The sequence below is a fragment of the Heptranchias perlo genome, unplaced genomic scaffold, assembly GCF_035084215.1.
Source record: "Heptranchias perlo isolate sHepPer1 unplaced genomic scaffold, sHepPer1.hap1 HAP1_SCAFFOLD_43, whole genome shotgun sequence".
NCBI classification, from domain to species: Eukaryota; Metazoa; Chordata; class Chondrichthyes; order Hexanchiformes; family Hexanchidae; genus Heptranchias; species Heptranchias perlo.
Window position 1 is genome coordinate 8,752,534 of NW_027139442.1, and position 144,179 is coordinate 8,896,712.

The following is a 144,179-nucleotide window of genomic DNA, read 5'->3' on the forward strand; positions in this document are numbered from 1 at the left end:
TTAAAGACCTCTATCAGGTTCACCCTCAGTCTTCTCTTTTCCAGTGAAACGAGACCCAGTCTGTTCGGCCTTTCCTGATAAGAATATCCTCCCATTTCTGGTATCATCCTTGTGAATCTTGTTTGCATCTTCTCCAATGCCCCGATGTCTATAATATGGAGACCAGAACTGTTCGCCGTATTCCAAATGTGGTCTAACCAAGATTCCATACAGATTTAACTTAACTTCTTTGCTTTTCAATTCTATCCCTCTAGAAATGAATGCTAGTGTTTGATTTTGCTTTTTATGACCTTATTCACCAGCGTCGCTACTTTATGTAATTTGTATATCTGTACCACGAGATCCATTTGCTCCTCAATACCGTTTAGACTTTTATTATCCAAACTGTATGTGATCTCCTTATTCTTCATTCTGCAAGTTTATTAATGTCAACTTGCATTTTTACACATTCTTCCTTTGTATTAAATACATCCCCCAATTTGATGTCATCGGCAAATTTTGAAATTGTACTTTCGATTCCAGAATCCAAATCATTATTGTAAATTGTGAAAAACAGTGGTCCCAGCACCGATCCCTGTGGAACACCACTTCCCACCTTTTGCCAATCTGAGTAGCTACCCTTAACCTCTATTCTCGGTTTTCTGTTTTGTAGCCAGCTGACTATCCATTCTACCACCTGTCCCCTGACTCCACGTACTCTGAACTTACCCATGAGTCTAGAATGCGGTACATTATCGAGGGCCTTCAGAAAATCCAAATATATCACATCTACAAAATGAACACTGTCTATCTTTTTGTTCCTTCTTCAAATGATTTATTAAGTTTGGTCCTGTCCTTGTCCTGTTATTAGATTAAATCTGGGCCGCTCCACTTGTTCTTGATGCTCCCAGGGCTTTTCTTCGGGAGCAGCACGGCGTGAATATTAGGCAGCACCCCGCCCTGAGCGATGGTCACCCTTCCCAGCAGCTTGTTGAGCTTCTCGTCGTTGCGGATGGCCAGCTGCAGGTGTCTGGGGATGTTGCGAATCTTCATGTTTTCCAGGGCCGCGTTGCCGGCCAGCTCGAGGATTTCAGCCGTCAGATACTCGAGCACAGCCGCCAGATAGACCGGGGCTCCGGCACCCACACGTTCAGCGTAGTTCCCCTTTCGCAGGAGCCTGCGCATACGGCTGACAGGGAACTGCAGTCCGGCCCGGGATGAGCGAGACTTGGCCTTGACCCGAGCTTTACCGCCGGTTTTTCCTCTTCCAGACATTTCCACAATCTCACAAACACTTTCAAAACGAATGAAGAATCCTCCAGCACTCGCCCTTCTTACACCTTCTCTCAGAGTGTTTACACTGCCCGCTCACCCTCACTGATATTCTATCTTTCAACTGCTGTAATATTGTCCTGCAGCAATATTGCTGCTGCTCCTCCTTTCCCGACTTCTCTGTCCTGTTGTCGTGTGTCTCGAAGGCCGCCTTGGAGAACGCTTACCCGAAGATTGGTTGCTGAATGTCCTTGACTGCTGAAGTGTTCCCCAGCTGGGAGGAAACCCGCCTGTCCGGCGATTGTTGCGAGGTGATCTGCTCAGACGAGGAGGAACGCGATGGACACCTACAAACGCTGAACGACGCTCTGCGAAGAACGGGATATGACGCTCGACTCGTCGATCGACAGTTCCGACGGGCCACAGCAAAGAATCGATTGGACCTCCTCAGAAGACTAACACGGGACGCAACCAACAGAGTACACTTCGTCGTCCAGTACTCCCACGGAGCGGATAAACTACGCCATGTTCTCCGCAGCCTTCAACATGTCATCGATGACGACGAACACCTCGCTAAGGCCATCCCCACCCCTCCACTACTCGCCTTCAAACAGCCACCAAACCTCAAACAGACCGCCGTTCGCGGCAAATTACCCAGCTTTCAGGAGAACAGCGTCCACCACACCACACGACCCTGCCACGGCAACATGCCAGATCATCGACACAGATACCAACATCACACGAGAGGGCACCACCCACCAGGTGCACGGTTCATACTCCTGTGACTCGGCCAACGTTGTCTACCTCATAAGTTGCAGGAAAGGATGCCCCGGAGCATGGTACATTGGCGAGACCATGCAGACACTGCGACAACGGATGAAAGGACACCGCGCAGCAATCGCCAGACAGGAGGGTTTCCTCCCAGTCGGGGAACACTTCAGCAATCAAGGTCATTCAGCCACCGATCTTCGGGTAAGCGATCTCCAAGGCGGACTTCGAGACACACGACAACGCAAAATCGTCGAGCAGAAATTGATAGCCAAATTCCGCACACGTGAGGACGGCCTCAACCGGGATCTTGGGTTCATGTCACGCTACACGTAACCCCACCAGCGAAATAAAGTTATCTGTTCTTAATACAACGGGTCATTCTCTGTCTTTCTCTTCCTTTCGGATGTTTCTGTCTCTTTCTCTCTCTCTGTCTTTTGTTCTGGCCGTTTGTATATTCGCTGGTCCTGTATGTAACATCTGTCTGTCTGAACACTTTGATTGCCTTGACAATGGCCAGTTGGAAAGATTATCTGTAATCACCGGGTATTGTTCTCTGACTATTAATGCAGTAACATTCAAGGAATCCCACACTTCACCTGACGAAGGAGAAAGCCACCGAAAGCTTGTGATTTTCAAATAAAACTGTTGGACTATAACCTGGTGTTGTAAGATTCCTTACATTTGTCAACTCCAGTCCATCACCGGCATCTCCACATCGTGAGTACATTAAAAGCTGAGATCAATAGATTTTTGGACTCTAGTTGAGTCAAAGGATATGGGGATCGGGCGGGAAAGTGGAGATGAGGTCGAAGATCAGCCCTGATCTGATTGAACGGCAGAGCAGTCTCGTGGGGCCGTATGGGCTACCCCTGCTCCTATTTCTTATGTTCTTATGTCGAGAGCCTTATATCCAAGTGTGCTGATGAAACTAAGTTATGAAGCACAATAAGCGTTATAAATAGGAGCAGAAAGTTGCAAAGGGACATTGATAGATTCAGTGAGTGGGCAAAACTGTGGCAGATTGAATTCAACGTGAGTAAGTGTGAGGTCATCCACTTTGGACCATAAAAAGATAGATCAGAGTATTTTCTAATTAGCAAGAAACTAGGAACTGTGGGTGAGCAGAGAAATTTACAGGACCAAGTACAGAATTCAAGAAAAGGTGCAAAAAAAGTTAAAATGGTAATGGAATTTTGATCTTTATCTTAAGGGATCTGGAATAAAAAGATGTGAAAGTTATGTCACAGTTATGCAGAGCTCTGGTTAGACCTCATTTAGATTACTGTGTGTTCTGGGCACCGCACCTCTGTCAGGATAAGATCATAAGAAATAATTGCAGGAGTAGGCCATACGGCCCGTCGAACCTGCTCCGCCATTCAATAGATCATGGCTGATCTTGAACCTCATCTCCACTTTACCGCCCTAGCCCCCTATCCCTTGATTTCCTTGTCCAAAACAATATTAAACTAAATCTTGAATACACTCAACGACTGAGCATCCACAGCCCTCTGGGGTGGAGAGAACAGCACCAATTAAGATAAAGGGAATGAAATGAAATGTGTCATACAGTTACATCTCGCTGCTCTGTCTGACCATTTTGATCGCTACTTCCCTGCAGAGGGATTTGAAAATTTGAAGGAAAAGCGTTGGGTGAAAGATCCTTTTGCTTTCAAAAATCCTGAATCAATAATGAAGCTAAACTTGATGCTTGAGCAAGAAAACGAGCTGATGCGACTCACCTGTGAGCACACTGTAAACACACCACAAGTCATTCAGTTTGTCATCTTTTTCGATCATTGCTTTCAAAGATTATCCTCTGTTAAGTAAGGTTAGTGTTCTGTTGTTGCTGCCGTTCCCAACAATCTACATGTGCGAACTGGGATTTTCGACTCTGACAAGGTTAAAAACAAGAGAAAGAAACCGACTCAACAGCGCACCTGATATGCGTGTAGCGCTTTCATCTTGTCATCCAGATTGGAACGAGATCACGAACAACAGGCAGACCCACCCGTCACATTAAATAAGTGAAACTCAACCTGACCGTTTTCTTATTGTATTTAAACTGTAATTAAAATTATATTCAAGGAACGTGGATGTCGAATTTTATTTATTGCTTGAAGTGGTGAAGAACTAGCATATATTGACCTTTATTCGGATTTGATGAAAACTCCAGTCAGAATATATTATTTGTTTGGGTCCCTGGGGGAAGTGTTTTTCTTCCACTGGGTCGCGAGCAAAACAGTTTGAGAAACACTGTTCTACATTGTACGCTCAGTGTCTGTTTAGCAAACCCGTTCTGAATTCCTCAGTCTCTGTTTCTCGACACGGTTCTGTGGGCGACGCGGGCAATAAAATACTGACCAACAAACGGCGAATAATGGCGGCCGGAAGCCCCACAATCCCCCGCGCCCCAGAAACCCCTCTGTCTGTACAAGGCGCTCAGTCCCTGATCAGATTGCGCATGCTCCCAATGCCGCCTTGCCTTCCAGAGCGCCTCGGCCCTGTCGTTTGTCGAGAGTCGGACTCGGTGGAAACGGGACAAGACACCGGGAAGCGGTGGGTAGGACGGGGGAGGGGCTGGATGAGGGGTTTGGTCGAGCCCAGGGACACTCGCCCGTCCGCCGGGCACCCCGGCTCTGATTCGGTGCCTGAGCCGCACTCGCTGTTGCTGAGACTCCGCTCAGTGTATTTGCAGGCTGTTGTTGATCTGCTCCCGTTGGCCTCCGCTTTGCCGGACAGAATCAGCCAGGGACGGTAGCTGTGCTGCTCCCCATGGTAGAAATGCAGTCAGCTGGTTGTAAAGGCTCACAGGTTCAGAATTACCAATTGGCCGGTTACTGGAGGGCAAACAGTGACTGGGGCCGAATCCCAACATCACGGAGCACATTCAGGAGAGAAAGGGAGAAAAATAGAGTCTGCGATGAATCTGGATTTCAAACAGCGAGGACGTGTCAAAGAGGGAGAGTGTGTGGGAAGGGGGTATTTACAGGTTAATTGTGGTAAGGAGGGAGAGTGTGTGGGAAGGGGGATTTACTGCTTAATAGGGGCAAGGAGGGAGAGTGTGTGGGACGGGGGGTTTGCAGCTTAATAGGGGCAAGGAGGGAGAGTGTGTGGGACGGGGGATTTACAGCTTAATAGGGGCAAGGAGGGAGAGTGTGTGGGACGGGGGATTTACAGCTTAATATGGGCAAGGAGGGAGAGTGGGTGGGACGGGGGATTTACAGATAAAAAGGGGTAAGGAGGGAGAGTGTGTGTGACGGTGATTTACAGCTTAATAGGGGCAAGGAGGGAGAGTGTGGAACGGGGGATTTACAGATTAATCGGGGCAAGGAGGGAGAATGTGTGGGACGGGGGATTTACAGCTTAATAGGGGCAAGGAGGGAGAGTGTGTGGGACGGGGATTTACAGCTTAATCGGGCAAGGAGGGAGAGTGTGGGACTGGGATTTACAGCTTAATAGGGGCAAGGAGGGAGAGTGTGTGGGAAGGGGGATTTACAGCTTAAAAGAGGCAAGGAGGGAGAGTGTGGGACGGGTTATTTACAGCTTAATAGAACTAGAACTCTCTGTTCTGAATTTCTGTCCTGTACTTGCGGAGATCACTTACGTAAATGATGAGGACAGATTGCAGAGACATGGCTTGTATTCTCTTGAATGTACAAGATTAAAGATTGATCTAATTGAGGTATTTAAGGTGATTAAAGGATTTGATAGGGTAGATGGAGAGAAACTATTTCCTCTGATGGGAGAGTCCAGAACAAGGCGGGAATTACCTTAAAATTGGAACGAGGCCATTGAGGGGTGATTTCAGGAAGCAATTCTTCACACAAAGGGGAGTGGAAATCTGGAACTCTCTTAACTCCAAAAAGCTGTTGAGGCTGGGAGTCAATTGTAAATTTGACAATTGAGATTGATTGATTTTTGTTTGGCCCGAGTATTAAGGGTTATGATACCAAGGAGGGTAGATAGAGTTAAGATATAAATCAACCATGATCCAATTGAATGGCCTCCTGCTGTTACTGTGTTGCTAAATGCAGCCATCTGCAATTAGATTGTGGAAGGCAAGGGCCTTGTTCACAAGTGAACGGACGAGGGAGATGCGGATCGAAGTGGTGACTCGTCAGGGAGTGTCTGGAAATGAAGGAGAAATGGTGATTGGTCAGGGACTGTCTGTAAATGCAGGTTAAATGGTGATGGGTCATGGAGGTCTGTAAATGAAGGAGAAATAGCTGCAGGTCAGGGAGAATCTGCAAATGAAGGAGAAATAGTGACAGATCATGGACCGTCTTTAAATAGAGGAAAAATGGTGACAGGTCAGGGAGAGTCCGTCGCCAAAATTGGGAGATAGCACAGTTGGACTGGTTACAGGCAGCAATAGGGAGGGACATAGTATCGAAATGAGGGGGAGAGCATATACACCCAGCCAGAGACAGCATCTTCAGAAGAGGAGAGGGAGCGGAACCAATGAGTTTAGAACTGAACCCAGCCAGAGCCAGCACCGACAGGGGAGGAGAGGGAGGGGGATCTGTAAGTGTAGTACTGAACCCAGCCAGAGTCAGAACCATCAGAGGAGGAGAGGGAGGGGAACCAGTGAGTGTAGAACTGAACCCAGCCAGAGTCAACATATTCAGGGGAGGAGAGGGATGGAAACAAGTGAGTGTAGAACTGAACCCAGCCAAAGTCAGCACTTTCAGGGGAGGAGAGGGAGGGGAACCAGTGAGTGTAGAACTGAACCCAGCCAGAGTCAGTACCTTCAGGGGAAGAGAGGGAGGGGAACCAGTGAGTGTAGAACTGAACCCAGCCAGAGTCAGTACCTTCAGGAGAGGAGAGTGGGGGAACCTGTGAGTGTAGAATTGAACCCAGTCAGTGTCAGAACCATCAGGGGTGGAGAGAGCGGGGAAGCGGTGAGTGTAGAACTGACCCCAGTCAGATTCAAAGCTTTCCGGGGAGAGAAAGAAACTTAAATGGAAGGAAAAATGTTGGAGATGGTGCGATTGAGTTGGATTTCAGCAGAGAGAGGAGGGTGAGTGTGTGGGACGGTGATTTACTGTCTGGGGGAATGAGCGGGTAGAATGTTCCATAGAAACTAGAATTGCCTGTTTTGAATTTCGATCCTCCAATCACAGTGTAAACTCCTTTTACAGGGTATTAGAAGGGTAGGATTTGCAGACGGGAAACTCAAACCAAACCACGTCATGATCTGACAGTCACTCAATTCATCAGCACCTGAAGTTCATCGGACTTGGAATATAGTAGGAGAAATGTTTGTCTGTTCTGTCTGTGGGAAAAAATTTCAAACATCAGTGCAACTGGAAAAGCACCGAGACACACATACCCGAGTGAGAGTGTTCCAGTGCACTGACCGTGGAAAGAGCTTTAACCATTTACACACAGCCTGAAAAAACATTTCACCATTCACAGCGGGGAGAAACCAGACACGTGTTGTGTATGTGGACCAGGCTTCAACTGATCGTCCAACCTGGAGAGAAACAAGGACACCCGCACCATGGAAAAACCGTGGAAATGTGGGGATTGTGAGAAGGGATTCAATTACCCGTCCCAGCTGGAAACTCATCGGCGCAGACACACTGGGGAGAGGCCGTTCCTCAGTACCGTGTGTACGAAGGGATTGAATGAGTCATCCAGCCGACTGAAACACCACCGAGTTCACACTGGAGAGAGGCCGTTCACCTGCACTGAGTGTGGGAAGGGATTCACTTGTTCATCCAGTCTTCTGACACATCAACTTGCTCACACTGATAAGAAACGTTTTAAATGTTCTGACTGAGAAAAGAGCTTTAAAAGTACAAAGGATCTACTGGCACACCAACGTATTCACACAGGGGAGAGGTCGTTCACCTGCACTGAGTGTCGGAAGGGATTTACGCTCACATCCAACCTGCTGACACATCAACGCACTCACACTGGGGACAAGCCGTTCACCTGCACTGAGTACGGGATGAGATTCACCCAGTCATCCCATCTGCTGACACACCAGCGAGTTCACACTGGGGAGAGGCCGTTCACCTGCTCCACGTGTGGAAAGATATTCACTCGTTCATCCTACCTCATTGAACATCAATTTGTTCACACTGGTAAGAGACTTTTTAAATGTTCTGACTGTGAGAAGAGTTTTAAAATTAAAAGGCATCTTCTATCACACCAACGCACTCACACTGGGGAGAGGCCGTTTACCTGCTCTGTGTGTGGGAAGGGATTCACTCGGTCATCCCACCTGCTGAGACACCAGAGAGTTCATGTATGACTCCAGGGGTTCGATTCTGCTCTAAATCACATCTAGGAATGAACCACGTTCATTCTGACAGGTGGGGTTTGTTTCTGATGTTAATAACCCCTTTAACTGGGCTGGAGTTTGGTAATCTGTACAAGTGTTTAATGAATCAGCTTTCTTTTAAACACAGTGGGCTAAATATTGGGTCGTGTAGCGCCCGTTGTTTCTGCGCTACGTGGCGTCTCGAAGTACCAAGATAGTGTCTTGGCTGCGTGTGCACATTCCCAGCGTGACGTGCGCCGGTCGCCATCTTTGAGTAGGTATTTGCACGTGCGCAAATACCGAACGCCGGCAGCATGTAAAGTAAGGAGAAAATGGATACAATCAGTGTGCAACGATAATTTAAAGTGATAGACACCATTTTGGAACTTAAGGTTCAACTCAATGCAGTCATAACCATGACCATCAGAACATTTTTTAGAGTGTCTGGAGGACCCCGGAGCAGCGCATTTTAAACGGACCATGCAGGATGTACACGCTAGCGGCTGGATTATTGATTCTGGCTGCTGATGGATTTGTGACTGTTTTTGGAGGTTTCCTATGCTTGAATACGACGACGCGGGGACGTAGCCTAAAATTTAGAGCCAGGACTTGCAGGAGAGAAGTTAGGAAACAATTCTACACACAAAGGGTGGGAGATGTTTGGAACTCTCGTTCTGCAATGGGTAGTTGATGCGAGCTCAATTGTGAATTCTAAATCTGAGATTGATAGATTTCTGTGAACCAAGGATATTAATGGATATGGGGCTAAGGCGGGTATACGGAGTTAGGTCACAGGCCCACCATGATCTCATTGAATGGCGGAACCGGCTTGAGGGGCTAAATGCCACTGCCACTTATTGGCTCCTGTTTGGCGCCACCTTCTCCTGCGAGAAAGTGGGACATGTATTTCGGTGATGTGACTGTCATGGGTGAATAGCTACTAGTATGTGTGTCCTGTGGCTTGCAACAGTGATAATGTGTAAGGGTGAGAGGAAGCATCTGACTGTAAGAGTTGAGTACTGATTGAAAGCGTTTGTTGGTATGTGGGTGATGGTGGGTGCAGTGCCTGGTGCAGTTGGTAGGAGACGACACTTGACAGTTGACCTCACTCACCTTGACCACTCGTGTCAAAGTATTAAACTTCTTCCTGCACGGAATCCATGTTCGTGGTGCTGTGCGCCTGGCATTAACCTCGTTCCCTGCTGCCTCCCACTGCCTTTTTGGCATTTATCTGGAGGGCGTCTTGACCCTCGGCGGATATAGGATGTTCCTCCTTCTGACCACCTCCTGCACCAAGGTGCATCAGCAGAGAGTCTTGGTGCATGCGCTCTTGCAGTCTCAGATTGGCAGATTAGAGAGGTCTGGCATACAGATTGGAGGATGTGGGAATTAGTAGTGTGCAACCTTAATTCAATGTTTAACACGACTCATCAGTTTGTAAACATAGGGTTAGGGTAAATAGGGTAAAGCATCTGTGCTTTACATGTGTGATGTCTGATCTCCATGCAGACAGCAGACTTATTATTAGCAAGTAACAGGTACCGGCTACCTTTAAGAGATTTTAAGAGACACCCTCCCTTTAAGAGATTGGAACCCCCCGCCGCCGCCACCCCCGCTCCCCGCCCCGGCTGGTGGAAAATGCGCATTTCTATTTCTACCCTATCGAATCCTTTTATAATTTTAAATGTATGGTTCAGATCACCCCTCAACCTTCTGAACTCAAGGGAATGCAAACCAAGTTTATGCAACCGATCCTCATAATTGAACCATTCAAGCCCCAGTGTCATTCTGGTGAATCTGCACTGTCCCCACTCCAAGGCCAATATATCCTTGGTGAAGATCAGTACTCCAGATGGGCTCTGACCAAGGCTCTGTAGAACTGAAGCATCACTTCCTTCCCTTTGTATTCCTGCCCTCGAGATAAAGGCCAATATTCCATTAGTCTGTCATTACTTTTTTATCTGTGCACTAGCCTTTACTGATTTGTGTACATGGACACCCAAATCCCTTTGCTCCTCCACCGCTCCCAGTCTCTCAGTTTAAGAAAATACTCCCATGTTTCCTTCTTGCATCCAAAGTGAATGATCTCACACTTCCCCACGTTGAACTCCACCTGCCACAGTTTGTCCATTCACGTAAACATTCTCTTTGTAACTTCCTGCTCCCATCTACACCACTTATTGTGCCTCCTAACTTAGTGTCACTTCGAAACTTGGATCTACAACTCTATTCCTTCATCCAAGTTATTGATAAATATGGTGAAAAGCTGAGGCCCCAGTACAGATCCCTGGGGACACCACTTGTCATATCCCGCCAATCAACGAACTTTCCCTTTATCCCTATTCTCTTCTCCTACCTCCTAACCAATTCCAACCCAAGTCACAAGGTTCTTTCAATTCTGTGCATTTTTATTGATTCTCGTAATCTCTTGTGCTGAACCTTAACAAATGCCTTCTGGAAGTCCATATAGACAACATCCATAGACACACCCCTGTCCACCTTGTTAATTACCTCAAAAAATCCAAATGGATTAGTCAGACATGACCTGCTCTTTACAAATCGACGTTGACTCTCTTTGATCAGTTCAGACTTGTTCAAGTGCTCAATCATTTTGTTTCTGATGATAGATTCCAGGAACTTCCCCACAACTGACCTTAAACTGACAGGTCTGTATTTTCCTGGTTTCTTCCTCCCTCCTTTCTAAAATAACGGAGTGACGTTTTCAATTTTCATCTCCAAATGCACAATTCCTGAGTCTGGAGAGATTTGGGAAATTATGACCAATGCATCTACAATTTCCCCACCCGTTTCCTTTAATACCCTGTGGTGGAAAACATCAGGTCCTGGAGATTTCATTCTTTGTTTGCAGTTATTTATTTATCCGATTGTGTATAACAGGACTGAGAGTCCCAGCACTGACGGTGTATGTAACAGGACTGAGTCTCCCAGCACTGACAGTGTATATAACAGGACTGAGTGTCCCAGCACTGACGATATAACAGGAGTCTGTATCCCAGCATTGACTGTGTGCATAATAGGACTGAGTGTCCCAGCACCGACTGTGTGTATAAGAGGACTGACTGTCCCAGCACTGACGGTGTGTATAACAGGACTGAGTTTCCCAAGACTGACAGTGTGTATAACAGGACTGAGTGTCCCAACACTGACAGTGTGTATAACAGGACTGAGTGTCCCAACACTGACAGTGTGTATAACAGGACTGAGTTTCCCAAGACTGACTGTTCTTCCAATGTACATGATTGTGCGTAGAGTGTACATGGGCTGTTGGAGGAGATAAATGGGTGGGGTAGACTCCATGATAGGGTGGAGTGACATGCGGTTGACGGTAGAGATTAAATCGAATGGAGGATGTTACAGAGATAGGGAGGGGGCGAGGACCATGGTGGGACTTGAACACGAGGGTGAGGATTTTAAAATCGAAACTTTGCCGGACCGGGAGCCAATTTAGTAACACACGAACAGAAACTTACGGTTCACTGCCCGGCAGACAGGTGGAGAAGACATTGATGTCCGCGGAGGAACAGTCAGGGTCACAGCAGCAGTCGAGTTCGCAGAATCCGCCAGTCAGGTCACAGGTACAAATGGAAACTGCTGGAACAAGACACACACACACAGATCTTACAACAGAGCACGGACGGTCTCAAAGACCACCTCCCTCCCTTGTCAGAAACCACGATCGCCGTCTTCACCATCTCCCAAAATCAATCTGCAGACTTTTCCTCCCACTGCTTTCTACTCACCGAATTACAGCTTCCAGATACCCAGCACAACCCACTTAATAAATAATAATAACTGTGTGGAGAGAATAGAGAAGCTGGCTTCACTCTCTTTGCAGCAAGTGAAGGTTCGGGGGAGATTTACCGGAATGGTACCCGGGATGAGGGACTTCAGCTACATGGAGAGACTGGAGTAGTTGGGATTGTTCTCGTTAGAGCAGAGACGGTTAAGGGTGGATTTAATCGAGGGCTTCAAAATAAGGAGGGGTTTTGATGGAGTCGATGGGGAGAAACTGTTGCCAGTAGCGGGAGGGTCGGTAACCAGAGCACACAGATTGAAGGGAATTGGAAAAAAAGCCAGAGGGAGATGAGGAGAATGTTTTTAGGGAGCGAGTTGTTCTGATCTGGAATTCACTGCCTGAAAGGGCGGTGAGAGCAGATTCAATAATAACTTTCAAAAGGGAATCGAGTCAATCCTTGAAGGGGGAAATTTGCGGGACTGTGGGGAAAGAACAGGAGAGTGGGACTAATCGGATGGCTCTTTCACAGAGCCGGCACGGGCGTGATGGGCCGAGCGGCTTCTTTCACAGAGCCGGCACGGGCGTGATGGGCCGAGCGGCCTCTTTCACAGAGCCGGCACAGGCGCGATGGGCCGAGCCTCGTGACGTCAGCGCGCAAAGTTGAGTGATTCTTCAGAATGTCACGTGTTGGAAGGTGTCAGCCCAGGAGTCAGAGGGAGGAGAGACCTGTCAATCAAAGGGCCCGGATTCAGCACTCACTGCGCACAGGGTTTGGAGAATTTGTTTAAAAGGCAAAACGTGCAAGAATGAAATCAAAATAGAAATGCACCAAAAAAGGAAAAAAAAAACCTGCAAATACAATAATCTGAATTTAAAACAGAAATGTCTAAACTCACATCAGGCTGATGGTCTGGGTCCTCCTGCTACTATTAGTCTTCTCCACCTGGGGCATAGGATGAGCAGAATGCTTGAATGTTACTTTTTTAATGCAGAGCGTGCTGAATGGATGGAATGGACCAGCGAGGGAGGCAGTGGGGCCTGATTGTATCAGCAAATTCCAGAGAGTTGGAGAAGTACTTGACAGCGATACCTTGGATACGACAGCCTCGAAATTTAAAATGATTTTTGGTCCATGTGCACTAGTTTTTAGTGATTGCTGTACCGAGACACCTAAACACCATTGCTCCTCTACAGTCCCTAGTTTCTCACCCTTGAGGACATTCTCCTATTTCTATTATATAGAATGTACAAAAGGTCCATGCCGGTGTTTATGCTCTACATGAGCCACCTGTCACCCTTCCTCATCTAACCCTATCAGCATATCTTTCTATTCCTTGAGGTATGACAGCCTGGAAATTGGGATCTTCAATGTTATTTTTGGTATATGTGCACTTGCTTTCCACACTTCACCATCCAATAATAACAGACTTTTATTGATTGGTGTACCTGGACACCAAATCCCCTTTGCTGCTCTACAGTCCCAATAGATGCTTTTTGTATTGCTCCCCACATCTTTAGTCTGGCCGTATATACTCCCTTCACTGCCCAATAACAAAAGAGACGGTGAGACTGGAACTTTCTTTTGTATTTCAAAATATAGTTTATTTCATAAAATGTATGGATACACACAGTTCAATGTAAATATCACAGTTACAATTAAAACAATACAGTACAGATCGTACGCACTACGATTCCATTTTTACACATCAACAAACAGTACATATTTTCTAAGACATAATGTACAATACAAGGTGAAATGGCCTTAAACAGTGGCCTTTCCCCATAGAGCCATTGTGTAGGCGGCACCTCGCTTCAGTGTGTCCCACAGCTGTTGGGGGGTGGTGAACCCCTCTTCGACTACATGGTATAGGGGTGTTGTCTCTATGGAGGGGGGTTATCAGATTTTAACTGAATACACGGATCCATTCGCCGACATTCATGTTAGTGCTTGGCAAACGCTATCTGATGTAACACACCCGTCGAACCTTGGGGTCAGAGACGTAGGGGGTAATTTCACCTTCACCGCTTGGGCGGTAAACTGACGGAGCAGAAATTAAAATCGGGCCGGTTCTATAAGGGGCGGGTGATCCGCTCCACCAATTCAGTCCCCAGCGATGGTGAAAACTTCCCTCCACGTGTTGTGAACTGATGCAGTTTGAGATAATGGACCAGCTTGTGTGCTTCGAAGATTGAACTAGTGCATCGGTCAGGAAAGGTGTAGTCGATTCTAGATATCCCCAGCTGAAGGAAATGGGGTGGTCGAGCCCAGTAAATGATGTCAGGTCACTTACTTCGCCATTAACACGGGCGTTCCTGCCTCAGCCATTCGTGGGTAAGGTCCTGAGAAGAGCGGCCAGAGTAACACCCAACAGTTTCCGGACAGGCCACATGTAATATGTAAATCAGTGTATTTATGACGTACAGGGAACTTCATCTAATGTTGGTTACAAATGGGTGAAGGATCCGCTCTTTCGATGGGCATTGAGTGGTCCAGAACATTGGGAAGTTTCTTTTTAACTTATAATTTGTGGGACAAGAGGAGCAGGAGAGCTTTCTCTTGGCCTGCTACGGCCGTGAGAAATCTGTTGGCCCCTAATCGTCACAGAAATGCATCAGGAGGTTTCCTTACAGATCTGTGTAACCAGGCCCAGCCTCATGTCCGATTAAACTCCCTGCAGTGAGTAAACATTGCTGCACAGCAGCTCAGAGAGGAAACGATCTCGGGAACTCCCCACTGGAGTTTGAAATTACATTAATATTTTGCCAGTTAGTGACGGTCCGGGTGTTGGTCCATTATTATTCTATTCTGGTCAAAACAAATGTCCCACTGAACAGGACGCTGTCTGTCCCTGACAGCTCACCCTCAGTCCATCCCACCGGGAAGTGTGTGTGTTGGGAAATAATCATCAACCGAAAATGAGGATTTGATTTTATTAATTTCAGGATTACACATTTAATATTGAAATCGTAACATTTCCAGACGAATAACAGCAAACCATTACATGTTAGAATCATTTCACAACACGGCATTTGTCGGGTAAAATGTATTTCCTGTCTGGTACTTCCAAATTTATCTGAAGTATTGAATTGATATCAGTTACTTCAGTGAACTCATTGATGTCAATAGATAATAAAATCAGGCGCGGTGAATAACGCGCGCCCGATCCCTACCGCCCGTCTTACACCACCGCCAAACGTGAAAATCTACAATAATAGAATTTTTATTTAATTTCAGATGCAAACTCTTGAGATGTTTCTATGATTTAACTAATGTAACAATTAGATTCAGTGGGTATTTCACCCCGTTCTTCAGCTCCTCTCTGAATTTGGTCTGAGTCAGGACATAAATACACGTGTTGGTGCAGGAACTGAGAAGCTGAAGCATGAATCCGGCTGACTCAATGTCACTAGCCGGATAGTAGTGGGCGTTTGTTATTCGGAGAGAGATAACATAAAAAACGATTGCGCTCCATAACAATATAAAACTGCCTGATATACTGAAGAGTAAAATGATGGATTTCCTTCTGTTCTCCATCTCTGGATCCTTGTGATTCTCTCTATTGCTGCGGCCCCGGAGTTCCCTGCGGACTCCACTGGCCACTAAGATGTACCTGGCGGTGAGAACATTGAACAGCAAAATCAGAATGAATGGGAGACAAGATATTAACACAAGATAAAACAAGTCAAAAGCTGCCCATGTGGGTGAAGTGAAAAAGGTCAGTTTCACGACACAACCCCGGGGTATATTGTCCATTGTATATTCCGGGCCAATTACAAAGGACAAGGGAATGTTTAGTAAACAGCTCAGCGCACTCACCACCCCGATAACAGCAGCCGCCGTTTTCTCGGTGCAATATTTTGTTTTCAGCTTCTGACAACAAATGGCCACAAATCGATCAAATGTGAAAACCACTGTAAACCAGACAGAGGCCGCTGTGGCTGCAAAACTCAGGATGTCAATCAGACGGCACACGGGGGTAATGGTCAAGAATGAAACTGGGAAATAAATATTAACAATTCGCCACAGTATGACATCGGTGATAACTAGTAGGAGATCGGCCGCTGCCATTCCCATCAGGTAGCGAGTGATACATTTGGAGAGTCCGCACTTTCCTCGTGACAGGATCACAATCGCCACCAAGTTAACTGTAAGAAAGAGAAACGGAAGTCGAGAAAGTACTGATCAGACCTGGAGCCAAAGCAGCAGTTTGAGAGGATCTGGGGTGAAATTTGCAGCTTTATTGCTGCATCAAACGGTGGAAACTGATTCACTGATCTGGGCAGTGCTTTCGGGCAGAGAAAAGTTTTTCAACACAATTATCAATAATGCATTGGGAGATTGATATAGAAAGTGAATAAAATGAGCACCGACTGGAAGGGCCGAGTGAGGGTGCAGTGCCGGTGGGGAAGGGAGAAGTGGCTGCACTGTGCGGGAATCCAACGGGTAAAATTCGGATTTGGCTCCAGAGGGGCGGGAAAGTGAGCGAGGGCCGTAAAGGTGAGGGGACAGGGAGAGCTGCTGCTGGGTTTGTTGCTGTGGTGGAAGAGAGCTGACAGGGGCTGGCACAAAACGGGAACGACCGAGATCCGCAGCGGTGTTTTTGAGTCTTTGAATCGGATTGAAATAGGCAGCTGGCGGCCGAGCCAGTGAGTGAGAGTGGGAGGCATACGAGGAAAAGGACATGTAGGAGGTGGAGGCGAGTCAGGAGCAGATGGTTTGGGAAAGGGGATAATGTGAAGCAACGGATGAGGAGACAGAGGATTCAATGCAGTAGGAGGAGAGGCTGGGATTCACAGGGAGAGACTGCAGCAGACTGTTGGAGGAAATCTAATCTATAGGTCCCACTCACACAATCCAAACAATAAATTCAACGATTGATTTCTGTGGTCATTGTTGTCAGGGAACATTTCGTTCATTACAGAATGTGTCAATAAATTGACTTTGCACATTCAATTAAAATTAAATAAAAATGCATTAATTGAATTAGCTTCATTCTTTATTGAATTAAACGGACTCATCGCTTCTAGAATACAGTATCCTAATAATTCAATGCTATCAAGAAATCACTTTAAATACATTTCAATTAAATTCAAGTAAATTGAACATTCACATAAACAGACTGAGGACCTGATAGCGACAAGCACATCCGGAGCAAGCACAATAAAACTCTCACAATCTGACAACATCCTAATAACACCTTCAAGTCACATTTCCTTTACATTATTGCACTGGAAGTTTCAGCAGTTCATTCCGATGAATTATTCACAACGCTGCTGCTCTCTCGCTCTCTCTCATTCTCTGTATGCCTCTCTTTCTCCCTTTCTCACGTTCCTTCTCCCCCTCCCTTTCGTTTTCCTTCTCGGTCGCGTTCTCTATCGCTCCTCTCTATCTCTTCGCACTCTCTCTAATCTCTTTCACAATGCCGCTTTTAACATCCGAGTAAATACTAACATTCTGATCCTGCTTTCTCTTCACCAGCCCCGTGTTCCAACGATCCTATTCTTAGTGTCAGTTTGTTAAGTTGTGAGGCCTCTGTGAACAGTTTAATGTTTCTACAGATCATCCAAGTCTCCACCTGTTCACCAACACTGTTCACTTCATCCAAAATGCATGGAATAATCAGAATCGAATGCCTCTTCCAGACACACCTCAAAATAATTGAAATTCCTTCTCCTGTAATTACAAAGTACAGCGTTAGATGGCGGCATTGTTCAATTAACAAAACACCAACATCACCGCTGCTCCTTTTGATCGACAGATAAATAGAAGGGCTCATGATTCCATCAGATAAAGTGCAAACTGATACAACACAACCCCAAAATATTGCATTTTACAGTGAATTCATCGACAGGGAAGCAGAGAATGAGGTGTAAAAGGATCAGCAGCAAACTCAGTTCAATAGGCAGACATCTGAAGCGGCGTCAGATACACACACAATGAAACAATCTTTCAGAATAGTGATATCCAATAAATACATTGAAATCCCAGTTAAACTGAACCATATTAATGTGGAGGGAGGGCATTGCGCTGCCTCCTTCGAACACCGAGACCGTCAGCTGTCTCATTATCAATCACTGAAAACACGTTTATGAAAAAAATATTCCAGGACAGGTTAGTTCCACAACATGAAACTGTTAACAGCTCCTGATGGTCTGATACCAGCTCTTAGCCCAGACACTTGACTCCAATACATTCAGTACAGAGAATAATCCAGTAACAATGCCAGAATTGGATAAACAAAATCGTAAAGCATATAATGCAGCTGCTCCAAGACCAAAAGAGCAGAGACTGAGGACAGAACAGTCAACTGTGTAATATATGACGGGAGAAAAAAAAGTATCAAGTACAGCAGCAGATTTAATAAGGATTTACACCGTGAACAGTTGAGATAATGGCTTACCTGGAACTCCAACGGCTGCAAGAACAGGATAATAAATACATTCTATCTGATACATTACTGAATATCCCATTTCTTTGAGGAGCAGTGACTTCTGTTGGCCTGGAAACCGCAGCTCCGGCAGGCAGAATGAGTGGATTTATTACAACGATCCCTGATTTATACAGAGGGTAAATCTCCACTGACACGGTTATACCCCTGATCATTGCTATTAGTTACAGTCACTTGAACAAACACATTACATCAGCAGCTTTGGCTCCGATGTAAATGATGACGTGGATATATCACATACATCTCAAAGTTCAGTAACTTGTCTTAATGAGACCTCTCTCAGGAATAAAGTTAGAAGCTGTGCTCAGAAAGGACTGGTCCAACAACAATGAGCGTTTTCATTTACAGTTTTCATATAATTGTATTGACCATGTTCACTCCTACCGATTCATTCATACGTTCTAGCGATTTCTCCACATTGTGCATTGAATCCAGGGACACAAGCAAACCCGTTTCACTCTGTTCCTGCAGTTTCTCAATGAAAATATGAATGTTGACACGAAGACAGCCTCTAAAAGAGACACCATCCTTTCAGGCAGTGCTTAACAACTCTCTGTGTGAAAAATGTTCTGCTTATTTCCCCTCTAGTTGTTTTGCCAATTATTGTAAACCTATGACCTCTGATTATCAATCCAATTGCCAGAGTAAACAGTTACCCATATTTGCTCCATAAAAACGCCTCATTATTTTGATGACCTCTCTTTGATCTCCCCTTAACCTTCTCTGCACTAAGGAGAACAAGCCCAGCTTCTCCAATCCCTCCACATAACTGAAGTCCCTCAGCCCTGGCATCACACTGGTAAATCTCCTCTGTAACCTTTCCAAGGCCTTTACATCCTTCGTAAAGAGTGGTGTCCAGTGCTGTACACAATACTCCAGCTGAGGCCTAACCAGTCTTTTGTAAAGATTTAACATGACTTCCCTATTTGTGTATTCAATGCCCCTCTTTACAAACCCATGTATCTCATGTGCTTGTTTAACCGCCTTATCAACTTGCCTGCCACCTTCAAAGATTTGTGAATATGTGCCCCCAGGTCCGTCTGCTCTTCCACCACCCTCAAAATAGTACATTGAGTTCCATCGAGTTACTTCGAAACTACAGCACAGAAACAGACCATTCGGACCAACTTATTTATGCCAGCATGTATGCTCCATACAAGCCTCCTCCCTCCCTACTACATCTAACGCTATCAGGATAGGATATTCTATTATGCCTCTTGTGCTTATCTAGCTTCCCCTTAAATGCATCTCCGTTATTTCCCTCAACTACTCCTTGTGGTAACGCATTGCCCATTCTTACCACTCATTCGGTAAAGAAGTTTCGCCGGAATTCCATATTGGATTTATTAGTGACAGTCTTATATTTATTCCCTCTAATTTTATACTCCCTCCCAAGTGGAAGCATTTTCTCTACATCCACCGACCAAATTCTATTGTTATCTTAAAGACCTCGATCAGGTCACCCCTCAGTCTTCTCTTTTCAAAAGAAAAGAGTCCCAGCCTGTTCGGCCTTTCCTGATAAGGATATCCCCTCAGTTCTGGTATCATCCTTGTGAATCTTTTTTGCACCCTCTCCAATTCCTGTCTATACTTTCTATAATATGGAGACCAGACTGTGCACAATAATCGAAGTGTGGCCGAACCAAGGCTCCACACAAGTTTAACATAACTTCTTTGTTTATCAATTCTATCCCTCCAGAATTGAACCTCAGTGCTTGACTCGCCTTTTTGTAAATCTGCGTCGCTACTTTTAGTGATTGGTCTATTCGTGCCACAATATGCTTTCTTTCATGAAATTTAATGATATACACATTTCAATGAAAATGTCACAATTACCCTTCAAAACAATACAATACAGATCGTGCGCACTAAGACCTCATTATTACAATTCAAAACACAGTACATATCTTCTAATACAATCTGTACCATACAAAGTGAAATGGCCTTACATGGTCGCCATTCCTCAAAGAACCTTTACGGAGGCAGCACCTCACATCAGTGCGTCCCTCAGAACATACTCCTGGACCTTGGAGTGTGCCATTCGGCAACACTCGGTCGTGGACAGCTCCTTCAACTGGAATCCAAGCAGGGAGTGGCACTGGGAGTCCTCAACATTGACTCTGGACCCCATGAAATCTCATGGCATCAGGTCAAACATGGGCAAGGAAACCTCCTGCTGATTATCACGTACCGTCGTCCATCACCTGATGAATCAGTCCTCCTCCATGTTGAGCACCACTTGAAGGAAGCACTGAGGGCAGCAAGGGCACAGAATTTACTCTGGTTGGGGGACTTCAATGTCCATCACCAAGAGTGGCTCGGTAGCACCACTACTGACCGAGCTGGCCGATTCCTGAAGGACATAGCTGCCAGACTGAGCCTGCGGCAGGTGGTGAGTGAACCAATCTACCTGTCGCAAATGCATCTGTCCATGACAGTATTGGAAGGAGTGACCACCTCACAGCCCTCGTGGAGACGAAGCCCCGTGTTCGCACTGAGGACACTATCCAACGTGTTGTGTGGCAATATCACCATGCTAAATGGGATTAATTCAGAACAGATCTAGCAGGTCAAAACTGGGCATCCATGAGGCACTATGGGCCGACAGCAGCAGCAGAATTATATTCCAGCACAATCTGGAACCTCATGGCCCGGCATATTCCTCACTCTACCATTACCAACAAGCAGGGGATCAACCCTGATTCAAGGAGGAGTGTGGAAGAGCATTCCAGGAGCAGCATCAGGCGTACCTAAAAATGAGGTGCCAACCTGGTGAAGCTACAACTCAGGGCTACATGCATGCTAAACAGTGGAAGCAACATGCTACAGACAGAGCTAAGCAATTCCACAAACAACTGATCAGATCAAAGCTCTGCAGTCCTGCCATATCCAGTCGTGAATGGTGGTGGACAGTTAAACAACTAACGGGAGGAGGAGGCTCTGCAAACATCCCCATCCTCAATGATGGCAGAATCCAGCAAGTGAGTGCAAAAGCTAAGGCTGAAGCGTTTGCAACCGTCTTCAGCCAGAAGTGCCGAGTAGATGATCCATCTCGGCCTCCTCCCGATATCCACACCATTAGAGAAGGCAGTCTTCAGCCAATTCAATTCACTCCAAGTGATATCAAGAAACGGCTGAGTGCACTGGATACAGCAAAGGCTATGGGCCCCGACGACATCCCGGCTGTAGTGCTGAAGACTTGTGCTCCAGAACTAGCTGCGCCTCTAGCCAAGCTGTTCCAGTACAGCTGCAACACTGGCATCTACCCCACAATTGGAAAATTGCCGAGGTATGTCCTGTCCACAAAAAGCAGGACAAATCCAATGCGGTCAATTACCGTCCGATCAGTCTACTCTCAATCTTCAGCAAAGTGATGGAAGGTGTCGTCGACAGTGCTATCAAGCGGCACTTACTCACCAATAACCTGCTCACCGATGCTCAGTTTGGGTCCAGCCAGGACCGCTCGGCTCCAGAGCTCATTACAGCCTTGGCCCAAACATGGACAAAAGAGCTGCGTTCCAGAGGTGAGGTGAGAGTGACTACACTTGACATCCAGGCAGCATTTGACCGAGTGTGGCACCAAGGAGCCCTAGTAAAATTGAAGTCAATGGGAATCATGGGGGAAACTCTCCAGTGGCTGGAGTCATACCTCGCACAAAGGAAGATGTTAGTGGTTGCAGCCCGCTTGATTGGCACCCCATCCACCACCCTAAACATTCACTCCCTTCACCACCGGCCCACAGTGGCTGCAGTGTGTACCATCCACAGGATACACTGCAGCAACTCGCCAAGGCTTCTTCGACAGCACCTCCCATACCCGCGACCTCTACCACCTAGAAGGACATGAGCAGCAGGTACATAGGAACAACACCACCTGCACGTTCCCCTCCAAGTCACACACCATCCCGACTTGGAAATATATCGCCGCTGGGTCGAAATCCTGGAACTCCCTTCCTAACAGCACTGTAGGGGAACCTTCACCACACGGACTGCAGTGGTTCAAGAAGGCGGCTCACCACCACCTTCTCAAGGGCAATTCGGGATGGGCAATAAATGCCGTCCTCGCCAGCGACGCCCACATCCCATGAACGAATAAATAAAAAAAACACACGTAGCGTTGTAAATAAAGTTGGTGCGCTGCAGGCTCAAGTCGCCGCATGGGACTATGATCTAGTGGCAATAACAGAGACGTGCTTCAAAGAAGGGGAGGATAATATTCCTGGCAAGAAGGTATTCAGGAAAAATAGAGGAGGAAAGAAAGAAGTGGGGTTGGGGGGGCAGTATTGACAAAGGAAATATTAGAGGACTGGAAAGGTGTGATGTAATTGAGGGGTGAAAGACAAAATCTATTTGGTTTGAATTAAGTAATAGTAGAGGCGCTATTTACGCTACTGGGTGTATACTTTAGACCACCAAATGGTGGGAAGGAGATATAGGAAATATTTGCAGGCAAATTACAGAAAGATGCAAGAACTAAAGAGCAGTGATAATGGGGGATTACAAGTATCGCAAAATAGACTGTGACAGTAACTGTGTAAAGGGCAAAGGGGGGAGGAATTCCTGAAATATGCTCAAGGGAACTTTCTGGAACGGAATGTTTCCAGCCCAAAAGTGCTAGATCTGTAGAATGAAATGGGCAGGTGGAGTATGTTTCATTGGGGGAGTATTTGGGGAACAGTGATCATAATATCATTCCGTTTAGAATAGATGTGGAAAAGGACAAGGAACAATCAAATATGAAAATGCTTAACTGGAGGAGGGCAAATTTCAATGATTTAAAAAAGGGATTCCGGGTGGATTGGAAACAAAGATTGATCGGCAAAACAGTAATTTAACAATGGGAGGCCTTCAAGGAGGAGTCGGTTCAGGAACAAAGTGGAAACATTCCGAGGAGGCGGAACGAAAAGGCATCCAAAGCTTCCTGGATGACTAAAGATACAGAGATTAAAATGAAACAGAAAAGGAAGGGTTATGATGAATGTAAATGTCATAATACAGTAAGGAACCAGACTGAATACAGAAAGTACAGAGGAGATCCAAAGAAGGCAATAAGAGGGGCAAGGAGTGAATTTGGGAATTGATTAGTGGCTGACATCAAGTCTTATGCAAACATATAAATCGTAAAAGGGTAGTGAAAGGAAGCGTTGGAGAGACTGAGGGCAAAAAAAAAGAAAACTTATCGTGGAGGTAGAGGGCATGGCTGAGATGCTAAATTAATACTTCGATTCCGTCTTCACTAGAGAAGAGCATGCTGTCATTGTAGCAGTAAAGGAGGAGGTCGTAGCGATATTTGATAAAAATAGATAAAGAGGAGGTATTTAAACGATTGACAGTACTCAAAGAACAAAAGTTAATCAGTCCTGACCGGATACATCCTTGGTTACTGAGGGAAGTAAGGGTGGCAATTGCAGAGGCTTGGGCCACAATCTTCCAATCCTCCTTAGATATGGGGATGGAGTCAGAGGACTGGAGGATTGCGAATGTTACACCCCTGTTAAAAAAAGGAGAGAGGGACAAACCCGGCAAGTACAGGCCCGTCAGCCTAACGTCGACGGTGGGGAAACTTTCAGACACATTAATCCGGGACAAAATAAATTGGCACTTCGAAAATTATGGACTAATAAAAGAAAGTCAGCAGAATGTGTTGAAGGAAAATCGTGTTTGACTAACATGATTGAGTTCTTTGATGAAGTAACGGAGAGGGTTAATGAGGGCAGTGCAATTGATTTTGTATATGTAGACTTTCAAAAGGCATTCGATCAAGTACCACATAATAGACTTGTTCGCAAAATTAAAGCCCATGGGATTAAAGGACAGTGACAGTGTGGATACAAAATTGGCCAAGGGACAGAAAGCAGAGAGTAGTGGTGAATGGTTGTTTTTCAGACTGGAGCGAAGTATACAGTGGTGTTCCCCCTGGGTCAGTATTAGGACCATTGCTCTTTCAGATAAATATTAATGACATGGACTTTGGTATAGAGGGTGTAATTTCAAAGTTTGCAGACGACACTAAACTATGAAATGGAGTAAACAACGTGGAGGGTAGTAACAAATTTCAGGAGGATGTTGACAGACTGGTGAAATGGACAGACACATGGCAGATGAAATGCAATGCAGAGAAGTGTGAAGTGATGCATTTTGGCAGGAAGAATGAGGAGAGGCAATACAAACTAAATGGTGCAATTTTTAAGAGGGTGCAGGAACTGAGAGACGTGGGGGTGCACATTCACAAATCGTTGAAGGTGACATTACAAGTTGCGAATTCTGTTAAAAAAAAGCATATGGATCCTGGGCTTTATTAATGGAGGCATGGAGTACAAAAGCAAGGAAGTTATGCTAAGCCTTTATAACAACTGGTTAGGCTTCAGCTGGAGTATTGTGTTCAATTCCGAGCACCACAATTTCGGAAGGATGTCAAGGTCTTGGAGAGGGTCCTGAAGAGATTTACTAGAATGGTTCCAGTGATCAGCAGTTATGTGGAGAGACTAGAGAAGCTGGGGTTGTTCTCCATCGAACAGAAAGGGTTAAGGTGAGATTTAATAGAGTTGTTCAAAATCATAAACAGCTTTGAAAGAGTAAATAAGGATAAACTGATTCCAGTGGCAGAAGGATCAGTAACCAAACGTCACAGACTTAAGGTGATCGGCAAAAGAACCAGAGGTGACATGCAGCAACATTTCTTTACGCAGTGAGTTGCAATGATCTGGAATTCACTGCCCGAAAGTATTGTGAAAGCAGATACAATAACAACTTCCAAAAGCGAATTGGATAAATACTTGAAGTGAAACAATGTACAGAGCTACGGGGCAAGAGCAGGGGAATGGGACTCGTTGTATCGCTCGTTCGTAGTGCCGGCACGGGCACGATGGGCCGAATGGCCCCCTACTATTCTGTACTTACTATGATATTATGAAGAGAGGAAAGCACCCAGTCCTTTCATGCTTGGTTAGTGATCGGCTGCATTTTGGGCTGTTGGCATGGTGTTATGGCGGCATGGTTTGCAGATATAGGGTCCTGGATTCAATCTCCTACAAATATTTCTTAACCAGTATTGTCCACTGAAAGTCGAATCGTTTTTTCTGAGGGTCAGCGAGATCCAACATCTGAGGCTCCACAAACATTCAATTGTCCCGGAGTAGCACTTCATCTCACGGCCAGCTCAGCTCATCGCAGTTGCCGATTGACTTGAATAGGTGACGATCCAATGTCGAGCGAGCAATCGCAGCTCTTGTTTCTGTTTGATGCCCTATTATTCTTCCATCTCCATTGCTGAATATAAGATCAGAATTCAGCCTGGTCACTGAACCTTAATGATTGTTTATTTTTTGCCGCAGCCTTTTTATTGGAAAGTTTAAATTAAAGAGGAGCAGAAACCCTGTGAATACAAGCCGAGGTTGAACATTATGAGCACGTGGGATCACTTGATAGCTGGTTGTCTGGCAGAGACGATGGCGAGAACACATGTGTTTAGTTGTAAGGTATGATTGCTATGGCAGTGGGGATGCAGCTTAGTGGTTAGAGTACAAGCACTGGATTCAATCCCGGGCATCTCCAAATCGGAAAGTTTGGATAAAATTGTGAAACAATTCAAGAAGGCGAATCACCACCGCCTGCTATAAGGGCAATTCTGGATGAGCAATAAATGCTGGCCTCGCCAGCGATGCCCACATCCCATGAACGAATAAAGAAAAAACAATCCTCCAGGATGCGCCATGCCTTTACACAGAAGGAGAGGTGAAACTTTCTTTACCTAGAACGAAACCTAACGCTCGACACAGGATATGATTCGATCGGAGAGCTCATGTACCATTTTAATGGCTACTAACAACAGCTGTTAATGGTTTTTTCACTCGATCGATCTTGGGACCTGGGTCATGTCCTGGCTCCGTCTTTAGTGAATGAGATTCAATGCTCTCCGCGCATCACGTTGCCCCTCCTGTAAAGCTCAATGATTCGAAATATTCTTGCAGGCCTCTGAGTCTGATCATTTTTCGTCCCGCCCAGCCCTCGGCAACGGTAATGATAACGGCAGCGTTCGAAAACGGCGAACTGAATCAGGAAGGATGGTTAAAGCACAGCCCAAGGAACCAGGAGAAGAGTTATTTGAAGAACACGTTGATCTGGTCCTTTACCGAGTGTCCAGTATCAACACTGGATTATAATTGTTGATCTTGGCATGATTGGAACCGCAATATGACTGAGCGAACTCGCCACCGAAACACCCAGGCTGCGGCGTAGACAGTAGTTTCATGCAGAAAATGGTTCAAGACCCACATCTAATTTTCATTGCATCGTGGCGTCATCAAAGACAACGCGACCCCGTGGATTACCTGGTCCAAGCACATGTCTAGTAAAAAGCAAAACGCTGGGTTCAAATCCCAGTGGTGGGTGCCTCCTGTTATTTTGGGCCCATTCCGACCACTAAGGTACCGTGTCCTCCTGCAATGTCCTTTCATTATGTTTTCATCTTCTGGGGACCAAAAGTCGGCCAAATTATATTGGTTTTGCTTCCCCACTTTCTGGAGCTCTCCTGTTATTTTGGGACCTAAATATAAACGTTCCTTTACCATTTAAATCAATAATTGCTGCTGCAGTGGAAATTCCTGCTGCTCCGGCCGAGCATTGGAGATCGAGAACATGGAGGCCAACAAAGAGCAATGAGAGTGTTTTGTATCCGAATGGAATTGGTCAAAGCAGCTTCAGTTATATATCTGACCAATTTGGTTTGACTGCTCAACTTGAATGGGCACAAGACGGCTTGGAGTGAGCGGAGCAGTTTCTGCATTTCGCAGGTGAAGATTCCTGCAGCTGTCGCTGGTGGGCGCTCTTTGCACAGTTTCTGCAGTCGGCGGAAGGTCTGAATTGGAAGATTTGAGGATCGCCCTTCCATTTGTTTGGTCGTTGTGGACATAAATTGTTCGGTTCCACTAATGCCTCAGGCAGCTGACAGAGTAAAGACAGGAGATGCCGCGCACTGGTGCAGCGTCCGGAGGCCTGAGGATGTAACATCAGTGGAGAGAATCAAATGGGATTCATTCCGGCCGAGCTGGGCAAAGAAATCCCTGACAATGTCGAGCGAGCAGTTACAGCTCGTTTGACGTCCTGCAATTCTTCCCTGTAATTCAGAGATGGGATTTCTTAGTAATTGTTTTATGCCGCAGGATTTTTTGTTGGGCAAGTTCAAAGTAAAGAGGTGCAGAAACCCTGTGATCTGAAGCCAAGGTTAAAAATTATTGTGAACACTCGGGACCGCTGGGCAGCTGGTTGTCTGGGAGAGACAAAGCGGAAAGCCCATTTGTTTACATCTGACACCAAGGTAGCATAACCATGAGGATGTAGCTCAGTGGTAGAACGTTTGCTTTTCATGTGTGAAGCCCGGGTTCAAACCCCCATCTCCTTATATTTATGAAAAGCTCCTTTTGGACTCGCCTCACCTTTACACACAAGGACAGGCAAGAGTTTCTTTACCTCGAGAAAAACCTAACGTTCGGCACAGGTTATAATTCAACCGCTCCCAACCGCAGCTCCTCGAGGAGTTTTCGTGAAATGAGACTCAATGCTCTCTGCAACACGTGACCCTCCTCTAAAGCTCAAGGGCTCGAAATATGTCTTGCCTGCCACTGCTGCAATGTGCCTGAACATTTCTCGTCCCGCCCAACCGACAGCCACGTGACTGATAACGGGAGCGTTCGAAGAACGTCGACCTGAAACAGGAACGATGGTTAAAGCACAGCCCAACTGCAGGACTGTGGCATGTGTGGAAATCTAATACCATGGATTCAAATATGGAATTGCTGGAAAGATGGGCGGGGATATGTTTGGTGACAGCATATACTAGGACTTTTGAGAGGGTAGAAAAATTGGAAATGAGGTGGTGGGAATGGTGGAGACTGGATTTTTGCGAGGAGGGGGTAATGCTACTGTTTTGAAAGGGGATTGAGCAGTACATGAGGAGAGGGAACCATTTACACTGTCAGCTAGAATGTGGGGAGCAAGGGAATTTGGGTGGTCACAAGTTTAATGGAAGCAGGTGTTGGGAACCATATACAAGATAAGCTCGTAGAGAGTGTAGGAGAAGAAAGTAGAGAAGGGTGTGGCATCAGGGCTCGGGCAGGAGGAGTCTTGGAGAAAACTTGGTTTAGTGGGAAAGGGCAACGGGGAATACGGCAGAGGCATCTGAACGGATGGTCTCAATCTTAGTGACAAAGAATTCCATGAGTTCCTCACTCATTTTTGAAGGTGTGGTGAAGGTGGGTGGTGGGTATAGGGCATAAGTGTTTAAGCAGACGATTGGTAGTGAACAAAAGAAGCCACAGAATATAAATTGGCTCTCCAGAGTCATCTTAGTTTTTGCAGAGGAGAGTTCTGCCTAACAGTGCCTAACAGTGCTTGATTTGGTCCAGCCAGTTGTGCACCAGATACGATCAAGGGCTGTGCACTTTGGTCTTGAGGGAGTGAAGATGGGGCCATAACAGGGTTGGTGAGAGTATAGGTTTCACTGGGGTGAAAGGAATCAAAGTTGTCGGTGGGAGGATGGTTGGGAGATTGAGAGCAACAGAAGCATTTTAGTGAATGGAAAGGAAGGCAGGCAGGAGCTAGACCAGGCAGTTGAAAATGAATTGCACAGAGTTTCTCACCTTATCGGCGGATATGGAAAACAATGGGGTTGGTAGGGGGTATGAGGGTGTTGGTGGTGCGGGATATAAGGGAAAGGTCGGTGATTAACTAATCTGTGATTTAGACCATGGGAGTGAAGATGTGGATCGAACGTTCGACAATATGGGTAGGAGCGTTAATATGGAGGGAGAGGTTTATGGCGTGTATAATGGCAGCAAATCCAGTGAAATCAGAGGAGAGAGGGGCAAAGTGATTTGAGGTGATAATTGGAATCACCGCGGAAGAAGAGTCGCGCAATGCTGATCTTGAGAGAGGAAAGAAACGACAAAAACTCGTGGAGGAAATCCGGATCGGTTTTAGGAGCGTAAGAAAACAAGGATTTTAAAGGATAGGTGAAAAAGATGGAATAGGGTGAGATGCTTGAAAGAGGACAATGTACTTGGGAAAGTACAGGGAAAGGGCGGGGGAGTGGGACTAGCTGGATTGCTCTTGCATGGAGCCGGCGCAGACTCGATAGGCTGAATGGCCTCCTTCCGTGCTGTAACCTTTCTATGATTCTATGATTCTACTAGAGGAGTAGGGGGGAGCCCAAGGTGTGATTTGATAATGAGGGATACACCGACATCCCGGCGGATTGTACCGGGCAGGTGGAGGAAATCATGGTTAGTTGGGGAGGCTTCAGTAAGGGGCAAGATGTCGCCACCTTGGAGCCAAATTTCAGTCAAAGCCATGATGCCAATGCAATCGCCCACAATCAGGTCCTGGATGCGGAGGTCGTGGTTGGTGAGTGAACGGCCATTCCGGAGGGGAAAGTCGGAGAGGGGCGGTGATTGATGATCCACTGACAGTGTCTAAATGAGCAGTGGGGGTGTGTCTGATGTGATCGAGCAGGAAGGTGTTTGGCAAGATTATAACCCCAGTGGATGCACTGGGAGGGAAGGTTAGCTAGAGAGGAGGATGAGGCAGTTCTGCTCCTGAGGAGGTAGTGAGGCAAAGACAGTAAGTGTGAGCTTATCTAAGAGGGAATTGAAGCCTTGGGATGGCGGCAGTCGGATGGCAGAGGGGAAGTGATGGGCTGGCGTAGGGACTGTGGGGTGGGAGGAAGAACACGAGATGGGAGAAATGAAAGGTGGCATGACTGAATGACAGGAAGGGGAGAAGATGGAGTGAAGGGTTCGAGAACAAAAAGAGTTGGAAATAATGGGCTTGGGGGCGGAGTGACAGCCATTGCGCTCACGCGAGTGCGCACATGGGGGAACTGGGGTCACAAAGGCTTAGTAGAGTTTAGGAGAGACTTGTCTTGTTTGTAAACGAAGGACAAGGAGATGATGATATAAGAGAGTCAACAGTTAAATATAATGTAAGTCATTTTCTTTCTCCTAGGATGCTGAGCTTTTTTGTTTATTGAACTATCGAATCACAAAAGGCCCGCAGTAGCTACACAAACACATGTACTGTGTCAATAGACTTCAGTGAAACTAATGCAATTATTCAGAAACTGAAAGCTTACTATTACTGTACAACCAAACACAAACGACTTTATGAAGCTTTTAAAAACCTCTTAACGGCAACAATGAACCCCCTACCACAAAGATAATGGAGATCCCACTGTGATACTGCAATTGATTTTCATCTTTATTCTCTGGTCGTTAAGCATCGCCCGAGGGGAACACAGAGAAGAAAATCTGGCGCGGGGGCGGGGAATCTCACTGCTTGAACAGAATAGGTCACCATTAATTCCAATGGAAGGAAAAGCAGTCGCGCCAAATTTTCCTTTCGTTGATCCACTCAGGTTAAAGTCAACGCTCAGTCGGTAAAGGCATCAATCTACTCAGTTTAACACCAATTTATTCTGCGTAGATTTCACTTTCTTTGGGAAATAAAATAGCAGTAAATGACGGAGCAAAGATGCTCATGTATGTTCCGAACCTATTTTACGTTTCTCATGGTGAGATCCCTTCTTTAAAGTGCTGGGTTACAAAAAAATCGTCTCTTTTAGCCTCCTATAGGATGATGGGAGCCGAAAGCTTCGCGAAATTGTGCATCCCTCTATAATGTGATTAATTGACCAGTAACATTCATGGACTGGGGACCAAGTTTACTAATTGCGGTCGGGCTACGTAGAAACAGCGATTCAGTCGCAATTATCTGAAGGGACTGAATTACAAAGGTCAGGAAGTTATGGTTCAGTTATACAGAGCCTTGGTCAGACCACATCTGCAAAACTGCCATCTCTTTTCTGCACCGTGCCTGAGGAAGGATATATTGACCTTGGAGGGAATGCATCAAAGATTCACCAGTATGAAGCCGGGGCGAATAGGCTAAATTATGAGGACAGATTACATAAACTCGGCTTGTATTCCTTTGAGATTAGCAGGTTACGAGGTGATCTAATCGAGATGTTCAAAACGCTTAAGGATTTGATTGGGGAGATACGAAGAAACTATTGCCTCTGGTGAGGGAATTAAGATAAGGGGACATCAACTTAAAATGAGAGCCAGGCCATTAAGGAGCAAAATCAGGACGCACTTTTTCACACAAAGGGTAGTGGAAATCTGGAACTCGCTCACCCAATAGGTTTTTGTTCGATAAGGGTATCAAGGGATATGGAGCAAAGATGGGTAATCGAGGTACAGATCAGCCATAATCTAATTGAATAATGGAGCAGGCTCGAAGGGCTGAATGGCCTATTCCTATTTCCCATATTCCAAAAATATCGTTAAAATGAAACTTGAAGTAAACTAAGTACCAGGAGGCAGGTAGGACATCTCCTATAGATTACATTTCTCTATATGGCTATATGCAAATACCAATTCTGGATGATATCGAAATGGGTCAAATGCTAACGACCATGACAATGCTCGTCCCTGGACCTCTTGTTGAGGGTGGCACGCCTTGTGCCCGGGAAAGCTGCAAATTTTCTACCGCTTCACCATTGCGTAGTTGTGGATTCCTCACCGAAGGTTCGGACGATGTTTCGCTGACCCTGAAATGAACGGTGCAGTTGGTCAGAAGTTCAATTGTTCGGCTTAAAATCTGTTAACAGTTCAGAGAAATTATATCAGCAGATGAATGTCGGCAAAAGGCGGCAAAATGCTAAAAGCGGCGTTGTTCGAGTGGGCGGTCATTACGCTGAAATGTTGAGCCACTCTAAAGGATTTTGACTGTCTGCTAACGGTTACATCGAGTCTACAGCTCAGAAACAGGCCTTTGGGCCCAACTGGTCTATGAAGGCGTTTATGCTGCACACCAGCTTCCTCCCTCCCTACTTCATCTAATCCTATCAGGATATCCTTCTAGTCCTTTCTTCCTCGTGTGCCCATCTGGCTTCCCTTTAAATGCATCTATGCTATTTGCCTCAACTATTCCTGTGGTAGCATGTTCCACACTTCACCATGTGCAAAGAAGTTTCTCCTAAATTACCTATTTGATTCATTAGTGACTATCTTCTATTTATGACCTCTAGTTTTAGGCTCCCCCACAAGTGAAAACATTAACTCCCTGGCTACTCGATCGTCATCTTCAAGGCCTCCATCTGCTCACCCCTGCTTTCGCCCTTCATTTCCGATAGGGGGAGCAAAGATCATCTCACCCCTGAACGATTCGTATTCTGATGAGGATCCTTTCAAACAAAACTTTAAAAAAGATTCGTTTATTTCTCAATATTGATAACCTTTCTGTAGCCCTTTTAGGACATATTGAAATGTGATTGCAAATGTATTTAGTCTCATGAATATTAACGGGAGACAAGACGACTGTGATGATAAACAAAGAACAAAGATACTAAGAGAATACGGTCAAATATTTGGAATCAACTTTGCAAGAGCATGAATGAGCGAGATAAATGATAACATCAAAGTTAAGAAATAAACCCTCAGTTTATTTGTAACTTACTCCGACTTTCCTCGGCTTCGTTTGTAGATTAAGGACAGCGTCTAAATAAAACAAAACAAAGCAAAGAATGCATTGATGTGTAAATACTTGAAACATTTACTAAAAATGTTTCTTTCTATGGTTACTCTCTTCAAATGAAATGTAATGAAATCAGCATATGAATGGGACCATCTCCACAGCTAAGAGTGGGGAGTACCAACGGGTCTCCGGCTGTCCACTGGGAAGCGAATGGACTTCCTATGCTGGTTTCCGTTCCCATTTCCTCTCTTTCACCAGGAAATGAATGTGATTCCCAAGGTTTCTCTTGGAATTGGAAATCGATTTGCACTGTGTGGCTTGTTATTTTTAGGACTATCGCAAATAAAGCGTTAGTGTGCCAAGTCTTGAGTTGCCCTATTGTCGAAATGATTGATGAACTTATCACTTTCCACTTTTGACGATTAATGTGTATACATCCATGCTTTATAGCTTTATGAATTTTGATAGGGAAGGAATTGGTGCTGAAAGGAAGAGTGTTACACAATGAGCCAGGACTGAGACCTAATAATAAATAGCAATAAAAAGTGAAGTATTATATACATGAAAGGAAAATGGGGATTACATAAGAACATAAGAACATAAGAAATTGGAGCAGGAGTAGGCCAATCGGCCCCTCGAGCCTGCTCCGCCATTCAATAAGATCATGGCTGATCTGATCCCAACCACAAATCTAAAGAACACAAGAAGTCGGAGCAGGACCCGGCCACATAGCCCCTGGGCCCTCTCCGCCACCCACAGGGCATTGACCGATCCGAACTCAGCTTCATGTCCAATTTCCTGCCCGCTCCCCATAACCCCTAATTCCCTTTACTTCAAGGAAACTGTCTATTCTGTTTTAAATTTATCTAATGATGTAGCTTCCACAGCTTCCTGGGGCAGCAAATTCCACAGACCTACCACCCTCTGAGTGAAGAAGTTTCTCCTCATCTCAGTTTTGAAAGAGCAGCCCCTTATTCTAAGATTATGCCCCCTAGTTCTAGTTTCACCCATCTTTGGGAACATCCTTACTGCATCCACCCGATCAAGACCCTTCACAATCTTATATGTTTCAATAAGATCGCCTCTCATTCTTCTGAACTCCAATGAGTACAGTCCCAATCTACTCAACCTCTCCTCATATGTCCGCCCCCTCATCCCCGGGATTAACCGAGTGAACCTTCTTTGTACTGCCTCGAGAGCAAGTATGTCTTTTCTTAAGTATGGAGACCAAAACTGTATGCAGTATTCCAGGTGCGGTCTCACCAATACCTTATATAACTGCAGCAATACCTCCTTGTTTTTATATTCTATCCCCCTAGCAATAAAAGCCAACATTCCGTTGGCTTTCTTGATCACCTGCTGCACCTGCATACCAACTTTTTGATTTTCTTGCACTAGGACCCCCAGATCCCTTTGTACTGCAGTACTTTCCAGTCTCTCGCCATTAAGAAAATAACTTGCTCTCTGACTTTTCCTGCCAAAGTGCATAACCTCACATTTTCCAATATTATATTGCATCTGCCAAATCTCCGCCCACTCACTCAGCCTGTCTATATCCCCTTGCAGGTTTTTTATGTCCTCCTCACTCTCTACTTTCCCTCCCATCTTTGTATCATCTGCAAATTTTGATATGTTGCACTCGGTCCCCTCCTCCAAATCGTTAATATAGATTGTAAAGAGTTGGGGACCCAGCACCGACCCCTGTGGAACACCACTGGTTACTGGTTGCCAGTCCGAAAATGAACCATTTATCCCAACTCTCTGCTTCCTGTTCGATAACCAATCCTCCACCCATGCCAGAATATTACCCCCAATCCCGTGATTTTTTATCTTAAGTAATAATCTTTTATGTGGCACCTTGTCGAATGCCTTCTGGAAGTCTAAATACACTATGTCCACTGGTTCCCCTTTATCCACCCTATACGTTATATCCTCGAAGAACTCAAGCAAATTTGTCAGACATGACTTCCCCTTCATAAAGCCATGCTGACTTTGTCCTATTAAATTATGCTTATCTAAATGTTCCGTTACTGTCTCCTTAATAATAGACTCCAAAATTTTACCCACCACAGATGTTAAGCTAACTGGCCTATAATTTCCAGCCTTCTGCCTACTACCCTTTTTAAATAACGGTGTTACATTCGCAGTTTTCCAATCTGCCGGGACCTCTCCTGAGTCCAGGGAATTTTGGAAAACTATCACCAAAGCATCCACAATCCCTACTGCCACTTCCCTCAAGATCCTAGGATGGAAGCCATCAGGTCCAGGGGATTTATCCGCCTTGAGTCCCATTATTTTACTGAGTACCATCTCCTGAGTGATTTTAATCGTATTTAGCTCCTCCCCCCCGAGAGTCCCCTGTTTGTCCAGTGTTGGGATATTCTTAGTGTCCTCTACTGTAAAGACTGAAACAAAATATTTGTTCAGCATTTTTGCCATCTCCATGTTTCCCACCATTAATTTCCCGGTCTCATCCTCTAAGGGACCTATGTTTGCCTTAACCACCCTTTTTCTTTTTATATAACTATAGAAACTCTTGCTATCTGTTTTTATATATTTTGCTAATTTCTTTTCATAATCTAACTTCCCTTTCTTAATCAATCCTTTAGTTACTTTTTGCTGTCTTTTGAAGAATTCCCAATCTTCTATCCTCCCACTAAGTTTGGCTACCTTATATGTCCTTGTTTTTAGTCGGATACTATCCTTGATTTCTTTACTTAGCCACGGATGGCTGTCATTTCTTTTACACCCTTTTTTCCTCAGTGGAATATATTTATTTTGAAAGTTGTAAAATAACTCCCTAAATGAACACCACTGCTCATGTACCGTCTTACCCTTTAATCTATTTTCCCAGTCCACTTTAATCAATTCCGCTCTCATACCATCATAGTCTCCTTTATTCAAGCTCAGTACGCTTGTTTGAGAATCAACCTTCTCACCCTCTAATTGGATATGGAATTCAACCATGTTGTGGTCGCTCGTTCCAAGGGGATCCTTAACTAGGACATTATTAAGTAATCCTGACTCATTACACAGGACCAGGTCCAAGGTTGCCTGCCCCCTTGTAGGATCAGTTACATACTGCTCAAGAAATCCATCCCTGATGCATTCAATGAACTCGTCCTCAAGGCTGCTCTGCCCAATTTGATTTGTCCAGTTAATATGATAATTAAAATCCCCCATAATTATGGCTGTTCCCTTATTACATGCCCCGACTATCTCCTGATTAATACTTCTTCCAGCAGAGTTGCAACTATTAGGAGGCCTATATACTACGCCCACTAATGTTTTTTTCCCCTTATTATTCCTTATCTCCAGCCAAACTGTTTCATTATCTTGATGCTTTGTCCCAATATCATTTCTCTGTATTACAGTGATTCCTTCCTTTATTAACATAGCCACCCCACCTCCCCTTCCTTCCTGCCTGTCCTTCCTGATTGTTAAATACCCTGGCATATTTAATTCCCAGTCGTTGTCACCCTGCAGCCATGTTTCTGTAATGGCCACAAGATCATACCCATACGTAGTTATTTGTGCCGTTAACTCGTCCATTTTATTACGAATGCTACGTGCATTCAGATAAAGAACTTTCAAATCTGTTTTGTGACGCTTAGTTCCTGCTTTTTCCTTTTTTAACACTTTACCTATTACTCCATACCTTCTGTCCCTTCCTGTTACGCTTTCCTCTCTCTCCCTGCTCAGGTTTCCAACCCCCTGCCACATTAGTTTAAACCCTCCCCAACAGCACTAGCAAACACTCCTCCTAGGACAGCGGTCCCGGCCCTGCCCAGGTGCAGACCATCCGGTTTGTACTGGTCCCACCTCCCCCAGAACCGTTTCCAGTGTCCCAGGAATTTGAATCCCTCCCCCTTGCACCATTCCTCTCGCCACGTATTCATTTGAAATATCCTCCTATTTCTACTCTGACTAGCACGTGGCACTGGCAGCAATCCTGAGATTACTACCTTTGAGGTCCTATTTTTTAATTTACCTCCTAACTCCCTATATTCTGCTTTTAGGACCTAATCCCCTTTTTTACCTATATCGTTGGTGCCTATGTGCACCACGACAGCTGGCTGTTCGCCCTCCCCCTCCAAAATGTTCTGTAGCCGCTCCGAGACATCCTTGATCCTTGCACCAGGGAGGCAACACACCATCCTGGAGTCTCGGTTGCGGCCGCAGAAACGCCTGTCTATTCCCCTTACAATTGAGTCCCCTATCACTATAGCTCTGCCACTCTTTTTCCTCCCAGCCTGTGCAGCAGAGCTACCCGTGGTGCCAGGAAGTTGGCTGCTGCTGCCTTCCCCTGATAAGTCATCCCCCCCAACAGCATCCAAAGTGGCATATCTGTTTGAGAGGGGGATGGCCACAGGGGACCCCTGCACTACCTGCCTGCATCTCTTACTCTTCCTGGTGGTCACCCATTCACTTCCTGCCTGTATACCCTTTACCTGCGGTGTGACCAACTCGCTAAACGTGCTATCCACGAGTTTCTCTGCATCGCGGATGCTCCACAGTGAGTCCACCCGCAGCTCCAGCTCCGAGATACGATCGGTCAGTGGATGCAGATTGAATTACATCTACACAGCCTCGTCCAGGAATACACAACCCTCCAGCCGCACTTCACCTGCAGACTATACTGAGCCTTGAGTCCGAGTGCCCACTTCCTGTGAGTTCAATTCGCAATAGATTAAAAATCTTACAACTGCACCACTTCCTGTTTCCCAAACATATTTCCGGTTGTTATTTTTTATCACACTTTTGCGTCGCCTTTTCCATTATAAATTCCGATAGTGCATTCATTTTTACAATAAAAAGCTGCCTCTGTAAATTTGCCATCCTGTAATTATACCCGCCCACCAGCGGCGACAATGTAGCACCTCGATTTTGCATCTCCCACCTTCGCAGCCTGTTTGCAAAAACGTCTGATACTTTACCCAACTCTAATTGCCTCAGAAATTGCCAAATATTTTACTAATTTACTGTAAATCTACAACAATTTTAAACAATGTATGTGCACACTTCCTATTATATACAAATAAGCACATAACTTCGGATTTTAAAAGTGGTATTGAATTATGCCTGTGCGCCGGGCTCCAATGATCTCTTTCCCGCTATTTTCCTTCAACTGTGGGATACAATCGATCTCCACTCCACGGTGGAAATATAAAATCAATGTTTATATTGCTTCTTGATCAGGTTAACAAAATGGTTCAGAAATGATTGACTCTGTATGTGATTCATAGCAGATTTGTTAAATATAGTACAAACTGTTGTCTACAAACTGCTACTGCTAATAACTTCTTGTTCATTTTTGTTCGTTAAAAGAAAAAGAAAATACTGAACGTCAAAGGCATACCGGATGCACGAATACAAAATAGAACTTACATGTCAGGGTTTCGTTAGTTTCGTCACTAGGAGGCGCCGTGGCCCTTAAAAGAATAGAATTCGTCGATTCAATCATTTTATTTTGCAAGGCACAGTTCATGTAATTCTAAGACAGGTAGCGAATGGATCTAGAGATGGATCCCGCCTTTTATGTAAAAATGCCCCTCGGTACATGGCCAGGAGAATGGTTTGATCCAGCTGTTGCAAAACCAAGATTATTCTTGAGAATTTATCTTTGTTGCCCGAGAACTAAGGATTTGTTTGACGTGTAGGGCGATTCATGAGGAACCGTCTCCTGCTCTCACTATATGTAGCGACATCATTAAATTGTTTGTGAATATTGCCTCCCGTTGGACACTCAATTTTTTCGAGCGCAGTTTCCAATTGGCTAGAATAACTAAGGAAAGACATCATCACAAATTCATTCGCGCTGTCGTTACACAGAGCAAACAGAGGAATTTCTGATCTCATTGAGCGGTGGGTAATATGGGATCCCCAGATGAGAAAGGCCACATCTTAATAACAACGCGGCTGAAAAGATATTTAAAGAAATGAAAGGGAGATAAAATGAAAATTATTGAAGTAAATGAAACTGCACGTGTTTGGGTGAGAGTGTGCGCATGTGTGTGCTTTGATTGTGTTTGATACGTGTTTGTGTTCGTGTATGTATGTGTGATTGTGTGTTTGTGTTTGAGTTTGTGTGTTTGAGTGTGAGAGTAAGTATGAGTGCGAGTGGGGGAGCTCGATTTTAAATTTTAAAAGCCAGCACACGGACAAATTGTTCCGATTGTTTGCTGGTGGGTTTCATTTCGGTTGAGTGTGGTTGAAATTTAAAATTCAACAATTAATGTCTCACCTCATTTCTCTGCTGTTTCCACATTTCCCTGAAAAGAAAACATAAGTGTTAGAAATCCGGATCCAATTACAAAATAGGAAGATGAGAAAGGTCAAGAAACAGAACAGGTCTTTGGGCCTCTGAAACTTATTCTCCAGAACCATCTCCCTCCCGTCACCACATCCAACTCGATTACGAACAAACCCGTAGGGTATAATTTTAACCTAAACCGCCGAGTGGGTAACGGGCGGGTTCGGACAGGACTTCCATTTTACACGCCGCCCGATTTTACCCTCCATTGACAGGCCAGAGGTACATCAAGGCTTTGAGGAGCTGAAGAAGATGGCTTCGGTGTTTACGCATGTTAATCTGGACAACGTGTTGGCTGCAAATGTCTCAATGTTTGTTAATCAGTTGGAGCGAATGGTCACAGCTGTGGTGGCTATGGAGGACGCTGGGACATGGAGATAGAGTAAGGGTACCGAGGAGAGTTGACCCCATACTTCTCAACAATGTAGTTAAGCTGTAGGATGCGAATGATGAAGATGAGTGGTTCAAAGGAGATAATCCTGGGCACGGCAGAGGTGATTGTGCAGCCAAGGGAGGCGATGTCAATGGATGAAATGTTATGACTATGATGTGACAGGTAGGAGTGGAAATAAACGGGGCAGTTCCAGGAAGGCGGTGTCTGAAGGACAGACACTTGAGGAATGACCGATGTTTTAAAGGTTCAGGAAGAAGAGGAATGATAACAAGCCATGAAAGCAGTCACACAGGAAGTGACTGGTACTATGGATGGATGGAAGGTTGATGGGAAAGCCTTGAACAGGAAGTGGTGGGAGAAATAGGTGCATACTTGTAACGGAATCACACCTTTATAGAGAAAGCGGCCTTTGGATATCGGGAGCTGGAGAGGATGAGAGGATTAAGAGATGACTTTCTTAGGAATTGCGTGATGACAGCCGTTCTGCAGGATATAGCAACTGAGGCAAAAAGGGAGGGACCGGATCAGTGCATTGGTACTCAGACAACTGAGGTGCGGAAATTTTGTGGCGAGTAGCTCAGAAGGGAAAGTGTCATGTGAGCAGTTCGTGGGTTTTATGGACGAGATTAGTTTAATGGTTATGGGTAAGGAGATAGAAAAGAAAATATAGAGTCAGGTTGGAGAGGTTTACACAAGGGTGATTGGGAAGGGTTATGGAAGCAGAATGTTCAGAAGTGGCCCAGGCTGGAGAGGGTTGTTTTCGACTTTGGATCACAAGATACTTACGGATGAGGAAGGGCAGTTATTGCACGTTAATTCACCCCGACCACCCTACCAGAAAGACCCTACAGCCCACATCCCTGTTGCTGCATCTCAATATTCTGTCAATGATTCCAAGGTATTCGCCTCCAGAACTGTATCTGGGAGTCCATTCCTAGCATGATCACTGCGTGATGAAGAAATTCCTTTTTTTCCAATTTAGATTATCTTTCACCAGTTTGTACCTGTCTCCCTTTGCTCAAACCTATAACTTCATTTCATGTCACGTTTCAGATTTATCTCTTCCATTACATTTACTATCTTAAGAAACTCCATAGAATCACCTCTCACGTGTCTCCTTCCAGACTGAGAAACCCGAGTTTTTGTAGTCATTCTTCATAATGTGACACTATGGGGTCGAAATTGGTCTTTGGGCAGTAACGCAAATCGGGTGGTATGACATAGTGTGCCAGTTATACACTGCACCTGACGTTCAGTTCAATTCACATTAATGGGGCTGAATATCTGGTGGGGTGTATAACAGGCGGTAAACGCGATACGGCCTGTTTTGCGCCAACCCTCGACATGAATTTCAGCCCAGGTCTCTTTCAGCTTCGCCACCAGCAATTTCACCTGTCAATCTGTGATCTCCTTATATTTGCTGTCCGAGGTTAGGGGTCAGGTGGTGGATGGTTTGTAGTGGGGAAGAAGGGAGACGACAGTTAGCTTGGTCCATGTGCTGGCAATGAACGGATATTACACACTGTTTAACGCACCTTTCTTCCAGAAACACACACCCAACAGAGCAAGGATAAGAATCAGAACCACAGCAGAGCGAACACCAGCCTCTAGCGCAACGGATTTATCTAAATGAGATAAAGGGGCACAGTGGAAGCAAGTTAACCAACATTATCTACACGGAATAAATAATCTGCTGCTTGACAGAAGAACAAAATAGGCACTGGGACTGTGTAGATGGAATGGGCTGCATAACAGAAAAAATAATGCATTAAAATGTTCACATAGAATCTTAGAGCGCAGAAGGAGGCCATTCTGCCCATTGCGACTGTGCTGGCTCTTTGACAGAGCTGTCCAATTGATCCCACTCTCCTGTTCTGTCCCTAGCTTTGCACTGTTTTGATAACGTACCTCAGTCTCTGATACTCTAAGTCTTTCTCCCCTCCTCTCTTTTCCACCGAAAAATCTCCCCCACCATTGATTCAGTGCTTCAAAGTCAATGAATCAGTCATGAGGCCCTGAGTGGTTTGGGACCGTGATGATATCACGATGCACCTGTTAAAACTGACGTGGCACAAAGCTCAATTGTCATTGTTCGATTAATTAATTGCCTCGTTAATTCATTGATTCGTTCATTGGTTAATCGTTGATCTGGGGCCATGTGAATGTTTAACTATTACCAGCTGGTTGCAAAAATATAATAGCGACAGTGTGGGAATTAATCAGTTACATTCTGTAAGTTTCATTCTGAATGATCACTGGGTCAAAATTGCACATTAGCAGAGAGAACAGATGTGTTGACGGTTCAGGTGGGGACCTTGATCAGAACTCACCCGCTCTCTCCACAGAAGCTCACTGACGGGCTGTATGTTTACAGCATCTATTTTGTGCTTTTTGCTTACTAGTTTAAAATTACCTTGTGTTAAATTTGGTAGAGTGGGTGTTATTTTTTCTCAGCTTCTCTGGGAGTCGACCCTGGAATATTAGGGGGCCGGAGCGGAAATAAAGGACACAACTAGTGAATCAAACTTTTCATCAGAGTTGGAGAAATAAAACCGTTCGACGTTTGGTGCTTTAACTTTTCCTCACTAACAGGATAAATAGCGAACAGTTCGTGAAATAAGCGTTAAAAGGTCTTTGGGCGGTAACGCAAACTGGACGGATTCGCATCGGCCGCCTGTTTTACGCCGCACTCGATATTCAAGTTCTAGTGAAGCCAATCTGGTTGAATATCGGGCGGGGCGTAAAACGGATGCCCGATCCGATACCGCCCAAGACCAAATATTGCCCCTAGATGTCATTTCCACGCCAGTTTTGAACGTTAAATACAACACGGAATGCAGACTGAAATGTAACAGGAATACCTTGTACTGCGGTCGGATGAACACAGTCACCGTGTGAATCTCACTCACCTCTTACAGTTATATGTACAGGGTCACTCTCAGCCGATGTTCGCAGCCTTCCCCTCACATCCCCTTTATACAGACAGGTGTAATTCCCTCCATCGGTGTGATCTATATTCGTGACGGTGAAGGTGACAGAATTGTCCCGTGCAGCAGCAGTCTGGACATCCGAGTAATTCGCTTCTCCATATCTGTATAAGTAAAATGTGAAGCCAGGATGGTCCCCGGGAGTTGTACAATTAAAGGTGACTTTTCCACCCTTCACAATAAGACTAGAATCCACTGATATATTTGGTTTGGGTAGATCTGTAATACGAAAGGAAAAAGTAGTGATGATCGATTCAACTGCAATACAGACTTATTTTTGTGAACTAAAATATCAATGACCTGGACTTAGGTATTCAGGGCATAATTTCAAAGTTTGCTGATCACACGTAACATAGAAATTGTAAGCACTGAGAAGGATAGCATATACAAAGGGGGAAATTGGCCATTCATTAGTGGGATCAAACGGAAGAAAATAAATCAGTTGGGGTTCTATTTTCAAAATCAGCGTTTATCCCTCAAATTTCCCTCTTGGATACCAGAAGAACAGAGGTAAGGCATTGATTTGAAATTCACATTTGTGATAAATTAAGCCATAACCTGATTAAAAAGAATTATGGTCTCCGCTAAACAGTGGAGATTCCCATTTCAAATAAAGGAGTTAAGTGTTAGTGGGCTCTGGGATGAGCGCGACGCTGGGCAGGCCAGCATTTGTTTCCCGTCCCGAATTGCCCATTGAGAAGGTGGTGGTGAGCCGCCTCCTTGTTGAACAACTGCAGTCCATGTGGTGAAAGTGCTCCCACATTGTTGCTAAGTAGGGAGTTCCAGGATTTTGATACATTGACGATGAAGGAACGGTGACATATACCTCAGTCGAGATGATTTATAACTTGGGGGAAATTTGGAGGTGATGCTCTTCCCATTCAGCTACTGCCCTTGTCCTTCCAGGTGTTGGAGGTCGCAGGTATGGGCGTTGCTGTCGAAATCCCACCCAGTGAGATGAAATGGAAAACCAGAATATAATTCATTAAAGTACTCCGAGTAACAGGGTTATTTTGAAAATCTCGGCACGCAGTTTCGGTTACCTGACAGATAAATCTGTAATGTGACAAGTCCAGCCAGTTTGGAGGTGCCTCATGAAGTGACAGTACACTCAGTGGAGTTAATAGTAAAAAGGAAGTCAAAGGAATGTTGGGGCCGATTAGGGACCAAAAAGGCGATTTTCTTGTGGAGGCAGAGGGCATGACTGAGATACCTCATGAGTACTTTGCATCTGTCTTCACTAAGGAAGAGGATGCTGCCCATTTTCCAGTAAAGGAGGAGAAATTGGATAGGATGAGAATAGATAAAGAGGAGTCACGTAAAAGGTTGGCAAAACTCAAAGTAGAAAAGTCACCCGGTTCGGATGGGATGCATCCTAGCTTGCTGAGAAAAGTACGGGTGGAAATTGTGGAGGGATGAACCCGGCAACTACAGGCCAGTCAGACTAACGTCGATGGTGGTGAAACTTTCAGAGACAATAACCTGGGACAAAATTAATTGGCACTTGGAAAAATATGGGTTAATAAATGAAAGCCAGCACGAATTTGTTAAAGGTAAAGCGTGTTGGACTAATTTGATTGAGTTCTTTGATGAAGTAGTGGAGAAGATTGATAAGGATAATGTAGTTGATGTTGTGTATAGGGACCTTCAAAGAGAGTTTCATTAAGTACCAAATAATAGACTTGTTAGCAAAATTGAAGCTCATGGGATTAAAGTGGATGCGTGGATACGTAATCAGCAAAGAGACAGAAAGCAGAGTAGTGGTGAATGGTTGATTTTCAAACTGGAGTGAAGTGTTCAGTGGTGTCACCCAGGGGTCGCTGATGGGACCATTGCTCTTTTTAATATACAGTAATGACCTGCACTTGGGTATACATAATTTCAAAATTTGCAGGTGACACAAATCATAGAAAGAAGTCAGGAGGATGGTTACAAACTTCAGCTGGAAATAGACAGACTGTTGAAATGGGCAGACACATGGCAGATGAAATTTAACACAGAGAAGTGCGAAATGGTACAATTTTAAAGGGGGTGCGGGAACAAAGAGTCCTGGCGGTGTACAAACACTAAACTTTGAAGGTGGCAGGACAAATTGCACTCTGCGATACGAGGGGAACATGGACAATGCGTTGATTTGAAATTCTTGGTCTTTTCGGCTACAGTGCAAATCGGATAACAAATAGTATACTTCTCTGTTGAACCGTGGAGATTAGAACTCCAATAAAGGAGTTAAGTGATGGTCGATTTTTTATTTATCATTCTTGGGGATGAGAATCAATGACATCACTGGAACTGAATATCCGATCGGGCTGATAACAGGAGGCACATTTGATCACGCCCGTTTTACACAACCGTACGTGGTGAATTTCCACCCCATTGTTACAGAGACACTGTCAGGAGCTGAGCGCAGAGATCCTCTCTGTGAATATTTAGCATTATTACAGTGATCCTGTCATGGGCTGAGCGCAGAGACCCTCTCTGTGAATATTAAATACTGTTAGAGAGAACATGTCAGGGGCTGAGCGCAGAGACCCTCACCTTGAGCATTAAACACTGTAACAGGGACCCTGTCAGGAGTTGAACGCAGAGACCCTGTCTGTGAGTATTAAACACTGAGATAGGAAACCTGTCAGGAGCTGAGCGCAGAGGCCTTCACTTTGAGAATTAAACACTTTTACAGCGACACTGTCAGGAGCTGAGTGCAGAGATCCTCTCTGTTAATATTAACCACTGTTACAGGGACCCTTTCAGGAGCAGAGCGGAGGGAACCTCCCTGTGAATATTAAACACAGTTAGAGAGAACATGTCACGAGCTGAGCGCAGATTCCATCTCTCTGACTATTATTCGCTATTGCAGGGACCCTGTCAGGGGTTGAGCGCAGAGGCCCTCACTTTGAGTATTAAACATTGTGACAGGGAACCTGTCAGGAGCTGAGCGCAGAGAAAATGCGTGTGAATATTAAACACTGTTACAGAGACCCTGTCAGGAGCTGAGCCCAGAGACCCTCACTTTGAGTATTAAACACTGTTACAGAGAACCTGTCAGGAGCTGAGCGCAGAGGCCTACACTTTGAGTATTAAACACTGTTACAGGGAAACTGTCAGGAGCTGATTGCAGAGACACTCTCTGTGAATATTAAACACTGTTCCAGAGACACTGTTAGGAGCTGATTGCAGAGACACTCTCTGTGAATATTAAACACTGTTACAGAGACACTGTCAGCAGCTGAGTACAGAGACTCCCACTTTGAGTATTAAACATTGTGACAGGGACCCTATCAGGAGCTGAGTGTAGACATCTTCTCTGTGTATGTTAAATATTGTTGGACAGAACTTGTCACGAGCTGAGCGCAGAGTCCCTCTCTGTGACTATTATTCACTGTTACAGAGACCCTGTCAGGGGTTGAGTGCAGTGACCCTCACATTGAGTATTGAATACTTTTACAGAAGCCCTGTCAGGAGCAAAGCGCAGAGACCCTCACTTTGATATATGAACAATGTATATTCCCCTTCACTCACCCGCTATATTCACCGTCGCAGCCTTGCTGCGCTGGGACAGTAACCGTCTTGTTTTGACATAAATTCCATATTGGCAGTAGTAACGCCCTCCTTGATTTGTACCGGTAACCGGGAATGTTCCGATGTTGTTCTCAGTGGTGATTTGACCAGAGTTCAGCAGTTTCTGCTCTCTGTAAAAGTTATATGTTTGATCGCGATTTTTTCTGCTCACGGTGCAGGTAATGGTGACCATCTCTCCTTCGACATACACACCACTCCTTTGATCAAGAGATATCCCTGGCGTTGTTAGCGGATCTATGACAAAATAAATGGAAAGAGCAATTAGAAATGGATCTGTGGCGTTTCCTTGTACACTGGAAGGTTGGGAACTGAATAACGATTGAGCTGTGTTGACGGGAAGGGTTTGCATCGCTAACTGAGATTCCACAAAAGTGGGATTCGGGATTTGTTTAACAAGAAACATGGAAAGCTTGAATTAATATAGCGCCTTTCACCATCCCAGGACATCCCAAGGCGATTTAAAGCCAATGAAATACATTTGAAGTGTAGTCATTGTTGGAATGTAGGAAATCAATTGGCAGAGCCACAGCTGGTGTTCTCTTTCCAAACTCAGGGTTTAGGCCAGAAAATGTCTCTGGGATACGAGCTGAACGAGGAAAATGCTAGATTTGAAATTCCTAATTCTGCTAATTTAGCCCAGGTGAGAACGCAGATAGAAAGAGTGAACTTCTCCATTAAACCGGGGATTTGCGTTTCAAATAATGGAGTTGTTTTGATGTGGCCGAAATATGTTCTTATCATTACAGAGGTAGCCGTCACTGGCAAGGCCGGCATATATTCCCATCCCCTGTTGCCCTTGAGAAGGTGGTGTTGAGCCGCCTTCTTGACCCGCTGCAGTCCGTATGGTGAAAGTTCTCTAGCAGTACTGTTAGGTCGGGAGTTCCAGGATTTTGACCCAGTGACAATGAAGGAACCGGGCTGCTTGACAACGTCAGAATGGTGTGTGACTTGGAGGGGAACGTGCAGGTGGTGTTGTTCCCATGTGCCTGCTGCTCTTCTCCTTCTCAGATGGTAGAGGTCACGGGTTTGGGAGGTGCTGTCGATATAGGGAAAGCCACAACGTATTTCAGTTAAAGCAACCCCCAAAACAGGTTCATTTCTAAAATTTCTGCACGCAGTTTCGGGTATCAGACTGAAAATTTGCAGCGTGACAAGGGCAGCCTGTCTGGCAGTGCCTCACGAGATGACTCTACACTCAATGGAGTTGGAACCCCGGCGCTTTGCTCTTATTATAAATTTAAATTGTTAGGACTGTTAATTGTGACCTGTAGGGGGTAAAATTGGAAATCAGGAAAAGAGATCATGTAATAATATCACACAACCTACATTTTTTTGTTGTTTGAAGGTCTTGCGTTCACACCTCCATATTTATTCTCTGGCCAACTGCTGAAAGGAACGCCGTCACCTATGGTATGCTCCAGTTCCTCAGCACTGAGTTTAAAAGGACAATTTTAAAATAACCGGCATTGTGGGAGCTGGATAGGTTCTGTCGACCGTCCGTTTAAAACTCTGAGCGATTTTACGCTCCATTAATGTCACTTGGGGCAAAATCGGGCGGAGTTTAAACAAGTGACAGACTCGAACCCGCCCCTTTTCCGCCGGCAGTGTTCAGTTAAAATTATTCTCCAACTATCACCTTGGGTTGTGAGATGAAGATTTAGTCGGGATTGATCGCACAAATTTCTGACAGTGGAATATAAATCCGTCTGAGGCGGCGGCCTGAAACGGGCGATCGAGCACATTTTATACTCCACATATTTTAAACACCACCCAATTGTCATTTCCATTGAAGTCAATGCAAAGAAAAACCAGAAGACATGAGAAACGCTCTGCCGATTCACTATGGTACATTCTACGATAACGCATAGTCATAATCTACCCCTAAAGCTGTTGAATAGATATTTAAACAATCTCTGCCTCTCCCGCCCCTTTCTCTCACCTGCTATAGTGACCGTCACAGCCGCGCTGGGCTGGGACCAAAACTGCCTTCTATTGACCGAGGTTCCATATTGACAGTGGTAGCTCCCTCCTTGGTCTGTTCTGCTGACCGTGAAAGTTCCAATGTTGACCTTTGTGATGATTTGATGAGAGTACAGCCGTTGGCGATCTCTGTAAAAATGGAAGGTTTTATCGCGATAGTCTCCGGCCACGGTGCAGGTAATGGTCACCGTCTCTCCTTTCAAATACACGCCACTTGGTTGATCAGGGGATATCCGTGGCGTTTTCAGCGTATCTGTGGTAAAATAAATAGAAAGAACAATTGGAAATGGATCTGTGGATTAAGTGTACGGTGGAAGTTTGGGAACTCAACACCGATTGTGCGGTGTTGAGTGAAAATGTTTGTACCGCCGACAAAACGGGAATTGACCATTCATTAGTGCAATCAAACTGAGGTGCGAGAGGAAAGAAATCAGTTTTTGGTTCTATTTCCAAAATCAGGTTTTAGTTCTGAAATTACACCCTGCGATAGGAGGGGAACATGGACAATGCGCTGATTTGAAATTCCCATTCTTTGTCATTTAGGCTATGGTGCAAACCGGATATCAAAGAGTGAATTTCTCTGCTGAACCGTGGAGATTGGAACCTCAAATAAAGGAGGTAAGTGATGGTCGATTTTTTTAAATTATCATTCTTGGGGATGTGTATCAATGACATCACTGGAACTGAATATCGGATCGGGCTGATATCAGACGATAGATCCGATCCCGCCCGTCTTACAAAACTGCCCGTGGCGGATTTCTACTCCATTTTTACTGAGACCTGTCAGGGGCAAATCGCAGACACGTTCTCTGTTACAGAGACCCTGTCAGGGGCTGAGCGCAGAGGCCCTCTTAATGAATATTAAACACTCTTCCTAGAATCATGGAATCATTGAATCATAGAAAATTACGGCGCAGAAGGAGGTCTTTCGACCTATCGTGCCCGTCCTTGCCGAAAAAGATCTATCCCGCTTAATCCGCCGTCCTAGGCAGTGAGTTCCAGACCCCCACCACCCTCTGGGTGAAAAGATTCTCCTCAGCTCCCCTCTGATCCTTCCACCAATTACTTTAAATCAATGCCCCCTGGTCACTGACACCTCTGCTAAGGGAAATAGGCCCTTCCTATCCACTCTATCTGCTCCTGTCATAATTTTATATACATCAATCAAATCTCACCTCAGCCTCCTTTGTTGCACAGGAAACAACCCCAGCCTATCCAATCTTTCCTCAGAGCTAAAATTCTCCAGCCCTGGCGACATCCACGTAAATCTCCTCTGTACACTCTCTAGAGAAATCAATTATTTTCTGTAATGAGGTGACCAGAACTGTACGCAATACTCAAGCTGTGGCCTATTAAAGTTTTATACAGTTTCAGCATAACCTCCCTACTCTTATGTTCCATGCCTCGGCCAATAAAGGAAAGTATCCCATACGCCTTATCGAGCTGTCCTGCTACTTTCAGTGATCCGAGGACACGCTCTCCAAGGTCCCTTTGTTCCTCTACATCTCTCAGTATCCTTCCATTTATTGTGTACTCCCTTGCCTTGTTTGCCCTCCCCAAAGGTATTAACAAACAGTTCTCTGGATTTAATTCCATTTGCCACTTTCCTGCCCACCTGACTAGTCCATTGATATCTTCCTGCAGTCTACATCTTTCCTCCTCACTATCAACCACACGGTCAATTTTGTATCATCTGCAAACTTATTGATCAAATTCCCCACATTCAAGTCCAAATCATTAATATATACCACAAAAAGCAAGGAACCTAGTACCGAGCCTTGTGGGACCCCACTGGAAACAGCCTTCCAGTCGCAATAACACCCGTCAACCATTACCCTTTGCTCCTGCCACTGAGCCAATTTTGGATCGAACTAGCCAATTTCCCTTGGATCCCATGGGCGTTTATGTTTTTGACTGGGCTGCCATGTGGGACCTTGTCAAAAGCGCTGCTAAAATCCATGTGGACGACATCAAATGCACTACCTCATCGACCCTCCTTGTTACCTCCTCAAAAAATTGAATCAATTGAGTCAAACACGACCTTCCCTTAAGAAATCTGTTATCGAGATCCTGTCAGGAGCGGAGCGCAGAGATCTTCTCTGTGAACATTATGCACGGTTGCATTGAATCAAGTATGATTTTTTATTAACACGAAGAGCGTTGAAATAATAACAATCTCTTTTCCCCTTCACTCACCTGCTATAGTTACCGTCACAGCGTCGCTGATATTGGACAGCAACCGTCTTGTTTTGACGGAAATTCCATATTGGCATCGGTACTGCCCTCCCTGGTTTGTACCGGTAACCGGGAATGTTCCAATGTTGTTCTTTGTGGTGATTTGACCAGAGTTCAGTGGTTCCTTCTCACTGTAAAAGTAGTATGTTTTGTCGCGATATTTTCCGCTCACGGTGCAGGTAATGGTGACCATCTCTCCTTCTACATACACACCACTCCATTCATCAAGAGATATCCCTGGCGTTGTTAGCGGATCTGTGATGAAGTAAATGGAAAGATCAATTAGAAATGGATCTCTGGTGCTCCTTGTAAACTGGAAGGCTGGGAATTCAATAACGATTGAGCTGTGTTGACGGGAAGTGTTTGCATCGCTGACTGAGGTTCCACAAAAGTAGGATTCGGGATTTGATTAAAAAGAAACAAGGAAAGACTTGCATTAATATGGCGCCTTTCACCATCCCAGTACTTCCCAAAGCGCTTTACGGCCAATGAAGTACATTTGAAGTGTAGTCACTGTTGTAAGGTTAATGACCGTGCCAAGAAAATTAATCAGCTGGGTTTCTCTTTCCCCTGTCACAAACACTTGATCCTGACGGTTGAGTGACACTGAAGGTTTCTGAGGGCGAACTGAAAGTTCGATGTGAACATTAATGTAAATACACGAAGACAGATAGCAATACTAAAATATTAGCATTATATTATTACTGTTTGTTAGAATTCCACTTAATTTCTTATCCACAACGACGTGATTTATATAGCGCCTTTAAATTACTAAAACGTCCCAAGGCGCTTCACAGGGCCGATTTTCAAACAAAAGCTGACACCGAGACACAGAAGGAGATATTAGGACAGGTGACCAAAAGTTTGGTAAAGAGATAGGTCTTAAGGAGCGTCTTAAAGGAGGAGAGTGAGGTAGAGAGGCGGAGAGGTTTATGGAGGGAATTCGAAGGCCTAGGCAGACTGGAGGCATGACCGCCAATGGTGGGGCAATTAAATTCGGAGATGCACAAGAGGCAAGAATTGGAGGAGTGCAGAGAGGGTTGTAGGGCTGGAAGAGGTTACAGAGATAGGGAGGAGCCAGGCCAAGGAGGGATTTGAAAACAAGGATAGGAATTTTAAAATAGCAGCGTTCCAGGACTGGGAGCTAATGCACGTCAGCGTGCACAGGAATGATGGGAGAACGGGTCTTGGTACGTGTTAGGATACGGGCAGCAGAGTTTTGGATGAGCTCAAGGTTATGGAGGGTGGAAGATAGGAGTTCGACCAGGAGACTATTGGAATAATCATGTCTCGAGGTAACAAAGGCATGGATCAGGGATTCATCAGCAGATGAACTGAGGCAGGGGCAGAGACGGGCAATGTTAGGGAGATGGAAGTAGGCGGCCTTGGTGATAGAGCAGATATGTGGTCGGAAGCTCATCTCAGGGTCAAATAGGACGTCAAGGTTGCGAACGGTCTGGTTCAGCCTCAGGCAGTGGGCAGGAAGGAAAAGACTTCGGCCTTCCCATTAATAAGTTGGAGACTAAATATTTGCTCCAGCAATCATGGAATGACAGAAAGAGGCCAGATCGGCCTGTGCTGACTCTTTGAAAGACCTATCCAATTAGTCTCATTCCCCTGCTCTTTCCCCATGGCCCTGCATTTTCCCCCCTTCAATTATGTATCCAATTCTCTTTTGAAAGTTACTATTGAACCTTCTTTCACCACCCTTTCAGGCAGTGCATTCCAGATCAAATAAATGTATTTAATTTTCAACTTATCCATGCTGAGATTTATAGATATGGATCGGGCGGCGTCTGAAGATATTGCTGATATCGGTGCAATCATAATAAAGTCCAGTTGTAATATTTACAGAATATATTTCTTGCCAACTGACATAAGATAACTTAAAAAATGGCAAGATAGAGAAAACGCTTTTTTTGCCCAACCAATCTCGCTCCTTTAATTCCTCAACTTATTCTAATTGGTTGAGCTGGATTTTAAACTCATCGAATGGATTCAACTTCGCTAACTCTCCATGTAAATTTATTGCAAACCTTTATCAGTCTTCTGCAGTGTCAGCTGGGGCTCACTGAGTAACACTCTCTCGCCTTTGAGTTAGAAGGTCGCAGTTTCAAGATCCACTCCAGAGACTTGAACATAAAATCGAGCCTGACGCTCACAGTGCGGCACTGAGGGTGTGCTGCACCGTCACAGGTCCCGTCTTTCAGATGAGACGTTAAACCAGGGCCCCGGCTGCCCTTTTCTAGTGAATGTAAAAGGTCCCAGGCCATTATTTCGAAGAAGAGCAGTAGAGTTTTTCCCGGTCCTGAGCCCAATATCTACCCCTCAATCAACACCACTGGAACAGATTATCTGATCATTATCACATTGCTGAATGTGGGACCTTCCTGAGTGCAATTTCACTGTCGCGGTTCCTGCATTATAACAGTGTCTATACTTCAAAATTATTTCATTCGATGTAAAGCACTTTGGGACGTCGTGAGGTAACAAAAGGCGCCATATAAATGCTACTTCTTTCTTTTATTCAAAAACTGTGGCTGTTTACCTTGTAGCAACGGAGAATCGAGGTAAATTAGTTGCCGTGTTTAAATTGCGGATCGGATGGGACCGAGTATAGAGACACAGGCGGTTTCCGGTGATTGAGGAGTCCTAACAAATGAACATTGATTATATAAATGGAGGATAAACACCAACACGAAGTGGTTGAGCCGAAAGGCCTGTCTCCGTGTTGTATGTTTTCCACAATTCTATCTGTATGATCTCCTTGTATTCCTACAGCAACCTACTAGAATCAGACAAGCAGAATTGCATCTGTCTTGCATATTTTAGTTTAAGAATCTCTGCGAAGAGAAATATGTTAAACGTGCATAGAACCTTAGTTAGACAACACTTTGAGTACTGTGTACAGTTCTGATCTCCATATTACACGGGACAAGTGCAAAACGATTTGCTGGGATGATACGAAAACTGTGAGGATATCCTAATCAAGAAAGACTGAACTGTCTGGGACCCTTTTCTTTAGAAAACAGAAGGTTGAGGGGTGACCTGATGGAGGTCTTTAAGGTTATGAAGTGATTTGATAGGGAAGACGGAGAGAAGATGTTCCACTTATGGAGGAGACCAAAACTAGGGTGTCATAAATATAAGATAGTCACCAATAAATCAATTAGAGAATTCAGGAGGAGCTTCTGTGCTGGAAGAGTGGTAAGAATGTGGAACTCATGACCACAAGTAATAGTTTAGTTGAATAGTATTGATGCATTTAAGGGGAAACTAGATTAATACATAAGGGAGAACGGAATAGGGTGGGGGAGGCGCTTGTGGAGCATAAACGCCGGCACGGACCTGTTTGGTCGAATGACTTCTTCCTGTGCTGTAAATTCGATATAATTCTATGTAATGGTGGGAAACGAAACTGTCCAAATTTTTTTTAAGTTTTCCCATTGGCTCTTGGTTACAGCATTCTCCAGGTACCTGATTAACTGTGATTCACGATTCATTCCCAAATGTTTGTGTTTGAAACAATTAACTGAGACTCTCACTCTGCAAACAATTAACCAACTTTTAAGTTTCAGTTGTGGCGATGTTATCTGAATGAAACTTGTCCAATGACAGTGCAATATGCGGCCGGGCATCTTCACCAAATTAGTTGTTCCGTTCTGTTTTCTGTTTAGTTTCTGTGAGGTGTGGCGTCTATTTAACTGTTCACAACGAATCATTGAATCTTAGAGCACTGAAGGAGGCCATTCTGTCCATTGTGCCTGTGCAGGCCCTTTGAAAGAGATAAGTAATTAAACCAATCCCCCCCCCCCCCGCAACCACCCCCCGCTCTTTCCCCATTACCCCTGCATGTTTTTCCTTTTAAAGTATATATACAATTTCCTTTTGAATTTTATTACTGAAACTGCTTCTACCACCCTTTCAGGCAGTGCATTCCAGATGATAACTCGCTGCGTAAAACTAATGTCCTTATCTTCTCCCTGGCTGTTATGCCAATTACTCTAAACTGTGTCCTTTGGTTGCCGACCCCTCTGTCAGTGGGAACAGTTTCTCCCTATCTACACTATCAAAACCCATCATCATTTTGCACATCTTTATTGAATCACCCCTTATTCATGTCCGCTCTAAGGAGTACAATCACATCTTATCTAATATATCCACATAACTGAAACATTTGCCTTGTTGTAAATTTTTTAATACCCTGCCCCGTCTCACTCACCTGTTACTGTTACTGGCGCCCAGTCACTGAAGGAGGACAATTTCCATTCCCCGTTAATCTCATACCTATACCGGCAATGATAATATCCTTCATCATTTATTTTGGTTGTTGCAATTTGATACACTGAACTGGTCGTGGAAACTGGCAGTTCGTTCCCAGCTTTGTAAAAAGTATAATTACCACTCGGGTATTTATTGTCGTCACGGCAGGTAATCGTGATGGTTTCTCCGGGTAAGTACACGCCAGTCTCTTCATTCATGGTAATTTCAGGTTTCACCGGAAATTCTATATAAAAATGACATTGACTGTCAATGAGTAGATACCAACAAGGCAAGTTGGCGGCTAAGCGGTACAGAGGATGGGAAACTGGGCGCTGCTCTCCCAACCGACATCTGAAGCGCTATCGGCCCCATCAGTAGAACATAGATCAGTTTGTGTTTACTTGTGAACATAAAAACTACCCGCGGTTATAAACTACAGAGTTGTTGTACCGAGCTATGTGATAGATAGAAGAGCGAAAGAGAAAGAAAGGATACAGAGAGAAAGAGAAAGAGAAGTGGAAGCAGAGAGGGAGACATAGAGACAAAGAAAGAAAAAGAGAGAGATGAAGGGAGAGGACCACAGAGAGAGACCGGGAGATGGTGATCAGATAAAGAGGGAGCGACTGAGAGAGATGGAAATCAGAGTGTGGAAGGAAGAATGAACGGGCTAAAAGAGATCACGCAAATGGCGTGGGAGAGGGCAGGAGAGAAAGAAAGAGCGACAGAGAGGAATGAAAAATAGGAGTGGAAGAGAAACAGAGAGAAGGACTGCGAAAGAATCAGGGAGAAATGGAAAGAGCGGTATCAACGAGGCTGGACAGGAAGCAAAAAGAGGGAGCGAGTGGGAGGGAGTGACAAGTGCAATGAGACAGTGGGACGAAAGAGAGAGTATGAAAAAGAGAGGCAGGGAATAGACAGTGGGCAATGAGAGAGAGGGGGTGCGGTGAAATAGGAGACGCGACTGGAATAAAAAAGAAGTGGAAAGAGGAAGTGAGAGGAGAAAGTGAGAGAGAAGCTGGACCTTTGACCTCTCCCTCAGCTATCTGTCGCTGATTGGCTCGCTGAGCTAACAAACTGCCTTGCACGAGAAACCACGCCCAACTTAATTTTGGAGCTACGCCAAGCCGGTTGTCCCTTTAACTGAGAATTTGGGAGGAATTTCTCCTCATTCAGTGAAAGTGAAAGTCTCTGGCAAGTGGAGTGGTTGAAGCAGGTGGCATAGATGCATCTAAGGGGGGCTAGATGCATACATGGGGGAGAAGGGAATAGAGGGCTTTGGGGGCAGGATGGGAAGCGGTCATTAAAATGTTGGGTATAAACCCTGGCATAGACCAGCAGGAGCGAATGGTCCGATTCTGTGCTGTACATTCGATTAATTCTATGTAATCAGCCCCCTACAGAGCGCTTCGGAATGAAAGCCAGAGTAATATTGAAGCTGTGAATATCATTGGAAAGATACGGCCGAACTCCCATTGTTTGAAAGGAATGTGATGTGTGAAAATGCGCATTTCTGAGATGACTGGTACTCCAGCTAATTTCCCCCGCCTGCCTGTCTGGGAGTGAAGCTTTTCTGACGAAAGGGAAATATAACATTGTCTCCACACTACAATAAAGAAGGAAAACCATCGATGTTAGATTGTCATTTTCAAAATATTTACTTGCTTATCACTTTTCTGTGTCGATTTTATGTGATTCGTCCCGCAACACAAATGTTCTGCCCAAGCCCAAAAGGGATTGAGAACAGTGATCATCTTTTGTGTTGGCATTACTGACCGACAGATGGCGGTAGTGCACGTTTTTTCGGGCATCTGAAGTTGAAACCGAATAAGAATATAAGACCATCAGAAATGGGAGCAGGAATAGGCCTCAAGCCTGCTCCGACATTCAATAAGATCACGGCTGATCTTCAATCTCCACTCCACTTTCTCGCCCGATTCCCATATCTCTTGATTCCCTTAGAGTCCAAAAATCTATCGAACTCAGCCTTGAATATAGTCAACGACTGAGCATCCACAGCCCTCTGGGGGAAAGAATTCTAAACATTCACAACCCTCTGAGAGAAGACATTTCTTCTCATCTCGTTCCTAATTGGCCGACCCCTTATGTTGAGACTATGGCCTGTAGTTCTAGACTCTTCAGCCAGGGGAAATAGCCTCTCAGCATTTACCCTATCAAATCGACTATGAATGTTATACGTTGCAATGAGACCACCTCTCACTCTTCTAAGCTCCAGAGAGTATGGGCCCATTATATTCAATCTCTCTTCATAGGACAATCCTCTTATCCCAAGAATTAATCTAGCGAACCTTCGTTGAACCCTGTTTAAAGCAAGTCTATCCTTCCTTAGGTAAGGAGGCTAAAACTGTACACAATATTCCAGGTGTGGTCCCACCAAAGCCTTTTAAATTGCAACAAGGCCTCCTTACTCTTATACTCCAACCCTTTTGCAATAAAGGCTATCATACCATTTGCCTTCCTAATTGATTTCTGTACCTGTATGTTAACTTTTTGTGATTCATGCACAAGGACACCCAAATCCCTCTGACTACCAACATTTCTTAGTCTCTCACCCTTTAAAAATATTCTGTTGTTCTATTCTTCCTACCAAAGTGAATAACCTCACATTTCCCCACATTATACTCCATCTGCCACCTGATTGCTCACTCACTTAACCTGTTTATATTCCTTTGCAGCACCTTTGCGACCTCTTCAAAGCTTACTTTCTCGCCTAGCTTTGTACCGTCAACAAATTGGATAAATTACAATGGGTCCCTTCATCTAAGTTGTGAATATAGATTGTAAATAGCTGATGGCCAAGCACCGATCCATGTGGCAGCCCATTAGTTACAGCCTACCAATCTAAAAATGAACCGTTTATCCCTACTCTCTATTTTCTGTTCGTTAACCAATGCTCAATCCACGCTAATATATTACCCCTATCCCATGAGCCCTAATCTTGTGTAACAGCCTCTTGTATGGCACCTTATCGGATACCTTTTGAAAATCCAAATATTCCACATCCACTGGTTCTCCTTTATCTAGCCTGATAGTTACATCCTCAAAAACTCTAATAGACTGGTCAAATACGATTTCCCTGTCATAAAACCGTGTTGACACTGCCAAATCATTTTAGGATTTTCTAAGTTCCCTGTTACTATGTCCTTAATAATAGATTCCAGCTTTTACCCTACATCTGATGTCAAACTAACTGATCTATAGTTCTCTGTTTCCTCTCTCCCTCCTTTCTTGAATAGCGGGTTTACATTTGCTACTTTCCATTTCACAGGGACCGTTCTAGAAACTAGGGAATTCTGGAAGATCAAAACCAAACCATCCACTATCTCTACAGCCACCTCTTTTAAAACCCTAGGATGTAGGCTGTCAGGTACAGAGGGTTGGTTGGCGTTTGGCCCCATTAATTTATCCAGTACTTTTTCTTTTCTAATCTTAATCACTTTAAGTTCCTCACTCTCATTGGACCCTTGGTTCCACACTATTTCCTATAAGTTTTTTTATGCCTTCTGCTATGAAGACAGATACAAAGTATTTGTTTAACGACTCTGCCCTTTCCTTATTCCCCATTATAATTTCTCGCGTCTCTGCCTCTAAGGGACCCACGTTTACTTTCGCTAATCTCTTCCTTTTTACATACTTGTGGAAGCTCTTCCAATCTATTTTAAATTTCTTGCTAGTTTACTCTTATACTAATTTTTCTGCCTCTTTATCAATCTTTTGGTCATCCTTTGATGATTTATAAAACCCTCCCAATCCTTAAGCTTACTCCTCCTTTTGGTACAATTGTAAGCCTTTTCTTTTAATCTAATACTATCCTTAACTTCGCAAATTAGTGACGGATGGATCACTTTTTTCATGGTGTTTCTATTCCTCAAGGGAATGTATATTCGTTGATAATTATGAATGATTTCTTTAAATGTTCGCCATTGCTTATCGACTATCATATTGTTTTAATCTAATTTCCCAATCTACCTTAGGCAACTCGCCCCTCATACTTACATAATTAGCTTTGTTTAAATTTAAGTCCCTGGTTTCGGACATAACTCTCAAACTCAATATGAAATTCTATCATATCTTGGTCACTCTACCCCAGAGGATCCTTGACTATAAGATTACGAATTAACCCTGTCTCATTACACAATACGAGATATAATATAGTCTGTTCCCTAATTGGTTCCTCGATATATTGTTCCAGAAACATGTCTCGAATGCATTGCATTAACTCTTCCTACATTTTTTTCCAATTTGGTTTTATCAGTCTATATGGAGATTAAAGTCTCCCACGATTATTGCATTACCCTTGTTACATGCTCCTCGAATTTCCGGATTTATATTCTGCCCAACACTATAACTACCGTTAGGGGGCATGTAAACTGCTCCCAACATTGTTTCCAGCTCCGTGTTATTTCTTAGCTCCACCAATTCTGATTCTACTTCCTGATTTCCTGAGCTAAGATCCTTTCTCTCTTTACCTCATCCTTTATTATCAGTGCTACCCCCACCTCCCAACCCCCCACCACAAACTCTTCCATTTTGTCTATAATTTCTAATAAATCAAGTAACCTGGAAAAATGTGTTAGATTTTTGTTCGGCAAGGGTATTGAGGGATATGGAACCAAGGCAGGTAAACGGAGTTAGGATTCAGATCATAGAATTACATAGAATTACACAGAATGTACAGCACAAAAACAGGCCATTCGGCCCTACAGGTCCATGCCGCTGTTTATTGTACACACCAGCCTTCTTCCTCCCTACAAATCTAATGTATCTGCATGTCCTTCTATTCTTTTCTTCCTTATGTGTTTATCTAGCTTCCTTTTAAATGCATCTAAGGCAGCTGCCTCAACAACACCCTGTGGTAGCGAGTTCCACCGTCTAACCACGCCCCGGGTTCTCCTGAATTCCCTATTTATTAGTGACTACCTTATATTTATGGCCTCTAGTTCTGGTCTCCCCCGCAAGTGGAAACACCATCTCTATGTCTACCCTATCAAACCATTTGATAATCTTAATGACGTCTATCAGGTCATCCCTCAGTCTGTTCTTTTCAAGAGAAAAGCGCCTCAGCCTGCTCAACCTTTCCTGATAGGTATAACTTCTCAATTCCGGAATCATCCTCGTAATTCTTTTTGCACTTTCTCCAGTCCCTCCTTATCCATTTTCTAATATGGAGATCAGAACTGTTCACATTACTCCAAGTGTGATCTGAGCAAGATCAGTCATGATCTGAAGGAATGGTGGAATAAGCTCGAGGGGCCGAATCGTCAACATTTGTTCCTGTGTCCCGATGTTCCACCTGGAGTGTTGTTTGCAGTTTTATAACACACGACAGAGAAAGTTTATGGATGTACCGTTCGAAAACACGGACATATCCCATAGTGCCTTCGCAATGACAGCTGCTGACAATGCAGATCTGTATTACTGCTACCAATGACACAACATGATTGGTTACAGTAATCAAATTCATTTACATAAAAACTAACTGAATGATTTAGCAGTCTAGAACATTAGTTATTGAATTTCATTATTTTAGATAAAAATGTCGGCACTAACCTTGAGAAACGCTCTGCCGAGCCCCAAAGATAACTAAAAGGAGAAAACATTAATTAGTTAAATGAACACCAGCACCTTGAGACGATCAATATAACAAGCTGATTTTCGTGAATTGTTATATGGATATTTCACAGTGTGATTGCATTGGAGGCATTTTGGTCCGTTTCGGTTAAACTCCCACTCCAGAACTTGAGAGAGTTCCAGATTTCCACCACTCTTTGTTTGAAAAAGTACTTCCTGCTTTCACTCCAAATGGTCCAGCTCTTAATTTTAATACCATGACCACTTGTTCTCGATTCCCCTCTATAACTGAATAAAATCAATCGAGATGTCCCTTTGTAAATCATTCCAATTACCCACGACAAGTATCAAAAGGTGCCCTTGGGCCTAATGACACAAAACCGCATGAAAACTTGTTCAAAAAACACGAAGGGCTCATTTTGTGGCTGAGTGAAACCGTCAGTAAAAGACAAGGGAAAGCTGCTGGTGTGGTGTATGTGTGCAGACACTGTGTATCTTTACAGATCTTCACATGCATCCACATCACGAAACAGAATTGCAATGCAAGCGTCGGAGCTCCAATATGGAATAGATGGATGCATTAACGGTGGGAGTTGAGATTTTAAAAAATGGAGATGGTAGGGTTAATGTTGAGCTTAACGGACAGCTGCAGCACTGTGTTTGTTGAAGGACGTTTGTCTCCACCCACTGTGCATGTCTTTATCTCAGTGATGTGGTGAACTCGAGCATACTGAGGGAGGAAGTGGAGTCTAAATAATGAGAACCGAATGGTGTTTGAATTCACTGGAAACCGATAGTTTTACAGTCAGTTTACTCACTGTCACAAATTGCACAATGCGGGTGTCGTCGGCATAGAAGGAAGAGGAAAACTGAATACCAAAAAATAAAGCAGAAAAAAATATTTCAGGCTGAAGTTAATAGCGACAGGAAATGCTTACATTGGAAACCTATGGTTTCAGCTCAGAAGCGCTTCACGTCAGACAAACAGGAAGTTAAACGCTGACAGCATGAACAGAGCATCAGAGCCAAGGATATGTTTAAACACGTTCAATGAAAATACAGTGTGGCAATCTTTGTAATACGTTTTAAACCGAATAATTAATTTTCGATGCCACCACAATTAGAATCATAAAGTTATAGAATGTTGCAGCGCAGAAGGAGGACGTTCAGCCCATCGTGCCTGTGCAGGCTCCTTGAAAGTGCTATCCAATTAGTCCCAGAGGCTTGCACTTTGCCCATAGTTCTGCATGTTTTTCCTTTTCAAGTATTTACCAAATTCCCTTTTGAGGTGCAGTAATAGACTGCTTCTCAGGCATTCAGTTAGTACTAACATTGAATTCTGTTAAAATACATGCAGAGATAGAATTTCACCTAGCATCTCTTATATTTGATATAAGGCGACTTATATACAAAACTGATTGGGAGAAATCGGAGGTGATAATCGGCCTTTTAATCGTGTATTATGCTGCAATTTTAACTGGGCTTTGAAACCAAACTAATTTATTTCTGAGTCCAAATTATTTAAACTTATTAAATGACGTTGAAACCACAAGATTTGAATCATATTTTCACAAGAAATAAATCTATTTGTTCCAGTTTCCACCATTCATTTATTTAAAAAGTAAGTCACCTTGCAGCTCGGTTGAAAATGTAATCAACTTGAAATTGTAGTAAGCAGTGAGGAGGATAGTAGCAGAATTCAGACAGACTGGTAATAAAATGGGCAGGTGTCATTTAATACAGAGAAGTGTGAAGAGATGCATTTTGGGAGGAAGAGTGAGGCGAGGCAATGTGAACTAAATGATACAATTTTAAAGGTGTTGCAGGGACAGAGAGACCTGTGGGTATATGTACACAAATCATGAAAGGTGGCAGTACAAGTCAATAAATCTGTTAAATAAAACTTATAGGATCATTGGCTTTGAAAATAGAGGTATAGAGAAAAGAAGCAAAGAGGTTCTGCTAAACCTTTATAAATCATTGGTTTGACCGCAGCTGAAGTGCTGCGTCCAATTCTGGGCACCACATTTTAGGAAGGATGTCAAGACCTTACAGAAGGTGCAGAGGAAATTTATTGGAATGATACCAAGGATAGGGAACGTCAATTAATTGGAGAGACTAGAGACGCTGGAATTGTTCTCCTTAGAGCAGAGAAGGTTAAAGGGCCATTTAATAGAGGTGTTCAAAATCATGAAGGTGTTTGATAGAGTAAATAAGGAGTACATGTTTCCACTGGCAGAAGAGTCGGTAGCCAGAGGGTCAGATTGAAAATTATTGGCAAAAGAACCAGAGGCAAGATGAGGAGAATTTGTCGACACAGTGAGGTCTATCAAGATGTCCGTTTGTAAATAATTCCAATAATCCATGGTCACTATCAAAAGGTGGCCTTGAGCCAATTGACACAAAACAGCGTGAAAAGTTCTTCAAAATGCAAAAAGCCCCGTTTTGGGACTGAGTGAAACCGTCACTGAAAGATAAAGGGAAGCAGCTGGGTTGGGTGTTTGTCCAAACATTGCATTTTTACAGATCCCCACATCTCCTCACCACGAAACAGAATTGCGTTAGAAGTGTCGGAGCTCTATTATGGGATGGATGGACGGATGCATTAACGGTAGGAGTTGATATGGAAACATTGGAGATTAAAAGCTTCATGCTGAGCCTAACGGGCAACTGAGCACTGAGTTTATTGAAGGACATTAGTCTCCACTCACTGTGCAGATCTATATCTCTGTCATATGATCAGCTCTAGCATACTGAAAGAGGAATTGGAGTCTAAATAATGAAAACCGAATGGTGTTTGAATTCACTGTAAACCGGTACTTTTACAGACACTTCACTCACTGTCACGAACATCACAGCATGAGTGTCATCGCTTTGGAAGGTAAGATCCGAGATGAATAAGTAAAGAATTGGAAAATATTACATGGTACATTTTTATTGATGAATAAGGAAGCCATATACTACTTGGAAAATAAGAGTCTAAATGGGATACAGGAGCGAATCAATCTAGGGGTACAGATTTACAAATCATTGACAGTAGCAAAGAAAGTTAACAAGGCCATAAATTGCAAACAAAGCACGGGGGTTCATTTCTATAGCACTAAAATTGAAAGGCAGGTAAATTATGTTAAACTTGGTTAGACCACACTTAGAATACTGTGTACACTTCTGGTCGCCATATTTTTTATAAAACGGATGCAGAGGCACTGGAGGAGGTGCAAAAAAGATTCAGAAGAACGAAACCAGAAATGAATGGTTACGCCCATCAGTAAAGATTGAACATTCTGGGGATCTTACTCTGGAAAAGAGAAGGCTGAGGGGTGACATGATAGAGGTTTTGAAAATTATAAAGTGGTTCGATAGGGTAATAATATGGAAGATATTTCCACTTGTGAGACAGTCCAAATCCAGGATCCCTACATAAAATAGTCACTAATAAACCCAATAGGGAATTCAGGAGAAACTTCTTTACCAAGGGAGTGGTGAGAATGTGAAACTTGCAACCACATGGGGTAGTTTGGGCGAATAGTATAGATGCCTTTAAGGGGAAGCTAGATAAGTACATGAGAGGTGAAGGTGTAGAAGGATATGCTGATAGGGTTAGATTATGTAGGGTGGGGCGAGACTCGCGAGGAGCATAAACACCGGCACAGACCATTTACGACGAATGGCCTGTTTCCATGCTGTAAATGCTATGTAATATCAGGTTGAAGTTAGCAGTGAGAGCAAATGCGTAAAAAAGAAACATTTTGAACGTAAATTCACTGTGTCAAACTTTCTGATATGCTTTCAACCGAAAGTTAATTTCAAATAATTATTTAATTATTTGAAAACCACCAATATTACAGGTGTAGAAACAAACTTATTCTTGGTCACTGGTTTATTAATAAAATTCAATTCAATTCACTTAAAATACGGAGACATGTTTAATATTGCAACTAATATCTCGTAAGCCATAAATAAGGAGAAGTATTTAGGTACAGCATTCAATCGGAATGGGAGAAAGCAGAGGATACAAACAGTCTCATGGCAGTTTTGCAAGAGGAGGAGAGTACCTGAGGAAACTGACCATTCACAATTTCAGCTGGTTTGGGTCCCGGAATGGAAGTTGGGGAGTCAGCTGTTTCCTCCGAATAAGGTCAAGGGACAGGAGATGGGTCTAATGGGCAAGCTCAGCTCGGAAATACATACGTGGAAATCGGAGGGAAACTAGAAAAAGGATCAGGATCAGGGCTGGGTGATGGGGGAGCCTTTGGAGAGGTTGGGCGTGGTGATATTGGGAATTGTGGGATGCAGCAGAGGCATCTGAATGGATGGTCTTAATCTTAGTGACTTCAGTTATGTGGAGAGACTAGAGAAACTGGGATTGTTCTCCTTAGAGCAGAGAAGGTTAAGTGGAGATTTAATAGGGGTGTTCAAAATTATGAGGGGTTTTGATTGAGTGTGTAGTGAGAAACTGTTTCCACTGACAGGAGGGTCGGGAATCTGAGGATACTGATTTAAGTTAATTGGCAAAAGAATCAGAAGGAAATGAGGATAAATTTTGTTACGCCACAAGTTGTTATGACCTGGAATGGTGGTGGAAGCAGATTCAATAGTAACTTTCAAAAGGGAATTGGATAGAAACATGAAAAGGGAAACAATGCTGAGAGATGGTGAAAGATCAGGGGAGTGGGATTAATTGAATCGCTCTTTTAAATGCTGGCTTATGCATGAGGAGCCGAGTGGCCCTCCTCTGTGCTGAAAGACTTCATGAAGTTCACGAGGTCCTCGTATTTATTGTTAGAGGTGAATGTGGAGAGGGATGGGAAAGAGATTTATGGAGATTGTGTGTAGTGAGCAAAAGAAGCTGGAGGTTATCTTTGGTCCCTAGAGTCATCCTGGAGCAGCAGGCGGTTTTCAGAGAGGATATTGTGTTTGTTTTAGTTCTGGGTCAAACATACCTGGTGATGGATGGCGAAACCAATTGTAGGAGCATAGGAATATAGGAACAGGAGTCGGCCATTCAGCCCCTCGTGCCTGCTCCGCCATTTGATAATATAATGGTTGACCTGTGATCTCACTCCATGTACCTGCCTTTGGCCCATATCCCTTAATACCAGGTATACTCAAGGTATGATCCAGGTATGCTCAAGTCTGCAACCCTTGGAATTGAGGGGCTGGACCAGCAGGAACGATCAAGATGGAAGAGAGTAAACGTTTTACTCGGGACAAGGAAAAACGGTTGGGGAATGGGAGTGGTTGAGCGGATGGACAGCCGCAGAAGTATGATGACGAATAGCGGGTCAAAGCCTATTCAACGGGGAGAGCGAAAGTGTTTATTCCAAAGGTGGAACGCAGAAGTAATTTGATTTGAAATAAGTAAGGAGATGTGGGTTATGATGCTTGCCAGGAAGTGACTGAGGCCTTGGGAGTGTACAACTCTGGGCACCACACTTTCGGAAGGATGTCAAGGCCTTGGAGAGGGTAAAGAGGAAATTTACCAGCATGATCCCAGAGACGAGGGACTTCACTTACGTGGAGAGAATGGAAAAGCTGGGATTGTTCTCCTTAGATCATATAAGTGTCAAGGCAGACCCTTCAAGGGAGTACCTTCAGCACACAGTTCAAGAAGGCGGCTCACCACCACCTTCTCAAGGGCAATTTGGGATGGGCAATAAATGCTGGCCTCGCCAGCGATGCCCGCATCCCATGACCGAATAAAAAAAATAGAGGTGTTCAAAATAGCGAGGTGCATTAACAGAGAAAGCAGGGTGAAATTGTTTCTTCTGACAAGTTGTCTGTAACCAGAGGTCACAGATTTCAAACAATTTACAAAGGAACTAGAGGGAAATGAGTGGAAATGCCTACATGAGGAGGCTTGTGAAAATCTGGAATGGACTACTTGAATGTTTGATGGAAGCAGATTCCACAGGAACTTCCAAAGTGCAATTGGACATGTACTTGATGTGGACTAATTTGCAGGGTTATGGAGAAAAATTGGGGCGTGTGATAAATTTGGATAGGAACATAGGAACATAAGTAGGCCATTCAGACACTCTTGCCTGCTCCGCCATTTGATAAATTCATGGCTGATCTGTGATTTAGCTCTACTTACTTGCCTTTGGCTCATATCCCTTAATACCTTTGGTTGCCAGAAAGCTATCTATCTCAGATTTAAATTAAGCAATTGAGCTAATATCAATTGCCATTTGCGGAAGAGAGTTCCAAATTTCTACCACCCTTTGTGTGTAGAAATGTTTCCTAATCTCACTCCTGAAAGGTCTGGCTCTAATTTTTAGACTGTGCCCCCTACTCCGAGAATCCCCAACCAGCGGAAATAGTTTCTCTTTACCCACCCTATCCGTTCCCCTTAATATCTTATAAACTTCGATCAGATCACCCGTTAACCTACTAAACTCTAAAGAATACAACCGCAATTGGTGTAATCTCTCCTCGTTACTTAATCTTTGAAGTCCGGGTATCATTCTAGTAAACCTACGCTGCACTCCCTCCAAGGCCAATATGTCCTTCCGAAGGTGTGGTGCCCAGAACTGCCCACAGGTGCGGTCTAACCAGGGTTTTGTATAGCTGCAGCAAAATCTCAGCCCCCTTGTACTCCAGTCCTCTATATATAAAGGCCAGCACTCCATTTGCCTTATTGATTATTTTCTGCACCTGTTCATGACACTTCAATGATCTATGTACATGAACCCCGAAGTCCCTTTGGGCATCCACCGTTTTTAACTTTTTACCTTTTAGAAAGTACACTGTTCTATCCTTTTTTGATCCAAAGTGGATGACCTCACATTTGTCTACATTGAATTTCACTTGCCACAGTTTTGCCCATTCATCTAATCTATCAATATCGCTTTGTAATTTTATGTTTCCATCTACACTGCTTACAATGCCACCAATCTTTGTTGTGGAGATGCCGGTGATGGACTGGGGTTGACAATTGTAAACAATTTTACAACACCAAGTTACAGTCCAGCAATTTTATTTTAAATTCACAAGCTTTCGGAGGCTACCTCCTTCCTCGAAAGTTTTTTTCAACTGCCCCTTGGCAACGGGCAGTTGAAAAAACTGTCTGTAATCACCAAGCATTGTTCTCTGAATTATAAATGCGATTTCATTTCGAGGATTTCATTTCCACATCGTTCACCTGAGGAAGGAGGTAGCCTCCGAAAGCTTGTGAATTTAAAATAAAATTGCTGGACCAATCTTTGTGGCATCGGCAAATGTGGATGAGACATTCTATGCCTTCATCCAAATCGTTCAATGAGCCAGCATAGGCAGGATTGCACGAATGGCCTCCTTCTACGCTGTAAGATTCTATGATTCTATGATTCTTGTCAACTTGAAATTGTAGTAAGCAGTGAGGAGCATATTGGCAGAGCTCAGGAGGACATTGATAGAACGGTGAAATGGGGAGACAAATGGCAGATGACATTTAATGTAGAGAAGTGTGAAGTGATATATTTTGGGAAGAAGAATGAGAAGAGGCAATATAACCGAAATAATCAAATTTCATAGTGAATGTAGGAACAGAGAGACCTGGGGATTCATATACACAAATCTTTGAAGGTGGTAGTTGGAGATTAAACTGTAAATGCCAACCCTCCGGCCAGTGGAAACAGTCTCTCCATCTACTCGATTAAAACCTTTCACTATTTTTTTCTAAGCAACGGCCAGCAGTAGCACTGTGTTTGTTGAAGGACATTAGTCTCCACCCACTGTGCAGATCTATATCTCAGTGCTGTGGTCAATTGCAGCATATTGAAGGAGGAGGTGGAGTCTAAATAATGAGAACAGAATGGTGTTTGAACTCACTGGGAACCGATACTTTTACAAACTGTTCACTCATTTTAACAAATGTCACAATTCGGGTGAACGGCATGGAAGGAGGAAGTAAATTGAACAAGAATAAGGAAAGAATCTGAAAATATTGCAGGCAGAATTTAACAGTGACCTCAAATACTTAGAACGGAAACCAGTGGTTTCAGCTCAGAAGCGCTTCACCTCGGACAAAAAGGAAGTTTAACCGCTGACAGTAAGGACAGTCAGCAGAACAAAAATGTGTTTAAACACACTGAATGAAAATTCATTGTGCCAATCTTTCTGATTTTCTTCCAACCGATGGTTATATTCATTAATTCTTTAAAAGCAACCACTATTAGAGGTGCAGTAACAGATATATTCTCAGGCATTCTTTTATTAATAAAATACAATTCAAGACACTTAAATAAATAAAAATATTTAATATTGCAACTAACATTTCCGAAGCTATAATTAAGGGGATCTATTTAGGGACAACACTCAAACAGAATGGGAACCCCTGACAGTAAGAACATTGGAGCAGAATCAAGAATGTATTGAAATATATTGAATGAAAATATATTGTGGCAATCTTTCTGATAGGCTTTTAACCGAATAATTAATTAATTCTTTGAAATCCACCCCTAATAGTGGTGCAGGAGCACACTGATTATCAGGCATTCATTTATTAATAAAATTGAATTGAATTCACTTGAAATTGATTGAGATGTTTAATATTCCACCTAATATCTCCTAAGCTAGCAATAAGGGGATATATTAGATTGTGCCCCATTGTTCTCCATTTCACCACCATAACTGAATAAGGACTATCGAGAGGTGTAAATTTGTAACTAATTCCAATAATCCATGGTAAGCATCAATTGGTGCCCTTGGGCCTAATTACACAAAACAGCATGAAAAGTTGGAGATAAGGGGGTAATACTGAGCCCAACTTGCAGCTGCAGCACTGTGTTCATTGAGGAACATTAGTCTCCACCCACTGTGTAGATCTGTATCTTAATGACATGGTCAATTCTAGCACACTGAAGGAGCAAGTGGAGTTAAAATAAATTCCTAGAGCTGAGTTATTCACCAGAAACATTTCGTTCTACAGACAGTACACACACGCTCACAAATATCACAAAACCCCTAAAATCGAGGTGAAAGACGGAATAGAGAATGAAAAATATGCAAGCAAACTGAAAATGGCCAGTACTGAAGAGAACAGTAAAAGCAGTTGGCTTCATGACTGAAGACAGCGGTTTCAACTCAGCGGTGGGTTAGTTCAAAGAAAGAGGAACTTAACCTCTGACAAAAGGAACAATGTCTCAGCACCAACGAAATAGCTAAAAATATATTTATTAGTTTATCCACTGAATGTGTTAAAATGTTTCTTCTCCCCTTTTTCTCTCTATCTCCCCCAAAGACGTGTATTCACGAAGGGAGTTGCTCAGGGCCGCCCTCCAATACCCCACCGCATTATCTGCTCATGTCTGAGTGCAGGGGTTGATTGACCTGAGGTCAGCCGTGGTGACCCCTGTACAAATGCACCCTCCTACCGCGCATGCTCATTTCCAAGCATGGAACATATAGTATCATAGAATCAGAGAATCAGAGAAGGTGACTGCACGGCAGGAGGTCATTCGGCCCATCGAGTCCGCGCCGGCTCAATGCATGAGAAATCCAGCGAGTCCCACTGCCCTGCCAAAAATAGCAGTGCTCGTCCGAGATGCAATAAGATGCGATAAGGCGACACTTGGCCGATATTTTATTCAATGGCTTTGGGACACTGAGCCCAATGGTATCGCCGCTACCACCCATCCCCCCCCCGCCCCTTGATAGAGAACGGCAAACTCAGCGGATGTTGATCGTTGAATTTTCCTTTTAAATATAACTTACTCCTACACTATAGACAGTAACTGGGCAATTGGGAGACCAATATCTCCCCTTTTCAACGCGTCCCAAGGCGCCTCACTGGAGCGTTAACAAACAAAATGTGACACCGAGCCGCTAAAGGAGATATTAGGTCAGGTGACCAACAGTCGGTCAAAGCTGTCGGTTTTAACAGACAGATTCTCATAGATTCAATTGTGAAAGAAAAACTGGATCCGAGATACTTTAATACCGATATGAAGAGAGATTGTCTTCCATATAATGGGAGTGAAGTTGGTCTGCACCAGTAACACGAAACGGGCTCAGAGCGAATCCCCCCGCCCCACCCCCCGCCATTTTACATCGTTTGGCGCAGGACACATTCCTGTCCTGTGCCGCAAATTTACCAGTGTGTTATGGAACCAATAGAGTAACATTCAGTTCAACTTAAAGCCTTTTTGAAACCTCAAACCTCACGGGCTGAAATCGCGCATTATCTGACATATACATGACCGTTTTATTTCTGTTTCTCCATCTATCCCCTTTCTGTTATGAAGGAGTGGACTCTCCCTGGAACTCGGTTCGAAGGGCGGCGCCTATCGGTTTTGCGCTCCGATAGAGTGGACACTTTCCATGCCTGAGCTCAGATGCTGTTTGTCCGCAGACAGTTTGAACACAGAAAATGCGAGTACCTGATAATGTCCTCAGCGGACATCCACCAATCAGCACATTACAACCGGCGCCACGGCCACTCTCTCTGCTTCTTTCTCCGGACTAATCGCTCACCATTCCTGTAAACTAACACTCGTTACACCCCCCTCACCGTTACCTGCAGAGAATTCAACACAAGCAAGCAATCGCTCTGAATGCTTTCCAATGTGGAGGGCACCACACCAAATTATGAGTTGCTTCAATCCACTGAGCTACCGGTTCAGTCTCACTCTCCCGCTTACAATTGCCCACTCAGACCGGGAATTGGTATAAAATTGTTTCACGACTCACCAAACAACAGTAAAAACGCGGTTGCATCCATTTTCGAAGAAGTGCTACTTTGAGGCATGAGAGCCGTGAGGAACGGCGACTGAGTCACTTGTTCCAAATCAAAGAAGGACAAACCCGGAAGGGTTGAGAGACTGAGAGCGGATACAGAGGCTGGGTGGAAATGAATTGCCCCCCACAATTAAAGCAACAGCACCGAGTTTTGTACAACCCGAAATAAGATGTGGTTTGGAACATTGCAATGATCTAACATAGAAGCTTTTGACTATTAGACGGTGATCATAGGATGAAGGGGTTAGAATGGATCGTGTACCCAGAACAACACCGTAAATCATTTGTGTTTAGTTAGAAAGATTGCTCTCATCATGGTCAGGATCTCTATTGCTGGGAAGGGACCGTGTCCCACTTCAGGCACTCGGTGTCAGCATCAAGCACCCAAAATTCAGGTGCAGGAAAATGTAACAACAAAATGCCTCAACCCAAACCTCAGAAGATTTACTGTATCAATCATTGCTGTTCTAATTCCCAAACAGCCCTGCAGTTTCTACCTCTCCCGTCAGTTTTATCAGCAGAGAGTTCAAGAATGAACAGAATCAATTGGCTCATTTCAAAATCGCCCACTTTATCTCTGAAAGACTCTTTACCATCAAAAGATACCGAGAGAAACAGCAGTGATGGAAACATCTAGTTTAATAGTTCGAGATTGTAAAGTCAGTCTGGATTCCAGCGTTAGGCACTGGTGGAATCCCATCTGTTTCCCATTCTGGTGCCTGTTCCTGCACTGCCTGTGGACCCCATTCCCTCTGACCTTTCCCCCAACCCCACTTCCTTTGCTCAGACTCTGAAAAATTCCAATTGGAGAAAGTTTCCATCGATTTTTGTATTGGGAATTAAACCAGATATCTGCGCATGCGTGATTCAGAACCGCCCCCAGTGCTGGTTGTTGGTGAGCTGAAGAGCGCATGCGCGCTTCCTTCCCCAGATCGGCCTGTGGGCGCCATTCCCTCAGTGAGCGGTGGACATGAATGTGGGGTTTATTCTGTATCAGTCAGTCTCTTTAAAACAGCCGGGAATGTATATAAGTGTGGAATTAACTCTGCAACTGTCAGTCTCTCGTACTGCACATGAGTGTGGGATTTATTCTGTATCTGACAGTCTCTGGTACTGTGTGTGAGTTTGGGGTTTATTCTGTATCTGTCAGTCTCTGGTATTGTGTGTGAGTGTGGGATTCATTCTGTATCTGACAGACTCTGTTACTGTACATGAATGTGGGGTTTATTCTGTATATGTCTGTGTGTGGAGCTATGTGCGAGTGTGGGATTCATTCTGTATCTGTCAGTCTCTGATACTGTTTTTGAGAGTACGGTTTATTCTGTGTCTGTCTATGGTGCTGTCTGCGAGTTTGGGTTTAATTCTCCATCTGTCAGTACCTGATGCTGTGTGTGAGAGTGGGGTTTATTCTGTATTTGTAAGTCTCTGATACTGTATATGAGAGTCGGGTTTATTCTGTATCTGTCAGTCTCGGGCACTGTATATGAGAGTGGGGTTTATTCCCTATCTGTCAGTCTCTGCTACTGTGTGTGAGTTTGGGATTCATTCTGTGCCTGTCAGCCTCTGGTACTGTACATGAGTGTAGGGATTATTCTGTATCTGACAGTCTCTGTTACTGTACATGAATGTGGGGTTTATTCTGTATCTGTCAGTCTCTGTTACTGTACATGAATGTATGGTTTATTCTGTATCTGACAGTCTCTGTTACTTTACATGAGTGTGGGGTTTATTCTGTATCTGTCTGTCTCTGTTACTGTATGTGAATGTGGGGTTTATTCTGTATCTGACAGTCTCTGTTACTGTACATGAATGTGGGATTTATTCTGTATTTGTTCAGTCTCTGATACTGTATAAGAGAGTGGGGTTTATTCTGTATCTGTCAGTCTGTGGTACTGTGTGTGAGTGTGGGGTTTATTCTGTATTCGTCACTCTCTGATACTGTATATGATTGTGGGGTTTATTCTGCATCTGTCCATCTCTGGTGCTGTTTGCGAGTTTGGATTTCATTCTGTATCTGTCAGTCTCTGACACTGTATATGAGTTTGGGGTTTATTCTGTATCTGTCAGTCTCTGACACTGTATATGAGTGTGGGGTTTATTCTGTATCTGTCAGTCTCTGGTACTGTCTGTGAGTGTGGGGTTTCTTCGGTATCTGTCAGTCTCTGGAACTATACATGAGTGTGGACTAACTCTGTAACTGTCAGTCTCTGGTACTGTTTGTGAGAATGGGATTCATTCTGTAACTGTCAGTCTCTGGTACTGTGTGTGAGAATGGGATTCATTCTGTATCTGTCAGTCCCTGGTACTTTACCTCAGTGTGGGATTCATTCTGCAATTCAGTCTTTATTCTTATTTCAGTTGACATTATTTTACATAAAACTATATCTTTAATACTTCAAAGAACATGCAGTTTTTCTTCGAGTGTTTTATTTGTAAATGTGGATTCGCTTTTCGATTTTCTCCAATAAAACTTGTGTGAGTGTTGGAATAATATTACATCTTAATCTCTGAACTCTATTGTGAATGATCATGTACCTTTCATGCTGTTAATTGTGAAATTATTGGACTGGTATGTAATGGGTAGCTCATTCTGCAATAATGGGATTAATTCTCTATCTCAGTCTGACATTGTATGTGATTTTTGGAATGGAATGTAATATGGAGTTCAACCTGCACTAATGGAATTTATACTGTATCTATCAGTTTGATCCTGTATAAGATTTTTGGACTGAAATGTGATGTGATGTGTAGCTCAGTACATGCTCATGGAATCGATACTGCATCTACCAGTCTGATACTCTATGAGATTTTTGGACTGGTGTGTAACATGTAGCTCAGTACATGCTAATGGAATTGATACTGTATCTTTCATTCTGATACTGTATGAGATTTTTGGACTGGTGTGTATCATGTAGCTGAGTACGTGCTAATGGAATTGATACTGTGTCTTTCAATCTGATGCTGTAAGATTGTTGGACTGGCAAGTTATACGTAACTCAGTCTGAAGTAATGTGACTGTGAGATTCATTCTGTATCTGTCTGACTGTGGTACTGTGTGTGAGTGTGGGATTCATTCCATATATGTCAGTCCCTAGTACTGTATCTGAGTGAGATTCATTCTGTTCCTGTCAGTCTCTGGCACTGTGTGTGAATTTGGGATTCATTCCATATCTATCAGTCTCTGTTGCTGTATGTGAGTGAGACATTCATTCTGTTTCCATTAATCTCTGATACTGTAATGAGTGATATAAATTCTGTATCTATCAGTCACTGGTACATTGTGTGAGTGTGGGATTCACTCTATATGTCAGTCTCTGGCACTGGATCTGAGTATGAGATTCATTCTTTATCTGTATCTAATTTGTATCTCAGTTTAGAGTATGGCGTTCAAAACTTTATCTTTAACACCTAAATGTACAAGTATTTTTTCCCAGTATTTAAGTGGTCGATAATGATACACTTGAAAATGGAATGCTGTAGGGTATAATTAGATAATGTGGGCACTTTTTGGACTACTATTAAATCTGTATCGATGTGAAAATAATTGTGATTTAGTGTATCTTCCAAACTGATATGGTGACATGTTTGAACTTCTATATAATGTTTAGCTCAATCTGCATGAATGGATAATGTATATTTCAGTCTGAATCTGTATCAGTTTTTTATAGTTGTATGTAATGTGTACATCAGTCTGTCCTCATGGAATTAATGCTGTACCTTACAATCTGACACCAAGAGATTTTTGGACTGGGACATAATGTTTAACTCAGTCTGCATTTTGTATCTCTCAGTGTACACTACTGGAGGCAACTGTGAGATTCATTTTGTATCTCTCAGTTGCTGGTACTGTGTGTGAGTGTGGGATTCATTCTGTATCTGTCAGTAGTGTGTGTGAGTTGTCAGTTCATTCGAGAAATGCAGTCTCTGATACTGTATGAGTGTGGGATTTATTCTGTGCTGCCAGTCTCCAATACTGTATGTTCGTGTTGAATTCACTTTATATATGCAGTTTCTCATATTCTATGTTAGTGTGGAATTCATTCTTTAAAAACAATCTCCAGTATTGAGTATGGGTGTTGAATATATATATATATATATATATATATATATGTAGTTTCTTATACTCTATGTGAGTGTGGGATTCAGTCTGTATCTCTCAGTCTCTGGTACTGTGTGAGTGTAGGATTCATACTTTATCTGTCAGTCTCTGGTACATTATGAGAGTGAGGGATTCATTCTCCATCTGTCAACTGTGGTACCATACATGAGTGTGAGAATTATTCTGTATCTGTCTATAATTATACTCTCAGATTACATTATGTCTACTGTAGCTTTAATATCTCAATGTTTAAATAGTTTTTTCTCATTATTTAATTGATAAATATGAATAAACTTTAGGATTTGGCGCTGGAGGTTTTTAAGTCAGATAATTTGTGTACTCTTTGGACCGCTATTAAATCAGTATCTCTGAATACAATTGTGAATGATAATATATATTTCAAACTGATGGTGATTTTTGAATTGGTATAAAATGTGTAGCTCACTCTCTACTATTGTAATCGATACTGTGTCTTTCAGTCTAATATTGTATGAGATTTTTGGACTGGTATGTAATGTGTATCTTAGTCTGCACTAAGAGAATTGATACTGTATTTTTACATCTCATACTATGAGTGTATTATAAACTGGTTTCTAATTTGTTTCTCAGGTTACATTGTCACAGCATTTCTCAATCTGATACTGTATGAGAGTTTTGGACTTGTCTGCAATTTGTCTCTCATGATACACTATTCGAATGGATACTGCATGTATTAAACTCACATGCGTGAGAGTTGTAACTCAGTGTGCAGTAATGCAACGGTGAGTTTAATTCTGTATCTGTCAGTCTCTGGTACTGTATGTGAGTGGAGGGATTTATTCTGTATCTGTCAGTCTCTGGTACTGCGTGTGAGTGTGGGATTCATTCTGTATCTGTCACTCTCTGGTACTGTGTGTGAGTGTGAGATTTATTCTGTATCTGTCAGTATGTGGTACTGTATGTGAGTGGAGGGATTTATTCTGTATCTGTCAGTCTCTGGTACTGCGTGTGAGTATGGGATTCATTCTGTGTCTGTCAGTCCCTGGTATTGTATGAGAGTTTGGGATTCATTCTGTATCTGTATGGAATTTTTCTCTCAGGTTACATTATGATGTTGAAAACTACGATTTAAATAATTTAATCCTGACATAGTTTTTCTCATTATTTAATTGGGAAATATGGATACACTTTAGGATATGATCTAGGTTTTAGTCAGATAATGTGTGCAATTTTTGGACTACTCTTAAATCTATATCTCTGTGAGTATAATTTTGATTAACAATATATCTTTCAAACTGATATGGTGACATTTTTGAACTGGTATAGTAGCTATAATATGTACCTCAGTTTACAATAATGGAATTGATACCGTATCCCTCAGTCTAATCCTGCATTAGATATTTGGACTGGTATGTAATGTCTAGCTCAGTTTGCACAAATAGAATTGATACTGTATCTTTAAATCCCATATTTTGAGTATTATAAACTGGTATCTAATTTTTTTCTCAGGTTACACTGTCACAGCATTTCTCAATCTGATACTGTATGTGAGTTCTGGGCCAGTATTCAATTGGAATATCAGGGTACATTACTGGGATTCATTCTGTACCTCTTCAATCAGGTACCATGTGTGATTTCGATCTAGTATTTAATGTTGCCCTATTGTGAGATTGACGCATGCTTTTCAATCCAAGAGTGTGATTTTGGACTGGGATTTTTGTATCTCCCTGTCAGCGGGACTGAGTTAGGGGGAAATGGAACAGTATCTACTTCACCTGCTCTGTTTGACAGTGGATTGAAAATGTATCTCTATAACTTGGGAACAGTGTGGGACTGACTACTTCTGCTGTCTGAGACTGTGGAACTGATGACCTGTCTGTGACTCCATGCTCTCTGTGAGTGATAATGTACCTACTGTGTGTGAGAAGGAGCTGGCTGCACTGTTCCTTCTGCTTTGGATGGAGGAAACATCACATTTATTCTTGGTCCTTCAAGGATTTGCCTGTAGAAATAAAATAAACTCTCCTTACTCAAGAAAAGGTGAGGTAGAAAATACAAAAGTGATCAGTTTAATATCTCTGTAAATGATCATTTTGAATATCGACAAATGAAAACCAGTGATACAAACAGTGTCAGTGTCTGACTCCACTGCAGTACTGTAGCACTCAGCTTCTGCACACCAGGTGTGTTGGGCGATTTAAGAAAAAATGTTTGACATCCAGACACAAACCAAACCCTCCACTGATTCATAAATGGGACTACCCGATTGGGCGGGGACTTTTGTAAAGGCCTGGTTTCTAATCCCCTCTCCCATGGGACTAACCGTTCAACCGAAACCAAACAGCCGCTGTTCAAAATGCGTCCTTCACACTTCTCACCTGGTGCCTGCAATAGATGATCTTTGTATAACTCCCCACATCCTTACTGTCCGGCTCTGTTTCCACTCTTCACTGTCCAATAACAATAAACAGGGTGAGAATGGAACTAAACCAGGACCATTCACTCCTGGTTTGGGGAGAGAAAGCAGCAATGATTTTAAATAGCAGGTTCTTCCCATTCTCTCTCCCTTCCCCTGGACACACCATGTACACACACAACCCGAGAATGACCTCTCCCTTCCCCCGCTCACTCCATGTACCTGATCTACTCCGCCTCTTAAAAAGAGCACCCGGACTCCCCCTGCCCTTCCCCCGGACTCAATGCCGATCTCTGAGCCCATCTGCGGACACGGTCCCGAAGCAATGAGCTGCTGTATCAAGGCTGCTCTTTGCTCCCTTCCCCCGGGGGCCGTGATCTCTCTATTAAGCTGTAAATCCCCCGTCCCACACACTCTCCCTCCTTGCCTCTATTAAGCTGTAAATTCCCCGTCCCACACACTCTCCCTCCTTGCCCCTATTAAGCTGTAAATCCCCCGTCCCACACACTCTCCCTCCTTGACACATCCTCGCTTATGAAATCCAGATTCATCGCAGCCTCTATTTTTTCTCCCTTTCTCTCCTGAAGGTGCTCAGTGATCTTGGGGTTCGGCCCCACTCACTGTTTGCCCTCCAGTACCCGGCCAAGTGGTAATTCTGCACCTTTGAGCCTTTACAGCGAGCTGTCGGCAGTTCAACCATGGGGAGCAGCACAGCCGCCATCTCTGGCTGATTCTGTCCGGCAAAGCTGAGGCCAACGGGAGCAGATCAACAACAACCTGCATTTACACTGAGCGGAGTCTCAGCAACACCGAGTGCGGGGCAGGCCTGAATCAGAACCGGGGGCCCGGTGGACGGGCGGGCTACCCCTGCTCCATCAAACCCCTCATCCAGCGCCTCACCCGTTCTATTAGCCGCTTCCCGGTATCTGGCGATCTGGAATGCAAGCCGGCCTTGGGAGCATGCGCAGTCTGATCAGGAAATGATCAGGAAATGAGCGCCTTGTAGAGTCAGAGGAGTTTCTGGGGCGCGGCGCATTGTGGGGCCTGCGGCCGCCATTACTCGGCGGGTGTTGGTCAGTGCCCGCGTCGCCAACAGAACTGTGTCGAGAAATACAGATTGAGGAATTCTGAGCCGATTTGGTGAACAGACACTGACCGTACAATGTAGAACAGTGTTTCTCAAACTGTTTTCCTCACGACCCAGTGGAAGAAAAATATTTCCCCATGGACCCAAACCAATAATATCTTCTGACTGGAGTTTTCATCAAATCCCAATAAAGGTCAATACATGCTCGCTCTTCACTCCACTTCAAGTAATAAATAAACTTAGACATCGACGTTCCTTGAAAATCATTTTAAATACAGTATAAATACAAGAAAACGGTCAGGTTGAGTTTCACTTAGTTAATGTGACGGGTGTTGTTCATGATCTCGTTCCAATCTGGATCACAGGATGAAAGCGCTTCACGCATATCAGGTGTCGCTTTCTTTCTCTTGTTTTTAACCTTGTCAGAGTCGAAAATCCTAGTTTGCAGATGTAGTTTGTTGTGAACGGCAGCAACAACAGAACACTAATCTTACTTAACAGAGGATATTCTTTGAAAGCACTGATCGAAAAAGATGACAAACTGAATGACTTGTGGTGTGTTTTCAGTGTGCTCACAGGTGAGTCGCATCAGCTCGTTTTCTTCCTCAAGCATCAAGTTTAGCTTCATTATTGATTCAGGATTTCCGAAAGCAAAAGGATCTTTCACCCAACGCTTTCCCATCAAATTTTCAAATCCCTCTGCAGGGAAGTAGCGATCAAAATGTTCAGACAGAGCAGCGAGATGTAACTGTATGACACATTTCATTTCATTCGCTTTATCTTCGTCGATGCTTTTCTCTCCACCCCAGAGGGCTGTGGATGCTCAGTCGTTGAGTGTATTCAAGAATGGATTTGTTAGATTTTTGGAGAAGGAAATCAAGGGATATGGAGATAGGGCGGTAAAGTGGAGTTGAGGTTCAAGTTCAGGCATGATCTATTGAATGGCGGAGCAGGCTCGAGGGGCCGTAAGGCCGACTCCTGCTCATATTTCTTATGTTCTTATCCTGACAGAGGTGCGGTGCCCAGAACTGAACACAGTACTCTAAATGAGGTCTAACCAGAGGTCTGTATAACTGTGAAATAACTTCCACTCCTTTTTATTCCAGATCCCTAGAGATAAAGATCAAAATTCCATTACCGTTTTAACTTTTTTTTGCATCTTTAATGAATTGTGTACTTGGTCCCCTAAATGTCTCTCCTCCCCCACTGTTCCCTGCTTCTCCGCATTTAGAATATACCCTGATCTATCTGTTTTATGGTCCAAGGTGGATGACTTCACACTTCCCCACGTTGAACTCCATCTTCCACAGTTTTGCCCACTCACTTAATCTATCAATGTCCCTTTGCAACTTTCTGCTCCCATCTACAATGTTAATTGTGCCACCTAACTTCGTGTCATCAGCACACTTGGATATAAGGCTCTCTACATAAGAACGTAAGAAATAGGAGCAGGAGTAGCCCATACGGTCCCACGAGCCCTCTCTGCCATTCAATCAGATCAGGGCTGATCTTCGACCTCAACTCCACTTTCCCTCCCGATCCCCATATCTCTTGATTCCCCGAGAGTCCAAAAATCTATCGATCTCAACTTTTGAATATACTCAACCACTGAGCATCCACATTCCTCTGGGGTAGAGAATTCCAAAGATTCACAACGCTTTGAGTGAAGAAATGTTTCCATAAGTCGATCCTACATAGCCGTCCCCCTTATCTTGTGACTATAAGCTTCAGTTCTTGACTCTCCAGCCAGGGGAATCAGCCTCTCAGCATCTACCTGTCAAGCCATCTAAGAATGTTATACATTTCAATGACATCACCTCTCATTCTTCTATCTCCACAGAATATAGGCCAATTTTACACAATATTTCCTCATACTACAATTGCAGCAAGACCTCCTTACTTTTACATTCCAACACCCTTACAATAAAGGCTACCATATCATTGGCCTTCCTCACTCTCATTCGACCCTTTGCAGCTCACTATTTCCAGCATGTTTTTCCTCTATTCCTTCTGGAGGGAAAAGAAATGAAGGCTGAAATCATTTTACTATAATTACACCCGTTTATGTTTTGGAAACAATATCCAACTGAACTGTATCAAATTCGATTGCAAACTTAAGAGTTTCTGAAGGAAATAAACAAATGAGAACACTTAATTGCGATGGCCGGGAATCGAAGCCGGATGAACTGCTTGGAAGGCAGCTATGCTCACCACTATACCACCATCGCTGACAATGCACGATGCTAAGATAGTTGATAAACATCAGAACCTGAACAGACACTGCAAACTGTTGGATTTTGTTCTTCATTTGAACTGCTTTCTGACGGATCCTTTCTCGCTCTGTTGCAGTTCCCGTCTCCGCCCAGTAGATGTCGCCAACCCCCAATCAATGGAAATTACACAACAGCCAGTAATTCTTCACCTAATATCGGCCGCATCACCCATTCAGTGAGGTTAAATGATTACATTAAATGATTACGGAGACCTGACTACCAGCTGGGCACGACTGGCTGCTTAATATTCAAGTCTATAAGATCTTTAGAAAGGACAGAGAAGTAGGGAAAGAGGAGGAGTAGCAATATTGCTAAAGGACAATATTACAGCAGTTGAAAGATCGAATATCAATGAGGGTGAGCGGGCAGTGTAAACACTCTGAGAGAGACCCATCACAAATGCCCCCACTGTATTCATCCAGAAGGTATAAGAAGGGCGAGTGCTGGAGATTTCTTCATTCTGCGTAAAAGTATTTGTGAGATTGTGGAAATGTCTGGAAGAGGAAAATCCGACGGTAAAGCTCGGGCCAAGGCCAAACCTCGCTCATCCCGGGCCAGACTTCAGTTCCCTGTGGGCCGTGTTCACAGGCTCCTGCGAAAGTGGAACTATGCTAAACGTGTGGATGCTGGAACCCCGGTCTATCTGGCTGCTGTGCTCGAGTATCTGGCGGCTGAAATCCTCGAGCTGGCCGGCAACGCGGCCCGCGACAACAAGAAGACCCGCATCATCCCCAGACACCTGCAGCTGGCCATCCGCAACGACGGGGAGCTCAACAAGCTGCTGGGAGTGGTGACCATCGCTCAATGTGTCGCCTGATATCCAGTCCGTGCTGCTGCCGAAGAAAATCAGCATTGTCGGCTCCAAGAGCAAGTAAAGCGGCCAAGACTTAATCTGATAACCCAAAGGACAGGACCAACTTATTGAAATCTTTGAAGAAGGAACAGAAATTGAATACAAGTTTAATGCAGTAGATGCAATATATTTGGATATTCCGAAGGTCTTCGATAAGGTACCGCATTGTAGACTCATGGCTAAGTTCAGAGCATGTGGTGTCAGGGGACAGGTGGCAGAATGGATAGCAAGCTGGCTACAAAACATAAAACTGAGAATAGAGGTTAAGGGTCGCTACTCAGACTGGCAAAATGTGGGAAGTGATGTTCCAGTTGCTGGGACCACTGTTCTTCACAACTTACATTAACGATTTGGATTTGGGAATCGGAAGTACAATTCCAAAATTTGTGGACGACACCAAATTGGGGAATGTAGTTAATACAAAGGAAGAATGCATCAAAATGCAAGAGGACATTAATAAACTTACAGAATGAAGAATAAGGAGGTCACACACTGCTTGGATTATAAGAGTCTAAACGGGATAGAGGAGCAAAGGGAACTAGGGGTACAGATATACAAATTACAAGAAGTAGCGACGCAGCTCAATAAGGTCATAAAAAGGAAACTCAAACACTCGGATTCACTTCTTGAGAGATAGAATGGAAAAGCAAAGAAGTTATCTTAAACTTGTATGGGACCTTGGTTAGACCAAACTTGGAGTATTGTGCACAGTTCTGGTCTCCATATTATAGAAAGGACGGAGAGGGATTGGAGAAGGTGCAAAAACGATTCTCATGATACGAGAAATGAGAGAATATTCTTATCAGGAAATGCTGGGTGTATTTTCTCTGGAAAAGTGAAGGCTGAGGGATGACGTGATAAAGGTCTTACGATAGGCTTTCATAGGGTAGACATAGAGAAAATGTTTCCACTTGTGAGGAGTCCAAAACTAAAGGTAATAAATATAAAAAGGTCGCTAATAAATCCAATCGGGAATTCAGGAGAAACTGATTTCCCCAAAGAGTGGTTAGAATGTGGGAAACGCTACTACAAGGATTAGTTGAGACAAATAGCACAGATCCATTCAAGGGGAATCTAGATTAAGACACGAGGAAGAAAGGAATAGAAAGGTATCCTGATAGAGTTAGACGAATTAGGGAGGGAGGAGGCTCGTGTGGAGCATAAACGCCGGCACAGACCAGTTGGGCCGAATGGCATGTTTCGGTGCCTTAATTTCGATATAACTCAATGTAAAGGCTCTTTTCAGTGCCAACCACTGTATCTGTTACTGTCTGAAGGGAGACGCTGATAACATGCGACCTGTGTTGCTTTGAACTGCTTTTGTCTCGTTGTAGACGAGATGAAGTACTAATGGGACTGGAGTCGGTGCACCGACCACCGCTTCTGGACCCCAGTCCACACATCATCTGATTTCTTGTATTTATTTAAACTACTTGCCATGCCATGCTCGTAAAGCATCACCAGAACTGATCGACTAATCTTTCTACATCTGTGGAATTCAGCGCTTCGCTACGTTTCTAATCTATTTTGTTGGATTATTTACAAAACGCATCAAACACACTGTAGAATCAGTGAGATCTAACTCTGAGCAGAAACAAATAACAGTGAACGGCCTGGTGCCCAGGAGATCAGAAACATTACTTCGCCTGTTAACAACTAAACCGTGTTTCGAGTCCACCGACCCGCGTTGGTTCCATATGGGGGATTAAGCAGATAAAGCGGGAGGGGAGGAGTCAGAGTGAAGGACAGAGCGCAGAGCGGCCTCTGATCTTCCAGCTCCACCTCCAGCTTTCTCCACCCGCCAATTTAAAACCGTTTATCGATAATAGAACCGAAACACAGTGCTCCGCACAAACCCTTACAGACTCGGGCTTCATATTCAAGGATTTCCAGAAACCTGGAGCTTCAACTAAGGCATGTTACAATTAACAGTCAGTAATGTTCCTGCCTAAATACAGTCCCTTCGAAAACAAGTCACCCCGCCTCCTTCCATTTCAGTCCCAGACCCGATTCTATCTCCCCACACATCCCCTCACAGACGGGATCAGCAGTTTACAAACACCTTATTCCAGCTGATTTGGAGAAACTCGTGTGTTGTGGTTTGAGTTGTGATGCGGAGTTTCTCCACCAGTGTTACCGTCTCATAGAGACTCTCGCCCTGAATCTGTGAAAAGAAAATGACCATGAACTGTGACTGGAGCCTTAGACTTCCCCAGTTACAGTGAGGCCCGTTCCGGACATCTCATTCTCTCTGTTTTATATCAGACTGTATCCCACCTTCATGTCCAGCAAAACAGAAACACACACACTCTGTCACTCTTACACTTCCTATCAGTGTGTTCATATCACGCTCAAAAGCAGTATCGACCCCAATATACTGCATCAGAGAGAGAGGGGATGACAGACACGGTGAGAGAGAGCGGAGAGACAGATGCCGCAGTATCAGTTTCAGAAGAACCTGTGAAGTTCCGCTGAATCCAGAAAAATCCTATTGGAGAGACAAAAGATGCAATCTCATCTCTCACTGATATTGTACCAGACGCAGACACAATATTAATCCTACACTCAGTGCAGAGAGTGACAAAAACAATGCGCCACATTTAACCCTCTCTTGCCTGCTGTACTATATTCGGTTTTGCAGCTCAGGACCGTTCGGTAATACTCTCAGTGACCGAGAGTTTCACTCTGATTAAATAAATCTGGGACCGGTGCTGTCAGATATTAATCCTGCACGGTCCCAACAAACACACTGACTCACTCTTTCCTCACATGTTTCTCCAGGATTGGTTTGAGAAATCCTCCCTCCCCCATCCCCGAGTTTCGGAGCTGCACGTCAGATGTTTCAGTAAAGAGTCCAAGACTGAACAGAAACCACATGCTCATTTCACAGCCGCTCACTTTATCTCTGAAAGGCTCTTTACCATCAAAAGATACAGAGAGAAAAAGCACGGATGGAAACATCTCGTTTAATAGTTGGAGATTGTAAAGTCAGTCTGGATTCCAGCGTTAGTCACTGGTGGAATCCCATCTGTTTCCATTCTGGTGCCTGTTCCTGCACTGCCTGTGGACCCCATTCCCTCTGACCTTTCCCCCAGCCCCACTTCCTTTGCTCAGACTCTGAAAAATTCCAATTGGGGAAAGTTTCCATTGATTTTTGTATTGGGAATTAAACCAGATATATGCGCATGCGCGTCTCAGCCCCGCCCCCAGCGCTGGATTTTGGTGAGCAGAAGAGCGCATGCGCGCTCCCCTCCCCCAGCTCGGCCTGTGGGCGCCATTCCCTCAGTGAGCGGAAGAAGATGGTTTAAAACAGCCGGGAATGGAGAGATCACGGCCCCCGGGGGAAGGGGGCAAAGAGCAGCTTCGTTACAGCAGCTCATCGCTTCGGGACCGTGTCCGCAGATGGGCTCAGAGATCGGCATTGAGTCCGGGGGAAGGTCAGGGGGAGTCCGGGGGCTGTTTGTAAGAGGCGGAGTGGATCAGGAACTGGTCCCGGAACATGGAGTGAGCGGGGAAAGGGAGAGGTCATTCTCGGGCTGTGTGTGTACCGGGTGTGTCCAGGGGAAGGGGGACAGAATGGGAAGAACCTGCTATTTAAAATCATTGCTGCTTTCTCTCCCCAAACCAGTAGTGAATGTTCCTGGTTCAGTTCCAGTCTCACTCTGTTTATTGTTATTGGACAGTGAAGAGTGGAAACAGAGCCGGACAGTAAGGATGTGGGGAGTTATACAAAGAGCATCTATTGCAGGCACCAGGTGAGAAGTGTGAAGGACACATTTTAAACAGCGGCTGTTTGGTTTCGGTTGAACGGTTAGTCCCATGGGAGAGGGGATTAGAAACCTGACGTGTGCAAAGGTCCCCGCCCCATCGGGTCGTCCCATTCATGGATCAGTGCAGAGGTTGGGTTGTGTCAGGATGTCACTAAATTGTTGTAAAATTGCCCAACACACCTGGTTTGCAGAAGCTGAGTGCTGCAGTACTGCAGTGGAGTCAGAAACTGACACTGTTTGTATCACTGGTTCTCATTTGTGGATATTCAAAATAATCATTGATATGGATATTAATTCGAACACTTTTGTATTTTCTCCCTCACTGGTTCTTGAGTTACAAGAGATAAATTTCTTCCTGCAGGCAAATCCTTGAAGGACCCAGAATCAGTGTTATGTTTCCTCCACTCGAGGCACAAGGAACAGTGCAGCCAACTCCTTCTCCCACACAGTAAGTACATTATCACACACAGCGCACAGAGACACAGACAGGTCATCAGTTCCACAGTCTCAGACAGTAGAAGCAGTCAGTCCCACACTGATCCCAAGATCCAGAGACACATTTTCAATCCAACAGTCAAACAGAGGCAGACACTGTTCCATTTCCCCCGAGCTGAGTCCCGCTGACAGGTAGATACAAAAATCCCAGTCCAAGATCACACTATCAGATTGAAAGGCACTGTATCAATCTCACAATAGGGCAACATTAGCTACGAATTAAATACCAGATCGAAATCACACATGGTACCCGATTTAAAGGTGCAGAATGAATCCCAATAATGTCCCCTGAGATTCCAATTGATTACTCGCCCAGAACTCTCACACACATGTGAGTTGATACACTATGCGAATGGATATTGCATGTATCATGTGATACAAATTGCATACGAGTCCAAAACTCATGTACAGTATCAGATTAAAAATGCTGTGAGAGTGTAATCTGAGAAACAAATTAGATATCAGTTTATAATGGACTCATATTGTGAGATGTAAAGATACAGTATCAATTCTATTAGTACAGACTGAGCTATACATTATACGCCATTTGAAAAGTGTCACCATATCAATTTGAAAGATACATTATCTTTCACAATAGTACTCACAGAGATACAGATTTAATAGTAGTTCAAAAAGCACACAAATAATCTGATTAAAACCTACAGTGTCAAATCCTAAAGTGTATCCACATTTACCAATTAAATAATGAGAAATATGATCTAAACATGAAGATATTAAAGCTAAAATTTTTTATGCCATAATGCAATCTGAGAGAATAATTAATACAGATACAGAATGAATCTCACACTCAGATATAGTACCAGAGACTGACAGATGCAGAAGGAATCCCAAACTCACATACAATAATAGAGACTGACAGACACAGAGCGAATCCTACACTCACATATGGTACCAGAGATGACAGATATAGAATGAATCCCACACTGGCATACAGTACCAAGTGCTGATAGATATCTAGTTAATTACTCACTCTCATAAAGTACTAGAGACTGACAGAAAGATAATGACTCCCACATTCACACAGTACCAGAGCCTGAGAGATACAGAATGAATCACACACTCACACACAGTACCAGAGTCTGACAGATAGAGAATGCATCCCACACCAACATGCATTTTGAGAGGCTGCATATACAGAAAGAATTCAACACCCACATACAAGACTGGAGACTGAAAGACACAGAATAAATCCCACACTCACAGTATCAGAGACTGCATATATAGATTAAATCGCAAACTCACACACACTACTGACAAGATACAGAATGAATCGCACACTGACACACTGTTCCAGATACTGAGAGATACAAAATGAATCACACATTAGTGCAGGCTGAGTAACATTATTTACCAGTCCAAGAAGTATCAGATTGAAAGATACAGTATCAATTCCATTAGTGCAGACTGATCTACACATTATATACCACTAAAAAAACTGATGCAGATTCAGACTGAAATATACAGTATTCCATTCATGCAGACTGAGCTACACATCATATACAAGTTAAAAAATGTCACCATATCAGTTTGGAAGATAAACTAATTCACAATTGTGTTCCCATCGATACAGATTTAATAGTAGTCCAAAAAGTGCCCACATTCTCTGACTATATTCTAAAGCATTTCATTATCAACCAATTAAAAACTGGGAAAAATATGCATTCATTGAGGTATTAAAGATAAAGTTTTGAACACCATACTGTAAATGGAGATACAAATTACATACAGATAAGGAATGAATCTCACACTCAGATAGAGTGCCAGAGAGTGACACACAGAATGAAACCAGCATTCACACAATGTAACAGTGACTGACAGATACCGAATGAATCCTACATTCACACACAGTAAAAGGGACTGACAGATATAGAATGAATCACACACACCCACAGTACCAGAGCCTGACAGATACAGAATGAATCACACACGCACAGACAGTACTAGGGACTGACAGATACAGAATGAATCCCACACTCACAGACAGCACTAGGGACTGACAGATATAGAATGAATCCCACACTCACAGACAGTACTAGGGACTGACAGATACAGAATGAATCTCACAGTCACACACATTAATGCAGTCTGAGTTACACATTACACATCAGTCCAAAAATCTCATAATGTCAGATTGAAAGATACAGTATCAATTCCATTAGTGCAGACTGATCTACATATTATAAAGCACTATTAAAAACTGATAAAGATTCAGACTGAAATATACTGTATACCTTTCAAGCAGACTGAGCGACACATCATATACAAGTTCAAAAATGTCACCATATCATTTTGGAAGATAAACTAATTCACAATTTTTTTCCCATCGATACAGATTTAATCGAAGTCCAAAAAGTGCCCACATTCTCTGATTATAACCGAAAACATTATATTTTAAAATGTATCATTATCTACCAATTAAACACTGGGAAAAATTATTGATACATTGAGGTATTAATGAGAGAGTTTTGAACACCATACTGCAAACAGAGACACAAATTACATACAGATAAAGAATGAATCTCATACTCAGATAGAGGGCCAGAGACTGACATGCAAATTGAATACAGCACTCAAACAATGTAACAGTGACTGACAGATACAGAATGAATCCTACACTCACACACATTACAAGGGACTGACAGATACAGAATGAATCCTACACTCACACACATTACAAGGGACTGACAGATACAGAATGAATCCCACACTCACACACATTAGAAGGGACTGACAGACATAGAATGAATCACACACTCCCACGGTACCAGAGACTGACAGATACAGAATGAATCCTAAACTCACACACTGTAGCACAGACTGACAGAGACAAAATTTATATCACTCACAAACAGTACCAGAAATCGATAGATGCTAAATGAAAATCTCCCTCACATATAGCACCTGACACTGACGGAAACAGAATGAAACGCTCATTCACACAAAATACCAGGGACGAACAGATATTGAATGAATCCCATACTCACACACAGTACCAGAGACTGACAGATACAGAGTTAATTCCACACTTATACACAGTACCTGAGACTGGCAGATACAGAATTAATCCCACTCTCATATACAGTGCCACAGACTTGCGGATACAGAATGATCCCAAACTCATATGTAGTGCCCGAGACTGAGAGATACAGAATTAACACCATGCTCACACTCAGTACCAGAGACTGGCTGATACAGAATGAATCCCACACTCACACAGTATCAGATATTGACAGATGCAGAATAAACCCCGCTCTCACACACAGTACTGGAGACTGACTTCTGCTGGACATAAGCGAGAACTGTAAAAGAACGGAACAAATTCACATTTTATGTCGTGGTTGCAGAAATCGGACAATGTGCAACGTGAGGAAAGGTTCTGTCTGTAACTTCTACTCCCGTATATTTGCTCGTTTTGTTATTGAAAAATGATGACAATTGTTTTATAATAAAGTTTTTGTTTCACTCATTCGATAGTTGTGAATTTGCCCCATTATATTTCACTGTACATTGCGCAGTATTTCTCTCTGATTTCTCAGGACAAGATTTGCATTGCTCCTTTACCCCATTTAGACACTTATTTTCCAAGCAGTATGTGGCCTCCTTATTTCTCCTGGCAAAATGCACCAGCTCACACCTTTCTATATTGAAATTCAATGGCCATTTACACGGCCGTTCTGGAAGCTTATTTTGTCGTAGTCTTCCTCAGTATTGACTACACCCCCTAAAGTAATTACTATCATTTAATACAGCATTACAACCAATGTTTTATCGAAAAAATGTTCTCCATTCCCAGTTTTTCTAAATCCCACCCGTACAATATAATGTGAAGAATGAGTTTATCTTCTGTCCCTCTCTCATCTGCAAACTTCAATGACCCGGGGTTTGGGGACATCTACTGGCCGGAAGCAGAACTGCAACAGTTCGGAACAAATTGCTGAAACCGGACAATGTGCAGTGTGAGCGTGTTTGTGATTGGTGGCAGGTATTAAATCTGATTTTTTGAAACCTGACCATTAACCTTTAGTGTTTGTTACTGAAGAGTAAACAGAGCCGGACAGTAAGGATGTGGGGAGTTAAACAAAGAGTATCTATTGCAGGCATCAGGTGAGAAGTTTGAAGGACACATTTTAAACAGTGGCTGTTTTGTTTCAGTTGAACGGTTAGTCCCATGGAACAGGCGATTAGAAATCTGATATGTGCAAAGCTCCCCGCCCCATCGGGTAGTCCCATTCATGGATCATTCCAGGGGTTGTGTTTTGTCTGAATGTCACTAAACTGTTGTAAAACAGCCCGACACACCTGGTGTGCAGAAGCTGAGTGCTGCAGTACTGCAGTGGAGTCAGACACTGACACTGTTTGTATCGCTGATTTTCATTTGTGGATATTCAATATTATTATTAACAGATATTAATCTGATCACTTCTGCATTTTCTACCTCACCTGTTCTTGATTTACAAGAGATACGTTTCTTTCTACAGGCAAATACTTGAAGGAGCCAGAATGAATGTGAAATTTCCTCCACCCGAGGCAAAGGAACAGTGCAGCCAGCTCCTTCTCACACACAGTAGGTATATTCTCACTCTCAGAGCACAGAGACACAGACAGGTCATCAGTTCCACAGTCCCACACAGCAGAAGTAGTCAGTCCCACACTGATCCCAAGTTCCAGAGTCACATTTTCAATCCAACAGTCAAACAGAGCAGGTGAGGCAGACACTGTTCCATTTCTCCCGAACTCAGTCCCGCTGACAGGTGGATTCTAAAATCCCAGCCCAAAATCACACTATCAGATTGTCAATTTCACAAAAGGGCAACATTAGCCATGAATTAAATACCAGATATCCCGAGATTCAAATTGAATACTAGCCCAGAACTCTCACACACACGTGAGTTTAATACATGCAGTATCCATTCGAATAGTGTATCATTCAAATACAAAATGAAGGCCGAAACTCATGTACAATATCAGATTGAGAATTGCTGTGACAGTGTAACCAGAGAAACAAATTAGATATCAGTTTATAATATACTCACAGTATGAGATTTAAAGATACAGTATCGATTCTATTAGCACAGACTGAGATACACATTATTTACCAATTCAGAAATGTCACCATATCAATTTGAAAGATAAATTATCATTCACAATATTACTCACAGATTTACAGATTTAATAGCAGTCCAAAAAGCACACAAATTATCTGATTAAAGCCTCCAGCTTCAAATCCGAAAGTGTATCCATATTTACCAATTAAATAATGAGAAAAGCTATTCAAACATTAACATATTAAAGCTACAGTATTGAACATCATAATGTAATCTGAGAGAATAATTATGGACAGAAACAGAATGAATCTCACACTCCGATACAGTACAGAGACAGACATGCAGAAGGAATCCCAAACTCGCATACAGTACTAGAGGTTGCCAGACACAGAGTGAATCCCATACTCAAGTATGGTACCAGAGATGACAGAAACAGAATGAATCCCACTCAGGCATACAGTACCAAGGACAGACAGATACCGAGTTCATCCCACATTCTAATAAAGCACTAGAGACTGAGAGTTAAATTATGAATCGCAAACTCACACACAGCAGCAGAGACTGACAGACACAGAATGAATCCCACACTCACACACAGTACCAGAGAATGACAGATACAGAATGAATCCCACACTCACTCACAGCACCTCAGACTGACAGATACAGAATGAATCCCACACTCACTCACAGCACCCGAGACTGACAGATACAAAATGAATCCCACACTCACACACAGTACCAGAGACTGAGAGATACAAGGTGAATCTCACAGTCACCTACATTAGTGCAGGCTGAGTTATAAATTACGTTCCAGTCCAAAAATCTCAGTGTCAGATTGAAAGATACAGTATCAATTCCATTTGTGCAGACTGAGCTGCACATTAGAAACCACGACAACAAAACTGATACAGATTCAGACTGAAATATACAGTATTCCATTCATGCAGACTGAGGTACACATTATATACAAGTTCAAAAATGTCACCATATCAATTGGAAGATGCACAAATTCACAATTGTGTTCCCAATGTAGATTTAATAGAAGTCCAAAAATAGATGCCCACATTATCTTATTACGTTTTTTTAAATGTCATTATCTACCAATTAAAACTGGGAAAAATTATTCATACATTTAAGTATTAAAGATACAGATGTGAACGCCATCCTGTAAATGAAGATATAAATTAGATACAGATAAAGAATGAATCTCTCACTCCGATAGAGTGCCAGAGACTGATATGTAGAATGAATCCCAAACTCATACAATGTACCAGCGACTGACAGATTCAAAATGAATCCCACACTCACACACTGTAGCACAGACTGACAGATACAGAATTTATATCACTCACAGACAGCATCAGAAATTGATAGATACAGAATGAATGTCTCACTCACATATAGTACCAGAGACTGACAGGAACAGAACGAATCGCTCACACATACAAAATCAGAGACTGAGAGATATGGAATGAATCCCAAACTCACACACAGTACCAGAGACTGATAGATCCAGAATGAATACCACATTCACATAGAGTATCAGGAACTGACAATCACAGAATGAATCTCACAGTCACACTACTGCAGACTGAGTTACATTTTACATACCAGTTCAAAGATATCATAGTGTCAGATTGAAAGCGACGGTATGAATTCCATTAGTGCAGACTGAGCTACATAGTAGAAATATTAGTAAATACTCATGGAGTAATATACTGAAATAAACAGTATCAATACCATTCGTTCAGACTGAGCTACACATTATATACCAGTCCAAAAACCTCATAAATGATCAGACTGGAAGATACAGTATCAATTCTATTAGCACTGCCTGACCTGTACATTACATACCAGACTGAAAATCCCATAAAATCTTCGACTGAAATAAACAGTATCAATTCCATGAGTGCAGACTGAGCCACACATTATATAGCAGTCCAAGAATCTCATACCCTATCAGACTCAAAGATACAATAACAATTCCATTAGCACAGATGACGAGTCCAAAAATCTCATGGAATATCAGATTGAAAGATTCAGTATCACTTCCATTTGTGCAGAATGAGCTACACATCACATTCCAGTCCAAAAATCTCATACAGTATCAGACTGATAGATACAGTATCAATTCCTTTAGTGCAGGCTGAGCTACATATTACATACCAGTCCAAAAATCTCATACAATATTAGATTGAGATGCAGAATTAATCCCATTATTGCTGACTGAGCTATACATTACATACCAATCCAATAATTTCACCACGAACAGATTGAAAGGTACATTATCATTCACAATAGAGTTCAGAGATTAAGATGTAATCCCACTCCAAAGCTCACACACGTTGTTTGATTAAAGAAAATTGAAAAGTGTATCCATATTTACAAATTAAACACTGGACGAAGAACTGTATATAATTTAAAGTATTAAAGATACAGTTTCAAATACGATACTGTAAACTGAAATAAGAATACAGAATGAATCCAGACTTGCACATTGTCTCAGAGACTGAATTACAGAATTAATCCCACACTGAGATAATGTAGCAGAGACTGACAGATACAGAATAAATCCCACACTCACACACAGCACCAGAGACCTGCAGATACAGAATGAATCCCACACTCACATACAGTACCAGAGACTGACAGATACAGAATTAATCCCAAACTCACACACAGTACCAGAGACCGACAGATACAGAATGAATCTCCACACTCACAGACTGTACTGGAGACGACCGATATAGAATGAATGTCACAGTCACATTACTGCAGACTGAGTTACACTTTACAGACCAGTCCAAAGATCTCATAGTGGCAGATTGAAAGATACAGTCTAAATTCTATTGGTGCAGACTGAGCTACATATTGGATATAGTGGCAAATACTCGTGTTTGCTGAAATAAACATTATCAATACCATTGGTACAGACTGAGCTACACATTACGTACTAGTCCAAAAATCACAAATGATCAGATTGGAAGATACAATTTAAATTCTATTCGCACTGCCTGAGCTGAACATTATATATCAGTCCAACAATCTCATACAATATTAGACTGAAAGATACAGAATCAATTCAATTAGTGAAAACTGAGCCACACATTATATAGCAATCCAAGAATCTCATACCGTATCAGACTCAAAGATACAATATCAATTCCATTAGCACAGACTGAGCTACACGTTACTCACCAGTCCAAAAATCTCATACTGAATCTTTCAATGTGACACTGTATCAATTCCATTCGTGCAGCCTGAGCTATACATTGCATTCCAGTCCAAAAATTTCATACAGTATAAGAATGATAGATACAGTATCAATTCCTTTAGTGCAGGATGAGCTACATATTACATACCAGTCCAAAAATCACATACAGTGTTAGACTCAGATGCAGAATTAATCCCATTATTGCAGACTGAACTGCACATTACACACCAGTCCAGTAATTTCAACGTGAACAGATTGAAAGGTATATTATCATTCACAATAGAGTTCAGAGATTAAGATGTAACACGACTCCAAAACTCTCACACGTTGTTTGATTAAAGAAAATCAAAAAGTTTATCTGTGTAAACAAATTAAATGCTCGATGAAGACATGTATATACTTTAAAGTTTCAATACAATAGTGGAAACTGAAATAAGAGTATAGAATGCACATTGTCACAGAGATTGAATTGCAGAATGAATCCCACACTGAGATAAAGTAGCAGAGAATGGCAGATAGAGAATGTATCCCACACACAGACAGTACCAGCGACTGAGAGATGCAGAATATACCCCATGCTCACACTCAGTTACAGAGACTGACAGATACAGAATAAACCCCAGTCTCATATCCAGTACCAGAGACTGACCTCGACTGACGGGAAGCGACAACTATAATAAGGCAACAAATTCACATTCTCTGTCGTGGTTCCAGAAACAGCACAATGTGCAATGTGAGGGAAGTTTCTGTCTGTAACTTTTACTCTCGTATTTTTGCACTTTTTGACGGTGAAAAATGAAGACAATTGATTCATAATAAAGTTTTTGTTTCACTCGTTCCATAGTTGTGAATTTGCCCCATTATATATCACTGTACATTGCACAGTATTTCTCTCTGATTTCTCAGGACACGATTTACATTGCTCCTCTACCCCATTTAGACTCTTATTTTCCATGCAGTATGTGGCCTCGTTATTCCCCCAGCGAAATGCACCACCTCACACCTTTCTCTATTGAAATTCAATGGCCATTCACAAGGCCGTTCTGCATGTTTATTTTGTCCCAGTCTTGATCTGTATTGACTATATCTCCGAAACAAATTACAAGAATTTAACACAGCATCACAACTAGTGTTTGCTCTAACAAAATGTACTTGCAGCTCGTCTCCATCCCCAGTTTTTCTAAATGCCACTCGTGCAATATAATGTGAAGAATGAGTTTATCTTCTGTCCCTCGCTCATCTGCAAACTTCAATGTCCCGGGGTTTGGGGACATCTACTGGCCGGAAGCAGAACTGCAACAGTTCAGAACAAATTGCTGAAACCGGACAATGTGCAGTGTGAGCGAGTTTGTGATTGGTAGCAGGTATTAAATCTGATTTTTTTAAACCTGCCCATTAACCTTTAGTGTTTGTTATAGAACAGTAAACAGAGCCGGAGAGTAAGGATATGGGGAGTTATACAAAAAGCATCTTTTGCAGGCATCAGGTGAGAACTTTGAAGGATACATTTTAAACAGCGGCTGTTTCGTTTTGGTTGAACGGTTAGTCCCATGGGAGAGGGGATTAGAAATCTGATATGTGCAAAGGTCTCCGCCCCTTCGGGTAGTCCCATTCATGGAACAGTGCAGGGGTTGGGCTGTGTCTGGATGTCACTAAATTGTTGTAAAACAGCCCAACATACCATACAAGGAGGGTGAGTGTGCGGGACTGGGCATTTACATCTTAATAGGGGCAAGGAGGGAGAGTGTGCGGGACGGGGGATTTACAGCTTCATTGGGGCATGGAGGGAGAGTGTGGGAAGGGGAATTTGCAGCTTAATAGAGGCAAGGAGGAAGAATGTGGGACGGGGGGTTTACAGCTTAATAGGGGCAAGGGAGATAATAATGTTCCACAGAAACTAGACCTCTCTGTTCTGAATTTCTGTCCTGTACTTGCAGAGATCACTTACGTAAACGATGAGGACAGATTGCATAGATAAGGTTAAGGGGTCATTTAATTGAGGTATTTAAGATGATTGAAGGATTTGATCGAGTACATCGAGAGAAATTATTTCCTCTGGTGCGAGAGTCTGGAACAAGGGTGGTAGTGGGGCGGGGGTGGGGGGGAGGGGATCACCTTAAAATTGGAGCTCGGCCATTGAGCGGTGATGTCAGGAAACAATTCTTCACACAAAGGGGAGTGGAAATCTGGAACTCTCTTCACTCCAAAAAGCTGTTGAAGCTGGGGGTCAATTGTAAATTGAGATTGATAGATTTTTGTTTGGCCAGAGTATTAAGGGTTATGATAGCAAGGCAGGTATATGGAGTTAAGATACAGTTCAGCCATGGTCTAATTGAATGACGGAACAGGCTCGTGGGGCTGAATGGCCTGCTGCTGATCCGATTTTGCTAAATGCAGCAATCGGCAATAAGGTTGTGGAAGGCAGTGGCCTTGCTCACAGGTGAACGGATGATGGAGATGCGGAGCGAGGTGGTTACTAGTCAGGGAGTGTCTGTCAATGAAGGATAAATTGTGACGAACAAGGGAGTGTCTATAAATGAAGGCGAAATGGTGATTGGCCAGGTTGTGTCTGAATGAAGGAGAAATGGTGACTGGTCAGGGAGTGTCTGTAAATGACGGAGAAATGGTGACTGATCAGGGTCTGTCTGTAAATGAAGGAGAAATGGTGACGGGTCAGGGAGGTCTGTAAATGAAGGAGGAATAGTTACAGTTCAGGGAGAATCTGCAAATGAAGGAGAAATAGTGACAGATCAGTGACCGTCTTTAAATGGAGGAGAAATGGTGACTGGTCATAGAGAGTTCGTCGCCAAAATTAGGAGATATCACAGATGGAATGCTTACAGGCAGCAAAGGGAGGGACATAGTATCGAAATGAGGGAGAGAGCATATACATCCAGCCGGAATCAGCATCTTCAGGAGAGGAGAGGGAGGGGAACCAGTGAGTGTCGAACTGAACCCAGCCAGAGTCAGCACGTTCAGGGGAGGAGAGGGAGAGGAACCAGTGAGTGTAGAACAGAACCCAGCCAGAGTCAACACCTTCAGGAGAGGAGAGGGAGGGGAACCAGTGAGAAGAGAACAGAACCCAGCCAGAGTCAACACCTTCAGGAGAGGAGAGGGAGGGGAATCAGTGAGTATAGAACTGAACCCAGCCAGAGTCAGCACCTTCAGGGCAAGAGAGAGAAAGAGAGAGGGGAACCGGCGAGTGTCGACCTGACCCCAGTCAGAGTCAAGGCTTTCAGGGGAGAGAAAATAAACTTAAATAGAAGGAAAACTGTTGGAGATGGTGCGATGGATTTGGATTTCAGCAGAGGGAGGAGGGTGAGTGTTTTGGACGGGGATTAACATTCTGGGGGAATGAGCGGGAAGAATGTTCCATCGAAACGAGAATTTCCTGTTCTGAATTTCTATCCTCTGTTCACAGTGTGAACTCCTTTTACAGAGTATTAGAAGGGGAGGATTTGCAGACGGGAAACTCAAACCAAACCACGTCAAGATCTGACAGTCACTCAATTCACCAGCACCTGAAGATCATCGGGTTTGAATACAGAAGGAGGAATGTTTGTCGATTCTGTCTGTGGGAAAAGATTTGAAACATCTCTGTGACTGGAAAACAACCTAGAAACACATACCCGAGTGAGAGTGTTCCAGTGCACTGACTGTGCAAAGAGCTTTAACCAGTTACACAGCCTGAAAAAAAATCACACCATTCAGAGGACGGATAAACCGTATACGTGTTGTGTGTGTGGACGAGACTTCTATTGATCGTCCAACCTGGAGAGACACAAGGACACCCGCACCATGGAGAAACCGTGGAAATGTGGGGACTGTGGGAAGGGATTCAATTACCCGTCCCAGCTGGAAACTCATCGACACAGACACACTGGGGAGAGGCCGTTCCCCAGCTCCGTGTGTGGGGAGGAATTGAATGAGTCATCCAGCCGACTGAAACACCACCGAGTTCACACCGGGGAGAGACCGTTCACCTGCACTGAGTGTGGGAAGGGATTCACTCGATCATCCAACCTGCTAACACACCAGGAAGTTCACACCGGGGAGAGGCCGTTTACCTGCATTGAGCGTGGGAAGGGATTCACTCGATCATCTCACCTGCTCACACACCAACGAGTTCACACTGGGAAGAGGCCTTTCACCTGATCTGTGTGTGGGAATGGATTCACTTGTTCATCCAGTCTTCTGACACATCAACTTGTTCACACTGATAAGAAACGTTTTAAATGTTCGGACTGTGAAAAGAGCTTTAAAATTACAAAGGATCTACTGGCACACCAACGGATTCACACAGAGGAGAGGCCGTTCACCTGCACTGAGTGCGGGAAGGGATTTACTCTGTCATCCAACCTGCTGACACATCAACGCACTCACACTGGGGACAAGCCGTTCACCTGCACTGAGTGCGGGATTAGATTCACCCAGTCAGCCCACCTGCTGACACATCAGCGAGTTCACACTGGGGAGAGGCCGTTCATCTGCTCCAAATGTGGGAAGAGATTCACTCGTTCATCCTACCTCATTGAACATCAACTTGTTCACACTGGTAAGAGACGTTTTAAATGTTCTGACTGTGAGAAGAGTTTTAAAAGTAAAAGGCATCTTCTATCACACCAACGCACTCACACTGGGGAGAGGTCGTTTACCTGCTCTGTGTGTGGGAAGGGATTCACTCGGTCATCCCACCTGCTGAGACACCAGAGAGTTCATATGTGACTCCAGGGGTTCGATTCTGCTCTCAATCACATCTAGGAGAGAACCACGTTCATTCTGACAGGTGGGGTTTGTTTCTGATGTTAATAACCCCTTTAACTGTGCTGGAGTTTGGTAATCTGTACAAGTGTTCAATGAATCAGCTTTCTTTTAAACACAGTGGGTCGTGTAGCGCCCGTTGTTTCTGCGCTACGTGGCGTCTCGAAGTACCAAGATACTGTCTTGGCTGCGTGTGCACATTCCCAGCGTGACGTGCGCCGGTCGCCATCTTGGACTAGGTATTTGCACGTGCGCAAATACCGAACGCCGGCAGCATGCAAAGTAAGGAGAAAATGGATACAATCAGTGTGCAACGATAATTTAAAGTGATAGACACCATTTTGGAACTTAAGGTTCAACTCAATGCAGTCATAACCATGACCATCAGAACATTTTTTAGAGTGTCTGGGGGACCCCGGAGCAGCGCATTTTAAACGGAACATGCAGGATGTACACGCTAGAGGCTGGATTATTGATTCTGGCTGCTGATGGATTTGTGACTGTTTTTGGAGGTTTCCTATGCTTGAATACGACGACGCGGGGACGTAGCCTAAAATTTAGAGCCAGGACTTGCAGGAGTGAAGTTAGGAAACAATTCTACACACACAGGGTGGGAGATGTTTGGAACTCTCGTTCTGCAATCGGCAGTTGATGTGAGCTCAATTGTGAATTCTAAATCTGAGATTGATAGATTTCTGTGAACCAAGGATATTAAGGGATATGGGGCTAAGGCGGGTATACGGAGTTAGGTCACAGGCCCACCACGATATCATTGAATGACGGAACAGGCTTGAGGGACTAAATGCCACTGCCACTTATTGGCTCCTGTTAGGCGCCACGTTCTCCTGCGAGAAATTGGGACATGTATCTGGGTGATGTGACTGTCATGGGTGAATAGCTACCAGTATATGTGTCCTGTGGCTTGCAACAGTGATAATGTGTAAGGTTGAGAGGAAGCATCTGACTGTAAGAGTTGAGTACTGATTGAAAGCGTTTGTTGGTATGTGGGTGATGGTGGGTGCAGTGCCTGGTGCAGTTGGTAGGAGACGACACTTGACAGTTGACCTCACTCACCTTGACCACTCGTGTCAAAGTATTAAACTTCTTCCTGCACGGAATCCATGTTCGTCGTGCTGTGCGCCTAGCATTGACTTCGTCCCCTGCTGCCTCCCACTGCCTTTTTGGCATTTGTCTGGAGGGCGTCTTGAACCTCGGCGGATATAGGATGTTCCTCCTTCTGACCACCTCCTGCACCAAGGTGCATCAGCAGAGAGCCTTGGTGCATGCGCTCATGCAGTCTCAGATTGGCAGATTGGAGTGGTCTGGCATACATATTGGAGGATGTGGGATTTAGTGGTGTGCAACCTTTATTCAATGTTTAACACAACTCATCAGTTTGTAAACATAGGGTTAGGGTAACATAGGGTAAAGCATCTGTGCTTTACATATGTGATGTCTGATCTCCATGCAGAGAGCAGACTTATTATTAGCAAGTAACAGGTACCGGCTACCTTTAAGAGATTTTAAGAGACTCCCTCCCTTTAAGAGATTGGAACCCCCCGCGCCCCCCGCTCCCCGCCCCGGCTGGTGGAAAATGCGCATTTCTATTTCTACCCTATCGAATCCTTTTATAATTTTAAATGTATGGTTCAGATCAGCCCCCAACCTTCTAAACTCAAGGGAATGCAAACCAAGTTTATGCAACCGATCCTCATAATTGAACCATTCAAGCCCTGGTGTCATTCTGGTGAATCTGCACTGTCCCCCCTCCAAGGCCAATATATCCTTGGTGAGGATTAGTTCTCCAGATGGGGTCTGACCAAGGCTCTGTAGAACAGAAGCATCACTTCCTTCCCTTTGTATTCCAGCCCTCGAGATAAAGGCCAATATTCCATTAGTCTGTGATTACTTTTTTATCTGTGCACTAGCTTTGTGTACATGGACACCCAAATCCCTTTGCTCCTCCACCGTTCCCAGTCTCTCACTTTAAGAAAATACTCCAATGTTTCCTTCCTGCATCCAAAGTGAATGATCTCACACTTCCCCACATTGAACTCCACCTGCCACAGATTGTCCATTCACTTCAACTGTCCCTTTTAACTTCCTGCTTCCATCTACACCACTTACTGTGCCTCCTAACTTAGTGCCACCTGGAAACTTGGATCTACAACTCTCTACTCCTTCATCCAAGTTATTGATAGATATGGTGAAAAGCTGAGGCCCCAGTAGAGATCCCTGGGGACATCACTTGTCACATCCCGCCAATCAACGAACGTTCCCTTTATCCCTATTCTCTTCTCCGACCTCCCAACTAATTCCAACCCAAGTCACAAGGTCACTTTCAATTCTGTGCACTTTTCATTGATTCTGTTAATCTCTTGTGCTGAACGTTTTCAAATACCTTCTGGAAGTCCATATAGACAACATCCATAGACACTCCCCTGTCCACCTTGTTAATTACATCAAAAAATCCAACTAGATTCGTCAGACATGACCTGCCCTTCACAAATCCATGTTGACTCTGTTTGATCAGCTCAGACTTGTTCAAGTGCTCAATCATTTTGTCTCTGATGATAGATTCCAGTAACTTCCCCACAACTGACCTTAAACTGACAGGTCTGTATTTTCCTGGTTTCTTCCTCCCTACTTTCTTAAATAACGGAGTGACGTTTTCAACTTTCATCCACAAAGGCACAATTCCTGAGTCGAGAGAGCTTTGAGAAATTATGACTAATGCATCTGCAATTTCCCCATCCGTTTCCTTTAATACCCTGGGGTGGAAACCATCAGGTCCTGGAGATTTCATTCTTGTTTGCAGTTATTTATTTATCAGATTGTGTATAACAAGACTGAGTGCCCCAGCACTGACTGTGTACATAACAGGACTGAATGTCCCAGCACTGACTGTGCGCATAACAGGACTGAGTCTCCCAGCACTGACGGTGTGTATAACAGGACTGAGTGTCCCAGCACTGACTGTGTGTATAACAGGACTGAGTGTCCCAGCACTGAATGTGTGTATAACAGGACTGAGTGTTCCAGCACTGAATGTGTGTATAACAGGACTGAGTGTTCCAGCACTGAAGGTGCATATATCAGGACTGAGTATCCCAGCAGTGACTGAGTGAATAACAGGACTGAGTGTCCAAGCACTGACGATAAAACAGGAATCTGTATCCCAGCATTGACTGTGTGCATAAGAGGACTGAGTGTCCCAGCACTGACTGTGTGTCTTACAGGATTGACTTTCCCAGCACTGAATGTGTGTATAAGAGAACTGATTGTCCCAGCACTGACTGTTCTTCCAGTGTACATGATCGTGCGTAGAATGTACATGCGCTGTGGGTGGAGATAAATGGGTGGGGTAGAATCCATGATAGGGTGGAGTGACATGCGGTTGACGGTGGAGATTACATCGGTTGCAGGAGGTTACAGAGATAGGGAGGGGGCGAGGACCATGGTGGGAATTGAACACGAGGATGAGGATTTTAAAATCGAGACGTTGCCGGATCGGGAAACAATTTAATAACACACGAACAGAAACTTACGGTTCACTGCCCGGCGGACAGGTGGAGAAGACATTGATGTCCGCGGGGGAACAGTCAGGGTCACAGCAGCAGTCGAGGTCGCAGAATTCGCCAGTCAGGTCACAGGTACAAATGGGAACTGCTGGAAGACACACACACACACACACACACACACATACACACACAGATCTTACAACAGAGTACGTGACGGTCTCAAAGACCACATCCCTCCCTTGCCTGAATCCATGATCACCGTCTTCTCCATCTCCCAAAATCAATCTGCAGACTTATCCTCCCAACTGCTTTCTACTCACCGAATTACAGCTCCCAGATACCCAGCACAACCCACTTAATAAATAATAACAATTGTGGAGAGAACAGAGAAGTTGGGGTTACTCTCGTTGGAGCAGAGAAGGTTGAGCGGCGATTTACCAGAATGGTACCGGGGATGAGGGACTTCAGATACCGGGAAAGACTGAAGAAGCTGGGATTGTTCTCCTTAGAGCAGAGACGGTTAAGGGGAGATTTAATCGAGGGATTCAAAATGAGGAGGGGTTTTGATGGAGTCGATGGGGAGATACTGTTGCCACTAACGGGAGGGTTGGTAACCAGAGGACACAGATTGAAGAAAATTGGGAAAAGAGCCACAGGGAGATGAGGAGAATGTTTTTAGGCAGCGAGTTGTTCTGATCTGGAATTCACTGCCTGAAAGGGCGGTGGAAGCAGATTCAATAGTAACTTTCAAAAGGGAATCGGGTCAATCCTTGAAGTGGGGAAATTTGCGGGACTGTGGGGAAAGAGCAGTGGAGTGGGACTAATCGGATCGCTCGTTCACAGAGCCGGCACAGGCGCAATGGGCCGAGCGGCATCCTTCACAGAGCCGGCACAGGCGCGATGGGCCGAGCGGCCTCTTTCACAGAGCGGGCACAGGTTCGATGGGCCCAGCGGCCTCTTTCACAGAGCCGGCACAGGCGCGATGGGCCGAGCGGCCTCTTTCTGTGCTGTTTGATTCTCGCTCACTTTTGGGCTCCGACCCACGGCCCGTTTGACTGGGAGGCGGCAGAGTGACTCCCCCCCGAGCCCAGCTCGACACCGGGCACTGCCAGAGTGGAGATTCACCGGGCCCGCAGGAGGCACCGAGTAACTCCCTCCGCCTCCCCTCCCTACCCCCGCTCTCCCCTCTCAGGCCACTCCCGGGTGCGGGCACTCCCTCTGTCGGCCTCACCCCCGCCCCCAGCAGCCCCAGCCCACCCATCAGCCCCAGGTCGCCATCATCATCCTCCCGGCGCCGGCCTGTTGCAAAGGGAACGCAGCAAAGGTACCGCGCGGCGCATGCGCGGCGTCCCTGACCGTAACGCACGGATGTGGCGAGACGTCAGCGCGCAAAAGTGAGTGAAGTTGCCGAGTGCAACGTGATTGGAGGAGTCAGCCCAGGAGGACTGGAGCGGGAGCGGGGCGGGGGTGGTGGGGGGATGAGGTGAGAGCTGTCAGTCAAAGGGCCCGGAGTCAGCACTCACTCCGCACAGGGTTTGGAGAATTTGTTTGAAAATGCAAAATCTGCAAGAATGAAATAAAATTTGAAATGCAGAAAAAAATGGAAAAAATTGCAAATTAAACCAGAAATGTCCAAACGCACATAAGGCTGATGGTCTGGGTCCTCCTGCTACTATTAATCTTCTCCACCTGGGGCATCGGATGAGCAGAATGTTTGAATGTAACTTTTTTAATGCAGAGGGTGCTGGATATATGGAATGGACCAGCGATGGAGGCAGTGGGGCCTGATTGTATCATCAAATTCCAGAGAGTTGACTAAGTACCTGATAGCGATACCTTGGTATAAGACAGACTAGAAATTGGGATCTTTATTTTTTTGGACATGTACACTAGCTTTTACTGGTTGGTGTACCTGGACACTAAAATCCCTTTGCTGCTCTACTCTCTTTGGTTTCTCATCATTCAGAAATTAATCCCATTTCTCACCTGGTGCCTGCAACATATGGTCTTTGTTTAATTCCCCACATCTTTACTGTCCGGCTTCACTTCCACTCTTCACTGTTCAATAACAACAGACACGGTGAGACTGGAACTTTAAAAAAAAATCAAAATATATTTATTTCACAAAATTGATGGATACACACAGTTCAATGCTAATATCACAGTTACAATTCAAAACGATACAAAACTGATCTTACACACGACGGTTCCATTATTACAATTCAACACACAGTACATATCTTCTAATACAAAGTGAAATGGCCTAACATGGTCGCCTTTCCCCATAGAGCCTTTGCGCAGACCGAACCTCGCTTCAGTCCATCCCACAGCACGTAGGCCGGGACCTTGGAGTGCACCAGTCGGCAACACTCGGTCGTGGACAGCTCCTTCAGCTGGAAGACCAGCCGGTTTCGGGTAGACCCTGGGGGCACCTTAACCGAAATGATGGTCTTCCAGCAGCAGTTGATATCCGTCTTGGTGTGTGTCCCGGGGAACTGCCCATAGTGCACAGTGTCTTATGTTACCGAGCTGTTGGGGGTGAAAGCCTCTTCGACTCCACGGTATAGAGGTCCTGTCTCTGTGGAGGGAGGTTATCACCTTTTACCCGAATACACGGATCCATTCGCTCACATTGATGTCAGTGTTTGGCAAACACTGTCTTATGTCTTTCCCACACCTGTCGAAACTTGGGGTCAGAGATGTCGGAGGTAATTTCACCTTCACTGCTAGGGCGGTAAACTGACGGAGCAGAAATTAAAATCGGGCCGGTTCCATAAGGGGCGGGGGATCCGCTCTACTAGTTCAGGCCCCAGCGATGGTGAAAATTTCCCTTCCTGTTTCGAACCGAAGGAGTTTAAAAAATGGACCAGCTTGTGAGCTTCCAAGATCGAAACTCGGGCGTAGGTCAGGAAAGGTGTGGCCAATTTTAAGCATCCCCGCCTGGCGGAAATGGGGTGGATGAGGCTAGTAAATGGTGTCAGATCACTTACCGCTCCTTTAACGCTGTCGTTCCAGCCTCCGTCATGGTGGGTGGGGTCCTGAGAAGAGCTGCCGGAGCAACACCTGTTTCCGGTCAGGCCACGTGTAATATGTAAATCAGAGTATTATGAGGTGCGCGGGAGACCATTTAATGTTGGGTACAAATGGGTGGAAGAGCCGCCCTTTCGATGGGCATTGAGAGGTCCAGAACACTGAGAAGTTTCTTTTTAACTTATATTTACTGGTGCAAGGAGGAACCGGACAGATTTTCCTTGGCCTGCTGCCGCCGTGAGAAACCTTCCAGCCCGTGATCGTCTCGGAAATGTATCCGGAGGTTTCCTTATAGATCAGTGCAAAACACCAGGCCCAGCCTCATGTCCCATTAAACTCCCTGCAGTGAGTAAATATTGCTGCAGAGCAGCTCAGAGAGGAAACGATCTCCGGAACTCCCCACTGGAGTTTGAAATTACATTAATATTTTACCAGTAAGTAACGGTCCGGGTGTTGGTCCATTATTATTCTGTTCTGGTCAAAACAAATGTCCCAATGAACAGGACGCTGTCTGACCCTGACAGCTCACCCTCAGTCCATCCCACCGGGCAGTGTGTGTGATGGGAAATAATCATCAACCGAAAAAGATGATTTGACTTGATTCTTCTCAGGATTAAACATTTAATATTGAAATAATTTTATTTCCAGACTAATAACAGCAAACCATTTCATGTTAAAATCACATCTTGTATCATTTCACAACACCGCATTTGTTTGGGTAAAATATAATTCCAGTCTGGTATTTCCAAATTTATTTGAAGTATTGGATTGAAATCAGTTACTTTAGTGAACTCATAGATGTCAATGGATGGTAAAATCAGGCACGATGAACAAAGGGCGTCCGATCCGCTCCCGCCCGTCTTATGCCACCGACAAAAGCGAAAATCTATCTATTAGACTTTTTATTTAATTTCTGATGAAAGTCTTTGGACGTTTCTATGATTTAACTAATGTAACTATTAGATTCAGTGGGTATTTCACCCCGTTCTTCAGCTCCTCTCTGAATTTATTCTGGGTCACAGCATAAATACACGTGTTGGTGCAGGAACTGAGAAGTTGAAGCATGAATCCGGCTGACTGCATATCACTGGCCGTATAGTACTGGGCGTTGGTTATATGCAGAGAGATAACATAAAAAACTTCTGTGCTCCATAACAATATAAAACTGCCTGATATACTGAAAAGTAAAATGATGGATTTCCTTCGGTTCTCCATCTCTGGATCCTTGTGATTCTCTCCATTGCTGCGGCCCCGGAGTCCCCTGCGGACTCTACTGGCCGCTAAAATGTGCCTGGCGGTGAGAACATTGAACAGCAAAATCAGAATGAATGGGAGACAAGGCATTAAAACAAGATTAAACAAGTCAAACGCTGCCCATGCAGGTGAAGTGAAAAAGGTCGGTTTCCAGACACAACCCCGGGGTACATTGTCCATTATATATTCCGGGTCAAATACAAAGTACCAGGGAATGTTTAGTAAACAGCTCAGCGCACTCACCACCCCGATAACAGCAGCCGCCGTTTTCTCGGTGCAATATTTTGTTTTCAGCTTCTGACAACTAATGGCCACAAATCGATCAAAGGTGAAAACCACTGTGAACCAGACAGAGGCAGCTGTGGCTGCTAAAATCAGGGTGGCAATGAGGCGGCACACGGGGGTAATGGTCAAAAATGAAACTGGGAGATAAATGTGAACAATACCCGCCATTATGACATCAGTGAGAACGACCAGGAGATCGGCCGCTGCCATTCCCACCAGGTAGCGAGTGATACATTTGGAGAGTCCGCATTTTCCTCGGGACAGGATCACAATCGCCACCAAGTTGACTGTAATAGAGAGAAACGGAAGCAGAGAAATTACTGATCAGACCTGGAGCCAAAGCAGCAGTTTGAGAAGATCTGGGGTGAAATTTCCAGCTTTGTTGCTGCATCAAACGTTGAAAACTGATTCACTGATCTGGGTAACGCTTTCGGGCAGAGAAAATGTTTTTAAACACAATTATCAATAAGAAATTGGGAATTTGATACAGAAAGTGAATAAATTGAGTACCGGATCCACTGGAAGAACCGAGAGAGGGCGCAGTGCCGGTGCAGAAGGGAGAAGGGGTTTCACTGAGCCGATTAAATCCGGACTTCGGTTCCAGATGGACGAGAAAGAGAATGATGGTCGAGAAGGTGAGGGGACAGATGGAGGTACTGCTGGTTTGAGAGCGGAAAGGAGCTGGCACAAGACGGGAAAGACCGAGGTCAGTTGCCTGAGTTTTAGACTTCGGATCAGTTTGGAAGTGGCAGCTGGAGACTGAACCAGTGAGTGAGGTTGGGAGGGAGACAAAGAAAAGCGCATGTCGTAGCTCGAGGGGTGTCAGCAGCAGATGGTTTGTGAAAGCGGATAAACTGAAGCAAAGGATAATGAGACATAGAATTCAATGCAATGGGAGGAGAGGCTGGGATTCACAGGGAGAGACTGCAGTAGAGTGTTAGAGGAAATCTAATCTATAGATCCCAGTAATACAATCTAATTAATAAATTCAACCATTAATATTCGTGATTATTGGTGAAAGGTAGCAGCGAACATAATGTGGTGGATAAATTTTCTTTGCACATTCAATGAAACTTAAATTAAAATGCAGTAATTTAATTAGCCTGGCTCTTTATTGAATTCAGCTGACAAATAGCTTTTAGAATGCAATATCCTAATAATTCAAAGCGATGAAGAAATCATTGATTTTATTTTTTAAATACATTTCAATTATGTTTATATATTCAATCAGTAAAAAAGTAAATGGAGCATTCACATAAACAGACTGAGGACCTGATAGTGATAAACACACCAGACGCGAGTACAATAAAACTCTCACAATCTGACAACATCCTAATGACACCTTCAAGTCACATTTCCTCTAATAATTGTATTGGAAGTTTCAGCAGCTGATTCCGATGAATTATTTACACCGATACAAATCTCTCTCTCCCCCTCCCTCTCTATCGCTCCTCTCTATCTGTCCGCACTCTCTCTACTCTGTATCAATGCCGCTTATCACATCCGAGTAAATCCTAACATCCTGCGCCTGCTTTCTCTTCACCAGCCCCGTGTTCCAACGACCCTATTCTTGGTGTCAGTTTGTTAAATGGTGAGGCCTCTGTGAATAGTTTAATGTTTCTACAGATCATCCAAGTCTCTACCTGTTCACCTACACTGTTCACTTCATCTACACTGCATGGAATAAACAGAATCGAAGGCCTCTTCCAGAGACACCTCACAATAATAGAAATTCTTTCCCTTGTAATTACAAAGTACAGCGTTAGATGGCGGCATTGTTCAATTAATAAAACGCCAACATCACCGCTTCTGCTTATTATCGACAGATAAACAGAAGGACTCATGATTCCAACAGATAAAGTGCAAACTGAGACAAGACATTTCAAAACATTGCATTTTACAATGAATTCATCAAGAGTGAAGCAAGGAATGAGATGTGAAAGAATCAGCCGCAAACTCTGTTCAGTAGCCAGACATCTGGAGCTGCGTCAGATACACACACAATGAAATAACATTTTATAACGGTGATAACCAATCAATACATTGATATTCCAGTTAAACTGAACCATGTTATTGTGGAGGAAGGCCATTTGCGCTGCCTCCTTGTAACACTGAGACCGTGAGCTGTCTCATTATCAATCACTGAAAAAACATTTATGAAAAAAATTCAGGACAGGTTAGTTCCTCAACATAAAACTGTGAGCAGCTCCTGATGGCCTGATACCAGCTCTTAGCTCATACAGCTGATTCCAATACATTCAGTACAGAGAATAATCCAGTAACAATGCCAGGGTTGGAAAGACAAATTCACAACAGATGTAATGAAATTGCTACACGACCGAACGTTTAGAAATTAAGGACACACCATTTTTCAACAGTACATTCAGTGCATTGAATAATCCAGTAAAAATGACAGGCTTGAATATGTAAAGATCATAACAGAGATAATGCAGCTTCTACAAGACCGAACGTTAAGAAGTTAAGGACATACCATTATTCAACAGTACATTCAGTGCAGTGAATAATCCAGTAACAAATCCAGGTTTGGATATACAATGTTCATTACAGATATAATGCAGCTGCTACAAGACCAAAGGAGCAGAGACTTTAAGGGTGCAATCATTCAACTGATAGAACAGAACAGGTAGCAGTGTAAAACATGACTGGAGAAAAAATAATTAATCAAGTACAGCAGCATAGTTAACAGCAAATTACAATATTTATAGATGCGACAATGTCTTACCTGGAACTCCAATGGCTGCAAGAACAGGATAGTAAATGCGTTCTACCTGAAACATTAGTGAATATCCCATTTCTGAGAAAAGCAGCGACTTCTGCTGATCTGAAAAGTGCAGCTCCAGCAGGCACTCTGAGCTGGTACATTGCAACAAGCCTGATTTATACAGGGGATAAATCTCCACTGACACAGTTATACCCCTGATCATTGCTATTAGTTACAGCCACTTGAACAAACACATTATGTCAGCGGCTTTGTCTACAATGTAAATAATGAAATAATGACGTGGATATATCAAAAAATATCAAAGTTCAGGACATTTTCTTAATGAGACCTCTCTCAGGAATAACGTTAAAAGCTGTCCTCAGAAAGGACTGGTCCAACAACAATGAGCGGCTTCATTTAGTTTTCATATAATTGTATTGACCATGTTCACTCCTGCCCATTCATGTATTAATTTTATCGATTTCTCCGCGTGTGCATTGAATCCAGGGACACAAGCAGACCCGTTTCACTCTGTTCCTGCAGTTTCCCAGTTGAAATACGAATTTTGAGTGCCTGACACGGGGACAGTTAAAAGGCACGTTGAGGATTGCAGCCGAGAAATGACTCTGGGTGATATTAAGGGTCGGACACTGAATGAGCTTCATTGCCATTTCTCTCTCCGTTATTTTACTGCAGATGTTTAACCGTTTATTTTAAATTGGTTGACGGCTCCAGTAGAATTGCTGACGTGTAACCCCGAGCTGAACTCATGACCCGATTTGATCTCCGAAACAAAGGCCCCGTGTTTACCTCACTCGCCTCCATTCCTTCCTCAGCCCATTGCCATTGAATCTCTCATCAATGCCTCTGTCCACTCCAGACTCCATTCCTCCAGTTCATTCCTCGCCGGACACCCCACGTCCACTTTCCAGCCTGCAGCAGGTTCTGCTCGGTCTCACAGACCTCACTGACTCCCAGTTCCCGATCGCCAAACATTTAAAATTTCCATCCTGGAATTTAAATCCCTCCATGACCATTCCCGCCCCATCTCTGCCCTCTCCACAACACCTACAGGATATCCACCTGTACGGCCTGATTCATCGATCACCGGGCTCTTTTGGTGTGACTACCCTCGCCTGGTTCCACTCATCTATCTGATCATAGCCAGAAGAAGCTTCTCTTCCCACCCAATCACTGTTATATCTGATGTCTCTAAAGGTTCAATTCTTGGCTCCCTCCTCTTCCTCATCCTCATGCTGCCTTTTGGTGACATCGTCCGCGGACATGGACCAGCTTTCAGATGTACGCTGACAAAACCACCTCCTCTCTTCACTCTTCCAATGTCTTTGTGTTCTCAGAGCGATATTCTGTTTTAGATGAGCCACGATTTCATCCAGTTGAAAATGGTGAAGTCATGGTCTTTGACCCCACAATCTCGACATCTTGGCCAAGAAGTCGATCCTCAACTTTCTCTTTTTGATTGATGAGTTCCTCACCAATCACCCAACTCCTTAATGACGTGCATTGGCTTCCAGTCTCCTAAGCTTGCATTTTATTTTTATTCTTTCTTACTCTTAAATCCACCAGAACCCCAGCCCTTCAATCTCTGTAATCTCCTCCAGCCCCACAGCCTCTCCCAAACAATCAGCTCCTCCACCTCTGACCGCTTGTGCATTCTATTTAACCTACTTTTGACGGCAGTGCCTTCTGCCGTATCGACGCTTCAGAATGCCTTCCTTACGCCCCTCCTTCTGCCCCTCCTAATTTCAAGTGTCAGCCGTTACTCAGTTGTAGCCATATCGCCTCTGTGTCAGAAGTTTTTGAGTTCAAGTCCCACCTCAGAGATTTGAACACATAATCTAGGCTGACACTGCAGTGTGGTACTGAGGGAGAATTGTACTGTCTGTGGTGCTGACTTTCATAGGACAAGTTAAACCGAGTGCCCATTTACCCTCTCAGGTAGATGTAAAAGATCCCACGGCAATATTCGAAAACAAACAGGGGAGTTCCCCCGATGACCTGGGCAAAATTTATCCCCCAACCAACATTCCTAAAACCGGTTTTCTGGTCATTTATCTCATTGCAGTTTGTGGGAGCTTGCTGCGTGCAAATTGGCTGGAGCGTTTCCGACACGACCACAGTGACTACATATCACAATGTACTTCATTGATTCTAAAGCTTTTTGGAAGTTGTGAGGTCTTGAAAGGCGTTATATGAAGGAAAGTTGTTTCCTTCTTTCAGACCTCCCATGGAAAACTTCTCTTGCTTCAACCTTTTACTATCCCTTCAAATATCCCCTTCTTTGGCCGGAGGTCCATTTTTGTCTGATTATACCTCAGTAAGGCAGCTTTGGATATTTATCTATGTTAAATCCGCTCTCTAAATGCAAGTAGTTATTGTTATATTTCACCATCCTCCGCTCTCTCCATCCCACTATTGGTGGCCATTCCCTCAGACATCTAAACTCTCGTAAACCAACCTTATCCCCTCCGTCTCTCTATTTGCTTCTCCTCCTTTTACACCCGCCTTAAACCCACACCTTGAACAAGGTTTTCGCCAGTCATTCTAATATCTTAGAGTCATAGAGTCATAGAGTCATACGGCACGGATAGAGGCCCTTCGACCCATCGTGTCCGCGCCGGCCATCAAGCCCTGTCTAATCTAATCCCATATTCCAGCATTTGGTCCGTAGCCTTGTATGCTATGGCATTTCAAGTGCTCATCCAAATGCTTCTTGAATGTTGTGAGGGTTCCTGCCTCCACAACCCTTTCAGGCAGTGAGTTCCAGACTCCAACCACCCTCTGGGTAAAAACGTTCTTTCTCAAATCCCCTCTAAACCTCCCGCCTTTTACCTTGAATCTATGTCCCCTTGTTATAGAACCCTCAAAGAAGGGAAAAAGCTCCTTAGTATCCATCCTATCTGTGCTCCTCATAATTTTGTACACCTCAATCATGTCCCCCCTCAGCCTCCTCTGCTCCAAGGAAAACAAACCCAATCTTCCCAGTCTCTCTTCATAGCTGAAGCGCTCCAGCCCTGGTAACATCCTGGTGAATCTCCTCTGCACCCTCTCCAAAGCGATCACATCCTTCCTGTAGTGTGGCGACCAGAACTGCACACAGTACTCCAGCTGTGGCCTAACCAGTGTTTTATACAGCTCCATCATAACCTCCTTGCTCTTATATTCTTCTTATTCCTTTAGTGACCGTTTTTACCCACTCCTCCGTGAAGCACTTTGGGAATCTTTATTTCATTAAAGGCGGTCTGTGAATACGAGATGTTGTTGACTTTCATTGGAATGTGTTCATTAGTTATCCACTGTATGAGCAAAAGTAATTTCTGTGCTAATATTCTTGTACCAGAGAGAGATGTATATAATAGACGGATCTATTGATATAAATTAACATTGGTAACTACTCGTGGACACTGTTTTGTTCGAACAACATAACTCGTTTATCGACAAACATCGCATTGAAAAAGGTTTGTAGAACTGTGAGGACTAGGGAGGAAGCCATTAGGGAGACCTCTATCTAAGATGAGACCAGTTGCAGTGACGAGGATTAAAATTATTAGTTATTTGTCTTTTTCTCTTTGGTTATAATCGATGTTACTGCTCTCTCGGGCTGATGACTATGATGTAGCTATATTTGGATAAAGCCCGTAGTTCCAGAACAAAGTGTCCAGTTTTGACGTCCCATTATAGAAACAACATTGATGCCACAGAGAGCACAATGTAAATTCTCTCGAATGAGGCCAGGGAAGGGAAACTTTAACAGAACAGATTTGAAATACCGGGATTATGTCTACGGAAATAGTAAAGAGGACACTTAAATTTTAATGATGGAGGCTTTTGATCGAGTAATAGAGAGTTACTGTATCCTATAGTTGTGAGGATTTGTGATAGAGTAATAGGGAATTAATGTATCCTCTGGTTGCGAGGATCAGTGATAGAGTAATAGAGAATTAATGTATCCTCTGGTTATGAGGATCAGTGATAGAGTAATAGAGAATGACTGTAACGTCTGGTTGTGAGGATCAGTGATGGAGTAATAGAGAATTAATGTATCCTCTGGTTATGAGGATCAGTGATAGAGTAATAGAGAATTACTGTATCGTCTGGTTGTGAGGATCAGTGATAGAGTAATAGAGAATTACTGTATCCTCTGGTTTTGAGGATCACTGATAGAGTAATAGAGAATTACTGTATCCTCTGGTTATGAGGATCAGTGATAGAGTAATAGCGAATTACTGTATCCTCTGGTTTTGAGGAACAGTGACATGGGAATTAATCTAGTGAACCTTCTCTTTGTCCGTGTCTGGTCAGCCACCTTTTCTTACCACACTTCCGTTTTAGACTTTGGGCAAATATTTGTCTTCCACATTTTTAATCTTGTTTTTAAAAAAACACATTTATATTCTACATCGCTTTTATCACTAGCCAGTAGTTTTAGCCAATTAACGTGTTCTAAATCTTCAGCCATTTTCGTGAACTTTGCCATAATGTAATCTGGAATGAGTTGTAAATTTTCAGTACCTTTGGTTCCATCAACCTATTGGAACCTTATAATATCGTGGTCACTGTTGCCCAGGTTTTTCCCCACAACGAGGCCTGATACGAGCTCAGGCTCGGTATTCAACACTCGATTAAATATATGATTACCCCGTGAAGAATTTTGGACTTTTCAATATGAATATTTGACTTGCTAAAGGAGCAGAGTTTAGTTGAACACACGATGGAACACAGAACGATTAGACTTGACTGTTCAAGACTGCATTCTGGGAAGATTGAGCAAGTTAGGAAGGTTTAATTTTTGCTTCAGATTTTTTCGAAGCTTAACTGAGGCGATGTACTTTCGCCGAGATAAGGGATGAGGTTAAATTTAAGGCGGCTGCCGAGCTGGGCCTTGAAAGTCTGAGGGAAACTGTCGTAAAGATCAGATGCTGCAGCATCAGTTTGTTTGAACCATGGGAAAGAGAGAGAGGGAAAGGAGAGAGAGTGAAAAGTTCCAGCAGCTTGTTTTTACCAGCGAGGATGAGAAAACATTTTTCCTCATTTTCCCTCGAGTTTTTTTGACAATTATTTCAATTCTCTGACCTTTGGTTGCCGACCCACTTGCCAGTGGAAACAGTTTATCACTGTTTGCTCTACCAAAACCACTCATTGTTTTGAATATCCGTATTCGGTCTCGCCTTAACCCTCGCTGCTGTAAGGAGAACAATTCCAGATTCTCCAATCTCTCCACATAACTGAGTCCTCATCCCTGGTATCGTCCTGGTAAACCTCCTGTGTACCCTCTCCAAGGCCTTGACATCCTTCATAAAGTTTGGTGCCCAGAATTGTAACACCATACTCCAGTGATTTGTAAAGGTTCAGGGTGAATTCCTTGCATTTTATTCAATGTTCCTATTTACAAAGCCACGTGTCCCTTCAGCTTTCTTAACCGCCTCATCAACTTGCCCTGTCACCTTCAAAGATCCATAAATATGCAGCTCCAGGTCCCTCAGCTCTTCCGCCCCCACAAAATAGTACCGTTTCGATTCTACTGCCTCTACACGTAGTTCCTCCTAAAGTGCATCAATTCGCAGTCATCCGCATTAAGTTGCACCTGCCATGTCTCTGCCCTTTTTGTCAGTCTGTCTATGTTCTCCTGGAGGCTGCTACTATCCTGCTCACTATTTATGTTTCGAATTTTGGATACAATTGTGAAAAGATCCTCTTGGATTCGCCTCACCTTCAAACACAAGGAGAGGCAGGACTTCCGTTACGTCGAGGAAAACCGAATACTCGGCACACGATAGCATTCAATGGAAGAGCGCACGCTCCGTATCAATGGTTCCGAACCCAGGGCTGGATTACGGAGCCAGTCAGAGATTATTCCACTTTGACAGATTGGGGAGGACCTGGGACAAGAGTTTAGACTGCGAGGAGGTAGCAATAGGCTGGACGTTAGGCGGTTCATCTTTTCCCAGTGAGTAGTGAGCACCTGGAATGCGTTGCTGGCTGGTGCGGTCGATGTTGACTCTCTGTCTGCCTTCTCCAGGGAGCTGGATCAGTTTTTCGCTGGGGCAGAGGTCACAATATATAAAAGGTAAGAGGATTTACAGTTAGTGTATGTACAATCCATGTGATCTCCTGGACTGGTTTCGATAAACTGAGTGGGTCGGGGGGGGGGGAATTTTCCAGTGTATTCTATCCCTTAAAGGCCCTGGATTTTACTCAGGATCTTTTTCTCTCCCTGGAGATTACAAGGGTGCGGTCGGGGAGAGGTAATGATGCTCCAGCAATCACGAGTGAGGGGCAGGCCTGATGGACAAGCTGGTCTTTTACTACCCGTCATTTCCATTTGTTCGTCCACATCTCCACCTCGTCAAGGTGTTTTCAATGAAGCGATCTTCACACAAACACACAACTGGGGCATGCCCTGCGTCTGTCTTTGGTGAAACGAGTCTCAATGTCTCTGTGTCTCACGTTATTCTCCTCTGAAGCTCAAGGGCTCGAAATATTCTTGCAGGCCTCTGCTACAATGTTTCTGAGAATTTCTAGTTCCGCCCAGTCGTCCGCTGCAGGATTATGTGGCTGTTGTCTGCTTGAAGCACAAGAGGAGATGATTTTAAGCCCAGTAAATCATTGCGTGGTCTTAAGACAGCAAACACTCAGTCCTTCTACCCTTGGTTATAGGTCTATTGAAATCGGGGTTGTAGCTCAATCGTTTGCGTGTATATATTTCTGGGTTCACATACCTAAAACCTCTAAAATTGTTTTTTCACCAGAATATCCCACAAAAAGACGAACCGTGCTTCGAGAAGGAAGCGCGTTACAACTTCTGAGACAAACATTCAATTGTTCCGGAGCAGGCCTTCATCTCACGGTCCCGTGAGCAGTTCAGCTCATCGCAGCCGCTGACTGGCCGGATTAAGGGCTTGGGCATAGATCCTGAGACCTCATACACGCGAAGCATGCGGTCTATCACTGAGCTACATCAGCAGATAATAAGGACCTCTAACCAAGTGTAGAAGGACTGAGTGCCTCACTTTCCTAAGGGCACCCGAGGATTTACTGGGCTGAAAAGCATCTCCTTCTTTAATCATCGGCGACAACTATACCTGAGGTTTGCAGACCTGATTCAGATGTAGTTGAACAGAAGAAACCAGGTCTCGCCACTCAGATAAATGAGAAAGGGAGCATTGAGAAGAAATTCTGGGAGAGGGGGTAGAGCCTCCTTGGACTGTGCTGACCATTATTTCTGTTTCAGGTTCCCGTTCTTCGGACTGCACGCTGGACATTGCACCGTAACACATTCCGAACAGTCGGCGGCTGCTATGAGCTGAGGTGCTGAGGAGACCGTGAGATGAAGTCCTGCTCAGGGGCAATTTAATGCTTGTGGAGCCTCAGAGGTTGGAATCTGCGGCACTCCGAAATCAAGATTCGCCTTTCTGTGGATAATTCTGGTGAAAAAATATGTTTGGAAATGCTGGGAATTGAACCCAAGACCTCGCTCTACAACTGAACTACACCCCCATGTAGCAGCGATTGCCAACGCAGAACTGATTGCCTTTAATTTATGAGGGCACACAAGGTTTATCTGGGCTTCAATTCATCTCCTTTTCTGCTCCAACCAGACAATTAAACATTAAGTTTGCGGATCTGATATAATTGTTGGTGAACGGAAGAAACCAGGCCTCGGCACTCAGAACAATGAGAAAGGGGACGTTGAGAAGAAATGCTGGGAGAGAGGGAGAGCCTCCTTTGGCTGTGCTGTAACCATCCTTCCGATTTCAGGGCACATTTTTCGAACGCTTCCGTTATAAGTCACTTTGCTTACGGTTGGACGGGGCTCGAAATGCTCAGGGACATTGTAGCAGAGGCCTGCTAGAATATTTCGAGTCCCTGAGCTTCAGAGGAGGGCATGGTGAGGCGCGGAGATCATTGAGTCTCATTTCACTATCGACGGTCGCAGGAATTGCCCCAGGTGTGGTTTTGTGTTTAAAGATCACTTCACTGAAAAAACCATGACGAGCTGGCGTTACAGACGGACATGATGGTCAGGAAAAGACCAGTTGGTTCATCAATCCTGCCTCACATGCCTGGAGCATCGTGACCAGACACTTCCCACCTACACCACCCGCCCCACCCACCGGAAACTTGTAATCTCCTGGGAGCGGCGACAAATAGAAACAAATCCTGCGCCAATAAGGAGGGGGCATTCTGGGAAATTCCTCCCCGAATCCTTCAGGCGATCAAATCGAGTCCAGTGGATCACACTGACCATGTGCCGGTTAACTGTAAAACCACTCGATTTCTATATGATGCGATCTCTGCCTCAGTCAAGAACTGGTCCAGATGCACCCAGAAGGCAAAGAGAGACAGTCAGCACCCACCACACCAGCCGGCAATGCATTCCAGAGACTCACTACTCTCTGGGAAAAGAAGAACCGGCCAACATCCAGCCGATTCCTACCTCTGTGTGGTCTAAACGCCAGTCCGATGCTCTTCCCAATCTGTGAAACTGGGAATAATCTATTTCTTCACTCAGACGGTGGAGGCCAAGTCACTGAATATATTTAAGAAATATAGATTTCCACACACGGAAGGCATCAAAGCGTATGGAGAGAGAGCGGGAATATGGTATAGAGATGGAGGATCAGCCATGATCATATATAATGGCGGAGCAGGCTCGAAGGGCCGAATGGTGATCCCATTTTCTCTGTTATTATCACTGGGCACGCTCTCCAGCCGCGGGATGGTCGCCATTTCAAAGGCGTGTGCGTGCTTCCATTGCATTGTATCGTATCGGATGCAGAGCGTTCGGGTTTTCTCGAGGTGAAGAAACCCTTTCCTGTTTTTGTGTGCAAAGGTGAGGTGAGGACAAAAGGATCTTTTCAAAATTCGAAACATAAAGCGTTTGGAGATACCGGGGATTGAACCCGGGTCCTCTTACATGAAATCATGTGCTCTTCCACTGAGCTACATCCCCACAGCAAAGGAACTTCAACTTTAGAATTAAAAAGTGGGCTTTCGTCTCTGTCTCTCCCGGACAACGAGATGCCCAGTTGTCACACGTGCTCCAAATGTTCAACCTCTGCTTCAGTTCACGGGGTTTCTGCTCCTCTTTACTTTGAACTTTCCAAGAAAAGTCAGCGGAAAAAAAAATACAATTGCCAATAGTCAGTGACGAGGCTGATATCCAACCTCTGAATCATAAAGTGAGATGGATGAATGAAAGAGTGTCAAACAAGAGCTGTGACTGCTCGCTCGACATTGCACTGTCACAAATACCGGTCAGTCGGCAGTTGCTGTGAGCTGAGCTGCTGAAGTCCTGCTCCGGGACAATTGAATGCTTGTGGAGCCTCAGAAGTTGCAATTCGCTGCGCTCAGAAAGCGCGATTCGCCTTTACTGTGGTTAATTCTATTGAAAAAAATATTTTTTGGAGATGCTGGGGATTGAACCCAGGACCTCATACATGCGAAGCATGCGCTCTACCACTGAGCTACATCCCCAGATAAAATAAATAGCTACCCAAGGAAAGAAGAACTGATTGTTCTCATTTTATGAGGCTCCCCAAGTTGGGTATGACGCGTGATAGATTATTTCCAGTTTCAAAGATTGGGGAGGAGCAGGGAACAGGTGTTTAGACAACACAGAGGTAAGAAGAGTCTGGATGTTAAGCGGTTCTTCATTTCCCAGGCAGTAGTGAGTCTCTGGAATGCATTGCCGGCTGGTGTGGTGGGTGCTGACACTTTGTACACTTGGCTTAAAATCATCTAGTTTTCTGCTCCAACCAGACAATTAAAGATGAAGAATGCGGACCTGATACGACTGTGGGTGAACGGAAGAAACCAGGCCTCGGCACTCAGAGTAATGAGAAAGGGCGCGTTGAGAAGAAAGGCTCGGAAAGGGGGGAGAGACTCCTTGAACTGTGCTGTAACCATCCCTCCTATTTCAGTGCGCATTTTTCGAACGCTCCCGTTATCAGTCACTTTGCTTTCGGTTGGACGGGACTAAAAATGCTCAGGCACATTGTGGCAGAGGCCGGCAAGAATATTTTGAGTCCTCCAGCTTCAGAGGAGGGCAAGTTGAGGCACAGAGAGCATTGAGTCTCATTTCACGATAAAAGGCCAGGTGTGAGTTTGTGTTTTTAGATCACTTCACAAAAAAACACCTTGACGAGCTGAGGTTACTGACGGACATGATGGTAGGAAAAGACCAGCTGGTTCATCAATCCTGTCCCACATGCCCGGAGCATCGTGACTGGACACTTCCTACCGACACCACCCGCCCCATCCACCGAAAACATGTAATCTCCTGGGAGCGATTACAAACCAGACAAAAATACCGAGCCAATTTCTATAAAATTCCTCCCCGACATCCTCAGGTGATCGAAACCAGTCCAGGACATGAGAGTGACCCTCCATAGGTTAACTGTAAAACTACTTACCTTCTATATGATGCGATCTCTGTCCCAGTCAAGGACCGATTCAGATCCCTCGAGAAAGCTGACAGACACTCAGCACCCACCACAGCAGTCGACAATGAAGTCCAGAGGCTCACCACTCTATGAGAAATGATGAACCGCCGAACATCCAGCCAATTCTTACCTCAGTGTAGTCTAAACGCCTGTCCGTTCAATTCCAGACTCTGAATCATAAAGTGAGTTGTCTGAATGACAGAGCGTCAAACAGGAACGAGAAATGAGAAATCCTCGTTCGACATTGCACCGTCACACATTCCGGTCAGTCGGGGGCTGCTGTCAGCTGAGCTGTTGAGGGGACCGTGAGATGAAGTCCTGCTCCGGGCCAATTTCATGCTTGTGGAGCCTCAGAGGTTGGAATCCGCGGCACTCCGAAATCAAGATTCGCCTTTCTGTGGATAATTCTGGTGAAAAAATATGTTTGGAAATGCTGGGAATTGAACCCAAGACCTCGCTCTACAACTGAACTACACCCCCATGTAGCAGCGATTGCCAACGCAGAACTGATTGCCTTTAATTTATGAGGGCACACAAGGTTTATCTGGGCTTCAATTCATCTCCTTTTCTGCTCCAACCAGACAATTAAACATGAAGTTTGCGGACCTGATATAATTGTGGGTGAACGGAAGAAACCAGGCCTCGGCACTCAGAACAATGAGAAAGGGGCGTTGAGAAGAAATGCTGGGAGAGTGGGAGAGTCTCCTTTGGCTGTGCTGTAACCATCCTTCCGATATCAGGGCACATTTTTCGAACGCTTCCGTTATCAGTCACTTTGCTTACGGTTGGACGGGGCTAGAAATGCTCAGGGACATTGTAGCAGAGGCCTGAAAGAATATTTCGAGTCCCTGAGCTTCAGAGGAGGGCATGGTGAGGCGCGGAGATCATTGAGTCTCATTTCACTATCGACGGTCGCAGGAATTGCCCCAGGTGTGGTTTTGTGTTTAAAGATCACTTCACTGAAAAAACCATGACGAGCTGGCGTTACAGACGGACATGATGGTCAGGAAAAGACCAGTTGGTTCATCAATCCTGCCCCACATGTCTGGAGCATCGTGACCAGACACTTCCCACCTACACCACCCGCCCCTCCTCCGGGAAACATGTAATCTCCTGGGAGCGGCGACAAATAGAAACAAATCCAGCGCCAATAAGGAGGGGGCATTCTGGGAAATTCCACCCCGAATCCTTCAGGCGATCAAATCGAGTCCAGTGGATCACACTGACCATGTGCAGGTTAACTGTAAAACCACTCGATTTCTATATGATGCGATCTCTGCCTCAGTCAAGAACTGGTCCAGATGCATCCAGAAGGCAAAGAGAGAGAGTCAGCACCCACCACACCAGCCGGCAATGCATTCCAGAGACTCACTACTCTCTGGGAAAAGAAGAACCGCCGAACATCCAGCCTATTCCTACCTCTGTGTGGTCTAAACGCCAGTCCGATGCTCTTCCCCAATCTGTGAAACTGGGAATAATCTATTTCTTCACTGAGACGGTGGAGGCCAAGTCACTGAATATATTTAAGAAATATAGATTTCCACACACGGAAGGCATCAAAGCGTATGGAGAGAGAGCGGGAATATGGTATAGAGATGGAGGATCAGCCATGATCATGTATAATGGCGGAGCAGGCTCGAAGGGCCGAATGGTGATCCCATTTTCTCTGTTATTATCACTGGGCACGCTTTCCAGCCGCGGGATGGCAGCCATTTCAAAGGCGTGTGCGTGTTTCCATTGCATTGTATTGTATCGTATGCAGAGCATTCGGGTTTTCTCGAGGTGAAGAAACCCTTTCCTGTTTTTGTGTGCAAAGGTGAGGTGAGGACAAAAGGATCTTTTCAAAATTCGAAACATAAAGCGTTTGGAGATACCGGGGATTGAACCCGGGTCATTTTACATGCAAAGCATGCGCTCTTCCACTGAGCTACATCCCCACAGCAAAGCCGCTTCAACTTTAGAATTAAAAAGTGGGCTTTCGTCTCTGTCTCTCCCGGACAACGAGATGCCCAGTTGTCACACGTGCTCCAAATGTTCAACCTCTGCTTCAGTTCACGGGGTTTCTGCTCCTCTTTACTTTGAACTTTCCAAGAAAAGTCAGCGGAAAAAAAAATACAATTGCCAATAGTCAGTGACGAGGCTGATATCCAACCTCTGAATCATAAAGTGAGATGGATGAATGAAAGAGTGTCAAACAAGAGCTGTGACTGCTCGCTCGACATTGCACTGTCACAAATACCGGTCAGTCGGCAGTTGCTATGAGCTGAGCTGCTGAGCGGACCGTAAGATGAAGTCCTGCTCCGGGACAATTTAATGCTTGTGGAGCCTCAGAAGTTGCAATTCGCTGCGCTCAGAAAGCGCGATTCGCCTTTCCTGTGGTTAATTCTATTGAAAAAAATATTTTTTGGAGATGCTGGGGATTGAACCCAGAACCTCATACATGCGAAGCATGCGCTCTACCACTGAGCTACATCCCCAGATAAAATAAATAGCTCCCCAAAGAACGAAGAACTGATTGTTCTCATTTTATGAGGCTACCCAAGTTGGGTATGACGCGTGATAGATTATTTCCAGTTTCAAAGATTGGGGAGGAGCAGGGAACAGGTGTTTAGACAACACAGAGGTAAGAAGAGTCTGGATGTTAAGCGGTTCTTCATTTCCCAGGCAGTAGTGAGTCTCTGGAATGCATTGCCGGCTGGTGTGGTGGGTGCTGACACTTTGTATACTTGGCTTAAAATCATCTAATTTTCTGCTCCAACCAGACAATTAAAGATGAAGTATGCGGACCTGATGCAACTGTGGGTGAATGGAATAAACTAGGCCTCGGCACTTAGTCTAATGAGAAAGGTGGAGTTGAGAAGAAAGGCTCGGAAAGGGGGGAGAGACTCCTTGAACTGTGCTGTAACCATCCCTCCTATTTCAGGGCGCATTTTTCGAACGCTCCCGTTATAAGTCACTTTGCTTTCGGTTGGACGGGACTAAAAATGCTCAGGCACATTGTGGCAGAGGCCGGCAAGAATATTTTGAGACCTCCAGCTTCAGAGGAGGGCAAGTTGAGGCACAGAGAGCATTGAGTCTCATTTCACGATAAAGGGCCAGGTGTGAGTTTGTGTTTTTAGATCACTTCACAAAAAAACACTTTGACGAGCTGAGGTTACTGACGGACATGATGGTCAGGAAAAGACCAGCTGGTTCATCAATCCTGTCCCACATGCCCGGAGCATCGTGACTGGACACTTCTTACCGACACCACCCGCCCCATCCACCGAAAACATGTAATCTCCTTGGAGCGATTACAAACCAGACAAAAATACCGTGCCAATTTCTATAAAATTCCTCCCCGACATCCTCAGGTGATCGAAACCAGTCCAGGACATGAGAGTGACCCTCCGTAGGTTAACTGTAAAACTACTTACCTTCTATATGATGCGATCTCTGTCCCAGTCAAGGACCGATTCAGATCCCTCGAGAAAGCAGGCAGACACTCAGCACCCACCACAGCAGTCGGCAATGGATTCCAGAGGCTCAACACTCTATGAGAAATGATGAACCGCCGAACATCCAGCCTATTCTTACCTCAGTGTAGTCTGAACGCCAGTCCTTTGAATTCCAGCCTCTGAATCATAAAGTGAGTTGTATGAATGATAGAGCGTCAAACAGGAACGAGAAATGAGAAATCCTCGCTCGACATTGCACCGTCACACATTCCGGTCAGTCGGGGGCTGCTGTCAGCTGAGCTGCTGAGGGGACCGTGAGATGAAATCCTGCTCCGGGCCAATTTAATGCTGTGGAGCCTCAGAAAATTCATCTTCCTGTGGGCGGCGGGTAGGAGAGGGGAAGAGACGCCTTGGTGTGAGATTAGGCATTTTTAGCACAAAAAGCTTACATTTGGATTCGGAGTTTTCTAAATATAAACCATAGAGACCACTCACGTTTACATTAGGCATCTTAATACATAAACAGCAACCGGTTATAAACGTAAGATCGCTGGGAATCGGAGGATAGTCGCTGAGGATCATGAAATGGCCGAGTTAAAACTTACCCAGAATACGGAAGGTCAGACTGAGGGAGGCGATGCTGGAAGCTTTTTACACGGCAGGGTTGAAGCATTTTGCAGAAGATAATAGGCGACATTGAGAATGTGTTGAGAATATGTAGAGAATGCTTTGAGAATGTGTTGAGAATATTTAGACCTTGGACATGTCGACATATAGGGGTCTTGGGTCCGCACTTAACATGAGCAGTTCTGATGGGGGAGAGTCAAGGAATGTGAATAACAAGTAAAGATAAGGGAGAGTTTGCATGAAATGTGCGGTATGAAGAATTCTAGTTTTACATTTGAATTTGTAGAAGGACAGGATGGCGCGACAGAGAGGGAGAGAGAGACGGAGAAGCAGCCACCCGAGGGTTACAGCTTCTATCGAAAGCAAGACTGACGGTTAGTATCGTGTCCTTCTTAGTAATACTATGGCCTTAAACATTGTGTGTGCTGACACTTGCATATATTCAATAAAGGATTAATCACAACATATTGGTGTCGATTCTGAATCGATCTTATAAACTGGCGAGTGCGGCGTCGGAACTTGACATGAGATCATTTAGATTGAGTCAAACAAAGTGCCTCGGACGGACAAGGTGCGAAAACCAGTCCGTTAAGGCAGGAAAACCGTTTGGGCAGGAGCATGAGTTTTTCCCTCCAATACTAACGGTATCCATGGACACTATCACGGAAGCTTTTTGAAAAGAATCTGAGCGTCGTGATGGGCAGAGAAGTCTGTTAAGAATTGTCCAAGAGGTAACAGGTTTGAGTGAGACAAAGACTGTGAGCTTGAGACATTGACTCAGTACAAAATGGGGTTAAGTAGCGAACATCGGAATTTAAAAAATGGTTTGGGAGAAAACAGGATAAATTAGTTGATCACATAATAAAGAAGGAGAGAGGGGAAGATCCAATTCCTTTTGTAGTTACAAGCTACAAAAGTTATTTTGTTTTGCAGCGCACTGTTTCTTTAAAAGCCTGTGTGAATGTTCCGGTCCACTGTCTGTGGTGAAACTCTCTTTTTCAGCCTGCAGTGTAAGAATGGTACAAAGATTTTGTTTAGCTGCGAAGGCTAACTTTTCTTCAATTATATTCAGTATTTTTTATGCTCAATTGGAAAGGCGACTGAAGAAACAACAAAAAGAAAGGTAAAGTAATTTATTGGGTTTTTGTAAGCATTTGTTGTTTCTATAATATTATTTGTTTTGAATTATGTTAAGTTTAAGATATTGCTGAATTAAATTGGAGATATTGAGGTTAACAAATCTATTAAATAGTGAAAACGAGACTTTTATTGTGGCAACGGTGAAATTCTGATTATTGTAAATTATGTGAGAGTCTTTAGATCTCAACATGAGATTATCACATTAAAAGCAATTGGCATTTGTGAATTTCTCACAAATGCCAAGGAGTTAATGATTTGAGCTGGAAAAGGAGTTAATGTTGAGTGCAATTAGTTGGCATAGGGGTAGGCACAACCTACTCTTTTTAAAAAGAAATGTATGAACGAAAATGCTGTCATCCTTGACAGAAATGTGTTTAATGTTAATAGCGATGTTATTAATGATTTCTGCTTGTTTTAACAGATTTCCAAATCCTGAGGATAAAACGTTTGGTAAAAAGTCTGTGCCTTCACGGCTCATGTATTGAAAATTGGAAATCAAAAATAAGCTAACATTTATTTTCCAGAATGTAATTGTATTATGATCTTTGTATTAATGCTTAACGGCACAAAGATATTTTGGTTTTTTTTTAAGTTGATGTGAAAGCAGCGTGACGCAACCTGCGTGAGTCTGATGATATCTGGTTCCGCCTTCTTTTAACTGCAGAGAAATTAACCTCTTCCACAGGCAGCTGATTTAGATTTGTTTCTAGCATAAGATTAACTCTGCCCAAATATTCAAAAAGCAGCAACTTTTCTATTGCAGAATATAAACATATATCAGGAATTATTACATTTTTCAGTTTCTTAATTTGAGTGGATATTTCCCCACGTTGATGGAAGGAAATCAGGAATTGACAAATGCATGTTATGCAATTCACCCCTTGGGTTCTCAAGAACAACCACAGTGGATTTTCTGTTTTCTTCTTTTAAAACAGGTGAACATGGTTTTCGGAACCGAATGTGTGTTGATGTTGCAGGATTACCGAGAGCAGTTCTTTGATATAAAAGTGGCCTCACCGAGTTGCGGAGCCACCTTTGTTGGAAAAAAAAACATAGGTGTAGGAGGAGATCCAGGATTGTTGAGTATTTAAGACCTCATCGGCAGACATCGAATGTCACAGCGTTGTTACGATTTGGTACAAGACTTTGCCTCTCAAAGGCTCGGCTTTAACCCATTCAGGGTTATTTGTTATCATCCGAGATAGTAGAGTGTTCGAGTGGGTGGAGATATGAGAGTTATCTCCAAAAGTATTTGCAAGCACTGCTGGACAATAACCATAATTCCTGTTTCAGGTCCCCGTTTTTCGAACGCTGCCCTGATCGGTCAGGAAGCAGTCAGTTGGACGGGATTAGAAATGCTCAGAAACATTGGCGAGACCATGCAGACGCTGCGACAACGGATGAACGGACACCGCGCAACAATCGCCAAACAGGAGGGTTCCCTCCCAGTCGGGGAACACTTTAGCAGTCAAGGACATTCAGCCACCGATCTTCGGGTAAGCGTTCTCCAAGGCGGCCTTCGAGACACACGACAACGCAAAATCGTCGAGCAGAAGTTGATAGCCAAGTTCCGCACCCATGAGGACGGCCTCAACCGGGATCTTGGGTTCATGTCACGCTACACGTAACCCCACCAGCAAAAAGGGGGAAAAAATTTATATGTTTTTTAAAATTCTCTCTCTCTCTCTGCCATTTTAAGTTTCTTTCTGCTTGCCTGTGTAAAAGACACAATGTATATCGAGTGTACTGGGACGTTCTGTTCTCCGTGACTGGCCTGTTTGAATAACAACGACACCTTTTGATTGGTGTGATGCTGTCCCAACATTGTATAAGATATGCGATTTGAGAACCTTTTCATTCAATCATCTGACGAAGGAGATAATCTCCGAAAGCTTGTGATTTTAAAATAAATTTGTTGGACTATAACCTGGTGTTGTAAGATTCCTTACATTTGTCCACCCCAGTCCATCACCGGCATCTCCACATCACAGAAACATTGTAGCAGAGGCCTGCAAGAATATTTTGAGTCATTGAATTTCAGAAGAGGACGGTCAGGAGGCCAAGTGCTGCAACTGTTGCGGAGAGGCTGTTCATCTCTATAAGACCTACCCAAACCGCAGACGTAGCTACGCGCAGGCAGCGAGGTGCGAGTTGATGCAGGAGAAGAGACAGCCATCGTGACTTCTCCAGAGGAGGCCAGACCTCTCTCCCACCCATCACCAACCCCACCACCCCCTCCCCACACTGTGGACCCCCGTGAAACAGCTAAAGACCAAGAGGGGGACAAAGAGCCGCAAGGAAGCGTCGAGGAATGCAGCCAAACCCCAAAACTCAACCCGGAGACTATCCTTGAGCATACAGAGCCAATGAAAGGTGAACCAGGGGTGTGTGGGGAGGAAGGATGGACCACGCAGGAAAAGAAAAAGAGGAAGTCCCGTAGGAGCAGAGGAACTGACGCCAAAGGTGGGATCGGCAGCACGAGGTGCTTAGAGTCCTCAACGGACAACAGCGGCTGCTCCTCTTCTGACGAACAGGAAAAGGGGGAAAGACCCTGCCTTCATCAAAGGGAGCGCAAAACATAACAATGATAAGTGACACAGACAGCACGCTCCAGCTCCAGGGACAAGGCAGCAGCAATACTCCGCTCTGGGGCACCGGGAGTAGCGACACAGACAGAACGCTCCAGCTCCAGGGACTCGGGAGCAGTAACACCCCGCTCTGGGGCACCGGGACAAGTGACACAGACAGCACGCTCCAGCTCCAGGGACTAGGGTGCAGTAACACCCCGCTCTGGGGCAACGGGAGAAGTGACACAGACAGCACGCTCCCGCTCCAGGGACTCGGGAGCAGTAACACCCCGCTCTGGGGCAACGGGACAAGTGACACAGACAGCACGCTCCAGCTCCAGGGGCCCGGGAGCAGTAACATCCCGCTCTGGGACAACGGGAGAAGCGACACGGAGAACGAACAACCAGCGAGAGCGAAGGAGCCGGATCCGATCGTGGTTCTCACGGGCACATCGCCCCACGAGACCCCGCTGACGACCCCCGAGCACAGATATCCCCAGCGGAGGACAGGCCTCGTACCTCAGTCTAAGAACAGGCCAGCAGTTTGTGCTCACCACGCGAATGCAGAATCTGGACCATGGGATGGAAACGGACTGATGCAATTGGAGGACCTTAATTTTGTCACTTTACAAATCGCATCAATCAACGTGCATCGTGTTAAATCGACGAGGCAATGTGCTGCAACGTTGAACTTACTGTCCAGGGTGAAGAGGAACCTGTTGTACTTGCAGGAGTGCGGGATGCTGAACCTCAGCAACTACCGGCAACGGTCAAACATGTGGACCCAGGGGCAGTCGATCTGGTCGGGAGGCAACGATAATCGTTTCTCGAGCCTGGAAATTCTGCTGCGAGGAGGCCAATTCGCCATCACTGATGTTAAGGAGGTGACAGGGGGCCATCTGCTCGTAGCAGACGTTCTGTATAAGAACGCCCCGCTCCTACTGATCAATGTTTACGCCCCGGCCTTCAAGAGCGATCGGCTGGAGGTCGTTCAGCATCTCCATTGCAGCTGGGCGATCCAGCAGGGGCGGCGCGATACTGGATTCCACGTCCAAACTCCTGTTACAGGTGGTGAAAGACACAAAGCTTCATGAGGTTTTCAGCATCCCTGCAGAAGGATCACCACGGAGATACACCTGGTCCAGGCCGGGCGGATCCGTCCGGTCCAAGATAGACTTCCTATTTGTGTCCCCAACGGTCAAGGTTCGATCCATCGACGTCCAGCCAGGGTTCCTCTCTCACCAGTGCCTCCTACTGGCCGACTGCCAATCTCAGGAGGACCAGAGGGTGAGCAGGGGGATCTGGAAGCTGAACGTGAGACTGTTGACCCCGGAGAACATCGAGGAACGAAATTGGGATTACACAGGTTGGAGCACCGTGAAACCCCTTTTCGACTCCATGGTGCACCGCTGGGAAATGACCAAGGCCAACATCAAGAGGTTCTTCATCCTGAAAGGTGTTCAGAAGGCGAGAGAGAGAGAAAGGGAATTTACAAAAATTGGCAACCCATTCCCTCCCTAAATGTCGACTACAAGATTCTGTCCAAGGTCATCGCCAACAGTGCTCGAGTCTGCTCTGGACCAAGTGAAAAACCCGGATCAGACTTGCACTAAACCCGGCAGGAAGATCACTGATGGCCTTGAGCCACCAAGGGATACGATCGCCTTTGTGCAGGACAGGGGGTTGAACACCTGCCTCATCAGCCTGGACCAGCCGAAGGCCTTCGACAGAATATCGCAGACGTACATGATGGGTTTTGTGGAGAGAATCAGCAATTGGATTCGACTGCTCTACGTGTACATCAATAGCGCAGTCCTAATCAACGGGTGGGAGTCAGAGAGCTTTCTGATCAGATCTAGAGTCAGGCAGGGTTGTCCTCTGTCCACGGACTTGTTCGTATATTGCATGAAGCCTTTTGCCACATCCATCAGGAAGGAAACAGGTATCAGAGGGATGACGATTCCAGCCAGTGGAGGCTCTCAGATTAAAGTTTCCCTGTACATGGACGATTTCACCGTTTTCTGCTCCGATCAGCGGTCGGTGCACAGGCTGATGGGCGTCTGCCACCGTTTTGAGCTGGCCTCGGGTGTCAGAGTGAACGAAGTAAGAGTGAGGTCATGTTCTTGGGTAGGTGGGAGGCCCGGTCCCTTTTCCACTTCACCGTCAGGTCCGACTACCTGAAGGTGCTGGGGATCTGGTTCGAGGGACCCCTGACCAGCACCAAGAACTAGGAGGAGCGGGTCGCCAACGCCAAACAGAAGCTTGGTATGTGGGTGGGGCGCTCCCTCTCCATAACTGGCAGGAACCTGGTGATAAGGTGTGAGGTACTCGCGGTGTTCCTCTACGTGGCCAGGGTCTGGCCCGTTCCCCGCTGATCCGCCGTCACAATCACCAGAGCTATCCTCCACTTTGTCTGGAGATCCAAGGTAGAACATGTCCGCAGGGAGCCCATGTACAAGCCCCAGGGAAAGTGGGCAGGGAGTCCCCAACGCCGATCTGATCCTGATGGCCACTTTTGTGTCGCTGCCTCGGGATATGTGTAGATCCCCAGTACGCAAATACGAAGGGTCACCACGTGCTGAGTTCCTACCAGTCCACCACACTGAGAAGGCTGGGTCTGGCCACGTTGGCCGAACAGACGCAGGGCGTTCCGTCCAGCTGGAACAGGCGGGGAGGGTCCTGAAGAACACAAGGTCGTCAGACAGTGGTCAGCACGGGACATTGTGGGAGTCCTGCAAGTAAAGGAAAGAGTTGGTCCGATCGGGCTGTTCCCCGACCAGACGGTCGATGCCATTTGGCAGATCGTCTCGTCGCCAGAACTGACCAACAGGCGCCAGGATGTCGCCTGGATGGTGGTGAGAAAGGCTCTCCCAGTGTGGTCCGTCCAACGCTGATGGAATCACAGCACCACAGCAAGCTGCCCTTGAGGCTGCGGCGAGGAGGAGGCCATCGTCCATGTCCTTGTGGGCTGCCCCTTTGTCCAGAATTTGTGGCGAGAGATGCGTTGGTATCTGTCCCGGTTCATCCCCAACACCTCAGTAACAGAGGGCACTGTGCTCCATAGCTGTTCCACGGGGCGCACATCGAGACAGATATCAACTGCTGTTGGAAGTCCATCAACTCGGCGAAGGCGGCCATTTGGTCCGCCCGAAACCTGTTGGTCTTCCAGCTGAAGGAGTTGACCATGATCGAGTGTTGCCGACTGGCACTCTCCAAGGTCTAGGATTAGGTGCTAAGGGACGCACAGAAGCAAGGCGCTGCCGACGGAAAGGCTCTATGGGGAAAGGCCACCGTATAAGAGCATTTCACCTTGTTTTGTACAGCATTTATTAGAAGATATGTACTGTGTGTTGAATTGTAATAATGAGGTCACAGTTTGTACGATCTGAATTGTAATGTTTTGACCTGTAATTGTGACATTTACATTGAAATGTGTGCATTCTTAAATTTTATGAAATAACGAATAGTTTGAAATTTGAAGAAAATATTGGGCTACAGATACACAAATCATTAGAAGTAGTGACGCCGGTTAAAAAAAAGGCAAATCATGCAGTGGGGTTCAATTCTAGAGAGATAGAATTGATAAGCAAAGAATTATGTAAAACTTGTGTGGAGCCTTCGTTAGGCCACACTTGGATTATTGTGCACAGTCTGGCCTCCATAATATAGGAAGGATATAGAGGCATTGGAGAGGGTGCAACAACGACGATGCCAGAACTGAGAGTTATCCTTATAAGGAAAGGCTGAACAGGAGGGATCTCTTTACTCCAGAAAAGAGAAGACTGAGGGGTGACCTGACAGAGGTCTTTAAGATAATGTTAGGGTTTGATAGGGTAGACGGAGAGAAAATGTTTCCACTTGTGAGGGAGTCCAAAATTAGAGGTCATAAATATAAGACAGTCACTAATAAAACTAGTAGGGCATTCAGGAGAAATTTCTTCACCCAAAGAGTGGTAAGAATGTGGAATACGCTATCATATGGAGTAGTCGAGGCAAATAACGTAGATGCATTTAAGGGCACTAGATGAGCACAAGAGGGAAAAAGGAATAGGGTATCCTGATAGGGTTAGATGAAGTAGGGAGGCAGGAGGCTCGTGTGGAGCACAAAGGCTGGCATAAACCAATTGGGCCGAATGGCCTGTTTCTGTGCTGTAGTTTCGGTGCAACTCAAAGTAATATTTTGAGGTTGTGGAAGAGCAGACGGACCTGGGGGTGCATATTTACAAATCTTTGAAAGTGGCAGGCCAAGTTGATAAGGCGCTTTAGCAAGCGTGTGAGATACACGGGTTTGTAAATAGGTACATTGAATACACAAATAGGGAAGTCATGTTAAACCTTTACCAAAGACTGGTTAGGCCTCAGCTGGAGTATTGGGTACAACACTGGGCACCACAGTTTAAGAAGGATGTCAAGGCCTTGGACAGGGTACAGAGAAGACTTACCAGGGTGTCATCGAGTCATAGAGTTATACGGCACGGATAGAGGCACTTCGGCCATCGTGTCCGCACCGGCCATCAAGCCCAGTCTAATCTAATCCCATATTCCAGCATTTGGTCCGTAGCCTTGTATGCTATGGCATTTCAAGTGCTCATCCAAATGCTTCTTGAATGTTGTATGGATTCCTGCCTCCACAACCCTCTCAGGCAGTGAGTTCCAGACTCCAACCACCCTATGGGTGAAAAAGTTCTTTCTCAAATCCCCTCTAAACCTCCCGCCTTTTACCTTGAATCTATGCCCCCTTGTTATAGAACCCTCAACGAAGGGAAAAAGCTCCTTGGTATCCATCCTATCTGTGCCGCTCATAATTTTGCACACCTCAATCATGTCCCCCCTCAGCCTCCTCTGTTCCAAGGAAAACAAACCCAATCTTCCCAGTCCCTCTTCATAGCTGAAGCGCTCCAGCCCTGGTAACATCCTGGTGAATCTCCTCTGCACCCTCTCCAAAGCGATCACATCGTTCCTGTAGTGCGGCGACCAGAACTGCACACAGTACTCCAGCTGTGGCCTAACCAGTGTTTTATACAGCTCCATCATAACCTCGGCTAATAAAGGCAAGTATCCCATATGCCTTCTTTACCACCTTATCTACCTGTTCCGCCGCCTTCAGGGATCTGTGAACTTGCACACCAAGATCCCTCTGACCCTCTGTCTTGCCGAGGGTCTTCCCATTCATTGTGCATTCCCTTGCCTTGTTAGTCCCTCCAAAGTGCATCACCTCGCACTTTTCTGGGTTAAATTCCATTTGCCACTGTTCCGCCCATCTGACCAACCCATCTATATCGTCCTGCAGACTGAGGCTATCCTCCTCGCCATTTACCACCCTACCAATTTTTGTATCATCAGCGAACTTTCTGATCATACCTTTTACATTCATATCCAAGTCGTTAATGTAGACCACAAACAGCAAGGGACCCAGCACAGATCCCTGTGGTACCCCACTGGTCACAGGCTTCCAGTCACAAAAACAACCTTCGACCATCACCCTCTGCCTTCTGCCACTAAGCCAGTTTTGTATCCAAAGTGGCAAGGCACCCTGGACTCCACGGGCTCGTACCTTCTTGACCAGTCTCCTGTGCGGGACTTTATCGAAGGCCTTACTGAAATCCATGTATACCACATCCACTGCGTTACCCTCATCCACATGCCTAGTCACCCCCTCAAATAATTCAATCCAATTAGTCAGACATGATCTTCCCTTGACAAAGCCATGTTGACTATCCCTGATTAATCCTTGCTTCTCCAAGTGGAGACTAATTTTGTCCTTCAGAATTTTTTACAATAATTTTCCTACCACTGATGTTAGGCTCACTGGCCTGTAGTTCCCCGGTTTTTCCCTACTCCCCTTCTTGAATAATGGTACTACATTAGCGGTTCTCCAGTCCTCTGGCACATCCCCTGTGGCCAGAGAGGTTCTGAATATATGTGTTAGAGACTCCGCAATCTCCTCCTTTGCCTCACACAGTCGCCTGGGATTCATTTCGTCCGGGCCTGGGGATTTATCCATTTTTAGGCCTGCTAAAACCGCCAATACCTCCTCCTGCTCGATGTTAATATGTTCGAGTATATCACAGTCCCCCTGTCGTATTTCTCTGTCTACGTCGTCCTTCTCCAGAGTGAAAACAGATGCAAAAAATTCATTTAGAACCCATCCTAAATCTTCCGGCTCCACACACAGATTGCCATTATTTTCCCTAATGGGACCTATTTTTTCCCGAGTTATCCTCTTACCCTTAATATACTTATAAAACATGTTAGGATTTTCCTTTATTTTGCTCGCCAGTGTTTTTTCATGGCCCCTCCTTGATCTCCTAATTTCCTTTTTAAATATCCCCCTGCACTTGTTGTACTCCTCTTGGACTTACTCCGTCCTTAGCCATTTGTATCTGCCAAAAGCCCTCCTTTTTTTCCGAATCCATTCTCGTATATCCCCTGACATCCAAGGTTATCTGGAGTTCTTGGAACCACCCTTGACCTTTACGGGAACATGTTGCCATTGTATGGTCTCAATCTCCCTTCTGAAAGACTCCCATTGCTCCGATGCGGATTTTCCGACAAGCAGCTGATCCCAGTACATTTTGGCCAGATCCTGCCTTATCCTATTAAAATCGGCCTTCCCCCAATTTAGAACCTTTATTTCCGGCCCCTCCCTGTCCTTTTCCAGGACCACCTTAAATCTCACTGAATTATGGTCACTGTCACCAAAGTGCTCACCTACTAGCACTTCTTCCACTTGGCCGGCCACATTCCCTAGAATTATGTCCAGTACCGCCCCCTCTCTTGTAGGACTTTCTACATGCTGGCTCAAAAAGCTCTCCTGGATGCACGTTAAGAATTTTGTACCCTCTAAGCATTTTACACTCTGAGTATCCCAGTTAATATTGGGGAAGTTGAAATCCCCCACTATTATTACCCTATTATTTGCACAATTTTCTGAGATTTGCCTACATATCTGTTCCTCTATCTCCTCCTGACTGTTTGGGGGTCTATAGTACACTCCCATCAAAGTGCTTGCCCCCTTTTTGTTTCTAAGATCCACCCATATGGCCTCATTAGAGGAACCTGCTAATATATCATCCCTCCTTATGGCAGTAATTGATTCTTTAATTAATATTGCGACCCCCCTTCCTCTTATACCTCCCCCTCTGTCTCGCCTGAAGATTCTGTACCCCGGAATATTGAGCTGCCAGTCTTGCCCCTCCCTCAACCATGTCTCTGTGACAGCAACAATATCATACTCCCATGTGTTTATCAACACCTTCAGTTCATCCACCTTATTCGCAAGACTCCTCGCATTAAAATAGATGCCATCCAGCCTTGCTCTTACATATTTGCCCTGTCTTCCAAGCAGACTTGTTTTTTTCTCAATATTTGGCTACACATCACCCCCTATTGTAGCTCCACTCTGTATCCCATCCCCCTGCCAAGTTAGTTTAACCCCCCCCCCCCCCACCCAACAGTGCTTGCAAACCTCCCCGTAAGGATATTTGTCCCGCTCTGGTTCAGATGCAACCCGTCCGACTTGTACAAGTCCCACCTTCCCCAGAAGCAGGCCCAGTGATCCAGGAAACTGAAACCCTCCCTCCTGCACCAACTCTTCAGCCACGCATTCATCTGTTCAATCCTCCTATTTCTATACTCACTAGCCCGTGGCACTGGGAGCAATCCAGAGATTACAACCTTTGAGGTCCTGCTCTTTAATCTGCTACCTAGCTCCCTAAATTCTTGATGCAGGACCTCATCTCCCTTCCTACCTATGTCGTTGGTCCCAATGTGGACCACGACCTCTGCCTGCTCACCCTCCCCCTTGAGAATGCCCTGTTGCCGCTCAGTGACATCCATGACCCTAGCACCAGGGAGGCAACAAACCATCCTGGAGTCATGTTTACGGCCACAGAAACGCCTGTCTGTTCCCCTTACGATAGAATCCCCTCCCACTGTAGCTCTTCCACTCTTTTTCCTCCCAGCCTGTGCAGCAGAGCTACCCCTGGTGCCAGGAAGTTGGCTGCTGCTGCCTTCCCCTGATAAGTCATCCCCCTCAACAATATCCAAAGCGGTATATTTGTTTGAGAGGGGGACGGCCACAGGGGACCCCTGCACTGCCTGCCTGCTCCTCTTACTCTGCCTGGTGGTCACCCAATTACTTCCTGCCTGTACAACCTTTACCTGCGGTGTGACCATCTCACTAAACGTGCTATCCACGACGTTCTCATCATCGCGAATGCTCCTTAATGAATCCATCCGCAGCTCCAGTGCCGCAATGCGGTTTGTCAGTAGCTGCAGCTGGATACATTTCCCGCACACATGGTCGTCAGGGACACCGGAAGGGTCCCTAATTTCCCACATAGAGCAGGAAGAGCAGAACACGGGGCTGGGCTGTCCTGACATGACTTACCCTTTAACTAATTAATTCAAATTAAATGAATCCCACCAATTAAACTTCGATCAGATTACCCCTTAACCTTCGAATCTCGAGAGAATACAACCCCAATTTGTGTAATCTCTCCTCGTAACTCAACCCTTGGAGTCTGGGTATCATTCTAGTAAACCTACGCTGCACTCCCACCAAGGCCAATATGTCCTTCCGAAGGTGCGGTGCCCAGAACTGCTCACAGAACTCCAGTTGCGGCCGAACCAGGGTTGACAGTTCTTCACCTCCAGTTTTGTTCTGTTTGATCGAAAATGCTTTCAAAGCACAGGACCCTTACCTCAGGCAATAAGAATGATGCCTCAGAAAAGTCGCAGCTTTCTGGACTCAGCCGCTCCACCTGCCATTATGGAGAAAGTCCCTCCTCCCATCGGGGAGCGGGATCTCAATTGAACTGCTGTTGATCTGTGAAAATCGAGTAAACGTAAAATTCCAGAAAATGAAAAAGTGAAACATTTGAACAATTTTCTCCTTGAGCTGATGAGCTGAGAACTAGATACCTATCAGAAATGGACTGGCTATATTCAATGTAATATTTGCACAACATCCTGAACATCTCGACTCTGATCAGATATTAAACGGGGAAGCTGTAGCTTTTGATCATGTTTTTGAGTCCTTGTGAGCTCCAGTCACGTGTCCAGCACCCAACTGATGGCCAAATTATATTCCATAAAACAGTAAGCATGCTTTAGAATAAAACAATGAAGCAGTCCGTGGCCGCATACAGCAAAACCTGGACAATATGCAGGCTTGGCTGTTATGCAGCAAGTAACATTCGTGCCAGACAAGAGCCAGGCAATAACCATCTCCAACAAGACAGAATCTAACCAATTCCCATTTACATCAAACGACATTACCATCGCCGAATCCCCCACCATCATCATCCTGGGGGTCACCATTGACCAGAAACTTAATTGGACCAGCCACATAAATAGTGTGGCTGCAAGAGCAGGTCGGAGGCCGTGTATTTTGCGGCATTACCTGAGGAATTACTGAAGGAAATAAACATTATGTCCTTATCATTATCATTCGCGAACAGCCCCACTTGTGACCTCGTGATGGAGGGAAGGTCATTAATGTAGCAGCTGAAGATAGTTGGGGCTTGGTCACTGCCCAGCGATGTCCTCGGGCTGAGATGATTGGCCTCCAACAACCACTCTCATGTACCTTTGCACCAGGTATGACTCCAGCCACTTGAGAGTTTCCCCACTGATTACAATTGACGGCAGTTTTACGAGGGCTCCTTCGTGCCACACTCGGACAAATGCTGCCTTGATGTCAAGGGCAGTCAGTCTCACCACACCTCTGGAATTCAGGATTCTTTTCCATGTTTGGACCAAGGCTGTCATGAGGTCTGGAGCCGAGTGGTCCTGGCGGAACCCAAACTGAGCATCGGTGAGCAGGTTATTGGTGAGTAAGTGCCGCTTGATAGCACTGTCGACATCTTCCATCACTTTGGCGATGATTGAGAGTCGGCTGATGGAGCGGTAATTGGCCGGATTGGATTTGACCCGCTTTTTGTCGACAGTTCATGCCTGGGCAATTTTCCATTTTTTAGTCGGATAGATGAAAGTTCCGACTGGTACAGCTCAGGTCGGGGCACAGCTTATTCTGGAGCACAGGTCTTCAACACTGCAGCCGGGAGCCTTTGCCATGTCCATGAACTCAGACATTTATTGTTATCACGTGGAGTGAATGTCATTGCCTGAAGACTGGTATCTGTGAGGATGGGGACCTCAGGAAGAGGCTGAGAATGATCATCCACTTGGCACTTCTGGCTGCAGATTGTTGCAAGCGCATCAAACTTTTTTTTGCATTCAGGGAATCAAGGGATATGGGAATCGGGCGGTAAAGTGGAGTGGAGTTCGAAGAGCAGCCGTGATCTTATCGAATGAGGGAGCAGGCTCAAGGGGCCGTATGGCCTACTCCTGCTCCTATTTCTTATGTCCTTATGTTCCCATGTGCTGGACTGCGCTCTTGTTGAGGATGAGAATGTTCACTGAGCCTCCTTCTCCTGTTGGTTGCTTAATTTGCGACCACCATTCGCGACTTGATGTGACCGGATTTCGGAGCTTTAACCTGATTGTTTGGTTTGGGGATTGCTGAACTCTGTGCACAGCATGGTACTCTCACTGTTTATAATGCATGGTGCTCTCACTGTTTATAATGCATGGTGCTCTCACTGTTTATAATGCATGGTGCTCTCACTGTTTATAATGCATGGTTCTCCCACTTTTAATAATGCCTGGTGCTCTCACTCTTTATAATGCATGGTGCTCTCACTGTTTATAATGCATGGTGCTCTCGCTGTTTATAATGCATGCTGCTCTCGCTGTTTATAATGCATGCTCCTCTCGCTGTTTAGAAATCATGGTGCTCTCACAGTTCATAATGTATGTTGCTCTAACTGTTTATAATGCATGGTAATCCTTTGCTGCAGCTTCACCAAGTTGGCAGCTGATTTTCAAATACGCTCGGTGCCGCTCCAGTCATGCTCTTCTACATTCCTCATTGAAACAGATTTGGTCACCCAGCTTGATGGTGATGGAGAAGTGAGGGATATGTCGGGCCCTGCGGTGACAAGATTGTTGTGCCATTCCATTATGCTGCTGCTTAGGGCCCATGGTGCCTCATGAGTGCCCGGTTTTGAGCTGCGAGATTTGTTATTAATCTATCCCACTCAGCAGGGTGGAGGTGCCACACGACACGATGGAGGGTTTCCTCAGAGTGAGGACAGGTCTGATTCTTTGAATATGTCAGACCGTTGCTTGACTAGTTTGTGAGGCAGCTCTCCCGACTTTGACAACAGTCCCCGATTGATAGCGAGGAGGAACTTGCAAGGTCAACTGGACTGGGTGTGCCTTTTTGTTTCCAATTTCGATGCCTAGGTAGCAGCTTTATCCTTATTTTGATACTGCGGCGTGGCTCATAAGGCCACACGAGAGGGCAGTGATGCACCAACCACATTGGTGTTGGACTGGAGTCACACACAAACCAGATTGGTTAAGGACGGCAGGTTTCCATCACTGAAGGACATTAGTGAACCTATTGGGTTTTTGCGATAATCGGATAATTTTATGGTCACTTTGGGGCGGATATTGACTTCGACCGGCAGTTTGAAACGTGTGATAGCTAAAAATAAAAATCGGGAGGAATGTTCAACGGGCGACAAACTCGTTGTCACCGGTTTTACGCTTTGGCAGAAAGTCAATATCGCCCATTTCACGTTGACATTTTTGAATTGAAATCAAATTTTCGTCGTTGGATTTGAACTCAAGTTGCTGGATTTTTAGTTCACAGTTTTGGATTACTAAATCCAGTGAAATAACCGCTGTGCTGATGGAGTCGCTGAGCAATGCTGTGACACTGCACAAGTTCATCATTACATTTAACAGACTTTGCTGTGTTAATCTGCTTCACCCCGAATCCCTTTTGCCCACATTTACCATTTACAGGTTGGTGTCATAGGGAAGCAATAAGTGAAGATACGTCATTGCTCTTTAACATTCTTCTGGCAGGTGGAGATGTGACCTTGACAGACAAACCAGAAGTTCTGAATCAAATAGAACTAAACGTGGCCAACAATGTCCCCTCTTCAATTATCCAGCGGTCAAAAGTCTCTGCTCTCTCGTGGGGTATAAACCATTATCAATTTCCAACAGACTACGACATCATCCTGGGATCCGATATCGTCTACAAGAAACGTTAATACCACTTACTGCTAAAGACCCTACAACATCTGAGCAACCAAAACACTATCATTTACATCTGCTCGAAGATGCGTGAGTTCATGGGAGCCATGAATTTTCACGAGAAGCTCATTCCACAGCATTTTAACTCCGAAATTGTTCACAGTGTCCCAGAAAAAGAAATCAACCTGTACAAAGTGACCAAAAAAGTTCCTGGCGCTTATTAAGGAGGACATTCCAGAGAATAGGGTGGAGGCAGTTAAACGCCTCATAATGGGAAGACGCGAGGGGGAGAAGGGCACAACAGGCAAGAGTAAGAGGACTGGATGATTTAGGAGGAGGTTGCAGAGATAGAGGGATTGGGATTTCCATTTACTCTAACACCATAACCCTGACACCCTTACTGAAACCCTAAACCTAAACCTGAAACCCTAACCCTAATCCTGACGTTATAGTCCGAGCCAATCACTCACCCGAGCCCAAGTCGGAGGCCTGACCAAAACGCGAATCCTATTAATGCCACTGTTATCTGACTGGAGTAATATTGGCAGGGAGGGTTAGAGTTTAGGGTTAGGAACCCTCTATAGAGTCAGCTTCACCCTGTATCTAACTTCAGTCTAGCACTGCAGAACACATCACAGGACCTACACTTTTCCCCTCCTGAAGTGTTGCTCTCCCACTACATTCACGTTTGTGTGATGATTGCATCAACGGAAGCTCGTTTAAATTGACCCAGTTGAAGACTGCCGTAATGTTGTGCAGTAGAGAGTATATTACGAGATCAATTCTTCGGCCCTCCCTCCCTAACAGCTTAGTGGGATACTCGGACTGCAGCCGTTCAAGAAGAAGGCTCACCACCACTTTCTCAAGGGCAACAAGGGAGGGGCAACAGATTCTGGCCTTGTCAGCGACGCCTACACCATGAGAATGAATATATAAAAAAAGAAAACTTGTGAAGTTCTCTGGTTCGAATTATTCCCTTTGCCGCATTTTGCAGTGAACGTCAATATATAAAGAACCAACACATTTACAAAAAGATTAATTAATGGGGACTTAGCTCAGTTTTAGCAGGGTACCAGCTAGACACACGTAACTGACATAGTTCCCTACCCCGAAACGATTTCAACCCTGGTGCGGGAGGGTATCTGTCACACTGTGACACCTGGTCCTCCTTTTGTTTGGAGGCAGTATTGTACAGCTGGAGGCAGTACAGCGAGATACAGGATAGTGCAGCTGCAGGCAATACAGCTGGCACAGAATAGTACAGCTGGAGACAGTACGGCTAGGTACAGGATAGTACATCTGGAGGCAGAACAGCTAGATACAGGATAGTACAGCTGGAGGCAGTACAGCTGGGTATAGGATAGTGAAGCTGGGGGCAGTACAGCTAGGCATAGAATAGTACAGCTGGAGACAGTACGGCTTGGTACAGGATAGTACATCTGGGGGAAGTGCAGTTAGGTGCAGGATAGTAAAGCTCGAGACAGATAGTACAAAAGGAAGGAAGATATCCTCATCCTTTATAAATCATTGGTTGGGCCTTAGCTTGAATACTGTGTTCAATTCGGGGCACGGAACCTCAGAAAGGGTGTCAAGGCCTCAGAGAGGTTGGAGAAGAGGGTTACTAGAATTGTCCCAGGAATGAGGGAGTCCCGTTATGTGGAGAAACTGGAGAAGCTGGGATTGTTCTCCTCAGAACTGACTCGGTCGATTGGAGATTTGTTCGAAGTGTTCAAGATCATGAATGGTTTTGATTGAGTCAATAAGGAGAAAATGCTTCCAGTGGTAGACGGGTCGGTCATCAGAGGACAAAGATTTAAGGTGATCGGCAAAAGAGCCAGAGTCGACATGAGGAAACATTTTTTTATGCAGCGAGTTGTAACGATCTGGAATGCACTTTCTGTAAATGTGGTGGGTGCATATTCAATATTAACTTTTTAAAGGGAATTAGATAAATACTTGAGGAAAAAAAATTACAAGGCTATATGGGAAGAGCAGGGGAATTGGACTAATTTGATAGCTCTTTCAAAAAGCCGAACAGGCAAGTTGGGCCAAATAGTTTCCTCCTGTGCTGTACCTGCTATGATACTGTGATACTATGTGAAAGAGTCAGGAGGAATCTCAGTTCAGTGGCCAGACATCTAAAGCTGTGGCAGGTACACACACAATGAAATAACATTTCATAACAGCGATAACCAATAAATACTTTGAAATCTCAGTTCAACTGAACCATGTCATTGGGGAGAAAGAACAATGCACTGATTCGTTGTAATACTGAAACCGTGAGCTGTCTCGGTATGAATCACTGAAAACATATTCATAGAATCATAGAATCATAGAAGTTACAACATGGAAACAGGCACTTCGGCCCAACATGTCCATGTCGCCCAGTTTATACCACTAAGCTAGTCCCAATTGCCAGCACTTGGCCCATATCCCTCGATACCCATCTTACCCATGTAACTGTCCAAATTCTTTATAAAAGACAAAATTGTACCCGCCTCTACTGCTGCCTCTGGCAACTCGTTCCAGACACTCACCACCCTTTGAGTGAAAAAATTGCCCCTCTGGAACCTTTTGTATCTCTCCCCTCTCACCTTAAATCTATGCCCCCTCGTTATAGACTCCCCTACCTTTGGGAAAAGATTTTAACTATCTACCTTATCTATGCCCCTCATTATTTTATAGACTTCGATAAGATCACCCCTTAACCTCCTACTCTCCAGGGAAAAAAGTCCCAGTCTATCTAACCTCTCCCTATAAGTCAAACCATCAAGTCCCGGTAGCATCCTAGTAAATTTTTTCTGCACTCTTTCTATTTTAATAATATCCTTTCAATAATAGGGTGACCAGAACTGTACACAGTATTCCAAATGTGGCCTTACTAATGTCTTGTACAACTTGAACAAGACATCCCAACTCCTGTATTCAATGTTATGACCAATGAAACCAAGCATGCCGAATGCCTTCTTCAACACCCTATCCATCTGTGACTCCACTTTCAAGGAGCTATGAACCTGTACTCCTAGATCTCTTTGTTATATAACTCTCCCCAACGCTCCACCATTAAGGGAGTAGGTCCTGGCCCGATTCGATCTACCAAAATGCATCACCTCACATTTATCTAAATTAAACTCCATCTGCCATTCATCGGCCCACTGGCCCAATTTATCAAGATCCCTTTGCAATCCTAGATAACCTTCTTCACTGTCCACAATGCCACCAATCTTTGTGTCATCTGCAAACTTACTAACCATGCCTCCTAAATTCTCATCCAAATCATTAATATAAATAACAAATAACAGCGGACCCAGCACCGATCCCTGAGGCACACCGCTGGACACAGGCCTCCAGTTTGAAAAACAACCCTCTACAATATATTTCAGGACAGGTTAGTTCCACAACATGGTACATTTAAGAGCTCCTCGTGGTATGATGCCACGCCTTAGCCCAATCATCTGATTTGAGGGTATTTAGTACAGAGAATTAGCCAATAACATTCTCAGGGCTGGATACACATAGTTCATTGCATATATAATGCAGCTGCCACAAGACCAAAAGCGTAGCAAGTTTATGCACCAGATAAACTGGTAGAACAGAACAGGCGGCTCTGTAAAAGATGATGGGAGAAGAAAATTGCAAAGTTCAGCAGCAAAGTTAAAACCGATTTACATCATTAACGGATGAGATAATTGCTTATCCGGAACACCAACGGATGCAAGAACAGGGTAGTTATTGCGTTTTATCCAAAACATTACTGGGTATTGGGTCAAGTTTATCAAGCCTCAATGGGGGATCATTTCTGGAACAGCGATCATGTTATCTTAATTGTAAACAATTTTCCAACACCAAGTAATAGTCCAACGATTTTTATTTAAAATCTACAAGCCTCCGAAAGCTTGTAGATTTCAAATAA

The 144,179-nt window shown here is 44.5% G+C and overlaps 3 protein-coding genes, 4 non-coding genes and 1 pseudogene across 7 annotated transcripts; 2 read left to right on the plus strand and 6 right to left on the minus strand.

The window, feature by feature from the left end:
- Positions 1-846: 846 nt before the first annotated feature.
- Positions 847-1,254, minus strand: LOC137312578 (histone H2A-like). Its single transcript, XM_067979108.1, has one exon. It carries the CDS (start codon positions 1,252-1,254, stop codon positions 847-849), a length of 408 nt encoding a protein of 135 aa, XP_067835209.1.
- Positions 1,255-30,548: 29,294 nt separating this feature from the next.
- LOC137312373 (Fc receptor-like protein 5) lies at positions 30,549-71,141 on the minus strand. The gene is made up of 11 exons (XM_067978948.1): positions 71,040-71,141; positions 60,348-60,380; positions 50,478-50,771; positions 48,241-48,534; positions 46,242-46,535; positions 42,645-42,941; positions 41,271-41,360; positions 39,273-39,300; positions 38,417-38,460; positions 33,011-33,051; positions 30,549-32,102 (listed from the first exon to the last, which is right to left on the minus strand). Exons 1-11 carry the CDS (start codon positions 71,095-71,097, stop codon positions 32,046-32,048), a joined length of 1,530 nt encoding a protein of 509 aa, XP_067835049.1. The 5' UTR covers positions 71,098-71,141; the 3' UTR covers positions 30,549-32,045.
- Positions 71,142-80,824: 9,683 nt separating this feature from the next.
- trnag-ucc (transfer RNA glycine (anticodon UCC)) lies at positions 80,825-80,896 on the minus strand. The gene has a single exon. It is a non-coding gene; the product is annotated as a tRNA-Gly (tRNA).
- A 535-nt stretch (positions 80,897-81,431) lies between these two features.
- Positions 81,432-81,758, plus strand: LOC137312539 (histone H2A type 1-H-like). Its single transcript, XM_067979077.1, has one exon. It carries the CDS (start codon positions 81,432-81,434, stop codon positions 81,756-81,758), a length of 327 nt encoding a protein of 108 aa, XP_067835178.1.
- Positions 81,759-85,026: 3,268 nt separating this feature from the next.
- On the plus strand, positions 85,027-104,267 carry LOC137312550 (zinc finger protein 623-like; annotated as a pseudogene).
- Positions 104,268-119,338: 15,071 nt separating this feature from the next.
- On the minus strand, positions 119,339-119,410 carry trnaa-cgc (transfer RNA alanine (anticodon CGC)). Its single transcript has one exon. It is a non-coding gene; the product is annotated as a tRNA-Ala (tRNA).
- Positions 119,411-122,243: 2,833 nt separating this feature from the next.
- On the minus strand, positions 122,244-122,315 carry trnaa-ugc (transfer RNA alanine (anticodon UGC)). Its single transcript has one exon. It is a non-coding gene; the product is annotated as a tRNA-Ala (tRNA).
- Positions 122,316-122,783: 468 nt separating this feature from the next.
- Positions 122,784-122,855, minus strand: trnaa-cgc (transfer RNA alanine (anticodon CGC)). Its single transcript has one exon. It is a non-coding gene; the product is annotated as a tRNA-Ala (tRNA).
- Positions 122,856-144,179: the final 21,324 nt, after the last annotated feature.

Bases quoted from the DNA above. Each gene is read 5' to 3' on its own strand.
- LOC137312578 (XM_067979108.1), bottom strand. From the start codon at position 1,254: ATGTCTGGAAGAGGAAAAACCGGCGGTAAAGCTCGGGTCAAGGCCAAG.
- LOC137312373 (XM_067978948.1), bottom strand. From the start codon at position 71,097: ATGCCTCAAAGTAGCACTTCTTCGAAAATGGATGCAACCGCGTTTTTA. The intron at 60,381-71,039 runs GTGAGTCGTGAA...TTCTCCTTTTAG, and splicing joins CGCGTTTTTACTGTTGTTTG to TTATCTTTGGGGCTCGGCAG. The intron at 41,361-42,644 runs GTGAGTGAGATT...TATCTCATTTAG, and splicing joins TGTACATATAACTGTAAGAG to ATAAATCCGTTGCGCTAGAG.
- LOC137312539 (XM_067979077.1), top strand. From the start codon at position 81,432: ATGTCTGGAAGAGGAAAATCCGACGGTAAAGCTCGGGCCAAGGCCAAA.